Raw genomic sequence first — 144,179 nt, forward strand, 5'->3', positions numbered from 1 at the left:
TGTGACTGGTATGTTCCCATGCCATATTCCCGTGATCCCCGTTCATTACATGTTAAGTCTAGAATCCTTTATTCCTTGCTTATATTTGGGTCAATTGACCATGTTTTGGTTGTGGCTGCAATTTCACATGTATCTCTTTGGCATTGTTGCCTTGGGCATGTATCTTTGAAGGGAATGAAAATACTTACCAATTTGCATTATCTTTTGCTCCTAGAGTATAAGTGTTTTGAGTCTTATGATCATTGTTTTAGATGTGGCTGTAGTTCCACATATATCTCTTTGGCATGGTCATCTTGGACATGTGTCTTTGAAGGGAATGAAAATACTTACTAGTTTGCACTATCTTCCATCCCTAGACTATAAGTGTTTTGAGTCTTGTGATCATTGTTTATATAGCAGACAAACACGTAGTACGTATAAGAAGTCTGGCATGAAGCACATGGGTGAGCCTTAGGCTCTTATTCATTCACATGTATGTGGTCCCATGCCATGTCAGTCGCTCGGTGGTGCGAAGTACTTTATTAAATTCATTAATAATTACTAACATAATGTCTAGGCTTATCTTATTAAGCAAAAATCGAATGACTTGTCTACCTTTTGACGTTGGCTTGCTCTTATTGAGAACCAGTCTAGGTATAGGCTGAAATACCTAAGGTCAGATAATGGGGGTGAGTATGTCTCGAAAGCTTTTGGATCATTTTGGAGTAAGCGAGATATTAAGGGTCAATTGACAACCCGTTATACCTCTCTTCGGAGTGGTATTGCAAACTCATGAATAGAATGATTCGAAAGAGAGTTCATAGTATGCAAGGGCAGCCATACTTATCACACTACTTTTGGATCAAGGCAATTACTACTATTGTACACTTGATTAATCAATCCCCTTACATTACTATTGATTGCTAGGTTGTAGAGGAGGTATGGACCAAGAAACCTCCATCATATGCTCATTTGCGCATCTTTGGTTGTGAGGCATTCTGCCATGTTCCCAAGGACAAGTGCAATAAGTTGGACCCTAAGTCCATGATATGCATCTTTGTTGGTTATGGGGATGTAAGTGACATGGGCTATCGCCTATGGGATCTACAAGCTTGCAAGGTTATCTACAACCATGATGTAGTTTTCCGTGAGAAAAAGATGCATAAATAGCTTCAACAGGTCATTGAGGTATGTAGGGTGATCTTTCAGGAGGAGCCTCTTGCTTCTGCACAACCATATAGATAGCCTACATGTAGTAGCTGATGCTCTAGTGGCCCAGCCCCTGCATGTTGTGTAGGATCAGCATGTTTTGAGATGCTCTACTAGATTTAGACATTAGCATGAGTGCTTTATGCTCTCCATACATTATGTTATGGTGACAGATGCATGTGAGTCTCTCTCTTATGATAAGGCCATGCAAAAAGATGAAAGTCACTCATGGGACAAGGCTATGCAGTCAGAGTTTGCTTGAGATTTGGTTCCTTTGTCTAGTGACAAGAAGGCATTGCCATGCATGTAGGTATACAAGTTGAAAAGTATCCCTCGATGCCATAAGCCTCCTTATAAGGCCAGATTGGTAGCGAAGGGTTTTAAATAGAAACATGGTGTTGAGTTCAATGAAGTATTTTCTCTTGTAGTCAAAACGATGACCCTATGCTTGGTACCAACATTTGTTACTTAGCTAGATCTAGACCTTTATGAGGTGGATGTAAAGATAGCTTTTCTCTATAGGGACTTGTATGATGAGATTTATATATAGTAGCCAAAGGGCTTTGAATAAAAAGATAGGGAACACCTAGTATGCAAGTTGAGAAAGAGCCTTCATGGCCTTAAGCAAGCATCTAGCGAATGGTACCACAAGTTTGATGTTTTTATGCATTCACATGGATATAGCCATAGTGCTATGGATCCATTTTTATACACAAAGAAGGCTCGTGATAGTAGCCTGGTGATTTTGGTACTCTATGTGGATGGTATGCTTATTGCTGGGAGCACTCATGATGAGCTAGATGCCTTGAAAACTTAGCTCAAGAAGAGGTTTGAGATGAAGGACATGGGACAAACCTCATATATTCTTGGGATGTGCATCACATGGAATCACTCGAAAGCAACCTACCTTCTCATATGAAGGTTAGTCAGGCCGATTGTCCAAGTTTGATGAGCAAAAGGATAAGATGGAAAAGATCCCTTATGTAACTACAGTGGATAGTTTGAGGTATGCCATGAGTGGGAGTTGTGGCATGCTATATTTCTACACTTGGTAGAAAGCATAGGGATGCCATAAAGGGTATCATGAGGTATCTAAAGGGCGCGATAGCTATGTGCATATGTTATCCTGGCTAGGATAAAGGATTCGTGGGGTATACTAACTCTCATTATGTAGGACATGCAGTTAATAGGAAGACCACCTCTTGTTATGTCTTCACCTTTGCTTGAGGTTATATTTATTGGATGTCCAAGATGCAAAAATGCATGAACCTCTCTACTATTGAGGTTGAGTATGTTGCAACTACTAAAGCTTGTAAGGATGCTCTCTGGTTAGGCTGTCTCGTGGTGGTAGACTTTATATTACTGATGTGGTCCCTACACTACATTTGAATTCTATGAGTGCTATCTAGTTAGCCAAGAATCTGATCTTCCATGCAAAGACAAAACACATTGAGGTGCATTATCACTTCATTAGAGAGGTCTTTGAGGATAGGTCCCTTCATGGTTGTTGAGCATTGATTACCTCAGGTATGGAAGTTCATTGAACACCCAATTCAACACATCAAAATCTTCCATGTCAATTGAAAATGCTCCCAACCACCAAATTTTTGTTATGATTGCATGTTAAAGTTCTTGGGGGTAAAGATGCATCTGCCTAACCACCCATGTATTCATTACATTAACAATACAAGTACACTTGTATAATATAGGTGGTGGATGCCCATCACTATTACTTCATTCTTTATTCTTTCAGTGACATTTGAATAAGGAAAGACAATCATACATTGTGACTATTGTAGTTCCCACGTGTGGTATCTCTCTCTCTTCCTCTCTTGCTCCATCTGTTATAGCTCTTGCTTTGCTCTTGCTTTACTCTTGCTTTTGCTTGTGTGCTTTCACTCAAGATCTACATTTGAACTAGTATCTAAGCCAACTATTCGAGGAGCTTCTTTATCCTTTGCTTCAGCTTGGATTCAAAGCTTCAACTCAAGGTTTCATGGCAGCCATTGTTTCTTTCTTTGAAGGTATACATTGAGTCTTTCATTCTTCTGGCTTGTTCCAACTTGCTCCCCTCTTGTTAAGGACCTTTCCAAGGCTTAGCTAAGCCTTGTTGAGTGCTTATTGAGGTAAAGAGCAACCATTTTATTCATTTTGAGTAGATACAAAGCGTGTTATAGAATTCATGGATAGTTATGGCAACTTGACAACACAATCATATTTTGGCCATAACTTTTGTACACTTTATTTGATTAAGACGTTCTATCTCTAGAAATAAAAAGCACGATGAGAACTACATATCCATGTGCTCATAGAGTTGATTTTGTTTTCCTTGAAATAAAAAGCACGATGAGAACTACATATCCATGTACTCCTGGGAGAGTTATTTATTCTCTATTTCACAAAAAACAAAACAATTCTAATTTGGATAACAAAAAATAAATTCCATAATATATGTTTAATACTTTCCGAATGCTATTTTGGTGCTTGGAGAGTGTGTTGTAGAAGTCATGAATGGTTATGGCAACTTGACAGCACTGTCATATTTTGGCCATAACTTTTGTACACGTTATTTGATTAAGGTGTTCTATATCTAGAAACAAAAAGCATGATATGAGAGCTACAAATCTAGGTACTCATAGAGTTGATTCTATGCAGTTATTTATTCTCTATTTCACACAAAACAGAATAATTCTAATTTAGATAGCAAATAGTAAATTCCATAATGTATGTTTAATACTTCAGGGATGTTATTTTGGTGCCCGAATGCTATGTTTATAATTTTGGGACTGATTTGAGCTTGAAATAGCTCAAATTTTATTGTCATTTCAGTATCGTAATAATAGACATCAAGCATTTATCAATGGAAAGCTTATGCCTAACGCTTATTAATGCTTTACGGAATACTTAGTGAATGAATTGCTACTTCAATTGTTGTGTATACTTACTGATATGCTATGGCATGATTTTGAGCTAAGATTTGGGCTCTGTTACATTGATGTTAGCTATGGTTACATACCTTGGTTACTTCAATGGCTTACATAGTTATGGGCTTGAAGAATCTATTCAATTTTATGCTCTTGGCTTATGCTTTATGTATCTTGGATACTCGAATGTCATGTACTTGATGTTTTGATCTTGCATTTCTCATTTGGTATTTGATTTTGTTCTAGTGGGAGTTGCCTCCACTACTTTGGATGTTACATAGAGCTTTGAATTTATACAATTGAGCTTGAGCTTACTTTTACTAATACCGTGGGGCACTTACTTCATGTACATGCTCTCTTAATATGCATTGGATGTAGTTACCCTATAGTGGGTTGATTTGATCACTTACCTTGGACCTGGCACTTGTGTCTATTAGTGTATCGTTAGTGACATTTATATGATTTTGGGTTATGTATTGAGCTTTGCTCGGTGGGTTATGCATTTGGCAACACTCCTCTCTTTATCCTAAGATCTCCTATGTGCATGATGTCTATGCCTACCACATATATGGTTACACATTGTAATTATGACAATCTTATGTGCTAGTTGTTCCTGGTCTTTTCTTCTTGGTTACTCACACCTAGTTGTTGGCATATTGCAACAATTTATTACAATAGCATGTCATTTTAGTTTTATGCCCTTGTTCTTATGGTCACATTACTTGAGTCATGGGACACGTTTTGTACTACTATGTGTATAAATATGCCTATTGATTGATGGGCTGAAATTATAGGATGTAGAGGGGTTGTGCTCTTGAATGAAGACGTCAATAGAAAGAATATTGATGCTTCCCACACCTCTCATGCTTTGCCAATCATAGGCAATAATGGTAGAACTACTAATGACCACCATAGGAGAGACTCTCAAAAGTCTTGTTCTTAGTCATGTGCGTAGTCTGACAATAAGTCTCATGGCCATAAGTCTACATTAACTTATCACAACTATGGGAAGCAGGATCATATTTAGCCACGGTGCCATAAAATGCATGATGATAAGTGCAAGGGAAGGATAAAGTGGAGGAAAATAATGATGATTGCAACATTGTCCCTAGCAAGTCCAATGTCAAGATTGAAGAGGTCAATGTTGTGTAGACGATTCTAGTGATGGCTATATACTTGTAGCTTTTTTCCTTCATGCTTCGCAGCTCATTAATGCCTTATCTACCTATACTGAGTGTTGGATGCTTGATTGAGAGGCTTCGTTTCATGTCATCTTTCATCAAGAGTGGTTCCACTCCTATTGCAACATAATACGATTTGTTAGATTGGGTAATGACATGGCCTTGGATATTGTTGGTATTGGAGATGTCCAGCTACAATTTCCTTTAGGCAATATGTTTGCTTTGCATGATGTATGCCATGTTCTGGCTTTGACAAAAAGCTTCTTTTGGCTAGTTAATTGGATAATATAGGTTATGTTGTACCTTTTGGTGATTCCTTATGAAAGCTTACCTCTGGGAATCTTGTCCTAGCATGAGATACCAAGTTTGGTACTCTTTATCTCTCACTTAGCTGAGTCTATCAACAATGTTTTGGTAGTAGCTATTGTAACACATGTATCATTATGGCATCATCACCTTGGATACATGTCATTAAAGGGAATGTAAATACTTACCCATTTGTAGTAGCTTTTACCCCTTGGTTATAAGTGTTTTGATTCTTGTGATAGTTGTCTTTATGCCAAGCAGACTCGTAACTCACATAAGAAATCTAGTATTACGCACATGGGTGAGCCTCTCACTCTTGTTTATTCTGATGTTTGTAGACCTGTGCCCTACAAGTCATTAGGTGGTATGAAGTATTTCCTTACTTTCATTCATAATTACTTGCATAAGGTATAGAAATACCCCATAAAGCACAAACTGAAAGTCTTTGCTACCTTTCAGTATGGGCTTGTTTTTATTGAGAACCAGTTTAAATATAGACTAAAATGTCTACAATCTGAAAATGGGAGCAACTATGTATTTAAAGCCTTTGAGCAATTTTATGATGAGAGTGGTATTAAGCATCAGTTGATTGCCCCATATACCCCACCCCATAATGGATGGTTGAGCACATGCATAGGGCAATGTAAAAGTGAGGTCGTAGTATGCTTAACCACACAAGTTTGCCGCAACACTATTGGGGTAAGGCAGTTACTACTACCATACATTGATTAATCGATTTCCATACAATGCTCTTGATTATTAGGTTACAGAGGAGGTATAGTCTACAAACCTCCATTATGTGCTCATTTGCGTGAATTTGGTTATGAGGCTTTCTATCATGCTCCCAAGGACAAGTGCAATAAGGTGGATCCTAAGTCCATGAAATGGATATTTCTTGGTTATGGGGATGCATGCTTTCCTTAGGAAAATGTTGTACTTTAGGAAGATGATGGATGTAGGATGAGATGACGTCTATTTCTAATATTGTTATACTTTATATACATTTGTATTTTATCACTTTTTCTTGTTCTCTCCTCGGTAGGGATATATTCGCCTCTTTAAGTGGGAGGTTCTTGGGGGTAAAGGCACCTCTACCTAATAACTTGTATATTCATTACACGAACAATACCTGCACACTTGTACATTACAAGTGGTGAGTGCCCATCATTGTCACTTTGTTCTTTATTCTTTTCATGACATTTGAATAAGGGAAGGTTGGTCATACATTATGACTCTTTGGAGTCCTCACATGCGATGCCGCTCTATCTCTTGCTCTCTTGCTCCATCCGCCATAGCTCTTGCTTTGCTCTTCTTCTACTTGTGTGCTTTCACTTTGTCTCTACTTTTTAGAAGTGCACTATGCCCTTTGTGCCTTCATCACCCTCGTTGGTTGAAGAGCCCTATTCATCAGGGTGATAGAAACTCTCTCCATCTTCTTACCCTTTGCAATCTCTATTTCATCTAGCTTGGTAACACAAATGGCAATCACATTTGCTATTTTATGCTCTAGCCTATAAAACTTGATCATGGCTGTTTGAAAAGTTCTTAGGTCAAAGAATATGTTGTTACAATTTTGTACTTTAGCACTCTCTTCTTTCCAAGATAGCTATCTACAATGTGAAAGGGCTTACCAAGGACTTCTAAGACTCTCTGGATATTGTTGTTTCATTGAATTGAGAATGGATTTGAAAGTAGAGACTCCTTTACCCTTTTCTTTTTCAATGTCTCTTGCATGACTTTGAATAGCTAAGTGTAGCTTTGCCTACTAATCCCTACCTTGTCTAGGGTGCTTTGGATGCCCTCTTTGTCCAGGCAAGACCTTTGCATGAACTTTTCAGCGCATTGTTCCTTAGCCTTCCAAACCTGTTCTCAACCAACATGTTCCCTATATCTTTGGTAGGAGTGATATTGTTATAGGCTTGCGATGCTCCCTCCATATTCTTTGTTTCTTCATCTGGATGGAGAATTGCCGTGTGGGTCATAAGAAAAAGGACAATACACATATGAGCATGGATTCATAATGCGTCCATAGAATGCTCCCAAAACACAATAGAAGAATACTATTTTAGCATGAGTGACCAACATATTGTTGTTTTTCTTCTCTTACAACCTCCATTTCAGAGCTTGAATGTCTCAATATTCTTCAAACTCCTCTATCTTTCATGCTACCCAAGTGCCATTTCCCTCCATCTGGTTGTACATAATGGATTCCAAGACTCCTTATTTTTCCTTGGCTCTCCTCTAGTTGTTTCCTCATTATACATATTTTATGGTGTAACCATTGGTCTTCAACTTCAAAATGCTAGAATGGCCTACTAGATTAGGAGTATACACTAGAAGCCTTTAACACCAATCTCCAACAAACCTCAGTAATGAGGAACGTGAAGAGAATAGAGGGGTACTTCTTATCACAAGATCCATAGGATACAACCTACCATCAGTGCATAATTTGACATTCTTTTTTACTTTTGACCTCATTGCTTCCAACACATTCAAAGTGTGAGTAAACACCTTGTTTCTTTTGCGAACATGTGCATATTCATTATCTAGATCAATATGGAGATGGTATGGTTGTTTAGGGTTATCCATGCTTGCAATCAAGTTACCAAGAGGTGATCCAAGTTTTCAATAGAAGTGGTTTCAAGGGACGAGGTGATCCAAGCTTACAATGGAAGTGGTTTATAGTCCCTAAACAAAGAGGGAATATTTTGAGAGAGTCATTGACTCTTCAAGGGAAGCAATATGACCCCTTTGAGGTTCATCATCAATGAAGGATAGACAACAAAAGTACCAAGGTACAAAACAGCCAACATTCCCCAAGATTGCATTTTTTTAAAACAATGTTTTCTACAGAGAGTTTTTTTTTCCAAAAATGTTTTTTATAAATTGCATTGCACTTTCTAACTCCTTGATTTCTTATAGTGCTAAAAAGTGACCTCTCTCCCCTAATGTTAAATAATCAGCCATGTTCTTGCTTGTTCAAGTTTAGAGATCCTTGAAGAGATTGAAGTAAATTGAGTTCAACATTCATACCTTGTTCAAGATAGAATATATCCTCTTCAAATTAGTCTATAAACTCCACTTGGAATTCAACAAATGACCCTTGAAGATGTTAAGAAGCTCCAACCCTCTCTTCATCAAGATTTCATGGATGTAAGATCCCCTCTTTTGCTTCAATTCTTCCCCTTTTTGCCTGGAATGTAATCAACCTGGAACACTGTGAAAACAAGCACCAAAGTCCTTTTTCTTCCTATCAAATCCTATTTTTAATAAATTCCCCTTATTCAATCACTCCTGGGCATTCATCCCTAATTTGATCACTTTTAAGCTTATCCATGGTCATTGGAGACTCCTCATGGGTAGCCCATACATCCATCCCCTTTCACGTTGTAACTTGTCATGTTCTTCTACTTTTGACCCTATTAAATAGTCTTTAGACATTATCACTTATACCATCTTAAGCTACAGCCATATACATTGAGCCCTTTGGCATTATGCCTTGGGAGTTATGGAAATGACAAAATAGCAAAACAACACATTATCATGGCACTTACAAAGAACTCCGTAATCCTACAAAACTAGGATCCTCTCAAGTTTTCATGTGTGGATGCACAATAGTATCCCTAATCAAGATCTTTGCATCATGAATACCCTTTGGCACTAGATCAATATTTGCACTAGCATTTACATTTCCAACTAAAGCCATGGTAGATGGTACATATGCATTAGCAAGTTCACATAGATCATCCATAGGCAATACATCCTCTTTTGTTAATGTTTCAACCCGACCTTTTGTCACATCACCTACCATAACACATCGATAATACTAAATAACTCATCACATAAGGCATTTCTATCATATGTAGACTAAACCTCTTCTTCAAGCTGTGTAAACTTCCACTATAACTCATGAAACACATGCAAGAGTTATTGAGCTTCATCCTACATATTTTTTGTTTGCCCTTTGTCTTGAAGTCATGTAAGCTTCAACTATAACTCTTGCATTTCCTATCCCAATGTTGTCAATTCTAATTTGTGAGACCTTGTAGATGCTTGATTTAGCTTACCATCTTGCACTGAATCCTACAAAAAATGTTTTTGTTTGAACTATTTTTTATCAAGCCTAGAAATTACCTTCTTTACATCTTCCCAATCTATTATAAGCTCTCTCTTTGTATTAGCATCTTCCAAAAGATCCAAAAGACTTGATTGCAGTGTGTAATTTATTGCTCGAACAAAACAATTCACTTTTTAGTTTCTTTTCTTGACAATTGCACACATCTAAGCTCAAATTCATGTAATAATTCTGGCACTGTTACTTATTGGGTTTACTAATCCATTCCAAGAAACTTGCAGTAGATATTGCAAAAGAACTAACACCTACAGTAGAACTAGAACTTGATGAATCTCCCATGTCTACCATCCTTTTAACGGTCTTCATATCGAGTTCACCAAATATTGGGGTGTATAGAGTTGAAAGCCTAACCATGGAGGGTTAGGATAGAAGAGATGCATAGAGTAGGGAGAGAAAGAATAGAAAGAAAGACAATTTATGAATTACTAGATGCAAACATGCCAATTGAAGCCAAATTAGAGCCTTTTGATTGATATCTTACACAACATGTCAATATAATGCATGCACTACAAGTAACAGTATAAACCCTGATGACGATATGATTGCCCAAACCCTTTGAGACAATAGCTTAGAAAATACCCTAGCATAGACCAAATCCATGCTATGTACATAAATCTCTACAATAGGCAAAAGCATCGAATTTCAAACCTTATCAGCAATGGGATATTATCAAACCCAAACTTGGACAATAAGTCTTGTAAATCGACCATAACAAACCTAGTCTCCAAGTCAACACAAGCAAATATACCAAAAACATCTCAAAATAGTTGACAAAGATGTCTCAAAATAGTCAAAAATAGACTAGTTTTGAACCCTAAAAAACCTATCAATATCCTAATTAAATCTCCCATAAGTTGTCCCCTCACGTCCTATAGGCAATGTGTTAAACTCTGTAAGGTATGGATAATCGTCCACTTTCAAAGCTTAGACCAAAATTCTCTTGATACTGCATTGAGACAATGACCCATGAGAATCCATGTTTTGCCTTATTTTCCTATTTGGGGGGGGGGGGGGGGGGGGGGGAGGATATGTACAAATTCACCACACTGAGAGTGGTACATACATCATTTTGTTCTTCTTGTCAATTTAGTGCAAATTCACCACATTGAGATAGCACTAGCATGTGGATTATTTTAATCAATTGTGAAAATTTATTTTTATGACCACCCTAGCATTTATTTGTGGATTATTTTATTGAATCGAGGACAATTGCTTCTTAATCCCCTCATATGTTATTGAAATTACAAGCAAATAAAATGATGAATTAATTATTTATGCGACTCTTTAGCATTGTTTAATTACTAAATGCTTGTAACTTGCTGTGGGTATGCCTATGTGTGACATTGGTTGCTTATACTTGGTAGTTAAATGATAGGGATTAATGTGATTTGTGCTTGGTGCAACAAATTATTAGGAGAAGATGTGATTCTTTGAAGAGCACTTATGGTGCACAAATTATATTTATTTATTGGGCACTCAAGTAGCATGGAATTATTATATTTTGAATGCATGCTCTTTAACATGATGGTTGTATGTGTATAAGAACTACTAGATTAATTGAGGGATAATTCATAAAAGCACGTGATCATTATTTTATTATTATTTATGTATATCTTGAATATATTAGGATTAATATTTTAGATTTTATTTCTAGGGAAGATAGTCAACTTTTGAGAAAAAATTTGGGAAAGAAGAAGTGTGAAAGGAAGAGAAATGCATGAGTGTATTTTGAGATATGTTTTATATTTTGAGGACCAAGATAATAAAAATCAAATAAATACATGCATGGGAATATGCTCACCCATGTGTGGAAAGGAAAATTGTACCCAATTGGTCTTTGGTGCATTTTTGTCTCTTGACTCTATTAGTGGCTCTCTTAAAAATTTTCAATTTTGTTCTAAGATATGGTGAATTCTTGCAACACTATCAAAAAGTTTAATATAATCTTACAAAGAGCTGTGTTTTGTAAGACTTGAAATCTTATAACACAACTCACCTAAGTCTTCCCCATTTTTGTAGTTCCCCAAGAAGCTTCCTTTAACACCTTCATATGCTACCTCAAGTAGTAGTCCCTGCCCTTATTGAGCACTTAAATCACTTTGCACCTATTTCCTGGCTTGACGTTGAATCGTAGGAAAAATCCTAAGCATAAACTCAAGATCTTGTCTATTCTTTATAGGATAAGTGATTTTTAATTGCACAATAATTTTTTTTACACCCTCTTCCAAAGTCCCATGGAATAAGGGAAAATATTAAGCCATCTTGATGATTTACTATACCCAACTTGTTGGCTCTATGACTATAGTGCTAAATGGAGAGGTTTCTCGATGGGTTTTCTAGCTTCATCTTGAATACAACAAGGAAAAATCCTAAGCGTAAAATCCGGATCTTGACCTCCAAGAGGAGCTTCTTGATAAGACATTACAATTGACATGAATGAGGTTGACATGATGTAGGGATGTAATTGGCAGCCTTGCATAGAAGAGTGATTTGGAAATGCTATAGTACACATATAACATTCCCTAGTTGACTTATAGGATATTGACAACAATGAGTCCATAAAGATGATGGAATAATATAGAGAAAACATTCAAGGAGGAACTTCCACAAGTTATAACCAAAAAAGTAATGTTTTATTTTAGGAAGGACATGTACAAACATGAGTATGGCAAACGTGGTGATCTCCACATTTAATTACAACCAAGTGATTGAGCAACAGTTACAAGGCATGCAAAAAAAAATCCACAAACAAAAACTCCAATAGACTGTGTCTCCCCTATCCAACTTAATGCCAAACTTCCAGTGAAAGTCCAAAAACAAGGAATCAAAAGATGGTCGAATATCTAGGATGGTGAAGAATGTGCTTTTAAGCACCCAAGGATAATTTGTGATCAATTTAGGATGAGTGATCAAGAGCAACTTTGGATACTTGATGTGCTTGAAGATTGAAGTGTGTGGTCAACTCCTTTTTAGGCTTGGCCTTGGGTTAGACCTTTGTAGATTTTTTCTTTTTGGAACTATGCATTAGGCTAGACTTCAAAGTTGCTCTCTTTCGGGCAATCTATCTTAGGGGTCAAAGGCAATCTCAATGATGACCCAAATAGAATATGGAATTTGATGTGTGTACATACTCTCTAATGTAGCTAGAGTATGCACAATGCAGTCACCTTTGGCAATGCTCAAAGGAATTAGAGGACTCATGGCAAAATGCTCTCACTTAATTATTCAAGATGCTTTAGCATGTCTAAAGTCTATTAGGAAGAAAAGCCATTGCTTTAGTGCAACTTATAAGATGATAAAAAGTGGATGCTAGTCTTCTAATGGTGCCTTTTAGGCTAGGTTTTCCTACTAAACTATAAATATTCATCCTTTTTTGTTAATATAACTTCTATGCATTACAAAAAATAAAATCATTTGGCTTGCTTAGGCAACTTACGAAATGATAAAGAATGCGTGCTAGCCTTATAATGGTGCATTTTAGGCCAAGTTTTTCTACTATGGAGCTATAAATATCCCCCCTTTTAATATAAGTTTATGCATTACAAGAAAAAATCATTTGGCTTGCTCACTCACATGCAAGAATCCACCTCTTTAGATTAGAAACCTTTAAGCACTCTTATGAGCACTAAGTGCAAAAGTTCCTCTTAATGTTGTTTTTCAATTGTTTAATAGTGTCTTTCTCGAATTGAGTTTATGAGAAGACATTCTTCAAGTTTGTTTCAATTAACAATTGATTTTATGTGCATGACTTCTAGAACTCAAAGACAAATATTGAGTTATTTAAATTAAGACCTTTGAACTATGGCATACCTATTAGATTAAACTATTTTTATACCTAATAGGAATCGTGGATAAGTTTGAATTGAGTTTTTAAAGTTAACTTGAGCTACACCTTTGGCTTATAAAAAGTACAAATAATTTGGAAGTTACAATAGTGCATTGGGTGGGGCTTTGAGGCATAGTATGCCTTTGCTATGTGTGGTCATTTGCAGTGACTATTTACAAATTCTTTAACATAAGTGTTGCTACTATTTAGTTGATGTATTTCAAACTTGATAGCAAGGACTATGACATGAAGTAGTGAGCACTATCTTAAAGTAAAAAGTTGTACAACATCTTGACATTAACAATTCAAATTTCTCCCTCCAATGGAAGGAATCTAGTAAGACATGAAGAGGTGGAGTGTAAGTTCACTTGAAGTGATTTCATATACCTTTTGGCATTGATTAAGCAAGAATCAAGGATGCAATGTTTCTTTCTTATTCAAAAGGAAGCATCCTAGTAACATCTTAAGGGAGTGGCTATTAGTATATTCATATATAGTTGTTTCAGATTGATACTTCCACATTACCCAACTAAGAAAGGACTAAGAAGAAGATATTTCCTCAAGACACTTGGACAACCCATAGAAGATACTTAGAAGTCCCCCAACCTCTTGGAAGAGGAACCCACCCCTCGACAATATCCATTTTCAAGATACCTAGTTGAATAACTTTGAGGATGGTCACACCAAAAGCTTAAGGAGTGCCCTTTGGGAAGCCTATTCTCATACATCATAGTCATCCTTTCATCTTCAAGCAATGTCAATTACTTTGTCCTATGAACTTAAAAAATCTATTGGTTGGGAGAATATCGTATGAGTCACATATGCTCTCTAGGAACCACCTCTTGCTAAAACCCACACACATAATGGTATTGCCATCCCAAAGATTAGGTGAACATAATTTCTTGTCAAAATTATGCATTGATGTTGGTACCATTGGCATGATAAGAGTTTTGTTGTAAAGAAAGGAAGGGACAAGGCAGCACATGCATGTGTAGGACAATGAGTAAGTTCACATTCTCATCACACATGATAAAAGCAGGTCACCATGACACTACTCTTAGAGTGATCAATAAAGGAGAAACACTAAATCATATTGTAGTATTATAGAAGGTGCTCTAAATAAAGTTGAGTAGAAACTTTGAGGTTTTTTGAAATAAAATAGAGGGAACTATTTTAAGAGGAAGTAGGGGAACCACCCACCTAAAGTTTTCAAAATAATCTTTATGGAAGCATTACGTAATTCCATGCCATGGTACATGATGTGCACGTGTTACTTCTTGAGACAATGAGCATCAATTGCCCACATTTGTAAGGATTTAATTGACTCATTGAGCATTGTTTACTTGGATATACATCATGTTGGTGAGAATTGAAATACTACTCTTTAATGTAAGGCATAATAGATACATCCCAACACATGGATGTTAGTATACTTGGTATATTCTAAGGATTTGGCCACAACAAGCTTTTAGTTGCCTTGAACTCATGTAAATATGTAGATAGGATTTTCTTTGTCCTTTGTTAAAGATGAAGATGCTAATTTTTATGTTAATGCATATCAAAAGACCTTTTAAGTTTACCATACATAAACTTACTTCTTACAAGCATTTGTTTTCAATAATATACATGCACAAAGGTTTCCACATCCTCATATAATTGTATAGTCATAAACTTAGTTCTTACAAGCATTTGTTTCCAATAATATACATGCACAAAAGTTTCCACATCCTCATATAATTGTATAGTCTGTAGGAGATCTCAATTTGATTTGCTTATCGAGTGCATATATCACAAATGGGTTAAGGAATTTATAAGCTCAATATTGCCAAAAAGTTGAAAAGGTATGAAAGCTAGTACGGTTGGATATTGGCATTTACCAAAGCTTTAGTTGCATTATCGTAGATCCTCTTCTACATTTTTTGAGCATTGTGCAAAAAAAAGTAACTCTATGCGGTAAAGTTTATATAGATCTCTTTAGTAGATAGAGGCACCACGCATATCTTTAGGAATCTCTTTTGGAGTTCCTTGGAAGAGAAGCCTTTCAATCAAATAGTTAGGCCTAAATCAAGCCAATGTTGTAGAATCAATATATTGGATACATTAAAGCTTTATAATGAAGTCCTTTTATGTGCTTATTAGAAGAACTATTTCATTTGGATTTGTTTATTTCTAAAAGAATGTGAAGACATTGATGTTTGTCATTCTAAATCTTTAATGCTAATGGAAGTGTTTTGCTAGATTACATGTCCAAGGACAACAATTGAAAATTAAAGCTCCCATGGTATGATTGATTTTGTCTAGATGCTCACATTTGATTTTCATTTGTCCAATGCGAGAAAAATTGGCACGTGACATGAGTGACACACATGGTTTTTGTGTGCTATACCTCCACTAGACATGACTATACCACATGTTTGCCCTCTCTGAGGTATAAGTTCTTTACAACTTGTATGTCAAGTTTTTCTGTTCTAAGTTGAGTTGGTAGACATGGTTGGGCTGAAAGCAATTAATGCATCGAATAAAAACAAAGGAAGCATGTAAATAGTTCATTGGCTTGAAGAGACAAGATAATGAGGCTTGTAAGGTACACTAGGTTGGATAGAAGAGTAAGGGAAGAAAATATTGAGATTAAGAGGATAGAAAAGGCAAGTCCATTTTAAACTTGCAAACCCTATCAGTCTTTGTAGTTGTTGTGTGTTATAAGAGGGAGATCACTACAACAATCTCACTTGAAACTCAACCTTTCACATTAGACTTAGAGCATATTCTTAATGCACAACTTTATATACTAGGTGGCATGTCTTTAAGGCACGTGCGAACAAAGTTGTGCAAACGATACCAATTGTTTTGTCCTTAGACCATACCATATCATACTATTCAACACTTTTCTGCCTCTTCCATAGGGGTGTTTTCCCCATTTAAATAGCCATAATTGGTCAAGGTTTCAGAAATTAGAGCTTTTGTACTTTCATATTTAATTCAGTGTGTGTAAATACATTTTGGCACATATTGTGTGCAAACTTTTGCTTTGTGTGTGGGTGTATGTGTCTCAGTGCACAAGCACATGTGTCCATGTAGGAACCAAACCTTTAAGTTCACAAGAGTGTTGAGATCTCAACAATGTGGCCGAAATGTGAACTTCCATATTAGTTCATCATGTATTTTGAAAGAACTCCATCAATTAACTAATTGTCTTCCCAATACTTGTTGACAGTTTACATATATGAAAGGGAAGATATTAAAAGAAGGGAGATTCTTAGGGAGTTATGTGTTGGTTTGTTGGTGCACAACACCACAAAGAGTTGGCAAGTGGATTATTAGAGGGGCTAAACATGTTGATATTGTGACATGTCAATGTCATTACTTTGGTTATATTCACACTACAAGGTTGCAAAGTCCAACCAAAAGAAGGTGGCACATAACAAGTGAGCATTTAGGAATAGTAGCTTATTTGGTCAACCTAAATGAGCATTTGGGATGAATATTTTTCTTTTGTTATTACATATTATTGTGCTTTCACAATATAGACTGTTGCATGCCATCTCACACGTTATGAACTTGGCTATGTTTAGAAAAAAAATGATATTGGCTATTTTTAAAGGAATATTCAAATTACTAAGATTGACATTTCTCTTAGTAATGTGTCCTTTCATGTCCTTATAGGTTCTATGCATTACGATGCAAACACATACTAAAGTGTCATGCCAACGCAGTGCAAAGCTTGCATGAACTTGGGAGGGCATTCGTATAGCACCCTAACTTTGCACGAGAAAATATTTCACTCCTTTGTAAAAAAGAAAGCATGGAACTCTACGCTTTCTTCTTGTAATGACCTTTTAAATTTTCTCCAAAGGTTCAGTCAGTTTGTTGCAATCTATCATTCTAGGACTAGGATAATGGATGGAAACCCGCCACAAAAGTCATGTACACACCAAGAAAGGGGTAGGTGATGACCAACCAGAGCTTCAACTTGTGAAGGACACATTGGCGTTTGGAGATCCATGAGTGTATGAAGAAGATGGGGAAGAGATTTGCCTTTTCTGTGTGAGTTGTATGGATGGGCTGCGACTGGCTCGCCGTCGCTGGGTGGCCGGCCTACCCACAACACCCCATGAGAAGGTGGGAAGGAAACAGCTTGGAATCTTCGTCGAGGTCCTTGTGGAGTGTTGCCCAAGCTACATTAGTACCTTTATTTAAAACTGCAGGTATTTATTGCTTTTTTGATTCATACATGCTCAGCGCTGATTTGACTGCATGAGACTCGAGACTAGATTCAAAAGCCAAGCAATTTGGCGGCTAGTCAAAGACATTGTCAGTATTGAAACACGTGGCGTATTACGATTGAACTAAAGCAACGCTAAATTTAGGGATTAAGAAACTAGACAAAGAGAATATATAATTACTTTTCTTTTTTGTCGAAGGGAATATTGTAAATGCAGAAAGGTTCATTTTTTCAGAATGACATCGCAGTACGGGTCACCGTCGCCGATTATTTTGACGATTTCAGACCAATTATGCTTTTAGTTATTATTACGATAAAATATTTCACGGTCATCTTCTCAACATGCCTGTTTTTTGGAGCACTCGGACTACTGGTGACCTTTCGAAGCTCGGAGCTGTTTGGCTATGGCGGCTGCATTGTAACGCAGAGCGGAAGAAGGGAACCAGTTTCCCGCAGAAATCCCGCAGCGGGCCTCCACATCCCAAAACTGCAAGCTTTATTCCCAGCGTTTCCCAGGCAGCCCATCACGTTTTCCTCATCCCCACGTCCTCTGGCCACGTGCCCACCTCCTCTTCCCCTGTCCTGCGTGCCCTGTTTGTGCCGCTTTCCCTCCTGGGACCTGCTGTGTAAAATCTTGTCACTTCTCTCTCTCTCTCTCTTTTCATTTTCTCTGCTACATTATAATGATCCTTCCAATTCCATCATCTTCGTTTTAGCCTCTACCGTCTCTCCGAACATGTTGTGATCATCGGCAAGCCACAGAACTTTGCTTTACAGAGTATAAAGGACTAGCTCAGCGCTCCACTCACACGAAGGGGAGCGTTTTTTAGCCTCTGCTCTTTTCAAGTGTCCCAAGCAACATCCCATTGGGCTGCCCATGAAGCCTGTCAACCCACATTCTTCACCAGATGTACCTGTTGTCACCATTTGTCTCCACTCTTTTATACTTTTGAGAAAACCTTCTCAAACGCACTCCTATATTTGACGGAAGGATGGTGTCTGTTCCGGTGGACGCAATTAGGGAGCTTAAAGAGCTATTAGAAGAAGGTATGAGCTCTATCTGCCCTCTGTTTGTGGTTTTCTGGCACCACCAGCAACTTTCTATAAAGGCCATAGCTGTTCTCTCTAGATCTTCCTGCATTCATCCACACGCTCAGTTTACGACATTGTCCTAAAACATGCTATCACTGTGGGTTTTTTCCAGCTGTTGCAGAGGACAATGATTTGACTATAACGTACAAGGTGAGGCTTATGGTGCCACATCTACCTTAAAGCTCCTCACTTTTGTCTCAATCCATAGCACTGATCGAATAGAATGGCAATCGTACAGAATTTACACCAAGGAAATCCTAATGCGACGTTGGAGCGCTTTTTGAAGGCTCGTGAATGCAATGTTTCCAAGGCTTACAATATGGTATTTGTTGGACGGCTAAGCGGATTGTGTCCATTGTTGATATTGTTGTACCAGACAGCAGAGAGCTGATTCAAACTTGATTTTATTCCAGCTTATGGATTGTTTGCATTGGAGAGTAAACAATGACATTGACGGTATCCTCTCAGTAAGAGCTTAATTGACAAACTATCTATGCTCTCATGTTTTATATTATAGTTCAGTATGTGTCGGTGGAATTGAGATGTCCATGGGCTAGAATACACTTGTAACTTATTAGTCTTTCAATAAATCAAGGAATGAGTACGGTAGATATTTTAAGCATTATCATGCTCAGTATCAACATATATAAATCACTGTGAACGTTGCCTTGACTTTCTATAACCATTCTAACAAGTACGTGTAGAATAACCTGATTCCAAATTAAGAGCATGGGGGTTAATACAAGCAAAACACACGCAGAATAGCATTACATACCAGAATTTGTGTATGGAAACTGAAATTGACTCTGAAAGGAGAGTTTGTTATGCACCTGTTCGTGAATAATCACAGACGTGGGGTTTACTGTTATCCATGGGAACCTTGTCCTTGTCTTTTTCAGAACACAGCCTTAAGAGTTGCACCTGCATTTAGTCCATGTAGGAAATCTGTGAGTTGGCAGTTGCTGTGAATGAGCTACAAGGGCACAAGTAGGAGCCTTCAACTTGGTATCACCAGCAGTGTATGCACTCATCTGCTTGTGCATTCAGGTTGCTTGCCTTATACACAAGTGAGGAAGCTGGAGAAGTCATTGGATGTACCAGGAGCAATCAGACCAGCTAATCAGGGGTGTTCAACCAACAAATGCTAGATTAGCTGCAGGAATCTCAGACAACTTCAAGCGCCCATCTGCTATATCGTACAAAACCCTAAGCTTTAGAATGAGTGTAGGTAGGGGCAATAAAACTAGAATGGATGTAGGTAAGATTGATGAAATATAGGAACAGGAGATGAAATGAAGAAATGGAGAGTGAAACTTTTGAAGATTTTACTCTACAACTGAACTCAAAGCCATGGAGATACAAGGCCGAGAAGCTGCGAAGGCTGAGGGCTGAAGACTCAAAGATGGACAGGTGAAACACTCTTGGTGGATCGTATTCTTTAATTCTCCCCATTCCTTTTATTTGTGAATCATCAGCTAATGATCTATGGCTGTACAAAACCTATCAATGGTGGTCAGATTATGACGCTGCATACCTTTGTGTAGTTATTGTGAGCTGTTCATGTTAAGACTTCTTGGGGCACACAATTTATTATTTTAAGGATCCATAGTCCTTTCCTCTGGCTGTGTGAACTAGGAAGTGTCTTCATACTGCTAACAAGATCCTTCTTGGCTACCTCACCTTTTGAAGAAGGCTCGACCTTGCTCCATCAGATGAGTCCTCCATTGTAAGGACTTCTATCACAAAACCCAATAGTGGTTCTTTTCTTTTCATCCTCCTTGACAATGAGAAGAGCCTTAAATGGAGTGCTCTTGCTCACCTACAGCTTATATTGAAGTTTAGTCTCCTGAAACACCATTTCTGGGCTCCCGAAATGGAATGGCTAGAAATGCCCGTCTTGCTTTGGGGAAGCGCTTAAGGCCCCAAATTTTTTGGGACAAAAAAAACTCCCTTGTGTTTGGAAAGAAAATCCTTGCAAGTCATTTTGGGTAATTCTACATTATTGCGAGGTAGTCTGCTTAGCACCAATTCTAACTTCTCTTGTATATATATGTGTGTGTGTGTGTGTGGGCGCGCACACACACACAGGTACACGCATATGCACGCATCTATTTAAACTATTTATATATATCCTGAAACTCCATTCCACAAAAAATTCAAATGGTTGAAACTTTGTTTCTTCCTGTTTCAGAAACCCCCATTTTTGAAACTAGTGGAAACTAACCTTTGAATTTGCATGGGCAATGTTTGAGCAAGAAACAAAGCAGCTACGTCCATGTAAAGCAAAACTTTGTCTTCTTGTTCATACTCCTCATCCTTTGAATGGTCGTCTTCTAGCTTTCCTTTTTCAAGCCAATGACAGTATGAACCTTTCAAATGTTTGAATAATTTCATCTATAGATGCAATCTTTAGGCTTCATTAAGGCAACGATTTCCATAGAGAGTACAAGCGCCAATATTCAAGGCTGAGTAATCTTCCATGTACAAATGCATAAGGGTCTTCTTTCATGCTATGCCAAAAGCAATAGAAAAGCTTATCAACCTATTATAAAAGTCACATGTAAGCAATACAACCCAAGCATCCACATTTTAAATACATGTATATATAGAATGTTCTAAAATGAGTTTCTGTAGACTTTCTTGCACTTGAAAATCGTGCTTCCTAAGTAAGCTATTAAAACTAGCATTATCCAATGCACCATTGTGAAGTACTATCGGCCATACATAATAGCTCAATTGATGTATTATTGTTGAATGCCTAGCAAAAAGGTGGATGGGCTCAAGTGCTGCAAGAGCTAGGACGAGGCATGTGTGCCTTGCTTGGAGTAAGCCCTTTAATATTATAATTTGGCAAGTCTTTATCAGGCACTAGTCTGCTGAATTTACTTTGTCCTTGCTTTTAGACTTTTGCCTCTCCTTCTTTGAGCCAGTCTTTTCAGCCATCCATGTCATGGTCTAAACAAGGGTTGATTGAATTCATGCACTTGTTCAAAGTAGCTTGTGTTGAGATGCCATAATTAGTGTAGTTGTTGCGGATTGAGTACACACTAGAACTTTTCCATCTTTTCTTTCTAAATGAATTCTGTGTAAAGGCTGCACTTTAAGGATACTTCATAAAGCGCTCATCTCTGACTTTGTATTATCATTCTTTTTCTATTGTAGCTAATGCCATTCTTTGATGATTGTTTAGTGGAGGTCTTGTTAGAGGAGGGGGGGAGGGAGGGATGGAAGGAGATCTGTTAGCAGTTTCATTTCATGGGTGTTGGGCACACTTATTAGGCTCTTATTTGGACACTCGTAAGGACAGTTGGGTTGCTTATTCAGGGCTATCCTATGGTCTCATGTCTCGCCCTGTAGTCATATATACTCCAGTCATTCACTCTTATTGTGTCCGATCACATCCATCTGGACTTTGGAGAGAGAGAGACAGTAGACTAGATCTACTGGTGGTCATCTTTTATATGATACATCTCATGTACTTGAGTTATGGATTCCATTGCCCGTTCATCGTTCCTTGAGTTCTTGTGTTCGCTCTCATTGTTCAGTAATTGTGTTCTTATTCTCACATGGTATCAGATGACCAATGTTGCTTGTTTTGTGCTTTGTGTGCTTCTGCTACTCATAGTTTCAAGTTTCAAAGTGCTGCGTTCTGCTGCTCATGGGCTTGTTACGTACTGGGTGACCAGATTGCTGATGCTTTGAGCTATTTAAATCTGTGTCTAGTGATGTGCACAACTGCTTGGCAAAATCATTATTGATGCAGGTGATCTGTTATCTGTTGAAAAGATGACCGGATTGTGTGCTTTGGCTCTGTGCCTCTCTTAGAAGGCTGGGACTACTTTGTCAAAGGCATTGTACGCTCTAGCCTTCTATATCTTGCATTTGTGGGCTGATCTGCTGTGGACTGGTAAATTCTGTCTTTGCCAATCTGATTATATCGCACTTACGTTTTGCATTTTCAAGAAGAGAGGGTCTCTTGTGTTGCTTGTTGTGGCTCCTTACTACAGTCACTTGACTGCTACTCATGTCCCTGTGCTTTCCTACTGCTTGTGTGTATGCTAACTGTGAAACTTTTGTTGTTTTGGCTATTGACCACAAGTATCCAGGGTATCTTGTACTCTCTTTATTCAATGTTTCAGCTTACACATCACCATTCTTCTCTATGACTTTTCTATTTGATTGGCTTGAGAGTCTCTCAGCATGGCCTAACGTACTCCTTTTGAGACCTCCTTTTTGAGTTTGGAGAATGCTTGGCTTTTGGTTTGCAGTTGCAGGTCCTTTGCCTTTTGCTTTATGCATGATCTGAGCCTCATAGATACACTCCATGCCTTTGGTGCTTCTAGAGGCTTCTTTGAAGGATGGTGGCATCTAACACTTCATCGAGTCTTCTTTTCCAAAGGCATTAGTGGTCATCTCTATGCCCCATAAATGAGATGGTATTGTGCTTTTCCATAGGTGGTGGTGCAGATTGATTGACTTTGGTGATTGATGCAGAGATGATAATTGTGCTCTTTGGTGGCATAATTGGTTTTGTTCGGCTGATGTATAGATAACTACTCCATGGACTCTTGACCTCTCAAATTGACTTGGATAGTATTAGGGAGAGTATTTATATGAGAGATTTATTTTGGATTTATTATATGAAGGACTTGGAGCTCATGATAACAATATGAAGGAACACTTAGTCTGTTCTTTTCCTAAGCCGATTCCATTTTACTGCAAAGAAAGGATGAAGCAAGAAATCCGGGATTTCTTTGAGAGTATTTGTCAGCTTAAGCATACAGACCATTGAATAGACTATCAAAGAGGTCTATCAACAACAAAAGATGACCTCTCTTCATCAGAAATTTCAATAAGTAGTTTGTAAAACTGCTTCTAAATATGATGCTGATTTTGGGTGTACTCACTGTTCCTGCCAACCCTATAGTACTTCCAGTCTCCAGACAATATTTCAAAAATGACAGGAAGTATTCTTCTCGACATCCACATTATCACCCAAGCCATTACAATGCTTTCAATAGCAAACACTCAAATCATGCTCATCGCCACAAGCATCACAGAAGACACTCTTACAGAAGTAAGAAATCACACAATGCAAAGCTGAACAACCTTAAATGCTATCTATGTGGAAGCTTTTCTCATTTGGCAAATAAGCGCTTGATTGACGAAGAAAAATAACTCAACTACCACCAAGGACCCAACAAAGGTGAACATGCACTATCTCACTGAAACCAATTCTAGTGACTCTTCCACAACAATTGACTCTGATTACAGTTCTTCTCACTATTCTTTTGATAATGACAGTGATAGTGACAGTGATGAAAGCTCATGGTATTCTACTATTGAATCTAATATGACAAATGATGATCAACTCTATTTTGACTCAAGTTTGGATATTTCTACTTCCTCAGCTATTTCCGCAGAATCAGTTAGTACTGATGAACCTATCAATCATGAAACTTTTGTGCTTGTGAATGCTCATTCCATTCATTTCTCCTCTTCCTCCAAACAAAAGGATAAGCCTTTTCCTGTTGCTTCTAGCTCTAGACAAAAACAGAAAGGAAAAGCACACCACTCAGATGATGAAGATTCTGAGACCACATCCTCTCCTAAAGAGCTATTTGATAGGAAGACTAAGGAGAAAGTTAAATAAGAATTCTTTCATAATCCTTATGATCTTCCCAAAGCAGGTAGGCTCTAATCCGATACAGTCAAAAAGGCTAATATGTTTGTTTCTCATGCTCTGGATCAATCGCATCAACCCAGGACAGTCACTCAGTTTATGCAATCTTTACACCAACCCATCCAATAAGTTCAACTTGTGAGTACAATCATGGTCCAAGCTTTTCAGCAAATGCAACAAGAGCTACATTCTCTATGCAAAGTCTTCAAAAGAATACTCTGGAGTTAAAAGTAGCTTGCACAAAATTCTATGGATGTTTTAGTAGAATTATAAGCACAAGCTGTAGAAATAGATATGGGACCTAATCCAGTAAATTAGATTTGAATGCCCTCTATAAAACATGTGACACACAGAGTCAATGCTTCAACAAATGGTGGACCCATTCCTATGATTTGCGAATAGCTTAAAAATATGCCCAAGTTTTCCTTATATGTAGATGCTTTATTAGATACAGATTCTAGCCTAACTATTGCTCTTTATGAATTATTTCCTCCTGATTGCATTCAGGTTTCCAGTCCCATTATAGTGGAGTTGTCTAACCACAAAAGGGTGACTTTAATACATATGACTCAAACCTATCTTCATCTGAGTCATATTAAATTCCCTATTGAAATACAACTCATGAAACAAATGCGGTATGATTTGCTTCTTGATATTGATATTCTCCAACATTTGGAGCCATATACATTTGGGCAAGAGCATTTTACTATCTCCTATCTCGGAAAAAAAGTAGATACAGCTTTGCTAATTAAAATTGGGAGAAGTATCTATTCTATCTTTGAACTCCTTGAACAGCAAAAGGTTCAAGCTAGAGAACAATGGCTATAAAAGAACTCAAAAATCATGCAATCGAAATTGAGAAAATTACTTTTCATCTCCACTTTTTCATGTATGAAGACCCTCTGAGGTTTTAGGAGAAAAGAACTACCTATGCTATTGTATTACCTCGCAAAGCTAATACTACTCTCACAAAAGCTGTACACCCAAGAATGAAAGAAGATCTTGAATTATGCAAACAAGAGATTTAGACATTGCATACTAAAGGGTTAATTGAGCCAACCAATTCGCCCTAGTTTTGTCAGGCTTTTTATGTAAATAAGCACTCAGAATAGAAAAGAGGTAGGAAAAGATTGGTGATTAATTATAAGTCCTTAAATGCTTATCTTATTAGTCATGGTCACCCAATTCCATTAAAAGATGTGATGATTAAAAGGATCAAGAAAGTTAAAATCTAGTAAAGTTGATCTAAAATCAGGCCTTTGGCAACTTCCCATCAAGCACGAAGATCTTTATAAAATAGGTTTTTGTGTGCCTCATGGACACTATCAATGGATTTTTCTTCCGTTTGGAATCATGATTGGTGGGTTTGCTTATGGACGTTTTGGCATCCTCTAAGGTAAAGGGGCCAATAGAGTGTGATCTAACGGTCCCCCACTTTTTTATCAAGTGAGTTACTTAAAATTTTTTCAGTAGTCTAATTGTATATCATATGGTACTAAAAAAAAGGAGGGGTATTTTGATAATTTTATTAAGTAGACTTAGTTTTAAACGAAGGATTAGAAATATGAAAAACTTTACATAACTCAGTTGTTTGGCTCACAACTTATGCACAATACATAATAATTTGTATCATAACTTCAAATAGCTAAAATAGGTGCATCTTTTATGTAGAAGTGTCACTCTATTGGGTTGGGGTGTGTTTTACTTTTGGGGGTATCGCATTATTGGCCCCTTTACCCTCCTCTTTACAACATCTATTTTCCTTTGGTGTATGGTTTGGCATGAGCAAGGGTGTCCTTGTCTAGCAGTAGTGGAGTGGTGCTCCTTAGATATCTTGAGTTCAAAAAGGGACGATTTTGGGAGAGAAGATGTTGTCAGTAGAATTATCAGCTCATGCGCGAGTTAGTGCATGCCATTTAGGGCTGGGCACACTTGTCCTTATTTTAAGCATTTTATTGTGATTTATTTGTGTCATTTTAGGCATTTTATACTAGTTGGCCATCATTCAATGCTGGTCAACCAGCTGTTGTTTATGGCCTATTTTATGCCTATTTATAGTGGGGCGGCGGCGGCGGCGGCGGCTGCTGCTGCTGCTGCTGCTGCTGCTGCTGCTGCTGCTGAATCGTCATCATCATTCACTAGGTGGACTTCCTGTTGGAGTGCCCACGTAGTAGGTGACTCACTTTTGTACACGACTACCTTGTGTTCGGTATATGGATTCCATTTCTTGAGCACATCTCCGAGTTCTCTTATTTTGCAGTGTTCTTCTCTTTTCTTTCTCTTTTGTTTTGTGCTCAACAGTTTATTTCAGGACTTGTCTATTCTTCTATTGTTGTATTGCTTCTAACATGGTATCAGATTGTAGGATCTAGGTTCCTGCTTCTGGCTTCTTTGCTGTTTTCCAGCTTTTACCTTCTTTGCTGATCATGAGACGACCTGTTTGTTGCCTGTCCTTCTGCGTTTTCTGTATGTATTGCAGTGTCAACTGATGTCAACCCTCCCAGGATTTGCGTTTCCAGCTGTGACTCTTCGGCTGCATTTGGCTCCTCCTGTATTGCAGTCCCTTGCTGTGTTAAAACCCATGTTTTTTGCATTCAGCCTTTGACACTGCTCCATTGCTGGGTGACCTCTTCTGACTGTCTTCTTTGCAAATTTTGGTATTGGCAACATTGTGTTTTTTTGATTAGCTTGTGAATGTCAAACTCCCTCTACAACATTGGAGAGTTGTGAGGAACCTATGCAATGAATGTTTGTCAAACTCCTTGTTTGTCCTCCATATACCATCTAGTAAGGTGGATGAAGATGAAGATGAGGGGGAGGATGGGTTGTTCTCCTTGTTTTTTCTCATGATGTATTTTTTTAATAATTAATTATTATCAATAAAATAACATAGATATGACAGTTTTTCCAAGAGAAAGGCATCTCAACCATTTTAAATATAGAATTTGTGAGCATAACTAAGACACAATAACTCAATCAAAAACCGGAAATGTAAAATTGGGAAGAATGAAGAACTAGAATGAATAAAGCGTAGTATATAGGGGACAACTTGTGAACAAATGCTCTAAATACAAAAAGCATGAAACCAATCATATGACAAAGCATAGATTGATAATCTCAGAACATAGTTAGGGTTAGGATTAGGGTAACTCAAAGAGAGTGAACACAATGAATAATAAAGTGAATGAATAATGAATATACAATGCTCATGTAGTAAACACAATATGGATCCTGAATCGCAGCAAAGGCAGCCTCCGAGTGTTGAAGACCAGCAAACATATCCAAGGAAGTTTGGATTTGATGTAGACGGCAGTGTAGGAGAGAGAAAGACTAAAAACGCAGGTACTTGAGGAGAGAATTTGCACAATAGTTGTTAGATGCAAACACAGATGATATAGGTGAGAGAATGTCAGGGGCTAGCTAGAAACTGCAAACGCAACATTTAGAGGAGAGAGAAATTCTAGTAATAGTAGACATCTAGTGACAACATCCAACAGTGGGCGATAATATCCAATTGTAGGCGATAGCTCCACAGGCCTAGCGATAGCAGCATATGCCTGGCGAAGATTGGAATCAAGTGCTAGATGGTAGCTAGTGGAAGCTCTGACTTCGATGTGCTTTGCAAATGGTGTGGGTATCAGAGTTATGGCTCTTGAAAATTGCAAAAATGAGATTGAGGGAGAGTGGTGGGATACATGCATATTTATAGAAAGTTCAAGGCACCCAAATTAGGGTTTTGCATGTGGGATCCAGTAACTCTCTAAGATCATGTTTCTTTTTAAAATAAAATGTTTTCTTTATTAATTAAGTATGTTTTAGAGTTGTTTAAGTAAGGCTAATGAATTTCTCAACACCCCCTCTCAGGCCCAAAACAAAGCTGTGAGAAATAAGCCATGGATTTCTTTTTTCTACCCCAAGGTTTCCCAACCCAAAGCAACTAGGGCATCAGGCAAAGAGTGCACGTCGAGTGGCTAGTGACCTACCAAGACTATAGAGGCGATGGTTATCTTACCAAGGGAGCTAGTGTGATCACCCTAGAGAGGCCAGGGCATCGGACCAAGGGCACGTTGGCAGCCCGGGGCCTACCAAGTCTTGCAAAGGCAGATGGAATCAGCAATGGACTTTTTGGGTTTTTTTTTGGAGGGTTGTTGATGTGATTCTTTTTTCCCAAAAAAATTAGCATTAAGTAATGATTTCAAATCAGTTTTTGTCATGTTGAGTCACTATGCTGCGAAGTATGGGAAAAGAAAGATGGATAGCTCCGCTACCTTCATACAATAAGCAAAACAATCCTACACACTACTAGGATAAGTGCCTAGGGATACCTAAGTGTGTGTGTGTATGCCAATCACATGGAGAAAATGTGGAGAGAAAGTCAAGACAAGTAAGCAAGCTCGACAAGCAAAGTACAAGCATAGGGAACAAAAAGAAGTCTTTGGAGACTGCCATGTGCAATGCCATGATTATGGTGGATCCAGAGTCGATCACTCCAAGGGTGAACGAAAATGGATAAATGGACATATATGCATGTTTACATAAACAGAATGCCGATGCATGGGGAAATGCAAAGGGGAATGCAAATATCCATGCTCATGCAAAACGCGATGCACTGGTGCCACTTGGATAGCGTCCTTACAGGGAAATTGCCCGCTTACCCAAGCGCCTTTTTACAATCATGTCATCTTGACAGTGCGGATGAAGTTACTAATGTCCATAATATACAATACATAAGAAATAAATATTTGAGAGTGAAAAGCTGTAAATATCATCACTGTTTCTCTCAAGACAAAGAAATCGCTCCCTCTCAAACTGGAAGTAGAAGTAAGAGGGAAGCACTCTCTTCTCGTCAATTGGAAGTAGAGGAGGGTGTTCCTATAGAATGCAAGAACCCATTTCCAAATGGATTTGTTGAAGGGGATAACTCAAAAATGGCCTGTTGTAGATGAAAATGTGGATCTAGCTGATGTAGAGTAATATGCAATAGGTGGAGCAGATACGATGATGTGGTAGTTAGCATGGTCTGATTATCAGTCACCAAGAGTGGACAATAGGTCGGAGCTGAAAAAGTGCTGGCAACAAGTAGCAGTGAAGGATAGTAGATCGAGCAACCTGATCTGATGAAGAATAGCAATGTATAACACCTCTAGACGATGAATAGCAGTAGGGCTACCTGTAGGAATGAAAATGCTATAGTCCACCATGTCATAATGATCAGGGCAGCAGCTGGGAATACTCAAACAAGGGCTGCAACAGTCAAAACAAGGTTGGTGTGATGGCGATAGTGGTTGGGACCAAACAAAGGTGTGGGTAGTCTTAAGATGGTCGTTGTAGCAACAGTTAATGATGGGTAGGTGGATGGCAAAAGCATAGATGACTTGGCAACACTCTCCCATTAATGCATCCATTTAGCTTAACACTTTCTAGCTTCTATCATCATTTTTGTACGTACTATCATGTTACACATTTTTGTATATCATTGCTTTGATATGGGACATAGTGTGGAGAAATATCCTAACATAGAAACTCAAATATAATCATACGACAATAGCACAAACTGACAAAAGAACATAGTTAGGGTTAGAGTAACTAAGAGACAATAGGGTCAAAGTAACTTAGAGACAATGAACACAACGAATAAGAAATTGAATGAATTTGAATAATATAATGCTCATGCAATGCAAACACACTATGCAGTGGAGGAGTACTGACCCTTTGAACTCCTGTGTCTCAAGGACCAGGGCGGAGAGTATGAGCTGGAGAGAGTGTCGTACTCTGACGGATCCATCGTAGCAAGGCAGCCTTTGTACGTGTTTGGCAGCAGCAAACACAACTCAAGTGTGGTTGGGTCAGTAATAGATAGGTGGAGGAGAGAAAATGTGCAAACCCATTAGTAGATGATGATGTGGCAGCCATGCAAAGTGTACTGACCGCAAAACATAGATTTTGGTGCAGTGTGGATGATGGTGACAGCTGGTATGTGTAGGGCAGCAGTCCAAAACAGCAAACACAGGCTTCTAGCAGATTGCCAGCTGATGGTGTCACCTTTGGGGCAGCTTTCGCATGTAGAAGAGTGATCGACAGTAGCAAATGCAAAGTTTGGGATAGGTTGAGTAGCAAATGATTGCAGTTTGGAGCAGTAGATTGTGAAGGAGGGCTGGTAGGCAAGCGCCGGATGTTAGGAAACGACGAGGGGCAGCTCTGGCTGAATTATCCTTTGCGAATGGGGTGTGTACAACAAAGCTTCAAGACTTGCAAACTGCAAAAACGAGATTGCTAAAAGGGAGGGCAGCTTGTCTATTTACAGAGAGTTCTTGTTCTTTTCTTTTCCCAAGGCATCCCACCCCAAAGTAGCCAAGGCATTGGGCAAAGGGTGCATGTCGGTTGTCCAGTGACCTATCAAGACTATAGAGGTGATGGTAATCTTACCAAGGGAGCCCAAGTGTTTACCCTAGAGAGGCTAGAGCATTGAACAAAGAATGCATGTTTGCTGCCTAGTGGCCTACTAAGTCGTACCATCATAGAGAGCCCTATACTTTGTCTTAGCAGTGGAAGTTGCCATTGTCTCCTACTTACGGCTTAACCAAGAGATAGTAGTTGTGCCCAAGGAAAAGAGGTAGCTATCGTAGGAATGACTAGTGTTGGAATCTCTTGCTCAGTTAGAATATCTATAGCTCTACAAGTACAAACCATGACCAAAAGTTAAGCCAAATGAATATGTACATTTATGATATCAAATCATGTAAACATGTAGTCCAATGTGACATCCTAGGTTTAGTGAAATACTGACTTAGGCCTTGTCTAATCAGTGCAATATTGGTCCACCAATTGCAGAGCTTAGTTCTGATGGGATACAAAAGTATGATGCTCAGAACGAGCAACTTCTATCCCCAAAAAGCAAGACAACAAACCAAGGTCAGTCATCTCAAATGTGGAATTAAGCTAGGCCTTAATTTCCACTATAGTAGCAGAATTTGAGCCAGTGAGGAGTAAGTCATTAACATACAATAGGATATAGTTGATCTCCTTTGAAGTAATACAAACATATAAGTTTGGGTCATAAGGGATATAATGGTATTCTTGTGTTTGAAGGAACTCATTTATCTTGAGGAACCAAGATTGCGGTGGTATTCTTGTGTTTGAAGGAACTCATTTATCTTGTGGAACCAAGATTGCGGTGCTTGCTTCATCTTATAAAGAGCTTTCCACAAGCAAAATACCTTATCTCTTCAACAAGTATAAGAAAACCTAGGTGGATGCTCCACATAAACTTCCTCCTCTAGGTAACGTTTCAAAAAGGCACTTTTGACATCTATTTGGTAGATTGGCCAACCATATTGATGAACGAGCACAACCAATGGACAGAAAGATATAAACTACATATTAGGAGCAAAGGTCTCTTCATAGTCAATTCCTTGCTTTTGTTGAAACCCTTGTATGATAAAGCAAACCTTGTACTTGTCTAAAGTTTCATCAGCTTTGAGCTTGGTCCTGAAAATCCACTTGGCCTCGATGACTTTCTTGTGACTCGAATGCATAGTAACATGGAACGGGGGACGGAGATAGGGGATGGCTAAAAGCAAGGAATGGGGATGGGGGTGGGATGGCATACATAAATAGCATTTGAAAATGTATGTATGTGATGTGGTGGGTGGATGTATGGGCATAGTAATAGGGGATGCCAAATCTTGTAGCTTCCTGTCCTAGTCCCGTGCCATCCCCATACCGTCCCAGTTCCATCCCTAAATTAGAGCCCCCTCTCATGGTAGCAAGGGATGGCAATTCATTATTCCTATCCTTGTCCCCATTTCCATCTTTGTCCCCAAAACCGGTCCCATGTTACTATGTGTGTGAATGTATACTACCAAAGAATATATGCGTACACATGCATGCATACATGTATTTTTCATTGTATAAAAATTGCATGTGTAATGTGGGCTGATTTGATTTGACTTCATACAAAATATACTGATTTTATATGTGTGTGTTATGAAAGGGAAAGTCCTTGGAAGAAGTCCCACAAAAAAACCCACCAACAAACCACCCCCCAAAAGACACCCCCCCTCCTCCCCAAAAAGAAGAACGTAAGGGATGTGACAAGGGGACGATCAGGAAGGAGGGATGACCGTTGGGGACGAGACAGGAGACATCCCCTGTTCCATTTCGGCACATCTGTCCGGGATGGCATTTTTGCGTTTTGAGGCCTTGGTATGCCCGTTCCCTATTACTATGCTCGAACGATCCACCAAAGTCCAAGTTTTATTTCGGTCAATATACTCTAACTCCTTTTCCATGGCCTAGTGCCATTGGGGGTATTGAAGAGCCTTTTGCCAAGTCTTTGGCTTGGAATTGGATATATAGTTAGTTGTAAATAGCAATGCAAATGAAGCCCGAGGAGCAAGCTGCGGGTAGATTTGAAGTTTGTTGAGAATCCTATGTGTCCATGGCTTCAATCTTGCTTGTATCATTTATGTCTTCGGTAGCTCATTGACTTGCTACATCTTTATTATTGCTTTGAGCATATCATTTGTCATTTGTTTGTCTTCATTCACTTGATAAAACTTGAAAGCATATGCAGTTGAGTTTAGCAAGGACTTAAACGTTTCGAAAATTGTTGTTTAAGATCACTTACCAGTTTGTGTTGTCAATGGTCGGTTGCTTCTGATTGCTCCCTCCTTGCGCGAAAAATGTTGCAATACTTCCAAGCATTGCAAGGGAACTAAGAGTGTAGTGTGTGTGGATTTTTTGATGTTTTTGGTTTTTTGGTTTTTGTTTTTGTTTTTCTAAATTTGTTTGTGTATAAATTGTAATGTACAAGTTTTTATGGTATAAGATTATTTTGCCAAGATGTGAGCTATTGATAAAAATCAGGGTTATATTGGAGTGCAACATATTTGTTAGGAAGTTGCGGCAATTTTGCTATTAGGGCTAAATATGTAGCAACATCAAGTACGACATCTCCTTGATTGAATTTGCTTGCAACATGGAGCTCTTCTTCTATGAGGAATTTGTCAAGTAAGGGAATGTCTAAGAGAGGTCCAGTTAGTGTGACTCTTGGCATGATGGCAAGTACTCAAAGAGAAGTTGGAGATACGTATGTTAGGTTAATGTTAGGTTTCCATATGGCTCGCCTTTGCTCTGAAATAGTCATGAGTTGACTTCCGAGTTTAGCCATTGAGGTTTTCTTAGTGTATATGTTTGAATGAGCTACCATTTTGTACTTGCACTTCTAGTGCTAATAATTCCTTGATGGTTGGGAGGGCATAATGGATTGTGGAATGATGGGAGTAAATGATGTTCCTCAACTTCCTCTTTTGGAATGAGTGGGAGAAGGTTATCTAGTTGATCACTATATTGCTTGCTGAGATGTTCTTGCTCTTCCCAAGATAGTGGCCATGTTAAGCAATCCTCAAAATCCTTAGGGAGGATTTCAACATTAGATTGGGCATAAACATGAGCAAGAAATGTAATTTTATCACGTAATTCCCGAAGCCAGATAGTCACTGGTTAATTTTCATCATGGGCAATTTCTATTGCAATGTTCTTTAATCTTCTTAGCTGCAAGTTAGGTTTCAATTGAGCTCGAGGTCTTGGGCGGGTTGAGCTTGACTTGCGAGCTGTTGACTCTCTAGGGCTTGTTGGGGTTGTGCTAGTAGCACTCTTTCTCGAGGTAGTAGGCATATTTTCTTTGGTGGAGTTGGTGGGTTTAGTTGTGATTGGGAGATGTGATGGTTGTGGTTTCAATTCTTGATGGGAAGTAGTAAGGATTGAGTTAGTGGGTTTGGAAGTTGTAATAGTTGAGGGTAACTATGGTCTTAGATCCTGGTTTTATTCAGAAGGATTCTTGGGATTATGGAAATCGTGTGTGTTTTTGGCTCCTTGTGGATGTGTCTTTAAGGGCAAAGATTCGTTTGCTTTAGACCCTTTGTTAAGGGTCTCTTTAGGATGTATGAATTTCGCATACATGTGTAGGATGATTGGATCCGGTCTATTCTAGTTGTGTCAGGCGAGGACACAGCTTTTAATTTTTTCCTATCCATCTTACAAAGGGTAGTATAAAATGAGAGAATTAGATGCAACTCTCTACTTGCGGCTTTTGGCATACCTTTCATGATTTCCTCACTAATGGTGCTGCATATTTGGTGCTGCTCATCCTAGGTCAATGGATTTTGTTAGAGCTTTTTATGCTCAGTTGTAGGTTTTCCAATATTGGTGTAGATGGATGCCTACATGAGTGATGCCACTTTTGTATTGAGTTGAACTAAAGACTTCATTGCTGGCTCATTGGTTTGTCGTAATATCTCGTTAGCCATCTCCTCAAGAGTTTTCTTTCTATACATAGACTTGAGGTGCGTTGGAGGTTCTGGAGGTGACGAAGATGTTGCTTGAAATATCAATTCTGCTAGTCGGCTTACAAGGGCTTGTTTCTTTATGGCTATGGTCTTTTTTACGACCAAAGACAATGACTATTGAGATTTCCATTGGAAAGTAATAGTAGTTGAGTTAGTGGATTGGCTACTTGTGTCGTTTGAGGGTGACTTCTTTGTCAAATCCTTACGTGGGTTGGGTGTGGCAATGTGCTTGGTTGGTTTTTGTGGGCTTATAGGTTGAGCAGTGGCATGGATCTGTTGTTGCTCAGCCTCCTGTATTTGCTTAAGCAAAGCATTCTTAGGTGACTCGGGACTTCTAAGCAGGTTGGTTGGTCGGTTGGTGTTGTTGGGTGTGAAGTCCCTTCGTCTCCGTGTAAATAGACTTACCGGTGTGAACACACCCTTAATGTATCCTAACATATAAATACATTCTTTTTATTCTTTGCGTACCATCACAAATGGTATACCATCTTTGCATTCACTCTCTCGAACTCTCAACTCTGCTCCTCACGCCTTTGTCTCGCACTTCATTGCGCACACACTCCCCTTCAAACTGGTATTAGAGCACAGAGTGCACACTTCCCAAGGTCAGAGGAAGGTCCAACGTGACCAGTGTGGACCAGCAAGAGTAGGTAGATGTGGGGCAGACAGTCGATGGTATTGCTGACTGACGGGCGCCAGGTGTAATTGACCAACGCACAAGAACTGCACGCGACGAAGACCAGGGAGACGGGCACTGTGGTGCCCCCGGTCGAGCGAGTAGTTGACAACCAGCACGGGCGAGAGCAGGCAATCGATGAGACTGCTGGGCGACAGCTTTGGGACAGTCAACAGGCGACTAGACAGGTCACAGGCGACAGGCCGGCGGGCATCCACGAACGCGACTGACGGGTCGCACGTTTGGCACGTGGAGCTGGACGGCGGACTGACATCGTTTGATGGGCAGGTCAACGGACTTGGTCACTCCTCTTTTTTTTTAGTCACAAAAATTTCGTTTTTTTCTCCAAAATTCTCCTTGAATTTCCCCTTGGCCTGACAGGGGTTCGTGTGCATAAGCACAAAATTCAGATTTGTGTATATTTATTCCCAGAAATTTGGGGCTTTTAAGATTGAGTACTGCTCATGCAAAATTGAGGCATCTGCGTCAGAAATTGCAGACATTGTGCGTATTTGGATTGGGGATTTCGCCAAATTTACTGAAATTTTACTCATTTTAGTGAAATTCCTCAACATTAGGCCCATAAAATTTGGGGCTTTTGCTGTATTGGTGAAATTTTTGTTTAGCTGACTCAGATTGGCTGACATTGGTGCACATTTGGACCTGAGAAATTTGGGGCTTTTGCAAAATTTTGTGAAATTTTGCTAATTTTGCCTGTTTTATGCTTTCGGGAACATGTATTAATGCAATCGGGGCAGATTGGTCAGTGAAATTTTGGGGCTTTTGCTGAAATCTGTGGATTTTGGCAAAGTTAATGCGTGAAATGCACTTTGGGAATATTGTTAAAGCAATCTTGTGGTTATAAGCAGAGTGAATTGAGTATTTTTATCTCCCGCTTGTGCGATTTTGGAGAAATTGCAGAGAATTCTTGGTGTTTTGGGGTATCACAAGTTGATATGAGCACAAATGTATGCAGTACACATGTTGGGCAGCTCCCATTGAGTTGATGCATTGCTGATCATTCATGTTGCAGCAGTCTTAGTGATCATTTGCAGATCTGAGATTGGTGCAGATGTATTTATGGTGATATTGTTGAGGTGGGAGTTATCTAGCTGTGATGTTTGCATTTATTGTATGCTGAAATTGCAGTCATACTGCTGAAAGTCATTCATTCTACTGCTGTACATGTACTTGGACTGAATCTTGCTATTATTTGCTGAAAAATTGGGCTGAAATCAGTTGAATACTTAGCTCATTTTTGCTGTCATAAATTGCAGCATTGAATTTCTGGTGTATTGCTGAAAAATGGCTGCAAATGCTTCTAGCAGTAGTGACACAAAATCCCTCTTTGAAATCAAGAGGTTTGATGGCATTGGCTTTGACTCGTGGAAGGATAGGATGCAAGGCACATTTTGTTTCTCAAGGACTTTGAAGATACTCTCTTGGAGACCTCTTGGAGACTAAGCTTGCAGCTATGACAGATGTGGATTGGGCTAGACTTAATAAGAACGCCATTGCATACATTAAGATGGCAGTGTCTGATGATGTACTTATAGACATCAAGCGTCTTGATACAGGTTATGCTATATGGAAAAAGCTTAAGGACACTTATGAAAATACAACTCGTGTGAATCAAGTGTATGTTATGCGTAAACTTGTGAACATGGAGTTGGATGAGTCTAAGCCAACATCTAAGCATTTGAGTACTTTCACAGGGGTTTTGAGTCAGTTGCAGGACTATGGTTTGACAACTTTTGATAATAAATTGAAAGCTATTTTCTTATTGATGACTTTGCTTGACAGTTGGTAATCTTTGGTTGTGTCACTTAGCAACAATCCCGCTTTGACTTTTGATGGTGTTAGAGGTTCAATCCTCAATGAAGAAATCAGAAGAAAGTCTAGTGGTGAAAGCAGTGGCTCAGCTTACCATGTAAGAGACAGGTCTGAAAAGAGGGGTAATGCAGCCAGTAAAGGTAAAAGCAAAAGCAAAAGCAAGGGCAAACTGCATGATGTCACATGCTATCAATGTGGGCGTAAAGGGCATAAAAAGCCCGATTGCCAGCACTTCAAGAAAGAGCAAGAAAGAAAGAATCAACAGGGTAAGAAAAAGAAAGATGATGACAGCTTTTCCTCAAAAGAAGTTGCAACGGCAAATGTTGCATCCAGTGTGGTCATTGAAGAGCTTTATGACACCGGAGAGATACTTGTTGTAGTCTCATCTAATGATGAAGATATTATGGCAGCAACAGGTGATATGCATATCACCAAAAAAGGAGGTAATTGATGCCTTACTTTCAGCTCATGATGGGCTGTCACAATCATGGATAGTGGAGAGCGGTGCTTCCTTTCATGTTATCCCCTCTTTGGAGTCATTTTTTGAATACACTGCAGGTTGCATAGGCAAGGTTTACTTGGGTAATAACTATGCATGTGAGATAGAGGGTGTTGGCACCATTCACTTGGCTCTTGAAAATGGCCAAGAGCTGATTTTGTAGGATGCCAGATTTGTACTTGGCATAAAGAAGAGTCTACTATCAGCTGGGCAACTTGATGCTAAAGGGTCTTACATTTGGTGGTGGATCTTGGAAGGTTCATAGGGCTCTATGCTGATTGTTAAAGGCAGCAAAAGAGGGACTTTATATTACTTGCATTGTAAAGCATTACCTGGCAAGTTCTTGGTTGTGGCTGAAGTTCATTCACAGATGGAGCTTTGATACAAAAGACTTTGGTCATATAAGCCAAAAAGGCCTTCAGGTTCTCTCCTCTTTAGGGAGATTTGATGTAAAAGGCTCTGGTCTCGAATTTTGTAATGATTGCTTATATGGAAAACAAGTGAAGTCTCCTTATTACTCTAGTGTCGTTAAGAAGTCTAATGCTCTTCACCTAGTACACTTTGATGTGTGCACTATGCCTGTTAATTCGTATGGGGGCGCACGGTACTTTGTTACTTTCATTGATGATTTCAATAGAAAGTCATGGGCGTATGTACTTAAGAGCAAAAAGAAAGTGTTGGATTCATTTAAAAAGTTTCATGCTTTTGTTACCACTCAAAAAGGGCTTAAGTTGAAAGCCCTTAAGAACATATAATGGGGGTGATATGCCTCAAAAGAATTTAACAAGTTTTGTGAGATGCATGGCATTAAGAGGGAGTTGATAGCCCCTTATAATCCTGTATCAAATGGCGTGGCTGAAAGGTTTAATTGTACACTTTGTGAGAGAGTCAAATGCATGCTGTCCACAGCTAATCTCCCGTAGTAGTTTTGGGGAGAGGCACTTAAATCTGCAGTTCATGTATGCAATCGCTCTCCCAATCGTGCATTGGAAAATGGCATTCCTGAAGAGGTTTGGTCTGGCAAACCTATTTCATATTACCATTTGTGTGTCTTTGGTTGTGATGCCTTTGTGCATGTACCTGTAGAATAGAGGACCAAACTAGACATGAAATCCATCAAGGGCATCTTCATGGGATATGGAGATGAGGGAGAGATGGTTTATAGAGTTTGGCTTTCTCAAGAGAGAAAGATAATACGCAGCCGAGATGTAGTATTTAATGAGGCAAAGTTGCTGAAAAATGCTACACATGGTGATCTTGATAAAAAGGTCGTCAAATTTCAGCATGAACAGCCAGACATTCAGCATCCATTAGCTGAAAATTCTGTCCCTTTTGATACTGAAAATGAGCAGCAACCTATTGTGCTACAGCCAGAAGATCATGGACAACAAATAGATGCACATGATGAAATAAGACAGTAAGAAGAATATGCTGAAAACAGATTACAGCAGCAAGAAAATGCTGAAAATCAGCCACCTGGTGATGGTGTGCACATTCCTCAGGATGTAGGCCCACTGCTTGATAATACAGATCATTGGGTAAGACAGTCTATACGTGTCAGAAGGCAGCCATAGAGGTTTCAACCATCTTTGGATTGCATTTTGTTGACTGATGAGGGCGAGCCTCTAACATTTAAAGAGGCACAGTCATGTGAAAACGAGAGAATGTGGGAGCTTGCTATGCAAGAAGAGATGAAGTCTCTATATGCAAATAACACATGGGAGCTTGTACCTTTACCTAATGATAGGAAAGCTATTCCTAATAAATGGGTTTACAAAGTGAAATGTATTGATGGGAAGCCCAAGTATAAGGCACGGTTGGTTGCTAAGGGCTATACACAAAAGGAAGGCATAGACTTCCGCGAGGTCTTTTCACTAGTGGTGAAGATGACTACGCCTTGTGTTTTGTTTGCTCTCACTGCATCCTTGGATTTAGAGTTGGATCAAATGGATGTGAAGACTACTTTTCTTCATGGTGACTTAGATGAAGAGCTGTACATGAAATAACTAGAAGCAATGCTTTGGATACCCACTACGGCGTTGTGCTAACTCTTTGTTGGCGTTTATGATGGTATCCCCAAGATCTTCGCTTCTTTTTGTGTAAGGATCTATGTTTGGCAGTATTAGCAATGGGATGGGAGCTGTGAGATCGACTTCATGACTCCCTTCCATTGAGTTTCGATCTAAGGCAGAAACTGATTGATTATCCTTATCTTGAGCAATAGCGAGGTTGCTTTTGCTAAAGATCGTGATGATCTTGAGGCTAGGTAGGGTCAAATGTAATTGCTATGTCTCATAGTCTACTTTGCACTTAGTTATGCGTTTGAAAGGTTTGCCAAGTAGGATTTCTTTCTAGATATCCTCTTGATTAGGAAGCACATAAAACATAACTGGCAAGCTTTCAGTTTCTAGGGCCATTAAGATCTTGTATTTGCATAGGAGATGATATGGTGATCCTCTATATGGAGTGATTGTAGTGTCAATGGGCATTAGTTTAGGTTGTCCTATTCAAGTCCAAGTGTGATAGGTGAGGATATTATAATAAGCTTCTTTGTTGATGAGAGCTTCAGTGATGTGCTCTTGTTTCCTGACTAATGTGACCCTAAGATAGATAGGTGTGATTAGCTCATCGTCTTTGGGATCAATGATGACAACCTTTGTTATACAAGTAGGAATTTCAGGGCCAATAGACGTAGGGAACTTGCTATTGGGTATTGCATTTGTTGGACTTTCTTAACACATGGAGGTGAATCCAATGCATTGAGGGTCCTTAGCATTGGTTCGTGGCTTTGGGCGGAAGCATGCTACATGACTTGATTGATGGCAATTCGAACAAGCTCTAGGCTTGCGAGGTTGTATAATAGATTAAGTGTGGGGTGGGTCATGAAATGACTGCATGGTAGTTGGGTTTTATTTCATTCAAGCACATATAATTTGCATTTTATCTTGTAGTTGGTTAGTCATGTTGTGGAATTGAAGAAGAAGTCTGGCTTTTCTAAGCATATGATCTCTTTGCAAGTTTTGATCCGTGGATAAGTAAATGGTTCTATAATCTAGATTGAGCATGGTATGAGATTTAACCATGGCAATTGTGTGGTTTGCAATTCGATCTCTTCTTGCAGTGGTAGCCAGCCAATCTATTCCTTAGGCATTAAACTAAATGCTTGTTGGGATCTTATTGAAGGATATTGACTTCGTAGTGATGGAAAGGATACATAATTGTTGTGTGTCCAAGACTTCCAACTCGCACTAGGGTTTTCGATGTGTGATGAAGATTAAGAGTTGGATAGAAGAAGAAAGTCACAAGGTCTAGGTTCTTTTCCAATAAGTGATTTTGTATTTCTCTAATGTGTCCCTAGCCTTTCTCTTTCTAGTGATTCTAATTCCCACAATCATGTGTTGACTACCATGAGTGTAAAATCACACTTTTCCTTTTAATTTTGCGTAAGTGCGTAGTGCTCAAGCAGGCTTTCTTTTCTTGTCAAACACTCCTGGATCTTGCAATACTTGAGATGCTAATCACAGTTTAATAATGATTGTTCGTGTTTCGCATGTCCATTGGCTCCTTGTAGCTCAGGTCTTACTTGCTTGACTCTTTGGATTTCACTTTGAGTTTAATAGCCGTGTCTCAAAGTTTGTTGCACAACAAAGTTACGTGCGATGTTGCAACCTAACCTATGTGCCTTGATTCTAGGTGCATGTGGTTAGGTAGTGTGGGTGTGTGGGTGGATGCATGTGGTTTATGGTGCCTGTCCTATGATGCAACGTGCACGGTGAAACCAACCTTCCTCCTTGGATAGGGTGGTAAATCCTTGAGTTTAATAGCCGTGTCTCAAAGTTTGTTGCACAACAAAGTTACGTGCGATGTTGCAATCTAACCTATGTGCCTTGATTCTAGGTGCATGTGGTTAGGTAGTGTGGGTGTGTGGGTGGATGCATGTGGTTTATGGTGCCTGTCCTATGATGCAACGTGCAGGGTGAAACCAACCTTTCTCCTTGGATAGGGTGGTAAATCCTTGATTACAACTTAATTACAGCAGCAAACAATTAATGCGAATCTGAAAATAAAAATTTACCCACTGATCTTAAACAAGGCACACCAATTGGTCCCAAAATTGGCTCCCCTTTTGGTATTTCTTTAGCTTTATTGAAAAAAAAGTTGATTTACAATGGGATTCTCCCGATCCCCTTCGCAATCTAAACTCCCCTTGCTGGCCAAAGTGAACAGCAAGTCTTCAATCTGATTCGCCCCTTGATTCGGGCACTTAATTGGCCTTCATCCACTTCATAGACGATGGAATTGGCCCAAATTCATGTTTTGCTAGTCCTCCACTTGAATTTAGTTGAAATTAATCTTCAGCCCTGAAAAATCAAAGTCTTGGATCTTCCAATTTTTGGCACACTTCTCTCGAAGCTATTGCTAAACCCTAATTTCTGCTGTAAATTAGGGTTTACAGCAGAGAAATTTGCAATTTCTCAATCTCCAAGGGTCCAAATGTTGAGATCTTCAGAGCAAAAGGCTGTGAAATGGCTGGGAGATGAGAGGGAAAGCTGTAGAGAGAGAAAATTCAGACTTTTTTCGTGAAGAATTGAAAAAAATCTATCATTTATTGCTGCTGCTCTATCTCAACAGCTTGTAGATGCAAAGAACTGAATAAAATCCATCATTTACTACTGTTGCCCTGTCTCAACAGCCTGTAGATTGGTCTTCTGCAATCCTTGGCTGGCTTAGAAGGTCCTCCAATGGCTGCAAATCAGACTAGTAGCATCTCCTTCCTCTCTCTAGCAGGTTGAATACACAAAATGCCTCTCTTCAGCCTCTAAAGACGTTTTTCAGACTTGCATGGGCATTTTTGACAAGTGGAAGCCTTTTCAAATGGTTTTTTCAGCATTAGTCATAATTAAATATTAATTTTCAGTTTTTAAATACTGAAAAATAATCTAATAATTATTTCGTTGCCCTAAAAAATAATCAAACTGGCCAAATGTTAAATTGGCTAGGCAACTTCTATTCCCGAGTGTCTTTGCGCCATCTTTGACCATCAAATTGGCGTTAGGTATCATAAAACGCCACTTCTCTAGTGTCACCAACTGATACTTATGATCATTAAACGCATTAGACAGATAGAAAGAAGGCATGAAGATATTGAGACAGCCATGTAAAAGCTGAAAACTACAAGGATCAAGAACAAGAAGAGGTTTGACAAGCGACACAAACTTTGACCACGAGCTATATAAGAAGGGCATTAAATGAGATGGATGGGACAACTCTAAGGATTACAGCGGTCGGAAAACGTATCAAGCTCTTTAAACATAGGGAGTCTTTAGCATATGAGTTGAAGGAGTTGGATACTGAGCATGAACATGAGAATATGGAAGAATAAGAGGTAGAAGATTGAAACATTGATATGATAGAGGATACTTTTTTCGACACTGCAGATCCATAAGACTTTGGCACATGTCGGAGGATGTGTAGGTTAAGAGGCGGTGGATGTGTGCCACTACGCGGACACTGTGTGAAAAACTCTAGAGCACATCATCATTCGGCTTTCTTATTGATCTAGAAAGTCAATGCCATATTATTCATTAGTGTTAGTGTCCGTAGTGTGGATGGTTCAAAAATACCAGATTTTTGGACAAATTTTAGTCTATTTTTAATATTTTAGATATTATTTTTTGTGAATATCCAAAAGCTGCAGACAAGAGGAAGTTGTCTGACACTGAGAGCTCAATGGTAGAGCGTGCAAGCTCATCCAAATCATCCCACTCGTCTTGTTCCATATTTGTTGGTTTTATTCCCTTTGTTTTGATGGGCTTCACCTGTTTCTTTTGCACCAAGACATTGTAAAATTGTTTTTGACATATTGTAAAATTATGTGCACCCTCAAGGTTCTTGATGTGTAAAAGATTGTTGCTGTCATTGTTTGGAGCCATAATTTGTAGTACTAAATTAACTCAAAAGTCACCAAATGCACCAAATGTCACACAAGTAACCAAGGTGTATTGCAAGTACCAACCAACAGTTGAAATCCAAAGATTGCAGAAATTTTAGATCTGCAAATATATTTTCAGAATTAGAGAGTGTTTGTTGTTGCACTACACAAGCAATTATTGACACATTCAGAGGCCAAGGCACCAATTAGATGTGAAATTCCCAAAATTTGATTGCAATTTTTGCTCCGAAAGCATTCCCGAGCACAAATTTGGCAATTTTGCTCAAAAGCCCCAATTGTTTGGTGTGCACGTCCCAAATGTGTAATTTTTGAGTCAGATTGTCTTGTCCTGCGTTGAAGTCCCCAAATCCGGGAGAAGCCCCGATTTTTTGGGTCAAATTGCACACTGCGCTTGTGCATATGAATGCCTGGCAAAGGGGAGAAGGGAAAATTGTAGAAATTAAAGAAAAAGGAGGAAATGGGCCTATTGTGGCGTTGATCAGGACCTGTTCGTAGGTCGGCCCACCGAACCTATGCATGTGTTGCCCGCCTTACCAGTCTATGACTCTTGTCTTTTGCTTGATTGTCAGAGCTCACGCTGCTTGACCAGTGTGGCGTCTGTGACTCCTGCCTTCCACTCGACTTGTCACAGTTCATGCCCCCTGACCAGCGCGTTGCATGTCGACCTGTCACAGTTCACGCCCCCTGACCAGCATGTTGCATGACAGTTTGTGCAACCCATTAGTTGCTCGCTTGTGATAGCTGATCAGCTTGTTTGTTCCTCGCTCTGATTCTAGTTTGAAGGCACTTTCTAGGATCGAGACAGAGTACAATGCATACTGAGTGCAGAGAGAAGAGTGAGTGCATGACACAATCAATATTTTGGTACAATGAGGGGTGTACCACTTTAGACTTAGATAATATATGAAGTACAAGAGTGTAAGGGTGCGTTCAGGCCCGAAGACACTAAAAGGCACGCTCTATTCCCAACAGCACAGACCATGCATATGCAGATACTTGTGCTTATGAGTGGTATACGTGTTCTTTGCGTGCCACTTTTAGTCCCTCCCCTCCCTCGCCCCCTCCCGGGGTGTGAACAGGGTAGTGCTAGGGCGAGTCAGAAGCCCAACGGCCGTAGGTGCCCCATGAATGGTGTTCATATGCGATGCATTATGCGTAGTGTTGGTAGGGTGTCTAATGTGTGTATGCATGTGTTAAGTGTGGGCATGTGTATGTGCGTGTGTGTTATATGTATGTGCGCTGGGGGGGGGGGGAAGGTGCATGTGTGTCTAGTATGTGTGGGTGTATTTAAGTCTAGGTGTGTGTCACTATATGTGCATGTGAGTGAGAGTCTCTAGTGTGTCTTGTGCGTGTCTATGTGAGTGTAGTGTGTGTAGGGTATGTATGTGATGTGTGCGTGTTTAGTGCTTCTTGTGGGTGATCTATGTGTTGTGTCTAATGGGTATTGTGTCGATATGTGTGCTTGTGGAGAGGTGTGTATAGATATGTGTTGTGAGCGTGCGTGAGTGGTGTGTTTCTATGTATATGGATTGATGTATGTGTGAGTTGACGTATATGCTATGCTTGTGTGATGTGCATGTTCGTGTGTGCGTGTGACTATTTGGGTGTGTGTGTCACCTTGTGTGTGTGGGTTTAATTAGTTATTTTAATGTGCATTGTGTGTGTTAAGTATATCTTGCACATGGGGTGCATGTGTGGTGCACCGGGAATGTACGTGTGAGTGGATGGGTGGGGTGGGGTGTGATTTGGTGTGGTAGGAGGTGGGTGTTTATCGTGTTTGTGAGTGGCGAGGCTCATGTGGGTGGTATGTGTGTGTTTCATGCGAGGGATGCCTGTGTGTGTGTGTGGTGTGTGTGAGTGCGTGTGTATTTATTCGTTAGGGGTGTGTGTGTGGTGGTTGTGGGTGCAGGGGTGGTTGTGGCGGTACGAGGCCGTGTGATGAGGCAGTGGTGGTGGATATGGGTGTGGGCTGAGTGGTCTTGTAGTGGAGAACGTGGCCAGGGCGGTAGAAGGAGATGGTGAAGGCGAAGGGGTGGGGTTGTGGTGGTAAGCATGTAGGAAGACACTCAGAGTGGGAGGAAGGATAGTGGCGGCAAAGGCGTGGCCGTTGGTAGGGTTGCGAGAGAGGAGAGCGGCAGAGGAGTTGGAGAGAGGGTGGTGGTGTGGTGGGATGATGGGGGCCAGTCTTGGAGGAGAGGGAGGGGCAAAGCGGCAATGGTGGCGTTTGGGGCGGCTGGGGTTGTAGGTTGGGTGGTGGATCAGGGAGGGTGTTTGCAGGCGGAAGAAGCGGCAGGAGCAGTTGTAGAGTAGTCAGTAGTGGGTGTTTGGGGATGACATGCAGGGCGTTGGGCAGCCTACGTGGAGGTATAGCGGACCTGCGGCATGGGAGACTACAAGCGCAGTGCATCTGGCTGCTCTGTCGCAAGAAGGAAGGCATAATGGGAGAGCCAATTGAGGGATCAAGTGGGCGTGAGGTAGTAGGTGGACCTACTTTGTGTGACGGCCGGGGAAGGCCAGAGCGAGGTGTTGGCCGCAATTGACAAGAGAAGAGAAGGGTCGGGAGGAGCCACGGGGGACTGAGCAGGTTATAGGAGGTAGTGCGAGAGAGGAAGGAGTGTAGAGGAGAGCCGGGAGGGGACGGGCAGAGAGTGGTGCAGGCTTTGCATAGATAGGGATAAGAACCCTATCCTCTTTTTTTTTTTGAGGCACCCACCTTCCTTCCCCCTTTTCCTTTCTTTTTCTTCTTCTCCTACCTCTTTTTTTTAATTCTCTTCCTTTTTTTCTTCTTTCTCTTTTTCTTCTACCATTCTTTTGCTTCTTGTTTCCTTCCTCTTCTTCTTCTATACTCCTTTTTCTTCCTTCTCTCTCTTAAAAAAATCTTCTATTTTTCTTCTCTCTTTCTTCTTTTTCTTTACTCGTTTTTATTTTTATTTTCCTAATTTTCTCATTTTTTTCATTTTTACTTGTTTCTTTTTATTCTTCTCTCTATCTTTTCTACTACTATTACTTGTCTTAATCTCTTTTCTTCTCTCTTGTTGTTCTTCTTTTTTCTCTTTCATGAGATGCAAACAACACTTGGAGTAGTCACGTCTATGGTTCCTTTTCCCATTCCTTATGAAATGTGAACAACACTTGGAGTCAATGCAAACGCGTTTCCTTGTTCTAGCAAAATGCTAACACCTATTATAAAAACACAATGTTAACAATGACCAAAACCATAACTACCACAATAAAATTTATTTATTTTTCATAAATAAATAAAACAAAACTAAAGGAGTGAAAATAGATGATTCTAGCTAATGAAAAATTGCAATATTCTACGAACAAAATTTTGTCACTTTGTTACGAATGCAAGAACTAAGCACTTGCGTTTTAGGGTTTGCACATTTGTATGCCTCCTATTTCTCATGTGCAATGCACAAGTGACTTTGTGATAGATATATCCTTGGTCTTGACAACGGAACCAAAATGTTGTGCTACACGAGCTCAACATAGTGGGGCGTTGGCATAGAAACAAGGAACGGCCGTTCCGGCCTGTAGGAACGGCCTAACGCGTTCCAAACCCTCCAAGGAGGTGAAACGGCCAGGAAACGTTTCCTGCCGTTCCCTACCATTCCTTGCCGTTCCCTACCGTTCCCCTTGCTGTTCCCTGTTTGGAACGGCCGTTCCATGCCTATTTACTGAAAATTGACGTTTTTTCTTGTTTTTTTATTTTTGCTTGGGTCATAGTTCTTCTACCACATATTTACCCATCTCCATTGCCTAATGTGCACATACTAATCTCTCTCTCTCTCTCTCTCTCTCTCTCTCGGCTTGAAGATTCAAAGTGTCAAGATAACCCACAAGCTAATTACGAGTCCATGCAAAGTTCAAATTTGATGCATTATCAACTCTTGCAAATCAGAATGAAATTTCAGCCGATCCTCAACTCCAAGGTATTCATCCATTTATATTGTCTAATTTTAAGGGAAATTGGGATAATTGGGGCAATTCAAGGCAATTTGGAGCTATGGGGATAATCGAGTCAATTTTGGGACATTTGGGTCAATTTTATGCATTGACGGGTATTGGGGCAATTAGAGGGACATTCTTTGGGGCAATTTGGGTCATGCAGGGCATATTTGGGGCACTTAAGACATGTGCCCTTCCCCTCGTTCCCGTTCCCCGACCTTGGACGTTCCCCCCATTCTAGGGGGTCCCGTTCCCGTTTCTCGTTCCAGGTAACTACGGGCGTTGGGTACATTTTTATTCTTTCAAGGGTCTCATACACGAGAATAAAACAGCTCTCACATAGTCTCTCGAATACTAATGAAAGCATTCGTTTCTAGTGAGTGGCATGGACTTTCTTCAATCCCATGAAGGATACGCTTTGCACACTCCACGATCCAAGTGAGTGCTTCTTTGACTCTCAACCTCTACGACCTCCATATGCAAAAGAGAAGCATGGGCATGGCAAGAGAGAGTGCTTGGAGAGAAGAAGAATAGAGATTCACCCTATTGGTCCCTCACCCTCACTCTCTCACTCTCTCATTCTCTTGCTCTCAATCTCTCACTCTCACTGTCACTTACTCTCACCATGAAAATAGAAAGTCAAGTAAAGTTTGCACACACATGAATAGCTTGTTCTATTCATTCTCATCCTTTCTATACATGATTTCTAGGGTTAGGGTTTGCTATTTCTCTTGGACATCCAACCCCACTTTAGGGCCTCAAGATCGGTCATCTCTCATTGCATGTTTTTCCTATAGTGTGAATGAACTAGAATCTTTGTGGTTTTTTCACAGGAGCCTATACTTCCATCACAACTTGCATGGGATCATGTTCACCTTGCAAATTTACATGATTAATCAATATAATTGTTGCAACCTTTTGGCAATTCGAATATGCACGTGCTTCATGTGCATTATATTGTGGTTAATAATCCGAAGACTATTTCCAAAAAGTTAGGCTCATTCTCGTGCTTGCTTACGCATTGCATGTTGTGTAGTTCTTGCAGCAGTTAATAGAGGTCTTAAAGGTTGTGCTTAGCATGATGGATTTCTAGTGTGGTGTATGCAAAACCATGCGGGGACTAATATGCAAAAGTGAAAGGTGTGAATGGTAATGGTGATGCAATGGTGGGATGGGAGGGTTTGTAAATTGTGATGTTATATTGAATTGATTTTGATTAGGTGACTAAAAGTGAAATCAAGGTGAACATGGTGAATGCAAAGAAGATGATGAAGAAGTAACTTACCAAATTTAAAAAAAAAATCATCCCTTTTTGTATTCGCATATATGAGTAGGTCATCCATGGGGGGATTTACCATGTTCTGCACAAGGCCCTCTTGTTTCAATTTTTGGTCTTTACCAACGTGCTGCAAAGGTGGTAAAGAAAGAGAAATAGACAAATGATTAGAAGTAGAAACTTGTGTACCTTGCATCAAAGTAGGAGAAATAGACTAAACGTGTGAAACATACCCTAGATCTTGGTCTCCAAGAGCGGGTTGCATCCCTAACTGAGGTCTCCATGGCCTTGTAACATCATCAAAGTTGTGTACCATATCTAATGAGAAAGAACCAAGTATACCTTCATGCAGCTTTTGTTTGAAGGCTTGTCGATGTAACTCTTTGCCTTTCCTAGCTCTGTGAGCCAAGACCCATTGCAGCTCCTCATTAGTGATATCATTGATGAAATCGGGAGTACTCGCCAGGCTAGAACCTTGCAGAGTTGGCAATGGATGCCACTTCTACTTAGTTCTCAGCACATGCTCTTTGGAGATCGTGTTGGTGGACTTATTCGAAATCATTTGAGCTATTGTGGTTCTTGGCTTCTAAGGAAAGCTTCTAGATCAAGGTCTAGGTTTTTTCAAAGAGAACTTGAATCTAATACCATGTGGAGAAATACCCTAACACAAACTCAAAGGAAATCGTACGACAACAGGACAAACTGACAAAAGAACACAGTTAGGGTTATGGTAATTGAAAGACAATGAACATAGTAAATAAGAAGCTTAATGAATTTGAATAATACAATGCTCATACAGCAAACATGGTATACAGTGAAGGAACACGGAACCCCAAACTTTCATGTCTTGAGGACCGGGTTAGAGAGTATGAGGTGAAGAGTATGTTGTACTTTGACGGATTCCGAATTGTAGCAGGACAGTCGACATAGGTGTCTGGTAGCACTAAACATAGCTTAAGTGTGGTTGCATCATAGGCAAAAGAGAGAGAAAATCTGCAAATGTAGTAGTAGATGATGATGTGGCAGCTAAGCCCATGCATAGTATGGGGGAGTTTCGGAAACGAGAGAAACAGAAATGGAAAAAAACGGAGTTTGAAGTTTTGGCCAAATTTTGGAAATGGGGAAATGGTGTTTCAGATTATACACTAAAAAGAATACAGTATTATGTGGGTATGTAAATATATCAATGCCTACAACAACATGTATCCAAATTTCATATCAAACTTTGAGTCTTTATGTCATACGATTGAAATCATGATTCATTACACATTTCATAAGTCACGAGTCACAACTCAGGAGTGAAGATTGAGAAGTCAAGACTGAGGACTCAATGGTTGAAACTTAAGACAACTTAGCACATTTAAGACTTAAATTTCAAAACTTAAGGCAACAAAATGAATTAGAATTTATGACTCATGATTAATCTATGATCCAAAAAGCAGTGAAGACTGATATCAAGAACAATGGAACAAGAATCATACGCATAAGTGGGATCAAGATACAATGATACATGTAACTATGTCATGTGAATAATGTGTCAAAACTCCAAAGTCCAGTGAAGCTATAAGTATCAACGTCAATGAACAACTGGCAACTCTAGTTTGGACTCTGCACCGCTAGACTAACTCCTGTATATTACAAGTCATGACTCATGACTCATCCGAACTTTGAGGATCATAGGAGCTAAGAAACACATTTCTTTGAATAGAAACTTATGAAACGTTTCTTAAAGTACGAAACGTTTTTGAGAGTAAAAAACGTAGGCGTTTTTTATTTCTTTTTTTGGGTGAGTTGGAATTCAAAACATGGTTTTTTTGACAAAAACTATAAGGCAATGTTAAACGTGATGATGATAATGTGTAATGACTCATGAGGGCTCAAGATTTTGGACGAGAGATTGATTTTTTAATGATTTTGTCTAGTTATTGGACTTTGTTAATCTAGTATCTATTCTTGTTCTTGAGAGTTGAATACTATACAACTTTAGTCTCATTTATGATATATTATGATACATTTTTAATTTTGACATTTTGTCAGTTTGTTTTGAAATGAGAATCATGATGTTGTAACTTGACCCGGTTCATATTGTAGATAGACTATTTACATGTTAATTTCAATTTTCTTTGCATGATATGTATAAATCATAATGTTTGAGTTCTAAACCATAGTATAGCTTTTGACATAAGTGACAAGTTAATAATGGATCATGGATATATAACGTATTATTCTCAATTGACTCTATTACCACTCAAGCTCAATTGGCCATTCTTTGTTTAAGAGAGAGTTCCATAGAGGTTTAGAATCTCTTTTTCTAGTCAAAACTATTAAAAATCCCTATATTAGAAAACTCGCATTTCTTATTTTACCCCCTCTTGAAAGAAACTTATGAAACACGTTTCTGATGTTTCGTTTCTAAACGTTTCGAATGTTTTTGGCTGCTATGTTGAGGATTTGTGCACCATCTCCTCGTCTAACTCCAAGGACCTTGATCGAGAAGTTGATGAAGCAGCCTCAACCTCATCCTCAGACTCTGGCTTTGACTCTGCCGATGATGCAAGAACGCATGTCTCATGTACCAGTCTGCCGATAGCTCCTCATAGAGCATGGAGTAGATATCCCGCTTCTCTTGTGGTATTTGTGGAATGCCATGTACCTTCTCTATATCAATCTTGTCAACATTCACTTGTAAAGGTGAACGAGACAAAGATATATTATATGAGAGGAGATTCAATATGTTCAATGTTCATATATATTACAATTTACAATTCAACTTCCAAGCAAATTAGCACTGTCAAGTGTCAAGGACTCACGGTTAAAAAGTTAATTATACATAATACTAATCATTACCAATTTACCTATGAAGCCTCAGGAGACAGAGCGGTCCTCCCAAGAAGCTGGAGATTGCAATGGTAAAACACTAAATGCTCCAGTTGGGTAGTTGTGAGCTTGTTTCTCTTTTTGGTGTGGCAGAGGGCCCATATGCTCTAGTTTCTCTCAGCAGGCTTTGAACTACTATCTTGCGAGAGGACCTGAATGGCAATGTGTTTCTATTGAAACTTAAGAGATTGAGGTTAAGTAATTGGCAATCGCTAATATACATGCCGCAAAATCAACATTTGAGTGGACAATAGATTATAGAACTTGTTACCTAGGTTCCATAATGCATTAGATAATCAAGATTCAAAATATAAAAGTCACCAGTCACATACCAAAGTAGGATCATAATTGCTGTATTTTTTTCACTAAGAGACAGACTGAAGTTGTGTCTCTCGAAGCCTAGCTTTCACCATCCATCGCATAATATTGTGCATCCATATTTCACCGATGTTTCCTTCAAGGGATCCAATTGAGTCTCTATGGATGCTTTTTCCTTTCGAAGCTTCCGTGTGCGTAATGTATTTGTGGATAGACCTTCCCACTCACACCCTATGCGGATTACTACCCTGATTGTCTTCTTTCATTGATATGTAGTGGCCATGGTTGTCATGTTTGATGACGTCCGATTAGTACAGTTCGATGCTAGTACGATACTAATCAGACTAATAAATCTTGGACCTATGTTCGATGTTACGTCTAATGAAAGAAACAATACATATAATATTAGGTCTATGCTTAATGTTTGGACTTACAAGTTAAAACATAAAATTAGGATTCAAGTTAAAAGTGTAAAGAGAGTTGAAACAAGACTTGAGAGTGTACTATGTAGCATAAATAATGATAACAACAACTTTATTATGAGCTAGATGTGCAATCTCATATAAAAAGTGTACTAATATGGATCGAGATAAAAGCCATCATCCATGGCTTAATCCGAATCAAGATACATGATTACTTTAGGTGCTCATATCACTCTCGGCATCGAAGGTGGAAGCATCCTCGTCACCGCTTGAGGAACCATTGCCTTCCTCAACGAAATCACCCTCACTAATGACATTGCCCTCGTCATCATACTTGAGCTCTCTAAGCTCTGGGTGAGAGGTAGTGATAGGTATGTTCTCCTAGGCTGAACTAGGAGTACTTCTCAAGCCACTTCCACGCCTCGTGTAGCATCTAAGAGCCCCACAAGCATCACATGCAACTGATGTGGATGTCGAAGTGGAAGTTCCATCGCTACCGACGCGAGGGTGAATAACAAGACGGACATGCCATGCACAAGTGCGAGAGACCTGCCGGTCTAGCTTCTCGAGCTTCAAGTAAAGCTTCCTAAAGATTTGCTCCTCCTCCAAGTCTCTCTCGCGAGTCGCACTTTTAAGTGTACTAGCGGAGAGCTTGAGTGAATCCACATTTATCTATAGATATAAAGAATGAAGAACTTAGATTAAACAAATTAATTTTTTAAAAATATATTTCATAATCTATGAATAAAGTTATGAACTAAAAAGTATAAAAATTAGATATACGATACTTGTCTTGCCATAGACATCTCATGCATATTGCGTAGCATGCGTAAATTGGAGTGACAATAAATTAGTCGCTCCAATTGTCGTATGCTAAGCTTGTTACGAATTTTGGTGTGCACGAGGGAATAGGCGGACCAATTCCTCTCAAATGCACTCGACGAACAATCCTAAATCATGTGAATAAAAAGTAAATTTAATTAGAATTAAATTAAAAAAGAGAATAGATTTTCAGACCTGTCCAAGAATACGTGAGGCTACTCTTTGGAGGTGAGGCAATTGAAAGCCAAATGACTCCAACCAAAAAAGGGGCTTCACCAACGATTCCCGCTTTCAACAAATGGTAGATGTAAAACTGGTGCCGCTTTGATCGCTATAATTAATTGGCTCTTGGAGGAAGGCACCATGGTGCTCTTTCGCGAAAGCCTTTGGAAGAAAGGCATCACGATCGGCAAGGACATTGGCATCTATAAAGAGAGGGTTTTTTGAAGGTAGGATGCAAGAGTGCCACAAATCCATGTATGGGTCGCTTCATCCACTCCCATATTTTCTTTGTCAAAAAGAGAATGTCACATCTTTTAGGGATGGTATCCAAGATATCACTATAGCAGGTGTAAGATGATAGAGATTTAGAGGTGAAATTTAAAAAGAGAGAGTGAGACAATATGAAATTTAGATTCTAAAACTAAAAAGAAGCATGAATCATGGAAAAAAAAACAATACCATGAAGAAAAAGACCTCCCCATCCAAGATGGTCAATGATTGTATCTCCATCGCATCTGCCATAAGATGAGAGAGGAGGCCAATAGTAGCCCCCTCCATGTCCATCATGCAAAGCACCTTGTAGATAGGAGTGACGGCAATGATAATGCCCCTCACAGCCATCCAAAATTTCTCCTTTAAGCAAAGCTATTGAATAGCCTTTGCTTCTACTTGGCTTGATGTGGACTCCCCTTCAAGCCATTTCTTAAACTCATTTGACACAACCGTTTTTTGTAGCTTGTTGCGAACGTCATAGAGATGCTCGAGGAGAAGCCACATGGCCGCAAACTGAGTCTTTGAGGGCTTTTTCAACTCCAAGTCCGAGTATGAGTGATATATTGCAAGAACTCGGGCCTTGGAGTTGATAAAGCCAACGATTGTGCAAGCATCGTTGACAATCCTCGCTACCCACTCCAACTTGCCTATATCTTTCATAAGAAGATCTAGACAATGCGTAGCGCATGGTGTTCATACTATGGACGGAAACTTGGCCTCAAGTTTCTGCCCCATAGATGCACAATTCGAGGCGTTGTCCGTGACAACTTGTACCACATTTTGGGGCCCAACCTATAAGATTATACAACATGAAATTAGAATAAATTTGGAAGGTTAAAAGAAGAGATTACAAAATAATGGATTTAGAAGCATTACCTCAATGATAGCTTGCCGTACGTGTTGATACATGAACGAGCCCGTGGTTCTCCTTTCCTTTGTGCCCGCATCCACTGCTCATAGGAAGTATGTGCCAAGTGGGCAAGAGACGAGGTTGTTGATGATTCCCTTTTTTTTCAGTCACTCCATCCATCAGATAGAATAGAGCATCCATACTTCGCTCAACTGACACGCACGAGCTCAAGGGACTTATCAATCCTCTCTCTCTCTCCTCATCGAGTTTCTTGATACGCATGTCATTGTACGTGACACTGTACCATCCCTCTCATGGACCAATGGCGGCAATGGCTTTCACCATCCGCTTCCATCAATCCACTTTGAGAATATGGAAAGAGAGATTGCACTCAATCATGGATGTGCAATCTCTGTTTCCACTTGCCTTTGCCTCTCCTTGAGAAATGAGAGAAGACTAGAAACTTGCCCCGTTGCTTGGGCAAGAGTGGCTTGTCTCTTGGGCATAGGTGCACCACTCGAATGGCTTTTTCTAGATGGGATAGAAGAGACCCCTCCAACGGAGGAAACCGAGACAGTTGGAGAGGGATCGTCTTCCGCATTTGAGACCTCATGATCGGGAGAGATCACCTCTTCACTTGCCCTTGAAGGGCCTTTGCGTCGCTTCAATGGCAAGTATTTCCGACGACAAACTTCATAGACATCGTCGCGAATATCGAGGCATGGTGTGGCTTCCCCTCCTAATTTGCAAAGGTGGATGAGAAGGCGAGTGACGGATGAGATTTGGACCTTTGGGCAATACTTGCATTGCCACTTGCAAGTGTTGGATTTCTCCTTCACTCATTCGCAATAGGCACAATGCAAGCGAAAAGCCTCATGGAGAGGGGGTGCCATTGATGATGTATAGAGACAGCCTAGAGGGTCACGGGTGGAGGGTGAGATGATTGAAGAAAGGAGTGGAAAGAGTAGAGAGTTTGAAGGAGTAGAGAGCTTGAGGGAGTAGAGACAGGCTATAGCTTGATGGAGGAGGAGGTTGGAAGGGTTGAGAGGTTAAGGACGGACTCGAGGAGAGGGCTTGAGAGCGTAGGAAGGATGGAGAGCTTGAGAGGAGTAGGAGGGGTGGAGAACTTGAAAGGATGAATGAGATGGTGGGGGAGGGGAGATTTTATAGAAAGGGAGAGTGCTTTGGGGTTTAGGGTGGTTGGCCATTTGGGGGGGGGGGAGAGAGAGGGAGAGGAAAGGAGGGAGAGTTTTTAAACTTGTTAGTTTAAAACTTTAATCTTTAATCTTTTCTCTTGAGTCTTTGTGAGAAAGGAAGAAAAGATAGTGAGAAAGAAAAGAAAGAAAGAAAAGAATAGAGAGAAAGAAAAAAAGAATAGAGAAGATTCAAGAAAGAAAATAAGAAAAAGAAAGGTGAGAAAGAAAAGAAGAAAAGAAACGTAAGAAAGAAAGATAAGAAAGAAAGAAGAAAAGAAAGGTAAAAATGAAAAGAAAGATAAGAAAGAAAAGAAAAACGGTCAAAAAAGTGACCATTTACAACTTTATTGGCCGCGAGGCCCAGGCGTACGGGAGTTGGGACTCGTATGCAGCATAACGGTCACAGTGGGATGGCAGGGCGCAGTTGGACGGGTCCGGACGCAGCGGACGGGATAGGACGGGTTGTCCCGTCCGTTGGACGTGGACAACCTTGGACTAGTGACCACATTGAAAGGGATAGCACACTGAATAAATAAGCGTGGGAGTTTCCTAGTTGCCTCCACAACTGCCTGCCTCTGAAGTCCTGCATGGATACTTGCACCATGCAAGGAGTCCTTTTGCCCACCACCACTAGAAGATGACAACATGGTCCTTTTGGCACTTGGACCCGATACGGATATGGATGCATTTCTTTTTGATGGGTCACTGGCACTTCCAATTGGCTAGCGCCACTAGGCCCACTGGCCTCTCTTTGCCCCACTTGTGCTTCATTAGCCCGATGTGGTATTGGATGAGAGGATTCATCCTCCTCTAGCTCAACACCTATACGCTTTTGGCGCCAAAGATAGAGACTTACTGTTCCTTTTGCCGACACATTTGTGCAAGGCCCAATGTCTTTGTTGGGAACGCATGCCAAGTGGTCTTTCATGCGCATTACAGTCCGTGATTTCTCCAATCCACAATAGTTGTACCGCCACTTCTTTGATCCGCCAGAGCCCTCGTATCCCTTGATTGGAGTGACTGCCTCCAATATGGGTCCGGCGCCATGATATGATTAGCCTTTAGGACCTAGGTAATGGATTAAAGGAGGAGGAGAAGAAGAAGAAGAAGAAGAAGAAGAAGAAGAAGGAGAAGAAGAAGGAGGAGAAGAAGAAGAAGAAAGAAGAAGAAAGGAGAAGGGGAGGAGGCGGCGGCGGCGAGAGCTGCTAGAGTGTGCCCTGTGCACGAGTCGGGAAGGAAAACGACTAGAATCGCGATCCGGCGTTGGATAACCAGCTTTGAGAGGGGCCATAGGATCGCGAAATGGCGGTCTACCGTTTCTGTTCCGGTCCGAAATGGCCCGTCCGTTTCAGCGCTGCCAAAACGGTGTTTCGGGATACTATGAGCACATGGCACCTACAACAAAATGCAAATTTTGATGTACTTTAGATGATGGCGATAGCTGATATGTGCAGAGTGGCAGCCCAAAACACTAAACACAGGCTTTTGGCAGGTTGTTAGCTGATGATGTCACCCTTGGGGCAGCTTTCATGCATAAAAGAGTGGTCGCCAGCAGCAAACACTAAGTCTGGGATAGGTTGACAGTAGGCAATTGCAGTTTGGGGCAGCAAACTGTGAAGAAGGGCTGGAAGACAGGCATCAAATGGTAGGAGATGATGAAGGGCAGTTCCGGCTGAGATATCCTCCACGAACAGGGTGTGGACAGCGAAGCTTCAACACTTGTAATCTGCAAAAATGAGATTGCTGAATGGCAGCGCAGCCTATTTATTTATAGAAAGTTTGGGGCCTCCCAAATTAGAGTTTCCATGTTACGCTTTTTTTCAAATAAAATGTTAAATTCATTAATTAATTTGAGTTTTGGGATTGTTTAGTTAAGACTGACATATTTTTAGCTCGGTGGTCCATAAAGGCTGGAATACCTACCATTATTGCATATTTTATAATATTGATCACCTGCAATTTGAGAGACGGTGTTAGCAATGTATAGTTCATGGATGTTAGCACATTTATTAGATTGTTACTTGGGTGCTCATATGGAGAGTTGGACAACGCCTGTAGTTCTAGCATATTTATCTTGGGTCTCATTCCATAGTCTACATATACTCCACTCCACTCTTATTGTGCCAGACCATATCCATTTTGAGAGAGGGATACATGAGGTACTGCTGGTCATCACATGTGCCATCACTTGAGTGGTTTGTACGGTACGTCTCATATTTTTGAGCTATGGATTCCATTGCCCATTCATTCACTCTTTGAGTTCTTGCATTGTCTCTTTTATCTTTCATCCTTATAGGGATAGGATATCTATATTTTAGAGTGATCTTGTTGGAGTCCTTGTAATCAATGCACATTTGAAAGTTTCCATTCTTTTTCTTGATCAATAAGACTGGAGGAGCATATGGTGAAGAGCTAGGCTCAATGAATCCTATCTCTAGCAAGTCTTTAATTTGCTTAGTTATTTCTTCCCTTTCATGTTTAGAGAGCTTGAGCTTGTAGGGTGACTTACTAATTGGCTTTGAGTGGGGCTTCAAGTCTATAGGATGATCCACTGCTCTCTTAGGAGGGAGGGCTATATCCATTTGAAACAAGTTTTTATATACTCCTCCCAAAGAGCTTTAATTATTCCATGTACTAGAGGCCAAAGTGCCTCACTGACAAACTCCATGTATATAGATCATCTCACAAGATTAGTACATTCTAGAGGCCAAAGTGACCTACAAACCATAAGGATGAGTACTATTGATCCATGATATGTTTGCCATGAATATAAAATTGAAGAAAACATAATACTATCAATGTATATAAGAGCTTGTGGCATTCTTAGGACCCCACCAAATCCATCATAGGGTTTGGTGGAGGGACCTTAGCTATGCTATGATAGAGTGCACTGAAGTGAACTCGTTGAGAATGTCTGGTCTTTGTGAGAGATGAATAGCTTCATAGCTAGGGTTGAAAAAAAGATGATACCATCAATATAATTAAGAGCTTGTGGGTTTCTTATCACCTAACAAGGTCCTTCTTAGATTATGGTGGAGGGTTCTTAGCTCCAATATGATAGTCTGCTGAAGTGAAACCCCTTGGGAATGTTCAGCATATTCTTATTGACATTGTGAAGAGCATTCCAAATAATGTCAAACTGAACTTGGAAGCATGTTTGAGTGGAGAACTAGATCACCGGCAAAGGCTTAGTGTGTAGTGTTTAGGCAGATTATCAATGTGCAAAAGATAGAGGCATAATCTACATAAGCCATGAAAACTACAACTTCTTGGCTTCAACAACAATCCCATCTTAGTATGTATTACAAGTATGTAGACCTTATGTCCATTATCTTGAGGCTATTGTCTAAGTAGTTTGGTTTTGTGGTAACTTATCACAGCTAATTTTGGGATTGAAAGCTGTAAGGTTTCTTGCGTTATGCTCTACAGCTGTTAAACTAGGGGCTTTGGAAATAAATTGTTTTAAATAAAGCAGGCTATCTAACTTGTTCTCGATTTACAATAGAAAATACTTATTGATGCTTATGTCGCTCATTTCCTATTTTGCAGAAACCTATAGAACCCAAGGAAACTTACGATGCAATTCGAGAATCACAACTTGTAGGGATGACAGGGTTTTGTAAGAAGGTTAGCATTTTTTTGTTGCATAAAATTGTATCTTCAAATCTTCTGGTTATGTCACGTATCATGTAGTACAGACTCTGATCACTGCATGTGTAGTACAGATTCTTATCTCTACACTATCTCTGAGATTGAGGCTACGGTCCAGCAGAAACCCCTAAATAGTGTCAGAACTCAAAACTCACCTAACCTTGTGAGAAACCTGAAAGATGGCTCACAGTCATCATAATAGTCATGAAGTTGGTTCAGTGATGCAACTGACTAAGTGTTTTTCTCTTGCAATGTAAATTGTGAGTTTTCTCTGGGTTAGATAACTCTATGGATTGACTGATATCAGAAGGCTGGATTTGTAGAGGAATAGGCTGGCTGTTTGCAGCTGAAACACTACTTGTGTCATGTAGACTGTGTATCATTCATCCATTGGACTGGTAAGGGTGACCAAATATGGTCATGAAGTGGGATTTCATGATTCAGTCTGTGATGTAAGTATCCTAGGAGGTTTTGGCTCTTTAAGCTACAGTCATATATTGCAAATTATCATTGTAGCTTTAGTTAGAGCTCTTCTACCTAGTGTTTTGCAAATTGTGAGATTGGCTGCATTTGTTGCCCTATTAAATTGCTCATTTGTAATTAAAACCTGCCATTGTGCATTATACATTCATGACCCTGTACATAGTGGCATATAAATTTAGAAATGGGTAAATGGGGCTGGTTTCAGAATCAAGAAATGGAGTTCCAACCAAGGATTTTAAGCCAGTTTTAAAGGATATGTATATGTATGTGTGCATCTTATACATGCATACATATATATCATATGTTGGTGCCCATGCATGGATATATATGCTATATATCAAATTCTGGACAATAGAATGGGCAAATTTTATATACATATATGTTTTTATGTATTTAGCTACAATGTAACAATATTTGAAGAGAATTCATATGCTGCTTTTTTCTTAGATGTGTTCACACTGCTTCACAGCTTGTATCTATGAAATATAAATACTTTTGAGTTTATATTATGCTCTTACACATTCATAATCTGCTTGAATGTATGCAACTTCTCATATATCATTCAGTAAATGATCCCTTATTTTTTCAGGGGTGTTTGAGTGGGTATGGCACACAATAGATTTCATAGACTCTGCATTTTTATTGATTAAAATCTAATTTGCATGTATGTGTATATGACTGGTGGTTCTTGGGAAAGGAAAGAAAGAGACTTCATGAAGCCAAGCAAGTATTGAGGGTATCTGTGCGTGCTAATCAGTATCTCAGATGGGGTGGTTGTATTGTCAAGTTTTCTTGTGCTTAATGATATCTATTAAATGAGGATGTCTTTTTATGAGAAACAAAGCTTGACACACAGGGGTGATGTGTGCATCTTGGAAGGTAGGCCTGATTAAGCTCTTCCTGAAAAGCTAGATGTGTGAAAGCTCCTCTAACTAGAGACCTATAGTGTTAATGCTTGTCATTTACAAGTTGATGACCGAAATGATAGTCCAGAGAATCAAACAGTACAAGGTTGATTAGTAATAACATGCTAATGCATATATTGGCATTGAATACACAAAATCTACAAATGAGGATGTGCTGATTATGCACGCTGAGGTTGAGAAATCTTTTGATTCTATCAATTGGGATGACATCAAACTGACTATGGCTGAACAAGATATGGTTTTAGATTGCAAATTGTTATCATTTGGGTCTATATGGATAGGAAAGTCTCAGCTATCCTAGCATAGGATGGATCAAAATCTTGGCTCTTGAGAAAGATTGGTACAATAGAGTTGTCCCTTTAAGTGCCTTATTGTGTGCAAATGCCACCAATTCTTTTCTCAAATATTAGGATCATTTGATAGAGAGCCGACTTGCATGGATAACATTTGTCGATAGTTGGCATTTTGTGCCTCAAGCACATGCTCATGATTCTTTTTTAATGCCAAAAACGATGCTAGGACTTTAATGAAAGCATTTGAAACGTTTTGACTACCTAAGTTGCTTATAATGGTTGAACAATAATATATCATCTACTTTGTCCTGGTGCAATTTGTCCTATTGACCTCCTTGTTTATCAATTGTGATATGCTTTGGAGTAGACGGTTGAATAGGTTATGCAAGAGAGGGATTAATGTCTACTAAAGACGAGATCTGCCTATGAGACATATCCATGTACAAGAGGGTATCTTCATGGTATCATAGAAGTGAAAAGTGAAAAATCCTATCTAAGGTGCAGTGAGCGTGAGCCTCATCATCTAGGCGAGTTATTATGTTTACAAATAAGTCCATTTGGGGATGTGAGACTATATCTATGTGAGGTACAATAATGCCATGCAAATCCAACTCCATGGAGTGAGGATTGGGGGATGTAAGGCTGGGTTCAGACGAGCGGCGGCAGAGATATCTCAAAGGGGCATACTTTTGACATGGCATCCCACAAATGTCTGAGACTTCCCTCCTCTTTCTGCTAGACCCACCCTCTTTCTACCGATCCCTCCCCCCTCGGAAGAGCCTTGGCACTAAGAAAAAACCTCTTTACCTTCTTGTAGCACATTGTGCCTCCGGCTTCACTGTTCACACAAAGGAGGCAGAAGGTTGGTCATATTTTGGAGTGTTGCTGCCTCCATCTGAACCCAGCCTAAGACGCGATAGCCCAGGAGAGGTGGGGGCACTTGGAATAGGCCCTTGATTATCTCCAGGGCACAAGAGTTGGTGTGGCGGGCCTAGTACATCTCATGCTATTGTCAAATCCAGTTGACTTTGTAAAAAAATGCTCATGTGCAAATAAGGAACACAATCGCATGACAAAGCATAGACTGATAAGAGAACTCAGCTGGGTTAGAGTAACTCAGAGACAGTGAGCAATAAGATGAAAGAATGAATAATGAACAATATGATGCTCAATGCAGCAAGCACACTATGCAATGTAAATATTGACACTTGAACTCCTGTGTCTCTATGATTGGGGCAGAGAGTATGAGCTGGAAAGTGTGTTGTACTCTGATAGACCTTAAAATGCAGCAGATAGCCTCTAAAGATATCTGGCAGTATCAAACACAGCTTTGAGGAGGTTGCATCAGTGCCGGATGAAGCTGTCAGATCAAAAAGAAGGCAGCTGGCTGAAGAAGTGTTGATGTACTAGGCTGGACTGAAAATGCAGACCAGATGATGGCATCAGCAGTAAACACAGCCAGATTTGGAGTGACCAGCAGGAGGTGACAGCTGGAGAAGGGAAAATGCAGGCTGTAACAGGTGGAACAGCAGCAAACAGCCTTATAGGTGATGAAGAAGGCTGATGAGTTGTCCGCAGCAGGAGAGGAGTGTCTGGAAGCAAGTATCAACAATAAACTTCAGCTCGAACTAAGATATCCTTCGTAGACCGGGTGTGGAAAAACAGAGATATGTGCCAACAATCTGCACAACAAGAGTTAGACTAAGTGGTGGGCAGCGTCTCTATTTATAGATGAGTGGATCCTCCCAAATTAGGGTGTGGCTTATGAGACACAAATACTTTTTACGAACGGGCACCATTTAATAAAATTTTTGGTAATAATTGGGTTTTGGGGCTATAATAAAGAGCTAATTAGTTTATAATGCACCTTTAGCTCAACAACCCCTCTTAGGCCCAAATTTGGAGCCCAAATGTGAAACCAGAAAAGGGTTGCCAAGATAGCTCAAGTCCATTTGTACCCCAAGGCTTCCCACCCCAAAGTAGCAAGGGCATTACGCAAAGGATGCTTGTTGGCTGCCTTGTGACCTATCAAATAATAGAGGCGATGGTTATCTTACAAGGGAGCCCAAAGTGTCACCTTGGAGAGGTCAAGGTATTGGACAAAGGGTACACGTCAATTGCCCAATGGTCAACTAGGACCTACCAAGGCAGATGAAACCACTTTGAACTTGTCTTTGCTTTTCCCCTCCTCTCATTGAGTAATGGCTTTCACACTATTAAGCATTTGTTCCCCTACGGGAAATAATAGTGGACGGTTAGATCCAATACATTACAAAACAAACAAGCTATCCCAACCATCAGCGAGTGTTGGTGAGGAAAGATATTATGGGGGCTATATTGGGAAGCTGCCAAAGAGATTGCCATGTGAGATGCTTTGAATGTGGTGGATCCAAAGTCAACTACATGTGGACCGAAAAGGGATAAGTGTGTATAGATGCATGTTTACAAGAACAGAAATGCATGGGTAATGCAAAGAGAAATGCAGTAGGCCATGCTCATGCAAAATGGTATGGGATGGTACATCGGACAATGCCCTTGTAGGGAATTATTAACTTGTCAAAACACCCTTTTCTAATCATATTCATTCTAATGATATAGATAATGTTATAAAGTACAATAATATCAATGAACAAAACGTAATCAAAACTCTATAAACACCAAGAGAAGAACCGCCCTCTCTCACAATTGGACAATGAAAGGAGAAGCTAGCTGCTAGAGGAAATCCCCTCTCTTGATCAGGTTGAAGTAGAAGGGGAGGGAGCTCCTGCACTAATCTTGGGTAATAGATATTGTAGAATGGATATAGATAATGATGTAAAGTACAACAATAATATCCATGAACAAAACGTAATCAAAACTCTATAAACAGCAAGAGAAGAACCACCCTCTCTCACCACTGGACAATGGAAGGAAAAGAACTGCCCCCTCTCACCACTGGATAGTGGAAGGAAAAGCTAGCTGCTAGAGGAAATCCCCTCTCTTGATCAGGTCAAAGTAGAAGGGGAGGGAGCACTTGTGCTGATCTTGGATAATAGGTATCGTAGAATGGAGTGGTTGACCATCTTGGTCAGAATATTTGCAAAATTATTTGATGACGGCATAAAATTTATGCAGATGGTGTCTATCTCAACTTGCTCTATAGTCAAATGGTAGTACACTCTGAGGTGCTTCATCCATGGACCAATGATGGGTTTAACAACTAGTGTGATGGTACTTTGGTTGTTGAAGAAGATCTCAATCAAAATGATACATGGAAATGGAAGTGCCAGAAGTAAGCTCCTTAGATAAATAGCCATTGTGGTACCATTATAGAGCGTCATTTACTCTGCCTCAGTAGTGGAGGCAACATTTGTCTTTTGCTTGGGATTGAACCAAACTAGGGGAGCCATACCCAAGGAGAGTTGTAATTGCCATGGGAATGTGGAGTGTCAGGATTACTTGCCTAATCAAAAATAGTGTAGCCTTGCAAAAGTAAGCCATGACTATATGTTACATATCTCAACAATTGTATGTAAGCAATCCAATGTGACATCTTTAGTGCATTAAAATATTGACTAAGGATATTGAGTAAGCTAAGTCAAGTCCAATATGAATCAACTAGGGTAGTTTTCCTTACATTTGTAAATGTGCTTTAGTTTTGATATATAAATTTGGGTTGTATTGGGTAGAATCAAAACCATGAGTTCGAAATAAATGTGGTGCTTCATTCTCACACCCAACTTGCCCCTATTGCTTCATTTGCGCTGGTCCCTATAGCAAATGGGTGTCAGAGTGTGTGTTGCAAAGGTAAATAATTGTAAATTGCAACATAAGACATCTCTTCACCATCATGCATAGACAACTTTAAGCCTGGCTCCGTAGGAGTGCACATAGGTTTGCAATCTTGTATGTTAAACCTATGTAACAGCTTATCCACATACTGTGAGTGTGACAATATAATACCATGCGGATTTTGGGTGTGGTAAATCCCCAAATAATAGTGTTGGCAGCCCAAATTTGACATAGCAAATGCATGTTTTAATTCAACCTGAAAATTTGCAAATTTTTTCTCTGTAGATTCAATGAGCAGCATGTTATCTACATAAAGAATGATAATCAGCAAGTCCCCCCTATCATTCTTAATGTAAGGAGTGGGAGTAGTTGGACTATTTTGTTGCTAGCCAAATAAGCATCAATTTTGGAGTACCATGCATGAGGAGCTTGTTTGAGACCATAGAGAGCTTTATTTAACTTGCATAACATGTGCTCTTTTTTGTTAACGACAAACCTTGGAGGTTGTGATACATAAACATCCTCATGCAAGTACCCATTCAAAAATGTTGTCTTAATGTCCAACTGTTGTACTTTCTAGCCATGATTTACAGCTATAGGAATCACTTATCTCACCATACTCATACGGGATGTAGAAGCAAAAGTTTACTCATGATCTATGCCCTTCTTTTGCACAAAGACTTTTGCCACCAACTGTGCCTTGTACTTGTCAATAGTGCCATTGGCCTTGCATTTGAGTTTTAAAAACCCATTTTGTGCCAACGGGCTTCATATCAAGTAGTAAAGCCACAAGATTATCATCCAATAGTGAGGTCATAAACACATGCTCATCACAATCATCTACTTTCGTAATATCAGCCAAATGTGCCCCCCTTGCATCATGTGCTGCATGCCTAGCAGCTCTTTTAGTGTGTTGAGGTAAAGGAGCTTTCATTTCACTCTATTGGAGAGTGTGTAATAACAATCTAGGGACTGTTTTGGTTGCATTTACAGCAGCCCTTTCATGCTGCATTGCTTCTTCCGTTGCATGTGTCAAACCATTGTCAAAACCCTGCTGTTCGGGAGCATGTGGTGCAGTAACAACTTGCTGTATTATGTCTGTCATCCCCATTTACTATAGGCACAGACTCCAAAGAAAGCGGCAAAAGATCCTCAAAGACATCATCAATGTCATGGGTGGCTAGCATTTGAAACTGATCATGTGAAAATGTAGCATTTTTAGTAAATATGATGTCCCTATTGTCAAAAACTTTCTTCGTGCGTGGATCATGTAAGCGATAGCCCTTGCTCTCCGAACAGTAGCCAATAAATATGCATTTACAGCCCGATTTTTCCTTCTAGCAACATCATTTTGTTGAGGTGTCATTCTAATAGTGGCTTGATGCGTAATGCCATGGTCAAGCAAATATGTCTCAAAAGCACAAGACATGTACTCCCCCCCTCTATTCGTGTGAAGTGTCTGCACTTTCAAGCCAGTCTTAGTGTTAAGCTTTGCAACAGATGTTTAAAATACATAAACAGCCCATACATCCATATACACTGAGAGTAGTCATCAATGAATGTGACAAAGTAAAGATGATCCCCAAGTGTATGTGCCCTCATGGGACCACAAACATCAAAGTGAATAAGCTGCATTTTTCGGACATCACAGCACCTTCCTTTTTGAAAGAAAATGTGTGCATTTTGCTCAAAATACAACCCTCGTATGCATGAGGAGGTGGGGTCTCCATTGGAGGCAATGCATCTACCATATGACACCTCCGAAGGGTCATCAAACTCCCAAATCTCATATGTCCATAGCAAGCATACTATAGCTCCGCTTTTTGCATTGTAGGCGAAAGAGTAGTAATTGCCAGAGCATCATGAGACTGTCTATGATAACTCTTCAACAAAAAGAGACCCTTATATAGGGCATTGGATTGCCTGCGTACATAATCCATCTCTTTGTTCTTGATAATGCATTGGTCATCCTCAAAGACGACCTAAAGGCCATGCTAACTAAAAGCAAAGATAGACAATAAGTTCTTTGTAACACGAGGCACAAACAAGGCATCCAGAAGCATGAAATTAGAACCATTCGCAGCAGTAATAGTGACTGTATCATTGCCACATACATCATAATTGTTGCTATTTGCACATGTAACATGCTTTCGAGTAGGGACTGAATACAAAGAGGTAAGTAGACCTTTCCTAGAAGTGATGTGGTTTGACGCCCCATTGTCAAAATGTAATGTGTGCTGCATTTCAGCAGCATTAGATGTTGAATCAACTATCAAAGAATCAAAATTGCATGTGAGAAAGGCATAGTCCTCCTCCACAAAGTTGGTTGAAGCATCACCATCAATAGATGTACTAGCTGATGTCTCATGGACATCCAAATGGGAGTCTTTACTCTTCTCTTTGGCCACTCTCTTCCTGCATTCATCAATATAGTGATTGGGTTTTTTGCAATAATGGCATTTCCCTTCTTCTAGGACTTTTTTGTGTCTCAGGTAGCCTTATTTGATGGCTGTCCAACATCAGGCTTTTGGTGCTTTTTTACATTTTGCTTGACTTTTTCTTTGCCTTTATACTTGAAAAGCATAGCCACATCATCTGAACACAATGCCACATTCTTCTCAATCTGTTTCTCCTGCAGCAAGAGGCCTTCCAATTCCACAAATGCAAAGTGTCTGTTGGCCTCTTCTCAAAGACAACATCAAAGATGTGTAGAAACCCAGATATGACTCAAGAAGAGAGTTCAATGTGATGTTTATCAATTCAACATCTTGAATGACCTCATCAACATTGAGTAGTTGCTCACACAAATCCTATATGTGAGTAAGGTGATCTCTCATGCTATCTTCATTTGCCAGCTCTCTCTGGAGATAGGATATCGTGGCCTCATTGCATGCTGCAAATATGTACTCAAGTACACCCCAAGCAAATTTTGAGGTCCTACAAGACCTAATGTGCATAATAATTGCCCTTTTTACTGATAAGGCAATCTAAGAAAGTGCAAGTGCATCTTTCGAGTCCCACTTCCTCGGATCCTTGGTAGGAGGGGAAGTAGAGGTAGTAGCGGTAGCAATAGTTCTAGCAACCTGTCTTGGAGCCTTACGTTGAGGTGTCAGGGGTGCAAGAACTCTTGGTCATTGCAAATCACTTGTTACATAGTCCCACAAGTCCTTTGCCACAAGAAGGTTATGGACCATGCCCTTGACATGCCATGCTCTCAATAATGCACAAAAATTAGCAGCCAAATACTTTACAACTGAAGTGTATAGTGTACTTCAGCGAGCACCAAAAATCCCCACGGAATTAGGATGCAAGTATCAAACTATCACTAATATGCCAAAATGTGCTCAATGTCATACAAGTCAGCATTCAGCCTGCAAATAACAGCAATGCACTTCTGTACTGCACTTGCTTCCAAAATCTGTGCCCACAAAAGTATAGTTTACAGCAATTTAATGCAGAGTCTCAACAAAATTTACTGAATTCCCCCAAAGTTTTCTGCTCAATCTGATTGTAGCAGCAATTAATTGCCGCTGTAATGCTTGTCTTATGCCTTGGAATGTGTGTTGGGAAAAAGCCCTAAATTTCTTCACAAAATTTCAAAGAAATTGAAGAAATTTATACCTCACAGCTTGAATTTCTGCACAAATGCCGCCTTGAGATGTGTGCCAACAACGAACACCAGCTGGAATCTGCCTCATGATGCTAGAGCCTCAAGAATGAAAAGCCTCAAATCTCTTGCCCAAATTGAGATGTAATTGTGCAATGTTGGATTGTTAGATGTTGATCGACGTGTTGGAGGTCCAATCGATGAAAAGCCCCAATTTCTAGACATCTCAGGAGGCATGCACAGCTTGCAACCTTCAGGTTGTCGAGGAGAGGAAGCTACAGATCGGTGGTGCCGCTGGCAAAGATGGCTGCTCAGTTTGCTGAGTAGGTGGTTATGGCTGATGGGATAGAAACAGGCCGCAGGGCAGCGGCACTGTGGATCAGCAGCAGGACTGTCACAGCAGGTAGTGCAGTAAGCAGGAGCAGAAATGTTGTAGGCTGTGCGGGCAGCATTGCACACAGGCAGAAGGTGGTGGTGAGGATAAAGGTGTTGGCAGTGAGGTCAGGACTGCGTGGCAGCGCCTGCAGAGGTGGGTGAGGTGCAGGAGTGGCCATCAACTGGGCGGCTATAGGGTGCAGCGTGAAGGCCCTTGGTGACAAGAGTGACCCCTGGTGGCTTGGGTATGTGACTGTCCTGGCAGCAAGCAGCAGCTTTGCGGGCTGAGGCGGAGCTGGCTAGGGGTGCAGGTGGTGCTGGTTATGGCATAGGCGGAGCAGACCAGGAGGAAGGAAGTAGTGGCAGCACTCCTGGTTTTTGCAGTGCTGGCTCTGTAGGGCAGCACTGATGGATAGATCTATGCAGCAGCTAGTCTTCGGGCAGATCAAATCTCTTCCTCCCACAGAGCATGAGCTGATGGTGGCAAGATCTTGGGTGGAGCAGCGGTTAGCGGTGGCTGAACAGAACCCATGTGGGAGCTGCTCTGATACCATATGTGAGAAAAATGCACCAGCTATGGACAAGAGGTAATCGAGACAGCGATAGTGAGCTGAAGCAAGAGAGTAGAGTGTACTTGCTGAAAACTGAACTGAAAAGAATGAAGGTACAACCTGACTTAGGCCAAGGGTGGACCTAGTCAGCCCTCCGCCAATCGACTAGAGTTAAGCTAACTAACTCTAGTCCCTAGTGTCACTACTTTAATGTCAAGACTGCACACACACACACACACACACACACACACACACACACACACACACACACACACACTAAGGTGACACTTATTAAAGTGTCCACAAGACAGGAATTAAATGGGCATTGCCCAAAATTGAAAAATTCTAACATTTGCTAGACTCTCACAACCTCCGGCATGGAATTTGGTGGAAGGGTTCTTGAATCTCATATGGTCTGTTGATATGAGTGAGATAACACGTCCTTGGAAGATGGCCTAGGAGTGGACGCCTTTGTAGATGGGTTGGGAGTGGATAGGAGACCTGGCTCAAATGAAACTATCTTAGGCAATGTAGATTGAGGAATTGGCTCGAAGCATAGTTGTCAAGTACAAAAGGTACATTGTTGTATGGTACGATAAAGTTCGGTCCTAAATGGTACCTTATGATTTTAAAAGGTATAGTACAATATTAGTACGAAAAAAAATTCATCTTGAGTATTTTGGACTAAAGATGATATGACATATGTTTAAAGTCTATATAACAATGCTATTAGAGCATACAAGATGATTACTTGGGGGTAAAATGCCAAAGTCTCTATGGTATATGCCTCATGCGCAATACATGCTACGACTTATAAGTTGCAATTACATTGAGGGAGTGGGTACATCATACATGAATGATCGTACAAATAAGATAAGTGTAGGCTTGAGAGAGAGAGAGAGAGAGAGAGAGAGAGAGAGAGAGAGAGAGAGAGAGATTTACGAAAAAAGAGAGAGAGAGAGAGAGAGAGAGAGAGAGAGAGAGAGAGAGAGAGAGAGAATGGGAGGTGGATGCTTGAAAAAAAGAGGATCATGGGGGTGTAGCAAAAAATGGCCTATTTTTTCGTATGAAATCAGACTAATATGTATCGTATTGTATGGATCAGTCCATACTATGTACGGAGACAACCTTGGCTTAAAGGATGGTACAATATATTGCACTATGTCCCTCTCATAGAAAACTATATCCCTTTGGGTAATAACTTTGTTTGTCGTGGGATCAAACAAGCACTATATAGGCCTTTGCCTTGGAGGAGCATCCTACAAAAATCAAGAGAGTAGCATGAGGCTTGAGTTTCCCTATGTGATCATTAAGAGTGTGCTTATAAACATGACTCTTGAAAACTCTAAGGTGGGAAATAAGAGGACCAATGCCAAAAAATGCCTCCGAGTCTTTGAAGTATCGTTGCAGTTGGATGCTGATTGAGGATGTATATTGATATGTTAACAGTCTCAATCCATAGGCACTCAAGCAACTTTGTCGAGAATATCATAGAGCTGGCGATGTTCATCACTATATAGTTTCTATGCTTTACGACTCCATTGTGAGAGGGGGAGTTGATAGAGGTGAGCTGGCAAGAGATGCCATGCTTGTGTAAGAACTCAGCGAACTCATGGGAGGTAAAACCACTACCATAGTCACTCCTCATAGTACTTATAGAATGATCCATTTGATTCTGTACTAGATAAACCTAAGCTGAGAAGTATGTGACGGCATCATATTTATGCTTTAAAGGGTATACCCATATATATCTTGAGAAGTCATTCAGTATCAAAAAGTAGTACAATGTGCGTGTAACGATGGTAGTGAATTTTGGCCCATAAAGATCAAAATGAATCAACCTAAGGGGGCTCCTCAGCTCTATGAGAGGTTTGTTGAGGCAGTGGTGTGTGGTGCTATTTTCCAAGTTGACAGGCTTTGTAGATATCCATGGATATTTTTAGGCACCTCAATCAATTGATAGCATGGCGACTCATAAAGAGAGTCATACCTAAGGTTTTTGAAGCGGAAATGTCAAAGAAGCTCATTATTCATAAGCTCTTGAGTGGTGGTTAAAGCTTGCAAGTAGTGGAACTCAGAGCCCTCAACAATCGGTTGGGAGAGAAAATAAGTCATCATATAGAGGCCACTAGGCTGTGCCTCACTACAAGCAATCAGTAAACTAGTTTGAGTGTCAATGACCTCAACTATGGTTGTAGTAATCAAGATTGCCTGCTTCAATTGGCAAAGATGCTAAACGGATAAGAGATTTACCATATCTTGTAGACATAGAGTCAAAGTATACATTATCTAGCGTAGCCAGATCTTGAGCCCTGTCAGTATCAAACTTGATGTGACCTAGGCAATAGACCTAGACCAAGGAGTTATTTCCACATTTGACATTTCTGGTTATAGGAGCTTGGGAGACAAAAATGTCTTGAATAGGGATCATGTGATAGGTGGCTCCACTATCCACAATCCAAACATGTGAATTGCTCAGCTGGGTAGAATGGGCCGCTATAATTGCTTTGTTAAGAGGTAACTCACAAAATTGACTAAGCTTGCATCCTCTAATATCTCTACAAAAATGAGGTGGGCCTGTGGTTCGGCAAATTGTTAGACATGCCCTATAGAGTTGAGAACGAAACTGCTTGTGACAACTAACTAGTTGCTGTGTGGATTTGCGTCCTCTATTATCCCTGATTTTGGTTGCCACCACTTTGCCTCCCGCTATATCTGATTGAGGGGTAGGGGGTTTGATTCTTGCGTTTAGGTTGTGCGGCTTGAGCAATCAATAAATCAATTTGAGAGTTAATGACCTCAAGTGGTTGCATTCAAGAAGACTGCTCACCCTAATAACAAAGCTATTGAACAAATAAGAGATTTACCCCAAATTCGGGACGTAGTATACATTGTCTAACAAAGTGAGATTTTGAGTATTGTTAGTATCAAACTTGACGCAACCTAGACATGGATCTTAATTGAGGAGCTATTTCCACATTGGACATTCTTGGCTACAAGGGCTTGGGATAAGAAAATATCCTGAATAGGGGTCAAGTGATGTTTGGCTCCACTATCCACAGTCCAAACAGGTAAAGAAATGTGTAGTTGGGTAGAGTAGCCTGCTATGGTCCCCTTGTTATGATGTATTTTGCAAATTTAGACTAAGATCTCGTCCTTTGATGTCTCTATAGAAACGAGGTGGACCTATGGTTTGGCAAACTGGTTAGATATGCCCTCTAGAGTTGCGAATGAAACAAGTTGGGATGGTTGATTGGTAGTAGTATGGATTTGAGTCCTTCGTTGTCCTTGATTTTGGTTGCTACCACCTTGCCTCCCCTATTAGGGGTTACTTGAGTGAGGGGCAGGGGTGATTCTTGGACTTAGGTTGTGTGTCTCTAGCTTTGATCAATACTTATGGTCAAAATGGCCAGTCTTTAAGCAATGTTGATAGTACCTAATTTTTTAAAGGCACACTTTGCCACCTTGGTTTGAGAGTAGACTGGGTAATTTCCTTGTAATTCACTTGATTGGTTTTGATTTTGATTTTGTTTCTTGCCTTTCCCTCGCTTCTCCCTTCTAAGAAGTCGTAACAAGAGCTCCTCTAGAGAGTGAGTGGATGCACTATGATATTGATCAAACAACCGAGCATAACATGGTAGTTCATACTCAAATTTATAGAATGCAGGCATAGGGAGATGTAAAATTACATGTTGATCTAAATGAACATATTTCTTTGGGAGCATATGCAATAACAATGTGACCTGGTCATCAAGGGAATTAGGAGCCCCTATAATGGAGAACACAACGAGTAATTCTCAATATTCAACTAACTTGACCTTAAGGTCATCATGGTTCGCGATCCTAACTTCTTGGAGCTCGTCAATATTGTTACCATAGGTCCTATCCCAAGCCGAATAGGAGTTAGTCAAGTATTCCCACCATTCAAATACAATGTGAAATGTTGTACTTGTGGGTGAACATTTTGGAAGCAGCCCTTGCATTAACTCAACAATGGTTGAGGCATTTTGTGCCTTTGAAGAATGGACAACTCAAGTGGTACAGGACAAGGTTCTGGTTGGGGTTCTAGCCCTTATACAATGTCCCACAAGCTTTGTGAGACTAGGATGTCTCATCAAATTTGACCAAGTCGTATAGTTAAACCCATTAGAATGAATCTTGTTAATGAATACATCCTTGGTTGATAAGACTGAAGAACTTTTAAGGTGTCATGCTAGAGAGACAAGGAGGATAGAAGGGTGGGTAGAATGGGTAGGTGAAATTGGGATGAGGGTTTCCATAAGGTGCTAATGGAGGAGGCACTAGAATCTGATATCTCAAATCAACTGTTCGCTAGGATAGCAAGGCATAACCAAGAGGTCCACTAGGGATAGCCATGTGGACCAACTATGATACCAACTGATCCACACTTGGGAATGCTTGGGAGGATATCCCATGCAAAAAAAATCTCAAAGTCTGCGAGGTGGAGGTCAAGCCTTCCACATAGGTGTATCCACACTACTTGGATATGAGAAGATAGAGGTCATAAATGGCGTGCCTATGTTTGAAACCCCCTCGGTGTGATCACTGATATGAGATGTCACATTGGGTGTGCGAAAAGGAAAAGTGAGTGGTGATGCAACAGAAGAAGTAGGTGGGAAAGGTGGGTTTTGAAATTGAGGTGTGGATGTGAATGCATTAAATTGAGTTTTTGATTTTAATGGTTGAAATTGAAATGTGGAAGAAGATGAAAACGAAGAAAAGATGATCTACCAACTTGAGAATGACCTTGAGAAACAAAACTTGAAGGAAAAGAGCAAGAAGGAAAACTTGTAGAAGGGTTAATTGATTTTTCCTTATATGCACCTCTTCTTGTGTACCTACCATTCATAGGGGTGCTCTAACTATCTGGATCTTCAATATATAGCAACTCAAATATCTCTGATCTAGTGTGCTCATCATTAACTGTATGGTTTACTACTCTTGGAATAATGTGTGATATCTCGCGTGTATGCACTACATCTGTATATAAGAAACGCTCCTTTGTCTGTAGCTCCTTATGGCCCAATCTACATATTCTCTCCTCCCTAGGGACTCGTGATGCTCTACTTGTCTCTACATCTAGCTGGTGTGATGAAACTATGATTTGGCCTATGGCAGCTCACATGGCTTGTGGCATGCAACAATCCGTGTATAAGGGTCTGATGATGAATTCATCCTAGTATTGTATCTAACTGGGAAGAGGGATTGGGGATGCCACCTAGTCTCATATGTGTGTTTTTGACATAGGTCTTACCTAATGATAATGTTCCTCTTTTTTTGGGAACTGGACAAAAGGTGAGTTAGGGTTATACTCCCGAGGGGGGGGGACGGCTCGTCATGTCGATATCATATTTGGTAAGTAGCTACTCCACTTGGAAGTACCATGAGCTCTCACACCCCTCATGGGCCATCTTTTGGGAAGCGGGCAATGCTCTCCATGGTACCTGCCAAATGTCATGTGCTGCACTATGCATAAAAGTGATGATCTAAAAAAGTACATGTATCTTGATGGATGGTGCCACAAATCTCATGTGGCACCATGGTCTGATCTGTACCATCCATGACAACGAAATAATCGAGGGCCTCTCTATTTGTGTCCAGACGGATGTGGCTAAGCCTAGGGCCCATTGCGTGGTATGTGGCTGCTGTAGGTATGTGGGGACCTGACGTGGCAATAAAAGTGACTCCCAAGTAAAAATGTGAGCTCACTATCTCCATTGGCTGCCCATCTAGGGTGAAAGATGATCTCTTGTGAATTTGAGCCGATGTGTGGAAAATGAGAACCTTCTTGGTTTTCCCAAGGTTCATTGTTAATCCTTTGCCTAGGCAAAGACTGTGTAGGGTCTCCAAGTGTCTTTTGAGACCCTCTTGTAACTCTGAAATCAAAATGATATCATCATCATATCACATAATGTGGAGTCATGGACATGAATACCTCCCAAGTCAAATCCATCCCCTCCTCTCATTTAGTCAACGATCTCATCAATGTATAGCCCAAATAGTGTAGGTGATAGTGGAAAGTCCTGCTTAACACCAATGGTGCTAGTAATCTCTTGAAACAATCCTCAAAGTCTTTTAACTTGTCCCACTACTCACTCATATAGTGCATATATGTCCCATATCATATATGATGGTACTCCTAGGGCCAAGAGGCGCCGTAGTAGTTCTCGTTCGCTCGGCATTGTTCCAAAAGCTTTGAGGAAATCATGAGAGAGAGAGAGAGAGAGAGAGAGAGAGAGAGAGAGAGAGAGAGAGAGAGAGAGAGGGAGGGAGGGAGGGAGGGAGAGAGAGAGAGAGAGAGAAGCCTGTGAGACAGAGTTGTCCTTTGAGTCCTCTTTTTTTTGCCGACTCATCCGGTTCTTTCGATGTTATCTCATATGGCAGCTTCTACTCAGTTGGTTGGATTGTCTCTTTCTTTTGGATAGCACTTCATTAGTCAATCCTTGGCTGATGACAGCTTTATGATTTTGCGTGTGGACAAGGATAATCTTCACAAAGCATTAGATGTTTAGACTCTCTTTGGTCATGCTTCTGGTCTTCATATCAATGCTTTGAAATCAGCCATTCCCCGTGGTTCCATTGTCACGCATCTTGGGTACCCGGGTACCCTTTGGGTGTTGATGTTTAGCCAAAGCAACTACTAGAGTGGATTTCACAAAAACTGGCAGCTAAGTTTCTGCATTCGAAGTTGCAGGCTTGGCCCTTCCATGTTCGCCTCAAAGTGGCTCAAACAATTATGTTGCCAATGCTCACATATTTCTTACCATTGCTGCCTTGGACTCCTACTACATTGAATGGCCTTACTCAGTACATTTGTTTCATGTGATAGAAGGACTCCTTGCATACAAGCATTTCATGGATTTCTTGGTCGCATGCATGTACCCCTAAACGCATGGGTGATGGGGCTATTTTGGATGCCGAAACTCATATGCTGGCACTCCATTGGTCTCTTTTTCGTGCCATGTGCTTGGATCATCACCCGTGGGTCTTTATAGCCTGTTATTTTCTTGAGGATCATGGGCTTGTGCATAGTAATACCCAAATTGGGAGCTCTTGGTGGCATGTTCTTAATACGGACTCTCGGTTTTCTAGTTCTTCATCATCCTTGTTTGCTCATTTGGTATCTTCCTGGAAATTGGTTCTCCAGAAGGCTCAGTGGCATCCAGCAGAGGACCGCTTAGCTACTAACTCTTTTCAACTGGAATTGTTGGCAGCCTCGCGATTACTTTCTTGGGAAGGCAAACATGAGCTCGGACCAAAATTTAACCGCATGGCATGTTTAGGCTTGACTTCAGTTGCGGATGCCACCCTTGCCAGTCGCAATGTGTTGATATCGTTTCGTATAGCCAGGAGGCTTTTCAGGATCCCTCATCGATACCGTGATTTATGGGGACAGCTTTTTGATGGTGCTCCAGAGCAGACAACCCTTTCCTAACCTTGCTTTGGATTGTCCTTGGCAGGACTTGGACCTTGTAGGTTGGCTGAATTTAGAAAAGGCCTTAGCTAACCAGGTGTATCATCTTCTGATTAAAGATCATCAATGGCTGGTTAATACAGCTAATACTATATAGGGATTGCGTAAATCTCAGTCATGGTGGAAGGTAACTGTGATGGAGGGCTGGTTGAACAAGACACCTTTCAAATGCAAGGTCTTTCTTTGGAGGGTGATGATTGGTGGTCTTCCTCTTGCTTCAGCCCTTTCCAAGCGTCGAATCTCCAATGGCAATTGTTTCTTTTGCACCACCAGTGTGAAATCAGCCCGTCATCGATTTATTTCTTGCCCTCTCGCTAAGAAAATCTAGTCACTCTTGTTAGTAGTTTAGCGAGCAGTGGTTGGTTTCTTGCTAAGCCCTTTTGATTGGGTTTTTGTACGGCCCAAATACCCCACACCGGCACAGTCGCATATGAAGATCTTGTTTCACTTTCTTAGATACTGGGGCTGCTGATACAATTGGACCATTCGGAATGCTTTTCTTTTTGATTCAACCTCTAATGTTCAGGGACATATTGCGAGGCTTAAAGGTCTCTTGCATTGGCAGATATATCTCATTTGGCACTCTGACTTACTTCCTTGGGATGACTTACTTCCTTGGCATATGGCAATTTCCTTTGTGTCATTGCCATGACTTTTGTAACTCTTTTGTTGTTTAGTACTTTATAAATATAACATCTATTACGAAAGAGAGAGAGAGAGAGAGAGAGAGAGAGAGAGAGAGAGAGAGAGAGAGAGAGAGAGAGAGAGAGAGAGAGAGAGAGAGAGAGAGAGAGAGAGAGAGAGAGAGAGATTTAGGTCGAGCGATGGCGGAACTGGCTGGGGCCTGACCTGGTGACGCGCACGTTCCTCTGCTGTCGGTGCCTGCACCCTCCCGCACGTTCCTCTGCTGTCGGTGCCTGCACCCTCCCGTTTCGCCTTCAAGAGAGAGAGAGGATGCGTCGAGCGATGGCGGAACTGGCTGGGGCCTGACCTGGTGACGCGCGTCCTGACCTGTGCGCTGCGGGAGATCTCCCCTCAGACCAGCGTGGGGTTCTCCCTGACGACAATATCTCGCCCTGCCAGCCTGTAAGTACCCTGCCGTCCTTCAGAGCCTACTGCCGTGCGACCTGCTGTTCTGGGTCGCCCTCCTCGGAGAGAGAGAGAGAGAGAGATCGCCGCCTCTGGTTGACGGTCGCGCCTGCTCACGGAGCCGTCCCGCCGCCCTGTTTCTGCCGCCCTAGCCACGGCAGACTGCCCTTGCGGCCGTGAGTCAGCGGATCCGCCCCTGCCTGTCTCGTTGAATCATCTGAAGCCGCCCTGTCAACTTCACCTTTGCTGCGGCTCGAGGCGCCGCCTGTGTGTGCTCCTCCTTTCGTGCAGAGGCGCCCAGTTCTTGTGAAAACCCTGAACCTGACCTTCGTCAGAAAGGAGAGAGTTCGTCCTCTCTGTGAAGACAGCAGTATGGCTGGCCTGGATTTGGATTTTCTTGACCGGACGGTGGCAGCCCTTGGCCCTGATTCCGATGCAGAGGAGCCGGAAGATATGGTGCCATGCACGGAGGAGTTGCCGCCGAGTTCTGAACAGCCGCCTGCCGGCAAACGCTCCAAGCCTACGCCTGATGAGCCAATGAGTCCTCCGGAACGCTCCTATGCGCAAGTGGCCTCTAATCCGGTGGATTCGCAGGAAATCGACTGGGAGCATTTGCTGGACTTCGCCAATACTCTGCTTGGCGATTATGTCCAGCATAATACCGAATCTTTTTCTGTTGCGGGAACGGATGATGTGCTGGAAGCCACGGTGGACCCCAAATCAGTCTTGCGATCTTTCTCGGTGTTCTATGACCGTGCAGTTATTCTTTTCTTCACTGGCAGGATCCCAATGCTTTCGCATATTCGCCAGTGGCTGCACCATCTATTGCAAGGGGAGTCGGTTGAGGAGATTTTCCTTGGACCTCGCGGGTTTTATGAGGTCCTGCTGAAATCGGAAACGCATCGCGCTGCGCTCCTGTCCAAGTTGCCGCTATTCTTTGATCGCCGCCTGGTTCATGTTGTGCCATGGCGCCCCATGGCCGACTTCCAGCGTCTGCTTCAACGGGAATGCCCGGTGTGGGTAGAGGTGGAAAACTGTCCGGCGGTCTATTGGCCCTTGTTGAAGGATGCGATGGCAGTTGTGGGAACAGTGCTGGTTCCCCCAAGCCTCAGGGCGATGAACCGCAACCGTTTATGCATGCTATGGGACACGGCCAGGAAAAGGCCCGCGTGGCTTCGCCTCAATTGTTCGGGCATGCATCCTTTGTATTTTCGCTTAAAATGGGGCAACTTTGCGGGCCACTGCTTTTCATGTGGTAAATTGGGGCATTTCATGGCCGAATGCCCTGAAAAGCAATCGTCTTCGGATGATGCGCAGGTTGTGCTGCCCAAGGACGACATGGTGCTTGATGCCACGCCCCAGGAAGCCCCTCAGTCTCCTCATGTCATGGACAAAGGCAAACAACAGGTCCGAGGTGTGGATTCCCGTCGTACTGACTGGATTGAGGCACGTCCTCAAAAAGGTAAAAACTTGGATACAGGCTTGGCGGATCCTGGGCCTCCCGCTTCCCAGGATTCCGTGCGCACGTATACGCGCCGGAAAGAAATGGCCACTTCACAGCAGGCTCCGCGTCCTAGGGCCCCGTCGGGCCCCCGCAATCAGTCTCCAAGGAGAGCCTATACCGACGGCCCCAGAGGCCCACCTGCCAAGCTGGCGTTCGATGCCAAAGGAAATGTTATTACACCCTGGGATTGGCGTTATCCCCGCCCCTCTCCCAAGGCAGTGGATTGCCCTTCTACCTCCAACGCAGGTCGCCAGAATTCTTTTGCAGTATTGGCTGATTTTCTGGATGAGGGTGTCCTGGATGCTCTTGCGGAAAAGGTGAAATCGAGGCAGCAGGTGCCTCGTTCCTGACTTCCTTCTTTGAGGATACATGAAGATAGCCATGTGGAATGTGCGAGGCATTTGCTCTCGCCATAAGCAACATGCCATGTGGACCGTCTTGCACGAGAACCAGTGGGATGTATTGTGTGCAGTTGAGCACAAAAGTCACGGTGAAGCAGGAAAAGTGATGGATTGTCATGGATTCCGCCTGTTTTATGCAGGGACCCATGCTACGCACTATTCGGGCGTGCTGATGATTGTCCATGAGAAATATCAGCCTGTCCTTGTTAAAAATGATGTGCAGGGCCGCTTTTTGGTGATCGAAGTCTTATTTGAAGGCGAGATTTTATGGCTGTTGGGCCTCTATGCTCCGAATGATCCCGCATCCCGGCGGGATCTTTGGTCCACTTTGCAGGGCTCCATGTCACTCGGCCGAAGGGGATTCTTGATGGGAGATTTCAATATGTGTGTCGACTCTTCTCAGTCCACTTCAGGGCATTCGGTAATGGATACGCCGGAAAGCCGGGTGTGGAGTTCTTTTGCTTTGCACGTGCTCAAGCAAGATCTTTGGTCGTGGCTTCACCCTTCTTTTTCAGGGTTTACTTTTCATTCCGCACAATATGCAACTACCTGGTCGCGGCTGGACAGAATGTATATCATGCAGAGCGATGACTTTCTTCCCGACATGCTGGAAATGAAGGTCTTGCGGCAATATGCGTTGTCGGACCATTTCCCCCTCCAGCTTGAGATGCGGGCACACTCTATTGCACCTTTTGTGCAATTCCTGGACAGGCTCCCTTTACGTTTCAACTCCTCTTATCTGAAGCATTCAGTTTTCCAGGGCTATATGCAGCAGTTGATTGAGAGGTTCTTATTGGACTTCGCCTCTGAGGGCTGGCCTTCATTTGCACGGCTGCTCTCTAATGTGCAGCGGGTTGCTCGCCAGTATGGGATCCATCATGCCTCGCTTTGCCGCCGACGTCGACATGCAGCAGAAGACTTACTAGCCTTGGTCCGTTCCTTGCTCCTGGATTCCCCGGATGATGATTTTCTGCTGTCTCTGGAGAGGCGGTTGGCCCATCTTATTCAAGTGTTTCAGTTGAAATCTTATCAACAGGCCAAGCTGCACAACTTGATGGACACAATGCAAGATAGCACCTGCCAGTCTCATAAGTTCTTTCGCGCCTTGCATGCATCTCCGCCCCGCGAAAATATGACCAGACTCCAGGATTCGGAAGGTTGCATGGTCACGGATCCGCAGACCATTGTCACTATGTGCAGAAACTATTTTATGGATCTTCTTGGTTCCTCTTCCTCGCCTTCTAGCCAGGTTACGCAGGCCCGTGCGGTCTTCTATCATCTGGTCCGCCAGCAGGTTCCAGTTGATATGCAAGCCGCTTTGGAGACGGATATTTGCGAGGACGAGGTTATGGACGTTTTGTTGCACCTACCGAATGATAAAAGCCCTGGCTGGGATGGTCTCACTAATGAATTCTTTCAGACCTCGGCCACGCAGTTGGCGAAGCCATTGGTGGCCATGTTTCAGCAGGTGTGGGAAACGGGGGTCATGCCCTCCTCATGGAAAGAAGGCCTTATCAAACTAATTCCAAAGGTCCCTTCGCCGTCAAAGTTGCAACACTGGCGACCAATCTCTTTGATGGGCTCCATGTATAAAATCTACTCCAAAGTGCTGGCGAATCGGCTCCACAAGCACCTTCCAGCTATTGTGCATCCTCTCCAATATGGTTTCATTAAGGGCCGCAACATTCTGCATAATATCTTAAATGTGCAAATGGCCATTGACTATGCGCGGCACTCCGGTCAGGAAGTGGTATTGATCCAATTGGACTTGGAAAAGGCATTTGATTATGTGGACTGGTCTTTCATTGCAGACCTCATGTCGGCTATGGGCTTTGGTACCCGAATGTCCCGATTGATCTACACCATCAGTGCTGAGGCTTCCTCCAAAGTTATGCTTAATGGTGGAGTTACAGAGCCATTTGTCCTTGCACGCTCGGTCCGATAGGGTTGTCCTTTGAGCCCTCTCTTCTTTGCCCTGGCAACTCACCCGGTCCTTTCAATGTTATCCTCCATGGCAGCCTCTGCCCAGCTGGCCGGTCTGTCTCTTCCGTTGGGTCAGCACTTCGTTAGCCAATCTTTGGCGGATGACACCTTTATGATTTTGCAGGCGGACAGGGACAACATTCGAAGGGCATTAGATGTTTGGACACTCTTTGGTCAGGCCTCTGGGCTTCGCATCAATGCCCTTAAGTCAGCCCTTCTCAGTTGTACGGAGCCTGATTTGCAGTCCTTAGGCTGGCAAGGCCAGGTGGTTTCCCGTGGCTCCATTGTCAGGCATGTTGGATACCCATTGGGGGTGGATGTACGGCCAAAAGCCCTGCTGGAGTGGATTTCACAAAAATTGGCAGCAAAGTTTATGTATTGGAAGTCGCAAGCGTGGCCATTCCATGTCCGCCTCAAAGTGGCCCAGACAATCATGCTTCCAATGCTAACGTATTTCCTGCCATTGTTGCCATGGACTCCTACTACTTTGAAGGCCCTCACTCATCCCATCCGTTTCATGCTATGGAAGAAGGACTCACTGCAGGCTGGCATTTCCTGGATTTCTTGGTCACACGCATGTACCCCTAAGCGCATGGGTGGCGGAGCGATTTTGGATGCACACACTCATATGTTAGCTCTCCGTTGGTCCCTTTTTCGTGCCATGTGTGTGGATCACCACCCTTGGTCCATCATAGCCCGTTATTTTCTTGAGGACAGCGGGCTCCGCCATGGCAACACACGGCTTCGGGGCTCCTGGTGGCATGTCCTTAATGCTGACTCTCGTGTTTCCAGTCCCTCTTCCTCTTTGTTACTGCACTTGGTCGGCTCTTGGAAAGTGGTGCTCCAAAAGGCCCGCTGGCACCCAGTGGGGGACCGCTTGCAGACTAACTCCTTTCAGCTGGAATTGTTGGCAGTATCGAGACTCCTTTCATGGGAAGATAAACATCAACTCAGACCAAGATTTAATCGCATGGCCCGTCTAGGTGTGATGTCGGTTGCGGATGCTACCCTTGCTACTCGCAATGTCCTCGTCTCATTTCGGACTGCTCGGCGACTCTTCAAGATCCCGCGTGGATACCGTGATTTGTGGGAGCAGCTTTCGTCGAAGCTTCAGGGTCGGCAACCCTTTCTTGCCGTGACGGTGGATCGCCCTTGGCAGGACTGGGATCTTGCAGGCCGCCTGAGTCTGGAAAAGGCCTCCACTACTCAGGTGTATCATCTTCTTGTTCAAGATCACCAATGGCTGGGAGAGAAAGCTAACACTGTCTGGGGACTGCGGAAATCGCTGTCATGGTGGCACAAAACGCTGATGGAGGGCTGGCAAAATAAGACACCTTTCAAATGCAAGGTTTTTCTTTGGCGGGTAATGATTGGTGGTCTTCCTCTGGCCTCGGCCCTTGCCAAGCGTCGCATCTCGAATGGCAATTGTTTCTTCTGTACCACACCGGCGGAATCGGCCCGACATCGTTTTCTCTCTTGTCCGCTCGCCAAGAATATCTGGTCACTCTTGTCGCACATTTGGCGCGCGGTGGTGGGATCCTCGCTAACTCCTTTCGATTGGGTTTTTGTGCGCCCGAAGTATTCCGCACCGCCACAGCTGCATGAGAAGATCTTATTTCACTTTTTCAGATATTGGGGATGCTGGCACATTTGGACCACGCGCAATGCTTTTCTCTTTGATTCGGCCTCTAATGTACCCCGACATATTGCCAGGCTTAAAGGGCTCTTGCATTGGCAGCTGGATATCATCCGACACTCCGACTTGCTCCCTCCAGAGGATTTGCATCCGTGGCATATGGCAATTGCCTCTGGGTCGTTGCCATGATTGGTGTAACTTTTTCAGTGCATTACTACGGGGCTTCCCCACACGTTGGCCTAGGGCCCTCGTGTATCTTGTAATCAGAAAAAAGAGAGAGAGAGAGAAAGAGACAACCTCTTCACATGATGGCTTTGTGTCATCATGTATCTTGTAATCTAGTGAACTTGTATTTTTTCGTAATTAATATAATTACCTTTTAAGAGAGAGAGAGAGAGAGAGAGAGAGAGAGATGGGTTATTTACGAAAAAAAAAAAGAGAGAGATGGGTCGCCTGTGTGCCATCCCCTAGCGCCGCCTGTCTGTTCAGCGAGTCCTTGTCGTCGCGTGGACTTGTGTGGAAGGTCGGAAAGACCTGCAACTTCATGTGCAGATCTCGCGCCCCGTAACGTTCAGCCACATCGTAGTTTGCTACTATAACATTCGCCCCGTAACGTTCGCCTGCTACTGTCGTTGCCAAATAAAAGACACAGTCCCTGTGTAGGAGAAGGGATAGCTCTGCCTCGCCTCTACGTGGTCAACCTTCATGCACCCAGGCAGTAACTGACCTGCTGTCCATGCAGTCCGCTGTGCATCCTCTGAGTGCCATTATGCAGAGCCTGCGGACCAAACATTATTATATGTGCAATCTGCCCCTCTGCACTGATAAAGAGAGCAGATAGAGTGCACATGTGGACCAATCCAAGAGGTGTCTTCATTGTGGTAATGTCTCAGCTTTCTAATGAAAGCTAAAATTGGTCATATTCTGAAAATAGGTTGCCTATAGAATAAATTGCTCTACTTGCAAAAGCTTCAGCAAACTCATCAACAATTGGAACTGAACCAACATTTCGGATTGTGACACGATTAACAGGCTATAGATTTTGGATGAATCTTAAAGATCTATTTTTCTCGGATACGGTAAACCATCGATTTGAGGAAGGTGTTGAAGAAAGTTCTAAAATCTTCATTTTGATCTTTTCATTTAGAAGTTCTACTAATTTGGGCAAATGCATCCTTGGAATAGGAATAGGCTTGAGGTTCCAAGGCACATGTGGACCGTAAAAATGACCATAGGAGCCACAATATTTGGATCCAAACATCTTATTTCACTTGGTTGAAATGCAAAAGCTTTTCCATGTCTCATTAGCATTTGCATAAAAGAGTGTTTTTGAGACGGCGAAAGGAAAGGATTTTCATCTATTTTGAGCTCTTTTATACTTTCAGATGTGAACTTGTGACCAATGTTGGAAGGATCACGAAGACTTGGCTGATTTGCTGCCCTATCAGCCAGCCCTTCACTTTTAGGAGGCAGTGGGACTGCCACAGGCTTGACTTTCTTATCCACTGTCTTGTATTTTGTCTGTACTTGCGCTTCAGCCTTGTTGAGTAAACCAATGTCTTCCTGCTCAACAAATTCTTGAATTGTTTGATAAAAATACCATGTATATACTTCTATGGACTGATTTTCAGCTTGATTTTCTGAATGAGCAGTTATGTATATTTCAGTCAATGTGTCAGTAGTAATCAGTTAAAAAAAATGCCTGAAATATTTTCATTTTCAGCTATCATGTCATAAGTTTTCAGCAGCTCTCTTTTTACATGACATAAATATTTTCTTTCAACTTTAGTCATGGTTGGAAGAGACTTATAACAGCCCATACAAGCGAATAAAAACAGAGACATTTTGATTATTAAATTGTTTTAATTTTTGCCCAACTTCCTCTAGGGCCTTGATAGCTGTGGAATCAATCTTCTCTTCGTCTTGCCTTTATTGTTGTTGTTGTAACATTTGGATTTGTTGTTACTGAGTCTGCTGCAGTATGCGTACCAATTGTTGTAGAGTAGTTAATGGTATTGGCTTGCTCAAAGGGGCAACACCATCTGGGGTCTCTAGAAAGATTAAGCTTGGTGGAAATTTGTGGTAATGACAAGTTGGCTTAACAAAACGCTTTTCAAATCCAAGGTTTTCATTTGGCGAATGCTGATTGGTGCTCTTTTTCTTGCCTCCTCACTCTTGAAGTTGAGAATTTCCAATGGTGGTTGTTTCTTTTGTCAGACATTTGTAGAAGCCCACTGCCATTGGTTGCTTGCTCGCTCGGTGGTGCAGAAGTTTGGTCACTACTATCAGCCATTTGTTCCCGAGTGGTTGGGCTATTGATGCTTCCAAAAGATTGGTTCTTTGGACGTCCCAAGTTCATGGATCGTGTGCAGACTGATATGAAAGTGCTCTTTCATTTATGTTTTTGGGATCGTTGGCTCACATGGACTATGAGGAATGAATTCATCTTTGATGCTTCATCAGGAGTGCAGAGTTATATTGTCTGCTCGAAAGGACATCTTGTTGAGATATCGAGCTCTACTCGTGATATGTCAGGGTGACCGTTGTGGATTTATGTCATCGACTTGTCAGTTGCAGATGCGGTTGGTACACCGCCCATGAATAATAGCTAGATGACAGCTATTCTTATCTACTCTAGTTCGTGGCTCAGTTAGTATGCCACCTTAGTTAGTTGAGTTTGATTTGAGATCCATATATAGGGTTCTTCTATTTCTATGTACTAGTGTTCTTTTTTGCTTACATAACTAAGAAGAGGAAAACAGTTTTCAGCCTTCACCTTTGTGTCTATTCCTCCATTGTGCAAGCAAGAAAGCTACAAGCGAGACTCCTTCTTTCTCTCCCACAATCTTGACATGGTATCAGAGTCTTGTTCGTGGTAAGGAGCTCAAGAAAGCAAGCTAAGTTCGCGGTGTTTTGGTAAGAGGATCAGTGTTGCTTTTATTTTTCTATTTTGGGAGCAAGTCTCTGCAGGTAGCACAGCTGGAAAATACAAGAGTGCATTGTCTCAGATTGAGAGACCCTTCGCGATGTAGCAAGAGGGCAGTATATACTGCGAGAAAGGGCTTTAGCCCTTAGTTGCTCAGTTTTTTTGATTTGAGCCCATTTCGGGGCCTGTTTTAGAGGTGGAAGTTTTCCGTACGTACTCAGAAAAATGTCATATTTTATTCTGTGCGACCACTGTTCTACAGGTCGGTGAAAAGTTACTGTAGAAATTGCATCGTATGCTTGTGCGCAGAGACATTGGGAGTTACAGAATCATCCTTGTTGCCTGTTGATGCAAAATCGTTACTAGGAAGTGAGTGTGTGGTCAAAAACCACTTTCGTCAGTTTTTGCAGATTTGCCCTTGTGAGGTTGAAGCTGTGTTTTTTGCAGTAACAGAATTTTTTACAGTGTTCTGTAATGGCGTCTGATTCTCTTTTACAGATTGTCACTGAAAAGCTTGACAAGAATAATTTTCAAGCATGGAAGTTTAGAATGACGAATTTTCTTATGGAAAAAGGATATTGGAAATTTGTTCCAGAAAATGAAGAAGAACCAGTTTCTCCTGATGTTCCCAATCAATAGCAAATGCAGATATTTAAAGCATAGCATGAGAGAGCCAGGAAAGTTATGTACTGGCTGTCTATCAGCATTTCAGACTCTATGATTGTGCATATTCAAGATGCAAGTACGCCAAAGGAGGCATGTGATACTTTGTCAAAAATGTATAGCACAAATACGCAAGCCAAGAAAATGCAGCTCAAGCAAGAGTTGCACAATGTGCAAAGAGAAAGTATGAGCATCAATGACTACTACATGAAGGTGAAGAAGATTACAGATGCACTTGCTTCCATTGGGTCGCCAGTGGAAGATGATGATTTAGTTTTCTGTGACCTTGAATGGTCTAGGAAAGGATTATGCACAGTTCCGAATATCCATTTCCGTCCGTGAAAGATTTTTTGATTTTGAGGAGTTGATTGCTCTTCTAATTTCTGAGGAGTAGAGAAATAGTGGTGCATTTTCTTCAGGAGAAACTTCAAAAGAAGTTGTCTTCTACTCAAATGCTGGAAGAGGTAGAGGCAAAGGTAGAGGAGGCCGATCTAGAGGTCGTGGTAGAAATCAGAATATGCAGCAAACTCAAGAAAACTATTCCTATGGAGGAGGGCGTGGTAACTCTAGAGGCAGGGGGAGCCCAAGAGATCGTGGTGGATGGCAAAGAGGGTAAAATGCAAACAGTAATGTTGAATGCTACTACTGTGGTAAAATGGGTCATATGGCTAAAGACTGCTTTAAAAAGCAGAATGACATCATTAATGAAAAATTGCTACAAGGGAATTATGCATCTTCTAGTAGACAGGGTGATGACAGAAATGAGCATTTGTTTATGGTGCAGCACATAAACAATTCTGTGACAAGTGCAGAAGAAAGCAACGATGTATGGTATGTTGACTCAGATGCATCAAACCACATGACAGGTCATGCAGAATGGATGGAGGATGTAAGGAAAATGGAAAAACCAGGATTTGTGGAGACTGGTGATGATACTGCACATCCTATTCTGTAGATTGGAAAAATTCATTTGTCTATGCAGGATGGGAAAAAAAAATACATGTCCGATGTATTTCATGCCCGAATATCACCAAGAATCTGGTTTCTGTTGGTCAAATGGTTGAGCAAGGCTTGCAGGTCAAATTTAATCCTCATGGAGGCTTTGTTGAGGATATGAAAAATAAAGGTCGCTCGATAGCAAAAGGAAAGAAGAAGGGCAGAATGTTTACGTTGGATGCAGAAATGCCTGAATTGAGTGCATCAATGTTTGCATATGGGACCGGTGTAGTTGCAGATATTGATATTTGGCATAAACGCATTGGTCATTTTAATGTACAACGACTTAAATCAATGCAGGCCCAAAATATTGTTGTAGGATTGCCTAAATTCAAGGTTGCAGAAATGCATAAGGTATGTGAAGCCTGTCAGTTTGAAAAACAGGCAAGGAAACCATTTCCTAGACATGTTCAAGAGAGTAAGAAGCCATTGGAATTAATCCACTCTGATGTGTGGACTACTAAAGCTGCATCTCTTGGAGGCTGTCATTATTTTATCACTTTTATTGATGGCTATAGCAGAAAAGTTTGGGTGTATTTTATAAAAAAAAAAGTGAAGTTTTTGGGCATTTCAACACTATTAAAGCTATGGTTGAAAAAGAAACAGGCCTGCAAATAAAATGCCTAAGGTCAGATGGAGGGGGAGAATACCTCTCAAATGAGTTTGTAAGGTTCCTGCAGGAGCATTAGTCATATCCCACAGCAAAATGGAATTGCAGAAAGAAAAAACAGGCATATTGGAGAGGTATCTCGTGCCATGCTCAATGAAAAAGACATGCCAGATTTTTACTGGGCTGAGGCAGTTGCTACAGCAGTCTACATAATGAACAGGACTCCCATTGTAGCAATACATGGTATGACACCAGAGGAGAGGTATACTGGTAGGAAACCAGATATTTCTCATTTGAAAATTTTTGGTTGCATTGCCTATGTTTATGTGCCAGATGAGTTGAGATTCAAGTTGGATCCAAAAGTTGAGAAGTGCATCTTTATTGGTTACTCTCTCCAACAAAAAGGGTATAGATGCTATAACCCTTCTACTCGTAAGTTTACAATGAGCAGAGATGGTTTTGATAAGATGAGTAGCCGGTATAAACCAATAAATGTGATTGATAATGTAGGAGCACAAAATGGTAATGCTGCACAGAATTCACAGCAGCAGTCACAAGATATTAGTGGACTTGGAGCGTCCTCTAGCAGTGGTTCACATTCTCCGCCATGGACAGACAGATTGAGATCAGAAGAATCTCCTCAAAACAATGCAGATAGTGAGATGCAGGTTTCATGAAAAGGAAAAGAGAAGGTAGATCAGCCCATATTTGATGTGAATGCAGGTCACTCTTATGTGGATGGTGAATCCAGTGGCTCAGAATAGAGCATTGATGATGAGTTGGGTATTCCTTCTATTGTTACACTTGGAGTAAGGAAGACCAGGGATGTTTTGAGAGTCCCTGGAGTGAACCGACTTTGCGCAGGTCTACCAGAGCTAGGTATCCTGTGGATAGGTTGAAATATGATGGATTTACAACCATTCACTATGTATATATGGTCAAAGTGATACAGGAACCAGAACCCACTTTTTTTGAGCAAGCCATGGGAAAAGAAAAATGGGAGAAAGCCATGGATGAAGAAATGGATGCCTTGGAAGCAAATGCTACATGGGAATTGGTACCTTTGCCTGAAGGTAAGAATGCAATTGGCTGTAAGTGGGTTTATAAGGTGAAGCACAATGCAGATGGTTCTGTGAACAGATACAAGGCAAGATTAGTAGTCAAGGGGTATGCACAAACATATGGCATTGACTATGAAGAAACATTCAGTCCGGTTGCAAGGATGGCAACCGTAAGAGCAGTCATTGCTATGGCTGCATCAAAGGGATGGTCTTTACATCAGATGGATGTAAAGAATGCCTTCTTGCATGGTGATTTGCAAGAAGAGGTCTATATGGAGCAGCCACCAGGTTATGTGCATGATGTTCATCCTGAGTTTGTTTGCAGGTTGAAGAAAGCCTTGTATGGCTTGAAGCAAGCACCTAGAGCATGATCTGACAAGATAGGACAGTATCTTGTCACTATTGGCTTTCAGATTTTCAAGGCAGATTTCTCACTTTATGTGAGAAAAACAGAGAAAGGTATTATGCTACTTGTAATTTATGTTGATTTGATTATGACAGGTGATAGTGATGAAGATATGCTTTATGTAAAAATGCTATTGAAGCAGAAGTTTGAAATGAAGGATTTGGGAGAGCTGTGCTATTTCTTGGGCATTGAGGTGATTAGATCACCAAGTGGGATACGGCTCTTGCAGAGGCAGTATGGATTGGACATGCTGTCCAAATATGGGATGACAGGCTGTAAGCCTATTTTAGTTCCTTTGGAGCAGAATGTGAAGCTGAGTGCAGATGCAGGTGAGCTTCTGGAAGACCCTACTATGTACAGACGCATAGTAGGAAGTTTGATTTATATGTCTATTACCACGCCAGATTTGAGCTATGCTGTTGGATTGGTAAGTCAGTTTATGCAGGCTCCAAGGAAACCGCATTTGGATGCGACTAGGTGCATACTCAGGTATGTGAAGTCCACATTGCAGTATGGACTACTTTATGAGACTGGGGTTCAGATACAGTTGCATGGATACACTGATGCTGATTGGGCTGATAGTATTTCTGATAGACGATCTACCAGTGGATATGTATTCTCTTTTGGGAGTGCTGCAGTCACTTGGAGCAGCAAGAAACAGCCTACAGTTGCCGTGTCGAGCACAGAGGCTGAGTACAGGGGCCCAGCAATGGTTGCATGTGAGGTAGCTTGGTTGCATAAGCTACTTTATGATATGCGTCAGCCTACAGATGGGCCAGTTGTCATTTATTATGACAACATGAGTAGTATACACTTGGCAAATAACCCAGTCTATCATGGTAGAACAAAGCACATTGAGGTGCATTATCACTATGTGCGGGAGAGGGTTTTACTAGGTCTTATTGATCTAGATTATGTCAGCAGAGAGGATCAGGTAGCTGACATATTCATGAAGGCATTGGGCGCAGAGAAGCTGCGCAAGTTCAGAGACTTGCTTGGTGTGCGGGAATTGGGATTGAGCTCGAGGGGGAGTGTTGAGATATCGAGCTTCACTCGTGATATGCCAGGGTGACCGTTGTGCATTTATGTCACCGACTTGTCAGTTGCAGATGCGGTTGGTACACCGCCCATGAATAATAGCTAGATGACAGCTATCCTTATCTACTCTAATTCGTGGCTCAGTTAGTATGCCATCTTAGTTAGTTGAGTTTGGTTTGAGACCCATATATAGGGTTCTTTTATTTCTATGTACTAGTGTTCTTTTTGGCTTACACAACTAAGAAGAGGAAAACAATTTTCAGCCTCCACCTTTGTGTGTATTTCCCCATTGTGGAAGCAAGAAAGCTACAAGTGAGACTCTTTCCTTCTCTCCCACAATCTTGACACATCTTCATTGGTAGCTTGACTTGATTGAGTTGGTGCATATTCTCCCTAGATTGGATTTACTTTCTTGGCACGCTGCAATTTCTTCTGTTTTCCTCTAGTCAATCTATTTCCTTTGTACTTTGATTATGATGTCTTTGAGAGTATATGCTGACTTTGTTGTATTTGCTTTCTACACACAGAGAGAGAGAGAGAGAGAGAGAGAGAGAGAGAGAGAGAGGGAGAGAGATTTGTGATTCTAGAGATACTTTGAGGGAGAGGTTTTGTGGTTGGTGGGCGTGTATGCTCCTTCCATGGCAAGGGAATGTTGTCTACTTTGGGATGACTTGCAATGCCTTTCCATGGCCGGTCAAGGTTTTGTCATGGGAGATTTTAATGCATGTCTATTTGGGGATCAGGCTACTCCCCTGCACTTAGTTATGGATAGTCCTGAGCGACAGGCTTGGGATGCCCTTGCAGCTGGATCTTTAAAGGAGGACATGTGGTCCTAGATGTATCCATCACAATCTGGTTATACCTATCGATCTTTGCAGCATCCTAACACCTGCGACAGACTGGATCGGATATATATTTATCAGAGTGATTCTTTTCTTCTAGTAGTTATTGACATGTGGGTGGAACGCCAACATGTCTTATTGGATCATTACCCTTTGGTCTTGGAAATGACCCATAGACATGTTCATGTATTTAATTCTCTTCTTAATAGGTTGCCACTTAGTTTTAATCAATCTTATCTGCAACAGAATCAGATTTTGGAATATGTCCAGCAACTGATCACTTCTTTTAGCTTGAAGGTCCTATCTAGAGGAAGGGACGCATGGGCTGTTTTTAGGGATAATGCTCGAGAGTTATCCTGTCAGTATGGTATTCAACATGCTTCCTCTTTACGAACTGAATTGTTGAATGCCCAATCTTTATTGGCCCACTCCTTGTCTCTAAGTCAATCAGGGGATTCTAATGATGACTTGATCACATGCATTGAATGGTTGAAAGGCAAGGTTCATTCCCTTCAAGAACAGGAATATGCAAAATACAAACTGTCGGCCAGAGTTGAAGCTTTATACAATAATAACTGTCAATCCCATCAATTCTTTGCTCGCATGCACCAGAAATATGCTCGGGAAAATATTGTGTGCTTAATGGATGAACATGGTGTTATGATGACTTATCCAGCCTCCATCATTCGTATGTGTGTCGACTTTTATAAGTCCTTGTTGGGTCTACAAGAGAATCTTTTTGATGCTGTCCTATTTGCCAGCCGATATATTTGCGAGTTGGTAAGCAACCAGGTCAAATCAGAATGGGTGGACTTAATGGAGGCGGATATTTCAAAAGATGAAGTAAAAGAAGTGCTATCCTATCTACCCAAAAGGATAAGCCCAGGCTCGAATGGGCTTCCTAATGAGCTGTTTTCAGCTAATGTGCAGCAGCTTAAAGACCCATTGACTCGCCTATGTCATCAAGTGTGGAACTCTGGTATCATGCCATTCGATTGGAAGATTACTGTCATTCGGTTGTTGCCCAAGGTTTCCTCCCCAACCTCTTTGAAACAATGGAGACCTATTTCCGTTATGGGTTCGTTATATAAAATCTTCTCCAAAATCATTGCCAATAGATTGCACAAAGTTTTTCTGCATGTGGATAAAGTGGTTTATCCACGCCAATATGGTTTCATTAAAGATCGGAATATCATGCACAACATCTTGAATGTTGAACATGGAATTGACTATGCTAAAGCTTCAGGACAACAAGTAGTTATGCTTCAGCTCGATTTTGAGAAGGCTTTTGATCATGTTAGTTGGCCTTTTTTGCGGCATGGTTTCTCTTGTTGACACTATTGGTCAGGGAGCTGTGGCTCGTATTGCTCTTAATGGAGGGATCACGGAAGAAATTGCCATATCTCGATCTCTTAGGTAAGGCTGCCCTCTCAGCCCTGTGCTGTTTGCTTTGGTCACTCACCCAATAGTCTCATTGTTGGATAAGTTGGCTGATCAATGTGAGATAGTTGGCTTGACTCTTCCGAGTGATACTTAACTTGTGGGTCAATCTTTGGCAAATGCTTCTTTTATGTTCCTTAAGGCTGATCGCACTAATGTTAATGGGGCAATGGTGGCATGGAATCTTTTTGCTTTGGTATCTGGTCTTCATATTAACACGCAGAAATCTACACTTCTCTCCTGTATGGAGACTGGTTTGCAGACCTTGGGTTGGCATGGAATTGTAATCCCAAAGGGAAATATAACCAGACACTTGGGATATCCTATCGGTGTGGAGGTAGCACCTCGGGCCTTACTGGATTGGATGGCCTCTTAGATTCATGACAAGTTTATGCCTTTACATGTTAGACTGAAAACTGTTCAAAGTATTATCATCAGTATGATATCGTTCTTTTTGCCACTGCTTCCTTGGACTAAGAAGTCCCTTTTGGAACTATGTCAGCCTATCAGGTTTATGTTGTGGAAAAATAAGAGAAACCGGTTGGGTTAGGTTTGGATTTCATGCCAGCATGTGACTACGCCTAAACAAATTGGGAAAGCAGCTTTGTTGGATGTTAATTTGCATATGATAGCCTTGAGGTTGGCCCTTTTGCAGGAGTTATGTGTACATAGTACTCCATCCTTGGTCGAACATTGCAAAATTTTTCATTGAAAAGACTGGTATCTCTCATGGTAACATGGTTATTCGTGCCTCCGGGTGGCATGTGCTCAACTCCTCGAGGCCAATTAAGACCACCCAATCTTTTCTCCTTTCTCATTTGATTGCATCCTGGAAGGCGATCTTACGTTTTTCAGTTTGGTGCCCTCCCCAGATTTGCAAGGAGGAAAATTCTCTGCAAGGGGAGGTCTTGGCCTCCTCTAGGTTGTTGGATTGGTTGGACAAACATTTTCGTAGACTTAAGTTTAATTGTGGCTCATTTGGGGTTTCAGACAGTTTTTGATGGTGTTATTCTTGGGCCTTCTCGTCTTTACTCTTTTCGGCGTATTCATCAACACTTTCGGGTACCCCGTGGATATTGTGACATCTGGTCATCCATATAGGTCAAACTTTAGAGGTTCTCTCCTTTACCAATGCTACAACCGTTGTATCAATGGCGTGACTGGAAGTTTGTGATTACGGATGATTTCGAGAAGAGATCTGCTAACTAGATATGGGACACTACAAAGGTGAATAAATTATGGCATATTAGGGATGGCAAAAAGAAGTGGCAGGAAAGATTCATTCAGCTTTGGAAGTCTAAGGTTCCCTATCAAGGGAAAGTCTTCTTGTGGAGACTGCTAATCGGTGGTGTTCCAACTAGAGAGGTGCTGTATGCTCGGAAGATCTTTGCTGGTGGTTGTGTATTCTGCACCACATGTGATGAAACATTGCTTCATCTTTTTGCCTCTTGTCCAGTTGCGCGACAGATCTGGTGTTTTATTTCTCGCGTGTGGCTTTCGACGACTCAGCTATGGATAACAGCCCCGTGATGGATTATGGGAAAGCTGCCCTTCATGCCTTCTTTGCATTCTGATTATTCCTGCCTGTTCCAATTCGTTAGATGGACTGCCTTGCAAATGGCGTGATTGGAAGTTTGTGATTACGGATGATTTCGAGAAGAGATCTGCTAACTAGATATGGGACACTACAAAGGTGAATAAGTTATGGCATATTAGGGATGGCAAAAAGAAGTGGTAGGAAAGATTCATTCAGCTTTGGAAGTCTAAGGTTCCCTATCAAGGGAAAGTCTTCTTGTGGAGACTGCTAATCGGTGGTGTTCCAACTAGAGAGGTGCTGTATGCTCGGAAGATCTCTGCTGGTGGTTGTGTATTCTGCACCACATGTGATGAAACATTGCTTCATCTTTTTGCCTCTTGTCTAGTTGCGCGACAGATCTGGTGTTTTATTCCTCGCGTGTGGCTCTCGACGACTCAGCTATGGATAACAGCCCCGTGATGGATTATGGGAAAGCTGCCCTTCATGCCTTCTTTGCATTCTGATTATTCCTGCCTGTTCCAATTCGTTAGATGGACTGCCTTGTGGTATATTTGGCGTACTTGGAATGGCTTTATTTTTGATTTGGTCTTGGGCATCCATGGTCATGTGGCTCGTATTCGAGGTTTAGAGCTATGACCTGATTCTTCCTGACATTGCTGCCCCTTGGCTGGCTATTGTTCGCTCTACGCTAGAAGTGTGATTTTCTCTTTATGATAAAGTCTTGATAGTCTTTTGTCACTTTCTTTGAGGACCTGATGGTTTGATGTAACAGAATGTAGAGAGAGAGAGAGAGAGAGAGAGAGAGAGAGAGAGGGGACTTGTTTCCCTGGCATATGGCAATTTCCTCTGGGTCTTTGCCATGACTTATGTAACTTTTTTGTGGCTTAGTATTGGGATTTCACACACGTTGGCTTAGAGCCCTCATGTATCTTGTAATCATGTAAACTTGTACATTTTTTTCCGTAATTAATACAATTACCTTTTACGGAGAGAGAGAGAGAGAGAGAGAGAGAGAGAGAGAGAGAGAGAGAGAGAGAGAGAGAGAGAGAGTCGCGGTGCCACCCTTGCCAGTCGCAATGTGCTAATATCGTTTCATATAGCTAGGAGGCTCTTCCAGATCCCTCGTGGATATAGGCATTTATGGGAACAGCTTTTGATGGTGCTCCAGAGCAAACAACCCTTTCTTGCCCTTGCTTCGGTTCATCCCTGGCAGGATTGGGACTTCGAAGGCCGGCTGAATTTAAGCAAAGCTTCTGCTAACCAGGTGTATCATCTTCTGATTTAAGATCATCAATGCCTGGTTACTAAAGCAAATACTCTATGGGGATTGCGTAAATCCCGGTCATGGTGGAGGGCAACTGTGATGGAGGGTTGGTTGAACAAGACACCCTTCAAATATAAGGTCTTTCTTTGGAAAGTGATGATTGGTGGTCTTCCGCTTGCTTCAGCTCTTTCCAAGCGACGAATCTCCAACGGCAATTGTTTCTTTTGCACCACTATTGTGGAATCCGCCCGACACCGATTTATTTCTTGCCCCATTGCTAAGAAAGTCTGGTTATTCTTGTCAGCCGTTTGGCGAGCGGTGGTTGGTTTCTCACTACGCCCCTTTGATTGGGTTTTTGGGCAGCCCAAATACCCCACTCCGGCACAGCCACATATAAAGCTCGTGGATCACTTTCTTCGATATTGGGGCTGTTGGAATAACTGGACCATTCAGAATGCTTTTCTTTTTGATTCCGCTTATAATGTGCAGCGGTATATTGCTAGGCTTAAGGGCCCCTTGTATTGGCAGCTAGATCTTCTCCAACATTCTGACATGCTCTCTAGGGAGGACTTACGTCCTTGGCATATGGCAATTTCCTCCGCGTCTTTGCCATGACTTTGTATCTAGTAATAGTGGAACCTCTTCACATGATGGCTTAGTGTCATCATGTATCTTGTAATCAAGTAATCTTGTATGTTTTTCGTAATTAATACAATTACCTTTTACGGAGAGAGAGAGAGAGAGAGAGAGAGAGAGAGAGAGAGAGAGAGAGAGAGAGAGAGAGAGAGAGAGAGAGATGGTGAACTTTGGTGCGTGCGTCCAATGTTCTGTGCCGAATCCACTGTTCTTGCTAAAAGCGAACTATAGAAGTGCAGTCACGCTATATTGAAGATGAACATCCAGTGCGTAAGCAGATCAATCGTTCGGTGGGGTGTGTTTACCCAATTGGGTGAGCACTCGTCTGCACTCGAGGAATGTGGTCCCTGGGCATCGCCTCGTGGTAGCATTCTTCGACGAGGCGATGCCGAGGTACTTGCGAGCATTATATGCGTGATCCCTACCCTCTGCAGGTAGGGAGATGACGATATCCTCCCTTTGCGATCTTGTGCGCAAGCTCGTATTCGTACCAATGATGGTAGCGCCTCGCTCAAGCAAGCGAATGCTGTCGGGAGGCAGCGTTTGCTTGAGTGCGGCAGGACACCTCCTTCGAGCCGACGCCTGACCTTAGGGTATGGCATCCCTCTGAGAGAACCTGTTGGGATCGACGGTTTTAGTTGGTGAGAGTCCAGCACTACCTGGATCCTTGAACCAGGGTGCTAGGTATCTACCCATGCCCCTTCCAATGGGAGGAGTCTTCTAGGGACCTTGGTCCTAAAGGAAGTAGCGAAATCATAAGCTTGTAGCACAGGGTTCCGCCTTTGAGTTTGATTAGGCACCCGGCTCAAAAAACAAAAGAAAATACATTCGATCTTTAGTTGCTGCTGGGAAGAGAGGATCTGCGCTGATTGTCAGATCCAACGGGGACTGGCAGCGATGCCCTTTTGTCCCTTTGTCGCCTGGGCATGTGGGCGCTAGTGCTATCTAGGCTGCGTCTAGGCTTCCTTGCTGGTGGGTGGATTAGATTGAGCTAGAATCTCCCATGTTGACCTCCTGTCCCAGATCCTTTGGTCACGTTGCACATGCAGACTAATCTTTCGTGTGCCCTTCTTTTCCTCTTGTGGGGGCCCAACTATCAAACAAAGAGACTTAGACGGTGTGAGAGAGAGAGAGAGAGTAGACTTGTGGTTTGCCAGCTTGCAACAGGGGTCACAAAGAAGTTCGTGCTTAGCATCTAGTTATGTGATGGATAATCTGCAGGTGACAAATGGGATTGATATGGCCTTTCTCGACTGGCATCTAGTTCTACTAGATTTGGACAGTGATTCATTGGTTGAGGATTTCGGGCTGTTGACCAATGGGGATGAGACAAGTAAACTTCAGAAGATGTCGGTTGAAGAACCGGTATGATGCCCCCCAAGTTTGCCTCAACCAGTGGTTCATGCTTCTGGTTTACAACCCGATGGGTCTCTTCAGTTCGTGCTGGCCATTGCCAATCATCTCATGTCAGATTATGTCCATGCTAATGACAGTAAAGCTAACTCTTTACCGGATGGGGATCATGTAGTTGTAGTCATGGGAACAGAACTGGTCCTATAGGAGATTGTTGCTTTCCATGAGAGGGCAGCCATCTTTTACTGTAGAGGAAGGACTCCCTTGATCACCAGGATTTGTATTGGCTGCAGTCCATGCTTGTAAGTGTTGAAGAGTGCCAAGAGGATGCTTTAGGGCATGTGCATGCTCCTTTTATTGAAGAGATTTATGATGGTCCGAAGGGGTTTTTTGAGGTGCTTTTTCGCTCCTCAAAAGTGCGGACTTTCATTATGCAGCGCATTCCTTTGTTTTTGGATGGGCAACTTGTTCACATGGTCCCTTGGAGGCCCATGGCTGAGTTTCAGGAGGTGTTGAGGCAGGTATGCCCAATTTGGGTGGAGGTGGTTGATTTTCCCACGTGTCGTTGGAGACTGCTCTTGTTGGTTTTTGAGAACCCTTGGTGAGGTGTTAGTGGAGCCTCGGCTGGCTTCCTGCAATAGGAACAGGGCATGCATGCTTTGGGATACAGGGAAACCTCGCCCGACCCAAATTCGTTTTGAGGTTCAAGGATTGCAAACTTTGGTTTATGAGTTGAAATGGGGGTGCTTTTGCTGGACACTGTTTTAGATGTGGTCAATTGGGCTATTTCATTTCAGAATGTGATAAAAATCTTGAGGTTTTGCAGCGAACTATAGGATCCAGACATGGATATGCAAGACCACCATCCTTAGCACATACTTCAGAAGCCACAAGTTGATCTTGAGATGCTTCCCCAACATGGTTGTGATGAAGGTATGATGGAGGTTTCTCAAGTGGGACTTGAGGGTACTTTGCTTGCGGTTGACCAGAATGTGTCTCCTCGGGAAGATTTGTGGGTCTCAATAGCTAGACGTAATGCCAGACAAGCTTCTCGTTCGACTCCTGCCCACCCACCGCCACACCCCATCACTTAGACCTTTCAATGCAGAGGTAAGGGGTTTTACATGAACCCTTAATCTTCACGTGCTCCAGTGGGGGAAGATAAAAGTAATTTTCGATTCTGCTTTGCGCTTCGATGCGCGGGGGAGGCTTGTGTCTCCTAGGGATGTTTTTCGTCCATAGCAACAACTGTTTCCTTCTCGTGCTTCGATTCTGGTTTCGAGAGGGTTGACCTTGTAGATGTAATCCGAAGTGAGATGGAAAGATTCTAGGCAGCTAAAGCTATAGATGTAAAAGGAAAAGGAAAAGCGGTGGGCCAGTTGTTTTTTTCATTTCTAATTTATTATGAGAATTGCGTTGTAGAATGTGAAAGGTATCTCTTTGGGCAGCAAGCAGTATCGGTTGAGGAAAGTTGTCTTTGCTAGAAATTGGGATGTATTTTGTGATATGGAACATAAACAACATGCTTTGGTTGGATCTTCTCATGTTTATAAGGATTATGTTGTTTTTTTTAGTGGTTGAGGTACATATGAATCTGGAGTTATGTTGGCTGTCAAATCCTTCTTGCAACCATCGCTGGTTTCTCAGGACCCTCAAGGTCGATTTGTGAGTCTGGAAATACTTTATGAGGGAGAGGTTTTGTGGTTGGTGGGCGTGTATGCTCCTTGTACTGCAAGGGAACGTCGTCAACTTTGGGATGACTTGCACTGGCTTGCCATGGCTCGTCAAGATTTTGTCATGGGTGACTTTAATGCATGTGTATTTGGGGATCAGGCGACTTCTCCGCACTCAGTCATGGGTGGTCTAGAGCGATAGGCTTGGGATGCCCTTGTAGCTCAGCCTTTGAAGTAGGACATGTGGTCCTGGATGTATCCATCACAATCTGGTTATACCTATGGTTCTTTGCAGCATTCTAACACCTGGGCTAGATTGGATCGGATATATATTTGTTAGAGTGATTCCTTTCTCTGCGCAGTTATTGACATGTGGGTGGAACAACACCATGTCTTATAAGATCACTACCCTTTGGTCTTGGAAATGACCCATAGACATGTTCATGTATTTAAGGCTCTTCTTATTCTGTTGCCTCTTTGTTTTAATCGATCTTTTCTGTAGCAGAATCAGTTTTTGGAATGTGCTCAGCAATTGATTGTTTCTTTTAGCTTGAAGGTCCTATTTGGAGGGAGGGACGCACAGGCTGTTTTTAGGGAAAATGCGTGAGAATTAACTGGTAAGTATGGTAGTCAACATGCTTCCTCTTTACGAGCTGAATTGCAGAATGCCCAATCTTATTGGCCCACTCCTTGTCTCTGAGTCAATTGGGGGATTCTAATGATGACTTGCTCACATGCATTGAATGGTTGAAAGGCAGGGTTCATTCTCTTCACGAAGAGGAATATGCAAAATACAAATTGCTGGCCAGAGCTGAAGCTTTATACCATAATAACTATCAATCCCATCAAATCTTTGCTCGTCTACACTAGAAATATGCCCAAGAAAATATGGTGCGTTCAATGGATGAACAAGGTGTTATGGTGACAGATCTTGCCTCCATCATTCGGATGTGTGTTGACTTTTATAAGTCCTTGCTAGGTCCGAAAGAGTTTTTTTTTAATGTTGTTCACTTTGCTCGCTGATATATTTGTTACTTGGTTAGTAATGAGGTCAAACGAAAATGGGTGATTTAATTGAGGTTGCTATTTCAGAAGATGGGAGTGGAAGAAGTGCTATCCCACCTGTCCTGAAGGAAAAGTCTTGGCTGGGATGGGTTTCCTAATGAGTTGTTTTTAGCTCATGTGGAGCAGCTTAAAGACCCATTGACTCGCCTGTCAGCAAGTGTGGAATTCTGGTATGATACCTATAGATTGGAAGATAGCTTGCCCAAGGTTTCCTCTCCAACCTCTTTGAAACAATGGAGACCCATTTCTATTATGGGTTCGTTATATAAAATCTTCTCCAAAATCATTGTCAACAGATTGGAGAAAGTTTTTCCGCACCTGGTTATCCATGTCATCATGGTTTCATTAAAGGTCGGAATATAATGCATAACATTTTGAATGTTCAAGTGAGAATTGACTATGCTAAAGCTTTAGGCCAGCAAGTAGTTATGCTTCAGCTTGATATTGAGAAGACATTTGAACATGTTAGCTGGTCTTTTTTACGGTCATTGTTGTCTACAATGAGATTTGGTCCTCACATAGTTTCTCTTGTTGATATGGCTCGTATTGCTCTTAATGGAGTGATCACGGAGGAAATTGCCTTATCTTGCTCTCTTAGGCAAGGTTGCTCTCTCAGCCCTTTGCTGTTCGCTTTGGTCACTCACCTGATGCTCTCATTGTTGGATAAGTTGGCTGATCAAGGCGAGATAGTTGGCTTTTCACTTCCTAGTGGTACTCAACTTGTGGGTCAATCTTTGGCAGATGATTCTTTTATGTTCCTTAAGGCTGATCGCACTAATGTTAATTGGGCAATGGTGGCGTGGAATTATTTTGCTTTGGCATCGAGTCTTCATATTAATACTAAAAAATCTACATTACTCTCCTGTACGGAGATTGATTTGTAGGCCTTGGAATGGCATGGAATTGTGATCTCAAAGGGAAATATAACTTGACACTTGGGTTTTTCTATCGGTGTGGAGGTAGCACCCTGGGCCTCATTGGATTGGATGGCCTCCAGGATTCATGACAGGTTCATGTACTGGAAATCTCAAGGTTAGCCTTTACATGTTAGACTGAAAGTTGCTCAATGTATTATGATTAGTATGATATCGTTCTTTCCGCCATTGCTTCCCTGGACTAAGAAGTCCCTTTTGGAATTGGTTGAGCCTATCAGATTCATGTTGTGAAAAAAGAAAGGCAATCATTTGGGACAGGTCTAGATTTCGTGCCAGCATGTGACTACGCCTAAACGGATGGGGGGTGCAACTTTGTTGGATGTTAATTTGCATATGATAGCCTTGAGGTTGGTCCATCTTGCAAGCTTTATGTATACAGAGTCATCCTTGATCAGAGATTGCTAGATTTTTCATTGAGAAGACTGGCATCTCTCATGGTAAGATAGACCTGCACAAAGTAGGTTCACTCCAGGTGCTCTCAAAACATCCCTAATCTTCCTTACTCCAGGTGTAACAATAGAAGGAATACCCAACTCATCATCAATGCTGTGTTCTGAGCCACTGGATTCACCATCCACATAAGAGTGACCTGCATTCACATCAAACATGGGCTGATCTACCTTCTGTTTTCCTTTTCGTGAAACCTGCATACTACTATCTGCATTGTTTTGAGGAGATTCTCCTGATCTCAATCTGCCTGTCCATGGCGAAGAATGTGAACCACTGCTAGGCGACACTCCAGGTCCACTAATATTTTGTGACTGCTGCTGTGAATTCTATGCAGCATTACCATTTTGTGCATCTACATCATCAATCACTTTCCTTTGCCAATGCTACAGCCATTGTATCCATGGTGTGACTGGATGTTTGTGCTTCCGAATGATTTCGAGAAGAGGTTTGCTTACGAGATATATCATCTGATGGTGGAGGCCAATAGATGGGTCACTTCAAAGGTGAATAAATTATGGCATATTAGGGATGGCAAAAAGAAGTGGCAGGAAAGATTCATTCAGCTTTGGAAGTCTAAGGTTCCCTATCAAGGTAAGTCTTCTTGTGGAGATTGCTAATTGGTGGTCTTCCAACTGGAGAGGTGTTGTGTGCTTGAAAGATCTCTGCTGGTCGTTGTGTATTCTGCACTACATGTGATGAAACATTGCTTCATCTTTTTGTCTCTTGCTCGGTTGCACGACAGATCTGGAGTTTTATATCTTGCGTGTGATTCTTGGTGACTCAGCTCCGGATAACAGCCCATTCATGGATTATGGGAAAGCTGCCCTTTCTGCCTTCTTTGCATTCTGATTATTTTTGACTTTTTCATTTCCTTAGATGGACTGCCCTGTGGCATATTTGGCGTACTCGGAATGCCTTTATTTTTGATTCGGTTTCGGGCATCCATGGTCATGTGGCCCGTGTTCGTGGTTTAGTGCTATGGCAGATTTCTTCTATGATATCAGCTGACTTGGTTCTTTTTGACATTGCTACTCCTTGGCTGGATATTGTTCGCTCTACTGAAGCTGTCCTTTCTGTGTGATTTTTTCTGTGTTAAAGTCTTGATAGTCTTTCATCAGTTTCTTGGATGACCTGATGGTGTGATGTAACGGAAAGTAAGAGATATAGAGAGAATGCTGACCTGATGGTCTGATGTAAATATTTACTACTTAATTCAATTATCTTCACAAAAAAAAGAGAGATTGGCTTGCCTAAAGTGCAACAACACTTAGGGTCTCCATAAAGGTAAAACTTCGTGGAAATCTATGGTGATGATAGGCTGGCTCAACAAATTGCCATTCAAATACAAGGTCTTCCTCTGGCAAATGGGTGGTCTTCCTTTTGCATTTGCACTTTGCAAAGATCATATTTCAAGTTTCTTTTGTATGACATGTGTGGAAACTTTGCGTCATTGGTTCCTTTCCTATCCAATGTGGAGGAGAGTTTGGTTGCTGTTTTCTGCCATCTGGTCTTGAGTGGTAGGGCTGTCAATGCTTCCAAAGGACTCGATCTTTGAACATCCCAAGTTTTGGGATCATGTGCAGCCGGAGAGCTGGCAGATATTCTCCCTTGACAGGATTTGCTTTCTTCGCACATTGCAGTTCCTTGGGCTCCCCTATCAGTCATATAGTCCCTTTGTACTTTTGGTTATGCTGTCTCTTTGTACTTTCGGTTATGGTTTCTTTTTGAGATTATGTTTTGGCAAGTAATACAATTATCCTTAACGGAGAGAGAGAGAGAGAGAGAGAGAGAGAGAGAGAGAGAGAGAGAGAGACCTTGCTTGGTGTTTGCCATCAGCCATCGAAGCTCCGTGCAAGGACTGGCAGCCCGAGGCCTGGAAATTCAATCTTGATTAGGGTGCAATATTGGGATTGAAGTCCTGTGTGCACTGTGGATTAGCTGTGGCCATCTCAATTGCAAAAACGTCAGACTGATCAGCTCTGCCGTTCACCTTCAAGCTCCTGTGGGATCTTGTGCCCTCTGCACAGGGTGTCATGTTGCAACCTTGCGATCTGGTGGCAGGGAGAGAAGGTGATGGGCGCTGTTCAGGTGACGACCTGCAGATAGATTGAAGGGCAGAGCTGCGCAGCCCTAAACAGCACTGCTGTTCTCAGTTCTGATGTGCAGGTTTCTGACATAGTAGATAGAGATCTGTGGTTCAGCTGATGTGCGACCTCAGCAGTGAGAGAGAGGCACACATAGATTGAGTTGAGAGAGAGAGAGAGAGAGAGAGAGAGAGAGAGAGAGAGAGAGAGAGAGAGATTTCTGCACAGCACTCAAAGGTTGAGTTTTGATACGGTGAATATGCAGGTGTCAAATGGTATTGATGTGGTTGAGGATTTTGGGCAATTGATGGAAGGGGATGAGATGGGAAAATGCTGTAAGATGTCCTTTGATGAACTTGTTTTACGTGCTTCGAATTTGCCTAAGCAAGATGTTCATGTTTCTTGCTCACAGACTCATGGGTCTCTTCGGTTTATGCTTGCCACTGCCAACAATCTTATGTTGGATTATGTTCATGCCAATGAGGGTAAAGCGAGCTCTTTACCGGAAGGGGATCAAGTGGTTGCTGTCATGGGGACTGACCTTGTTTTACATTAGATTGCTGCTTTCCATGAGAGGGCAGCCATCTTTTATTTTACGGGAAGGATTACTTTGATTACTAGGATTCATGCTTGGCTGCAGACCATGCTTGTTAGTGTTGATGCGCGTCAAGATGATGTTTTAGGGCAAGTACATGCCCCTCTTGTTGAAGAGATTTACAATGGATCGAGAGGGTTTTTCGAAGTCCTTTTTTGTACCCTTGATGTGCGTGCTCGCATTATGCAATGCATTTCTTTGTTCATGGATGGTTAGCTGGTACATATGGTCCCATGGAGGCCTATGGCTGAGTTTCAAGAGGTGCTTACGCAAGCATGCCCAATCTGGGTGGAGGTGGTTGATTTTCCTGCACATCTTTCGGGACTTGTTCCTTTGGTTTTAAAAACCCTTAGTGAGGTGTTAGTAGAGCCCCGGTTGGCCCCCTGCGATAGGAACAAGGCTTGTGTGTTGTGGGACACAGGGAAACCTTGGCCATCAAAATTCATTTTGAGGTCCTTGGGTTGTGAACATTGGTTTTTGAGCTTAAATGGGGCACATTTGTTGGACATTGTTTTAGATGTGGCCAATTGGGCCATTTTATTTTCAAATGTGATTGAAGCCATGAGGTATTGTGGCATTCTTATGATCCTGACATGGGTATGCAAGAGCATGATACCTAGCAGATGGCTTAGTAGCAAGATGTTGCTGCTGTGCTTCTTGCCTTGCATGGACATGATGATGGAAATAAGGATGTCTCCCAAGTTGGTATTGAGCATGCATCGCATTCGGTTAGTCGGAATTCACCTCCTCAGGATGATTGTTAGGTCATTGTGGTTAGACGTAATGCTAGACAAGAATCTTGTTGACTCCTGCTCATCCATCTCCTCACCCTATTACTCAGACTTTTCAATGTAGAGGTAAGGCATTTTATACGAAACCTCAAATCTTCACGTGTACTTGCAATTGCTATGGATGGTAAAAGGGATTTTGATTCTGCTTTGCGCTTTGAGGTGCATGGGAGGATTATGCCTCTTGGGGATGTTTTTTGTTCTCAACAATAGTAAGTTTTCTTATGCTTTAATTGCTATTTTTGTAGAGGGGTGGTGGTGGGGGCTCCACATCCGCATCTGGCTCCGGTAAAAGACAAAGAGTGGAGGCTCATGTGGTGCCGGAGAGACAATCCTCTCTCCCAAGCACCTCGTCATGTGCATGGATCGATTGCCTTTCTTAGAGAAAGGCAACGACTTGCGGACATTGCGGTGCACGTACGGTGATTGAGTGCAATCTGGAATTCAATGTCCTAAAGCAAGAGCAATGGAAGAAGATGGTAAAAGCCATTGCCAATGTGGATCCATGTGAAGGATGGACCGGTGTCACATACAATGACATGAGGACGAGAAAGATTGATGAAGAGAGGGGCCTCATGGATAAAACATGGTTGCTCCATTCTCACCGAGGGATGGAGTGATCGTAAGAAACGAGGCATTATCAACATACTCGTCTCATGTCCTCTCGGCACTTACTTTTTGCGGGTCGTAGATATTAGCAAGAGGGGGAGAAAAACGACGGGCGCATTCATCTATTGCCACATTCGACAAGCTATCATTGAGGTATACATTGCAATTTGCGTTTTAAATTTGTTTCACTTTCTTTCATTATGATAATATCATGATTCATAATTGAAATTTGATTTATATATAACTTGTAATTTGTAAATTGTGGTTGTAGGTAGTCCCCTCAAATGTAGTGCAAGTTGTTACCGACAATGCATCGAATTGTCGGCGCATGGGCCGTTTGCTTGAGGCCGAGTTCTCTACCATTGTGTGGACTCCATGTGCAAGTCATTGTTTGGACTTGCTCATGGAGGATATTGGGAAGCTCAAGTGGTGTAGAGGGTGGTCCACAAAGCTACATTAATTGTCACGTTTTTCACGGTAAAGGTAAAGATGCTTTTAATGTATCGTAATCATAGCACACTTGAGTTGAAGAAGCCTTCTTCAACTCGCTTTGCTTACATGTGGTTATTGCTGGAGCGCCTTTATGAGGTGCGGTCCGCCTTGCGCCAGACAGAAGTGTCTACTCTATGGAATGAGTATGAGATAGAGGAGGCCAAAGTCATGCAGTGCTTGTGTCTTAATGAGCAGTTTTGGCAAAAAATCCATGCCGTTGTGATTGTCGTGACTCTCTTTTATAGGGTGTTACATATGAGTGATTGCGAGGGATCCATCATGGGCCTTCTTGTTCACTTCTTTAGAGAGGCATTGGTGGAGACACGTGCTTGTACAGTGGTCATTGAGACACAGCGTGCACATGTTTTAGAGATAGCAGCGAGGAGATGGGCATGGATGCATAAGCCTATCCATGGTTTTACCGGATTGGTACATCTAGACTACAAGTCACCAACGGTCATGGATGATAGAGAGTTCCGTTCAGACCAGCTTGCTTATTTGACTCGTGTGGTCCCTGTTGATGACCACAATGCAGTGCTAGAGAAGCTAGGATGCTATGCAGATCAAAGAGGGCATGTGGCTTTTGCTTCTCCCACTTGTTGGAGGAGAGGGTCACTTGTGAAGCCTTTATGTTGGTGGCAAAACTTTGGATACGCACTAGAGACCCTTCACCTCTTAGCGATGAGGGTCCTTGCCCAAGATTGCTCTTCGGGTGCATGTGAGAGAAACTAGAGTGCCTATTCTCTCATTCACACAAAGATTCGGAATCGGCTTAGCACACGACAGTTAGAGCGGCTAGTCTATTGCCGCACTAACTTACGCATGGTGAGGGCTATGATGAGCATGGATAGTCCGAAGCACGTAAAGTTTAAACACTTAACGATAACCTTTAAAATTTATTGTTTTAACTTTTGAACTTTGAACTTTGAAGTTTAAACTTTATACTTTACAATTTAGACTTTAGCATTTAGTATTTACAATGAATCATGATCAATCTTACGTGCATCACTGCATTGTGTAGCTAAATGTTGATATATTCAAGTTGACAGGCGACACTCTTCCGAGTGTATATAAGGAGGTGGACGAGGAGGAGGAGATGATTTTTACACAGCTCTATAGAGAGCTTATAGCAGCAGATACTCGTGACACTCGTAGTTAGCGTGCTCGTGGGCAAGGAGTTGAAGTAGGTGGTAGCAGCGGCATGGTCATTCGACGCCCTCCATCATCGAGGAGGGGTGGTTCGAGTGGCTTGCAGACACATGTAAGGCGGGGCTCTAGTAGCTAACATCCTGTGCCTCATGATGACATCCCCCCCTTGCCTACATAGCCGCCACCTAGGAAGCCATCATTTGATGACGATGGTAACCTCATCAGTGAAGATGAGTATAAATCCGTCTCATCGTCGGATGCCGAGGAGTCATCTGCAAACTCTCTTGATGAGCACTCAGATTGTGCTGATGATGATGATGATAGTGATGCCTCATCATAGATTCATCATTCATATGACATATCACATAGGTTTTTTTTTGTATCAGATATACTAGACTGAAGTTGAATCGCATGTTTTGTGTAGCCCATGCGACCGCGATGGTCACCCTCATGTATTCATCTTATTCTGTAATGAAATGGCTATTTTCACTTTGAACATGTATTCTATGATCTATCATTTAATGATTTATGGTTTTTGTTATTCAAAAAATCATCTTAATTTTTTCGTACTAATATTGTACTGTACCTTTTAAAATTATAAGGTACCAATTAGTACCGTATTTTATCGTACCGTACCGTATCATACCTTTTGTACCTGACAACTATGTTGACCATTATAAATCTTGGTTGGGTCCACAGGAGATTCTTTTTGATGCTGTTCACTCAGCTCCTTGATACATTTGTGATTTGGTTAGTAATTAGGTTAAGCCTGAATGATTGATTTGATGAACAGTGATATCTCAGAGGCTGAAGTGGAGGATGTGCTGTCCCATTTTCTATAAAGGAAAAACCCTAGCTGGGATCGGCTTCCTAATGAGCTGTTTTCAGCCCATGTTGAGTGGCTCAAGGACCCATTAACTCGCCTGTGTCAGCAAGTCTAGAATTCTGGTAGGATGCCTTTCAACAGGAAGATTGCTGTGATTCGGTTATTGCCTAAGGTACCTTCTCTGACTTCTTTGAAACAATGGGGACCCATTTCTGTTATAAAATCTTCTCTAAAATCATTGCCAATAGATTCCAGAAAGTATTCCTGCACTTGGTTCATGCACGTCAATATGGTTTCATTAAGGGATAGAATATAATACATAACATTTTGATTGTTCAATTGGGTATTGATTATGCCAAAGTCTCAGGCCAACAGGTTGTTATGCTTCATCTTGATCTTGAAAAGGCATTTCGTCATGCCAGTTGGTCTTTCTTGCGGCAGCTGATGTCCACCATGGGATTTGGTTCTCGCATGACTTCTCTTGTTGATACCATTAGTTAGGGTGTTGTGGCTCGTATTGCACTTAATGAAGGGATCACATATGAAATTTCCTTGTCTTGGTCTCTTATGCAAGACTTCCCTCTCAGTCCTTTGCTATTTGCCTTGGTCACTCCTGATGCTCTTATGGTTGGATAAGTTGGCTGATCAAGGTGAGATTGTTGGTTTGTCTCTTCTCGATGGTGCCCAACTTTTGGGTCAATCTTTGGCTGATGATTCTTGTACGTTTCTTAAGGCTGATCACACTAATGTTAATCTGGCAATGGTTACGTGGAATCTCTTTGCTTTAGCTTCGGGACTGCATATTAATGCTCAAAAATCTACGTTGCTTTCTTGTATGGAGAGCCATTTGCAAGCTTTGGGTTCGCAAGGAGTCGTGATTTCTGAAGGAGATATTACCTAAGACTTGGGTTATCCTATTAGTGTGGATGTGGCCCCTCGTGCATGCTTGATTGGATGTCCATGTATTGGAAATCTCAAGGCTGGCCTCTTCATGTGAGACTTAAAGTTGTCAATGCATCTTGATCAGTATGGTCTTCTTTTTTTCTGCCATTACTTCCTTGGACTGAGAAGTCTCTTTTGGAGTTGGTTCAGTCTATCCGCTTCATGTTATGGAAAAAGAAAGAGAATTGTTTGGGCCAGGTGTAGATTTCCTGGCAACATATGACTACTCCTAAAAGGATGGGGGAGCAGCTTTATTAGATGTTAATTTGCATATGGTTCCTTTGAGACTAGCACTTTTGCAAGCACACTGTGTAGAGAGTCATCCCCGGTTAGATATTGCAAGATTTTTCATAGAAAAGATTGCTATCTCTCATGGTAGCAGGGTTATTCAAGTTTCTTGGTGGCATGTGCTTAACTCCATGAGGCCTATTAAGGTCTCCCAATCTTTTCCATTTTCTCATTTGATTGCATTCTAGTAGGAGATATTAAGTTTTGCAGTTTGGTGCCCTCTTGATCTTCATAAGGAGGAGAATTTGCTGCAAGGAGAAGTGTTGGCTACCTCTAGGTTGTTGGGTTGGCTTTATAAAGATTAGCAGTGAGATAAGTTTAATCGCATGGCTCGTTGGGGGTTGTAGACAGTCTATGATGGTGTCATTCTTTGGCAACCCCGACTTTATTTTTTCCGGCTATCATGACATTTGGTCGTCCATACAAAATAAGCTTCTGAGGTTCTCTTCTTTGCCTACTTTACAGCCATGGTGTCCCTGGCAAGATTGGATGTTTGTGCTTCTTGATGATTTCGAGAAAAGGTGAGCTAATAAGATGTATCATTAGATGGTCAACGCCAAGAGATGGGTCACTGGAAATGCTAATAAATTATGGTATATTCGGGATAGCAAAAGGAAGTGGCAGGAAAGTTTCATCCAACTCTAGAAGTCTAAGGTTCCTTATGAGGGTAAAGTGTTCATGTGGAGGTTGCTTATTGGGGGTCTTCCAACCTGGGATGTGTTGTGTGCTTGCAAGATCTCCCGTGGTGGTTGTGTATTTTGCACTACATGTGATGAAACATTGCTTTATCTCTTTGTCTCTTGCCCTATTGCTCGACAGATTTGGAGTTTTGTTTCCCGTGTGTGGTCCTTGGCGACTCAGCAGCTGATATCAGCTCGTTTGTGGATTATGGGAAGGATGACTTCTATGTCTACTTTGCAATCAGATTATTCTTGCCTCTTGCATTTCCTTAGATGGACAGCTCTGTGGCATGTTTGGCATACTAGGAATGCCTTTATTTTTGATTTGGCCTTGGGCATCCATGGTCATGTGGCCTATGTTCGTGGTTTAGTGATATGGCAGATCTCCTCTATGGTTTCTGCTGATCTGGTGGTTCTTGACATTGTTGCTTCCTGGCTGGATATTGTTCGCTCCACACCAGCTGTCCTTTCTGTGTGATATTTGCGTGTTCTTGGTAGCCTTTCGCCTTGATTTGTGTTCGTTCTGTTTTTCTTAGCTGACGTGATGTTCTGATGTAAATATTGCTAGTTAATTCAATTATCTGAGAGAGAGAGAGAGAGAGAGAGAGAGAGAGAGAGAGAGAGAGAGGTTTGTCACATTTTCATTAAAACGGTTTTCATGTTTGTACATCCCATAAACATGATATTTGGGAAGCCCTTGTCTTTCTTCTTCTACGCTTTATTAATTTGAAGAATCTGTTGAATCTTTCCATCTGGTTATATTTGTGAAATGAAATGCCTAAACTAAACTTTGAAGTATTGTTCATGGTGCATGTACACACGCAAATGAGAAGTGTCTTAATGAATCAAGGTAATATAAAGAGCATGAATTGAGGGCTAAAGCCTTGAAGGATTTATGCAGGGGCGCCCCATCTTTGCAGTAGGAGTAGGCCTTAGTGGCTTTGATAAAGCACCTGTAAGTGCCTATGTTACCCATCTCTCTCTATAATGAGCCTGTGAAGTTAACACTAATTAACAATAAATCCTCATTGAGTGTCTCATCTTCTTTTCTGTGTTTCATGTTATTGGTATATCAATTGTCTTAAAGGTCAGAATGCATTTAGCAATGGCAAGGTAGTTGATACCTTTTTCGAGATGAAGCTAGGATATGTAAAATGAATAGCAAGTTTAGTCAGACATTTTTCCTTGCATTGGTTCCCAAAATTGATCCTTGTATAGCTGTCTTGTGAAAATGGCCTTGCATTGCCATCATAGATAGAGTTTTGGAGTATGCAATGCATAATTAATTGGGCAAAACCTTGCATCAACAGTTAGAGAAAGAATCTTGTATGGTGGATCTTCTTTATGCTTCTACATATTACACAATGTAAGAAAAACGGTTCATAATCACCAGCAGCATGTTATCTTTTTTCACTCCAAATTTGAGAGACAGCTCTTGTTTTGTGCTGTGAACATGGGGCTACTGTTTACGTTTCTGATGGAGATTTCTTTGCAAGCAGATAGATAAATATGTCCAGTCACATATTCAGATCAATGAATACAGAGATCGAGTTTTACTTGTAAGTTAAACCTACCTGATGTTGTGTACCTGGGCTGGGGTGTTCAATTCCAAGCATTTGAGATTATTCACCTCATCTTTTAGATAATTATTCCATCTGTATGTTGAATATTTCAGCCACGATCGAGTAAGAAGAATGGCTACTTTATTGGATCATGTCTGAAGATACTTGATATGAGCAACCTTAAATTGTCTGCTCTAAATCGCATCAAGGTATGTGCCTATGGTCCTATGTTAAGATGGCAGTTGGGAGTTAGACCCAAGCAGGGTAATCTTGTGTGAACCTACAAGTCTTTCTGCCAGAGCATTACATTTCAGTGAAGTGCTGTAAGTTCAAGTTTTAAAAATATCCCTTGGTATGATTGCATTCCATATGAAATTGTTTCTTCACTTAAGAATCTTGCCGTTTTAAACAAAGCTGAGGCTAAGTTTTTTTGAATTCTGACCTATCACCAACTTCGGTTCACTGTCTGGCTTATGCAGATTCTGACGATCATATCAACAGTGGATGATCTTAATTACCCAGAAAAGACTGACGTGTACTACATTGTCAATGCACCTTACATCTTCTCAGCCTGCTGGAAGGTGCATCTCATGGTCTTTAATAATTATACTGATAATGAAGATGGCTATATATTAATATTGTCGATTGAAACACAAGAGAGAGAGAGAGAGAGAGAGAGGTCTTTGACCTGCTTTAGTTCGGCTCAGTTTGGTCTTAGTTCGAAGAGCCTTAGTGTCTGCTGGTGCTACGGCGTCTCTGTTGTGGATAGAGGTTTCATGTGACCAAAAACCTTCTCCAAAAAAGCTGGGTTTTCAACAATGATACTGAGCTTTAAAATTCTGGCCTCAGGTTGTGAAGCCTCTTTTGCAAGAACGGACCAAGCGGAAAGTGTGCGTTCTTCAAGGCTGTGGCAGGGATGAGCTTTTAAAGGTAAAGACTTCCAACAGTTCTAGGCTCTTTTTCTTGGCTGGATTTACTGATCTCTTCGACTCTGTCCAAGTTCACGCAGTCAGGGAGTTAATTGATTGCATTGGGCTGTTCTTAAGTGCTACCACATTCGCTCAGGTGATGGATGCTGATGTGCTGCCTCATTTTTGTAAATACGAGTCAAAGAGTTCAGGGTCTTCCAGAGGTGCAAGGTCGGTGGACTGTTTCTCTCCCCGTCACGCGTTTCATGAAGAAGTGTGGAACTACATCAAGCAGCAAGCTTACATGGCCAAGTGCGTGGGGCCAACCCCACAAAAATCATTGCATGTGGAAGTACCTGAAACAGATGAAGTGCACACCATTGAAACTGCTCTCGAGTCGGCCTTTGAGCGGCTGTCTGACGATGGCTGCACTGATGGGGCATCAACCAGCTTTTCGGGGCTACATCTGGATGACGATTGACCTCATTACAGTCGTTTGTTCATAGTAGTGAAGTGATTTGTAAGCAAAAAGTCCAGGATTTTTGCGAAGTAGCACGAAACTGTGATTTTATTGATTATATCCAGAATGACAGCCGAGGCTGTTTTTATTCTAATGAAGGCAAGCTTGTGCTCCTTCAGAAATTATTTTTGTATCATCTCCCAACAAGTCTTGTAATGTAAGAAAATTGTTCAGTGGACATGATTCAAGGTTAGCACATCACAGCTATTTTGCTAGCGTGTGGAGGACAGACACAGCTTTGGTTTAGTTTTTCATATCCGGTGAATGGAGTCTGTTTTTACTGCGTGTCATTTCACTTCCTTTTTCTTTTCGTTTGGAGCCTTTTTGAGGCAAGCAAAATTCGTGGCTGTGTTGGTAGTCACTAAGAAAGGCGCATTGCTTATCCATTCTAGAGCCGTATCGATCCTACCTAATAATGTATTGTTGTAGAGACGAAAGCTTATTGTTGAAATCTCCTGGACATTGCCCGCGAAGTAAGTATATGGACATTCCCTTCTTCCATGACTCGGGCAGGGAGCCTTCTTCCCAATCCCTACCCGCACTAGCTCTTCTTAAAATTCGAACACATCTACTACATGCCACTGTCACGTCCACAGAACTCTCCTTCACAGCTGTTTTGCTGCCCAGTGAAGTTCTTCCTCATCAAATTAAAGGTTGTTTCCAACATCAGATTGCGATTCCATGGTAATTTACAGGGTCAATGCAAGATTGTAGTCTCTACAATTTTTTTGAAAAGTCCCAACCGGCTGGAGGAGCACCAGGTCTAACTAGAATGAGAGACAACATCTAGAATGTCTGTGATAAAAGAATCCAGCAGTTGCTCTCCCGAAGGATCATGAGAGATTAACTTAAACCTTTGTTCCTGAGGGATCTTCGTGGGCTTGCCAAAGAGCATCATAAGTCTAATGCATTTTCTAGCTCTGTTTAGCTAACCTCTTGAAACCATTTTAGCTTGGTATGCGAGCTCCATTTCTGCCAAGCTAATAGATCATTTTAGCCTTTGATGTTGTTGTCTCAGTCTATATTTCGTTCTCTCAGATGTCAAATATGAGTTTTCGTATGTATTGCTTTGAGGGGTATTGGATGTCTAAGGTGATGTTACATAGATTGCCCCAAAGAGCCAATGTATTGAAGGCACACTAGTATGTGGCATTGGCACTAATTAATTTTATGCTCCCCTTCTGCCTTGGCAAGGATCAAAACGTCTCAGGGTAGTGATCTGACAAGGAAAATCCACCACCCAATGTTGCATGGACCCTGTCCTAATCTTGCCCAGTGGCTGGATTGCTAAGAATATTGTAAATAAGCATAGCATCGTTTCTAGATCATACGTCCAACAAGTCTCCAGTATGAAGCTCCGTTCCAGCTTTCGGCTTGCTCTCCAACCAAGAGGCATCATGAGAAGGAGGATGTTTCGAAAGGAACTCAATCAAGTCCCTCTTTTGGGCTTGATAGAAATAATGTCACTTATATTCTAGAGTTCAATATATGTATATCCCCTATATCACATGTATTCAATGTATATTTATAAATACCTTTATTTGTGAACCTTCCTTGAATAAAATATACTACTTTTCTACTCAATTTGTAAATAAACCATTTACATGATGCCCTTTTGTATTTCTATATGTACAAAAGTGCAAAAAAAGTAATTGACAAATCCATTATGTTGAACGAACATACATAATACTTACTCACTTATGAGTGACCCCTTGCACCCAAAGCTTACATGCAAAATAAGCGGGGTTACAAGCAACAAAGAGTGGAGTGCTTTGATATCATGAGAAAGTGTGGGGAAAGAAAGTAATTAGTTATGGGCTAGAGGAAGGAGTAAGCCGACCAAGGGTCATGTTGGGAGTAAAAGTGGCACTTGAAGAGGTACTTGTAGGCATGTTTGATTGGGATGGAGAGCCATCTCAAGGTTGCTTGACACATTGACTAGAATGTTTGAAAAGGGCTAGTTTGGTCTTGAAATCTAGCTCACCCCCATTGAATTGGAATCGACAAGGGCACTAGAGGGCTTGGGAGGATCGAAAGTAAAAGGTTGAGGATCGAAGGGATCAAGATCACGAGAAGAAAGTTGCTCTTCCACTTCAGTTACTTGAATGCTATTGGAGGCAGGAATTGTGCCTGTTGCACAAGGCTCATCTTGAGTTGCACCTATGCTTCCAACATCACCCAAAGCTCAACTGGTAGTAGTCTAGTTACTATAGCCTTGTCTAGTGCTTGTTACTCCTTAGCAACACTAGTTGGACTACCACCCAGAATAGAAATTGCATGGCTTTGACCAAAGGCCCATTAATGAAATGGCTCCAGAGCATAATCATTAATATGATCAGAAATAAACTTTCGACATCCAAGTTCATTGAGTTCTTCATTTTTCTCATGAACTTCACATCCTTTGATTGGAACATCATCAAGAAAAGGAAGAGTTAATTGAGGAATATAATCCCTCAATACTTTATGCATAGCATTCATCATGTGAGCTACTGAATTCGTAGCCCCTTGAGGTAGAGTACAAATGCGGACTAGGCCAAGAGGCGTCTTCATTGTGGTAGTGTATCAGCTTTCCAAAGCAAGCTGAAATTGGTCGTAGCCTGAATATAAATCTCCCATGGAATAGATTGCCCTACCTGCAAAAGCTTTAGCAAACTCATCAACAATTGGTCCTGATCCAACATTTCTAATAGTGACTTCATTGAGGGGTTGTAAATCTTGAATGAATCGCAAAGATCCATTCTTCTTAGGTACAGTAAACCATCGGTTGGAATATGGAGCTGAAGATGGCTCCAATATTCACATTTTTATCTTTTCATTTAGAAGTTCCAATAACTTAGGCAAATGAGCCCTTGGAACTGAAATTGGTTTAAGATTCCAAGGAACATGTGGGACCGTAAAAAATCACCATTGGTGCCACAATGCTTGGATCCACACAGCCAATTTCATGTGGCTGAAATGAAAAGGCTTTGCCATGATTCTTTAACATCTGCACAAAGATTTGCTTTTTAGCCGGCAAGATCCAATCTTTGATATAAATCACATTGTCAAACCCATTTGTGAACATAATCATAAATAGTTAGCCACTTTAAACTTATTGGATTGTGTGAATAGTAACTTCTCTAGAGAAATGTTCTCTTCAGAGTTTGTGATAAGCGTTACTGACCACAACTTCTTACTCCATATGCATTACCATCTATCGTTGCTACAAAACTCAAGACAAGACTTTAAAGGGTTATCTGCTTCCATTGGTCCAAGATAAAGTTGCCCCAAGGTAGCTTCAAAACAATGACTTTAAAGGGTTATCTGCTTCCATTGGTCCAAGATAAATGATCAGGAGCCTTATTGGCAATCATTTCTTCATAATAAGTTCAATGTGAAGTAGGTAGTGAGGAGTTAGTAGTAAGGGAGATAGCTATATTGCAAACAACTATGCATCTAGAAAGTCATCATCCACCCCACCCAAAACTTCACTTGTATCCAAATAGAAGAGAAAATTAGCCACCACATTCTAGACTCCTAGTTTCTATACCACTTGAAATTCAAACTCCTATAGTAGCAAGATCTATTGAGCTAACTGACCGACCATATTTTGCTACTTGGATGAAGTACACCAAGCCAGATGATCAACATGAAATACGAAAGGGTGACCTAAAAGGTAGTGCCTAATTTTCTTCATAGAGTACACCATGCCTAAACACTGTCATTTAGTAAAATGGAATAATTCTTCTCAACTCTAGAGATAGCCACTAGCTAGCACAATAGATTGGTCAGAACTAGCCCTTCGAATCCTCTTGCATTAGGATCCTTCCAGTGTCACTATTCAATCGATCCATTAAAAGATGGAACTCTTTTGTCCAATCAAGAGGAATCAATATGGAGACTTTGCATAGCATCAGCAATGAAATGTAAAATCTATGTATGCATTCCACTAAAAAGACTATTTGGAAACATGGGCTAACTTATTCAAGGGGATGGCTACATAAGCTTATAGATGTAGGTAATGGTCATGCCACCGGACCTACCCCAAAAATTGCAAAACTATTGAAATGGATAAGTTGGAATTTTCACATGTATCACTATAGTTACCTTACATGGATCACCATAATCCCATCCTAAGAAATGCCATGTCTAAGAAACATTCCTTCTTTTAGTACAAAAGCACTTTTTTCATTGGATTTAGACTCAAACTAACTTCTTAAGGTATAATCGGAGATGATGAAGATAAAGTACCATTGCACCAAAGACACTAAAATCATTTAGAAAAACTAATCATCGGCCACTAGAAATTTAGCTTCATCATCATCATCCAATTTCTCAACCATGTTCACTATTTTTGTAGTCATTGGTTGATATGAAAATGGTGTAAGAGGTATCTTATTGAGAGAAAATTGCACTTCGTGATGGCCTTGCTTAGAGTAGAGTGATCCCAATCCCATTTGTGACTGACATGGGATTGCAAAAGCTAGGAATGTCTTAATAGGAGGTGATAATTCTTCCATAGTTTTCTTCAAACCTTTTGTAGCTTTAACAATTGGCTTTCCTAGTGCAGAATAGAGATCTAGAATCCACATCATTGCCCAAGTACTATTGAACAATCTAAAAAAGATCAATTAATCCATCGATGCATCCTCAATCACTTGACCCTAATACCACACAAAAATCATTATAATAGAAGGATCAGATAGAGGTGTAGGCAACATTAGCTTGCCTTGAGAAAACTTTACTTCTTTTGTCAAAAATGCCCCACCACTGTCGTGGTTGCCACGTGCGGTACTAAGAGTCTAGATCAATTGGTCTACAAAACCTTGAGAAGACGATTCCAAATGGCTAAAACCAAATCAATGAGTTGACCCAAAGGAATACTAATAGAATAGGGCAGTATAGCTGGCTCTGCTCTAGTGGGACTTGGGCTTCCACCATTGTAGGTCACAATTCCCTAAACTCATGTAGTCTATCTTCTGTTAGAAAAGGAATATTCTATGGATTGGACATGCTGGTTGGAATTGCTACACGGACCATTCTGCCAAAACCTCTTCTTGATCTGCCCAAGAAACTCCTATCAATTTATTTGGAGCCGACTTTGTTATTTTCCTAAAATTGGTAATCACATTAACAATAGCGTTAGAAGGTTCCTCCAATACCATTTTGTTGATTGAAGGACATGTATTCCTTTTCTTGATCTTTTTATGTTTTAATAATATCATGTACTTGCACCTTTCGATAATCCACCCACCATTGGCATTTTTGTATACAATAATAGCATTGTTTTCTTGATAATTGAAGGGCCCTTCGACTGCCTCATCCCCATCCTTGACAACCTTGAGCCATGCCTCGAGCAAGGAAATCTTATTGTGCATAAGATTAGTATGGGCCATTGGAGTACACGCATTATACTGACATGTCCATATTATAAGTAGTAGTTTTGTATATACAACACCATTGTTGATTGAGGCTACAATGAGCTTCCAAGTGACCTAAACTATTATGCTTAGAGCACTAAAGGGTCATCAAAGCAGATTTGTGAGTACCATCTAAGGATTTCTTGCACTTGTCCTCCTTTTTGACTTTGAGAAAATCTTTCCATTATCCTCATTGGAATCCTCCTCATCACCATTGCTATAATCCTCCAAGTTTATATTCGAATCGGAGTCTCTAGCTTGACGTTTCTAAACTTTGCTGGGGGATTTGGGATATTTCTTAGACTTTTTACTAGAATCACCCACCATCAAGGTGTGACACACCCAAAATTTTCCAAGAAAATCACATGCAACCACCCCTATTTTGACCTCCTTACATGCATGTGATTGAGCTTTCACATTTATATATGTTTATGTACCCTCATGTAAGCTCAAATTAGTTTATTGTCTATTTAATTGACTTTAAAATACTTTATTATAATTTAATTATGATTTATAATTAAATTGAATCATTCTTATTTATCATACTTTTATTTATATTTACTTAATTTTTTTTCAAATGTAATGATTCATCTTATTTTTTCTTAATTGATTATAAAAAATTTTAGATAATTAAATTAATTTTAAATTTTTATTTATTTAATTAAATTAATTAATAATTTTTGAGATTATTTCAATTTATTATTATCATTGATTATATTTAATTTATTAAGAATTATTTTCACGTTTTTGAGAAATTTTATAGATTTATAAATCAAACTAATATTCTCAAAATATATAATATTTGATTTGAATTTTAAGTTAAATTGAAATAACTTATTAGTTAATGTTTTAAATAAATAATGTTATATGTTTGTGTGTGTGTTTCTTTTTTGTAAACCTTAATATACAAACAAAAATTTGCCCTAGGAGACCAAAGGAAAACCATCCTTAGAAAAACTATTTAGCTCCCTCTTGTTTCTCACTCTCATTAAACCAAGTGCGATGCCTTGGTTGCCACCGTGAGTCTTTGACGAGTCGCAGTAGTGAGCGTCTAGGCTTGATGCTAGATGGCTATTAAAGACCATAGCGTGTCTTTTGAAACCCATAGGTGAATCCTTGTGGGATGAGGATGGATGCTTGGCTTGGGAGATAGACCTAGGGAACACCTTGTTGCCTAAATCTATATGCTCATAAGTAGCACGGATGGTCATGGCTACCTAATATCAAATCCTTAGACAACTACCAAACTACTCTCCCTAGGATTTAGGGTTAGATTTGTTTCATGTGGTATCAAATGATAAATTTTAGTATGCTCCATTGATAAGACAATGTTTGCTTTATAATTATTAAAATTTACAATTGAAAATTGAGTTCTTGTGATCAACATATTAATGATTGGATTATTAAAAGGGGTTCTTTAACCAAGTCTTGAACCATTGTGGCTTGTGGATCAATTAGTTTTTGGTTTTGACCCAATGTGGGCTTGGTTATTTTCAAGGCTATCCTTGGATCAAAATATTAAAAATCCAAGCTGAGAGTTGGAAATTGGGGGATGGAAAATATTTACTTAACGCTCAGAAAGCTAGGCACATTGAATAAGATGTAAAAAGAGCCAAGATCCTTGAAGAATTGAATTTGATTGAGGTCTTTTGGTGCTTCAAAACCAAAGACCCTCAAGCTCTTATTTATGTAAACAATTAGTTGACTTATCAAAATCAATATACATATTCGTGGCTCATAGAAGTCGTGGATCCTAAGCGCATTTGAATGAGACCCCATAACTCCTTTGTACTTAAAGATATTGAATTGTCTTGACTATCCCCTTATGGTCGTTGATGTAAAGAGAATTCCTCTCTGTAAATATACTATTGATCCTAGTAAAACCATTGCCAATACTTCACCTAAGTACAAAGTTAGGCATGCCAATGTCTTATAAACAAAGGGAGTTTCTATATTTGAAATAAAATATACGGTTCAATGTATTGATCAATAACCTCGCAAGATATTAAGGTGATAATTTCTTTTAAGGATCGTTTGATTATCGAAAAATGAAAAGAAATCAATAATATATATGAAATTTGTAATAGCAGGGAAAGACACTCTTTTACATCTTTTTGTTGCAGGAGGAATGTCGTACATTATCCCCCCTCATTTACCAAGTAGGATTACAATGTATCCTACCCTTGCAAGAGTACCTTTTTCGCTTGATGGATTGGATCTTTGTTTCGCATCGCTACCAATTCTTCAGTACTTGCAAGTGATGTATCAAAAACTTGGATTATGAGTTGTGAATGATTTGTTGGGCCGAAAGGCTCAACATTGTTCAAATCTTTATCTTTTACATTGGTTCCCTTGGTCCTATTGAGTATCATAAGGGTGAGACCATGACTTGAGCCTAGTGGGTTTACATGAGGATTACTCGGGTCATTTGACCCAACCATATTGTACTCATTGATTGATCTCGTGCTTCTAGATATCAAGTGAAGGGATTCCTTGATCTCTCTACTAAGTGCTTAGCCCTATATATTATGAGTGAGCTACCTAAATATCACACTACTTCCTTAGAGAAATTCCATGGTTGATCTTGTATGACACATGGCTTTTGAGTAAAACCTTTCTTTATAAATAAGAATACAATTTTGTTTTCTTTTCTTTCTATGAGAAATATTGTCTTGAAATGAATATGATTTAAATTAATTAACCTTGTTATATATAGATCCAAAATAAGCAGTTGTATGATTTTCTAGTCTTTCGCACTATGCACCAATCCGCCTTGTATTTGTGGGGCTACTCTTGGTGAGAGGACTTCATGAAGAACTTGAAATATCTCTATTGTCCTCCCCGATATTAAGTGGAGAGGTGATGGTCTCAACACAACATCTATTACTTCAGTGACACCAAAAGGCTAGCATATCTTGAGGCAAATCTCAAAAGGATTCAATGGATGGAAGAGTTGAAGCTTGTCAAATTCATTACTATATTTATGACACATGAAGAATCATATGGGGAAAATAGGATTGAAGAAAAATTTGAGACAAAGTACAAAACAATGGATAAAAAGGTGTAATGTCCCCATTACTTAGTTTATTTTAATAAACAATGTGCGTATACATTTAATTTTTTTTTAATTTATGAAAATAAAATTGCACATTTTTACAACTAGCTCTAAATATAAAGATAATAATTATTATTATTGAGGTATTATATGCTAGTTTATGGAAGAAAGGCTTGGGAAATTCCCCCAAGACAAGCTTATTAAAACTAGGTTTATAGTATAGAACAACAAAAAGAACTAGCCTAATGGATAGTCACTTGGCAGTTAAGTTCACTTAGGTGACAACACTGTCAGGATGGTTGACCTCTCGGTAAGATTTTCCTATAAGATAGTGGGAGCTTCTCACGCACAGCCAATGGCTCCAACAAAGCCTTTGTAGCCCGTTGCCAAGTATGCCAAGGCCAAGATACCAAGGTCTATGTCTTGGTCAACCCCTTAGTCCCCACCTTAGTCGTACGCCTTAGAGTGATGCCTGCCTGATGACACAATGCCTGGTGCATCCTCACCCATATAATCGTCAATTTTTATCTTCCGCTACAAAAACGGAGCTCCCCTCTGTGAAATCATCAATGACGTCGTCAAAAACACTAAAAGAAAAGTGTTCTCTCTTTATCGTCGATGACATCATCAAAAACACTCAAAAGAAAGCGTCCTCTCTTTACCCCCCCCAAATCACTATATAAACAAGGGTAGAGCGTCACGTCAGACATACACAAACACACACAGACAACACATAACGACCCGTGCAGAAGTCTCTCTGTTGTTGACATGACAAAGCTTTGTTGCAATCATCCAAACCTCTCTCAATTAAATTCTATTTTTTTCTAATTTCTCAAGATTTTTAAAGTAATTTTTGCTAGTAACTTAAGAGAAATTTGAATTTTAACTTTAATTTATTCTAACTTATAACTTCTTTTAAGTATTTAAATTTTTAATTTTATATGATTATTTATAATTGAATACTAATTATGTAAGTAAAACTTAAATTTTATCTAACTTTTTAGTTTTTGATAGTTTAACATCAATTTTAATTTTTATTTGAATTTTTAATGTTAATGTAGAATTATGGACAAAAGGTTATGTTTAATTTATAATTTACCAAAAAAATAATTTTATATTTTATATTTTATTTAATTTGTTTAAGAATTTTAAAAATAAAAGTAATAAACTTAAGTTGGATCGATTAGCATAATTGCTAATTTAAGGGCAAATGGGAGGCTCGTAACTTTGACGCGCTTTCATAGAGCTATGGGAGTCAAGGGCAAATATTCGAAGCTCCATGTGAGCAATTATTAATCTTTTGCATGCACCACCCCCCTTGTCATAGACCTTCACGGGACTTCAAGCCATAACTTGTCATGAGGCACAAAAAGGAACAATAGAATGGCACACGAGATATATCAATAAGGAATCTTTGTATTCATGATATCGAAAGATACAACATTGAGGCATATCTTAGGACTACACTCTCGTGACACTGCACATATGAGGGTTCACCATTGAGTATAGGGAATCACACGTAAAGTGGAAACCAAGCAAAGCTTAGAGTCACTACTACTCCCTTATCATATATTCAAAAACAAAAATGTGACATTTTCTTATTTTTTAAGATATAAAAACCTATTTTTTACTCTTTTTTCCTATCTATTTATTGATAAATATTGATTTTTAAAGTAATAATTTGGACTATATTAGCTTGCTGAGAATTATTTCCATATCTCATTCCATTCCATAACAACACATATACACAACAAAACCCCAAAAACCCATGATTTTCGTTAAAACTGCAATGTTGTCGGTTTCGATGAGACTGATTTTGCCTAATTTTCTTAACATTTCTGATAGATCACAACATAAGAAACCAAGTACAACCATCTTCAACCATTTACAAATGGAATTTATCATAAAATGATTAAATTTATGACTTATAGAACTGCACTTTATATTATACATACATCATAATTGCAAGGATGTGATGCTTCCCAATAGTTGCTAACACTCTTCCAAACCTCAATCTATTCTCCTTCACACTCCAACATCATCCCATGATCCATATATCGTGTCTCACCCCACTTCCTTCTCTCATAGATTAAACCATGAAAACACACATCGAGGAGAGAGGAGAGAGGAGAGAAAAAGACTAGAAACTGAGAATTCTATTCAGGTAACCGTTTCGCAAGAGTAGAAGACATCAATGAAGAGTGATAAATATAGGGAATCAATGGAGATGATAAGTTTTATGCCTTCTTTTCAACCTCTCCACCCATTCTCCCATCAAATCGATGCCAAGGGGATGCCTTTTTTTTTCCACCAAGGCCCGACACAGGCTCTATTGCTCTAGCTAGGCTTCTACTACACACCTAAACCACCTCATGGCATCGCGACCAAGAGTGGCTTAGGGGTATACTACCCTAACCTCTAATGTAGAACTTCACGTTTTTATAGATTGTAATCCAATGGATAACACTTCCCACACTCCTCAGAGAGAGTCCCTGCACATATCGGTGTAACACACCACATAAGCACAAACAAAGGGAGTGCCCCTCAGTGGGTGATTGTCGTGGACCCACTATGGCTCTCCTACATCTAGAGGATTGGCCCCAAGATGTGTTGCTCATACATAGAAAACATAGGATATATGCTCCACTCTTTTAATGAATCATTCCAAGAGATCTAATATATTCCTCACTACACACTCCCCAAGGAGGTTGATCACTAGCCCTACAGCTTTGAGTACCTCACCTCCTCAACGTGGGTCATTGTTCATGAAGGCAACTACTATGCATCCACGATGATATCATGTGTTGTATGTAATGCAATTGTGTATGATTCATAGTACTCAAGCATTTCTTTCATCTCAGTAATCAACATTATGAAGGTGTAAAAACATTTCTTTTAATACCTTTACGGTAAACGTAATTGTTATGCACTACATTGCATAAGGCTAGCACCGAGCATGCTATTGTTGGACCCTCTTAATTTTCAAAACTAAATGTCTTATATGCCATGCATTAAAAAAAATCAAGATTCAGTGTATTATCAGCCCTTAACATCCCCCTTCTCTCTACTGCTTGTGAATCTAGTGGTAGGTTTAGAGAGCAATTTTTATGTATTTTTCCTTTATAAAAGTAGTAAATACCCACTTTAACATAAAGATAAGACTGAGCCGAGGCTCACTCTCATGCCTCAACCTTATCACATATTCAGAAACACAAATGTGATTTTTTCTTATTTTTAGAGATGTAAAAATCTATTTTTTACTCTTTTTTCTTATTTTTTATATGTATTTATTGATAAATATTGATATTTTATTAAGTAATAATTTGGACTAATTAGGCTTGTTGAGAATTATTTCTGTATCACATTCCAGTCCATAGGAAAATATACACAACAAACCCTAAAAACCCATGATTTTTCTTAAAACTGCAATGTTGTCGGTTTTGATGACTGATTTTTCTTGATTTTCTTAACATTTTTGATAGATCACAACATCAAAAGCAAGTACAACCATCTTCAACCATTTACAAATGGAATTTATCATAAAGTGATTAAATTTATGACTTGCTCATACAATTGCGCTTTATATTATACGCACATCATAATTTGAAGGATGTGATGCTTCCCAACAGTTGCTAACACTCTTCCAAACCTCAATCCATGCTCCTTCACACTCCAATATCATCCCATGATCCATATCTCTGAGCTCACCCCCTTTTCTCATAGATTAAAGCATGAAAACACACACCAAGAGGAGAGACAAAGATTAGAAACTGAGAATTCTATTGAAGCAACCATTTTACTAGTAGAAGACAACAATGAAGAGTGATAAATATAGGGAATCAATGGATATGATAAGTTCTATGCCTTCTTTTCAGCCTCTCCACCCCCTCTCCTCGGGTAAGTTATTCATGAATATATGTATGCATCACGTGGGTTCAAAATAAGGTATATTTAAAATACAATTTTTATATATTTTTTACATATACAAGGGTGTAATATATAGGGGTTATTTAAAAATCGAATAGAGATGGGTTATAATTTATTCAAGAAAAATTCAAAGATAAGAATATTTATAAATAGGCTTTGAACGCACATGATGTAGAGGATACATATATAGTAACTTACCCGAGCCCCTCTCCCATCAAATAGATGCCAAGGGGGTGTTGATTTTTTTCCATCAAGGTCCAACATTGGCTCTATGGCTTTAGTTGGGCCTCTGCTACACACCCAAACCACCTCACGGCATTACGGCCAAGAGTGTCTTAGGGGTATACTACCCTAATATCTAATGTAGATCTTCACATTTATATAGATTGTAATCCAAGAGATAACCCTTCCCACACTCCTCAGAGAGAGTCCCTATACATATCGGTGTAATACACTATGTAAGCACAAATAAAGGGAGCACCCCTTGGCGGTTGATTGTCGTGGCCTCTTTGTGGCTCTCCTACACCTCGAGGATTTGCCTCAAGATGTGTTGCTCATACATAAAACGCATACGATATATGCTCCACTATTTTAATGAATTGTTTCATGAGATCTAATATATTCCTCATTGCACACTCCCCAAGGAGATCGATCACTAGCCCTACAACTTCGAGTACCTCACCTCCTCAACGTGGGTCATTGTTCACGAAGGCAATTGCTCTGCATCCACAATGATACCATGTGTTGCATGCAACGCAATTGTGTATGATTCATAGTGCTCATACATTTCTTTCATTAACAATCAGCATTATCAAGGCGTAAAAACCATTTCTTTCATACCTTTACTCTAAATGTAGTTGTTGTGCGTTGCATTGCATAAGGCCAGCATCGAACATGCTCCTATTGGACCCTCTTAGTTTTTAAAACCACATGTCCTATATGCAAAGTGGAAAAAAAATAAATCAAAATTCAATGTATTATCAGCCCTTAGCATCTCCCTTCTCCCTACTGCTTAAGATTGTGAATTCGGTGTTAGGTTTAGAGAGCAAATTTTATGTATTTTTCCTTTATAAAAGCAGTAAATACCCACTTTAACATAAATATAAGGCTGATCTGAGACTCACACTCATGCCTCAGCCTTATCGTATCTTCAAAAATACAAATGTGATATTTTCTTATTTTTTAAGATGTAAAAACCTATTTTTTACTCTTTTTTGCTATCTATTTATTGATAAATATCAATTTTTAAAGTAATAATTTGGACTATATTGGCTTGCTGAGAATTATTTCCATATCTCATTCCATTCCATAACAACACATATACACAACAAAACCCCCAAAACCCATGATTTTCCCTAAAACTGCAATGTTGTCGGTTTTGATGAGACTGGTTTTTCTTGATTTTCTTAACATTTTTGATAGATGACAACATCAAAAACCAAGCACAACCATCTTCAACAATTTAGAAATAGTATTTATAATAAACGATTAAATTTAGGACTTACTCATAGAACAACGCTTTATATTATATGCACATCATAATTGGAAGGATGTGATGCTTTCCAACAATTGCTAACACTCTTCCAAACCTCAATCTATGCTCCTTCACACTTTAGCATCATCCCACAATCCATATCTCACATCTTAGCCCATCCCCTTCTCTCATAAATTAAACCATGAAAACACACACCAAGAGGAGAGAGAAAGACTAGAAACTGAGAATTCTATTAAGACAACCATTTCGCGAGCAAAAGACAGTGATGAAGAGTGATAAATATAGGGAATCAATGGAGATGATAAGTTGTGTGCCTTCTTTTCAACCTCTCCACCCCCCTCCCATCAAATCACTGCCAAGTGGGAATCTTTTTTTTCCCACCAGGGCTCGACATTGGATCTATGGCTCTAGATGGGCCTCTACGACAGTGGATCTATGGCTCTAGATGGGCCTCTACTACACACCCAAACCACTCCATGCCATCGCGGCCAAGAGTGTCTAAGGGGTATACTATCCTAACCTCTAATGTAGAACTTCACGTTTATATAGATTTTAATCCAATGGATAACTCTTCCCACACTCCTCAAAGAGAGTCCCTACACATATCAGTGTAATACACCATGTAAGAACAAACAAAGGGAGCGCTCCTCAGCAATTGATTGTTGTGGTCCCACTGTGGCTCTCCTACACCCTCGAGGATTGGCCAAGATGTGATGTTCATACATAGAACAAATACGATATATGCTCCACTCTTTTAATGAATCATTCCAAGAGATCTAATATATTCCTCATTGCACACTCCCTAAGGAGATCAATCACTAGCCCTACAGCTTCGGGTGCCTCACCTCGTCAATGTGGGTCATTGTTCATGAAGGCAACTACTGTGCATCCATGATGAGACCATGTGTTTCATGCAATGCAAATGTGTATGATTCATAGTGCTCAAACATTTCTTTCATCAACAATCAGCATTATGAAGGTATAAAAACATTGATCTTCATACTTTTACTCTAAATGTAGTTGTTGTGCATTGCGTTGCATAATGCCAGCACCGAGCATGCTCCGGCTGGACCCTCTTACTTTTTAAAACCACATGTCCTATATACAATGCATCTGAAAAAAATCAAAATTCAGTGTATGATGAGCCCTTAACATCCCCCTTCTCTCTACCGCTTAAGATTGTGAATTCGGTAATAGTTTATGAGAGCAATTTTTATGTATTTTTCCTTCATAAAAGCACTAAATACTCACTTTAACATAAAGATAAGGCTAAGTTGAGGCTCACCCTAATGCCTCAGCCTTATCATATATTCAGAAACATAAATTTGATTTTTTCTTATTTTTTAAGACGTAAAAACCTATATTTTACTCTTTTTTCTATTTTTTGTATATTTATTGATAAATATTGATATTTTATTAATTACTAACTTGGACTAATTAGGCTTGTTGAGAATTACTTCCATATCACATTCCATTCCATAGGAATACATATACACAACAAAACCCCAAAACCCCATGATTTTTTCTAAAACTATAATGTTTTCGATTTTGACGACTCATTTTTCCTTATTTTTAAAACATTTTTGATAGATCACAACATCAAGAACAAAGTACAACCATCTTCAACCATTTACAAATGGAATTGATCATAAAACAATTAAATTTATGTATAGAACTGTGCTTTATATTATATGCACATCACGCACATCATAATTGGAAGGATGTGATGCTTCCCAATAGTTGCTAACACTTTTCCAAACCTCAATCTACGCTCCTTCACACTCCAACATCACCCCACAATACATATCTCACGTCTTAGCATACCCCCTTCTCTCGTAGATTAAAGCATGAAAATACACACCAAGAGGAGAGAGGAGAGAGAGAAAGACTAGACACTAAGAATTCTATTCAGGCGACCATTTCACGATCCATATCTCATGTCTCAACGCGCTCCCTTCTCTCATAGATTAAAGCATGAAAACACACACCAAGAGGAGAGAGAGAAAGACTAGAAAGTGAGAATTCTATTTAGGCAACCATTTCGCGAGCAGAAGACAGTGATGAAGAGTGATAAATATATGGAATCAATGGGGATGATAAGTTCTATGCCTTATTTTTAGCCTCTCCACGCCCTCCCCCATCAAATCGATGCCAAGGGGGTGTTGTTTTTTTTCCACTAGGGCTCTAGCCAGCATCTAGTACACACCCAAAGCACCCCACAGCATCGCGACCAAGAGTGTCTAAAGGGTATACTACCCTAACCTCTATTGTAAAACTTCATGTTGTATAGATTGTAATCCAATACATAACCCTTCCCAGACTCCTCAAGGAGAGACCTTGCACATATCAGTGTAATACACCATGTAAGCACAAACAAAGGGAGCGCCCCTTGGTGGCTAATTATTGTGGCTCCATTGCATCTCTTCTACACCTCGAGAGGATTGGCCCCAAGATGTGATGCTCATACATAGAACACATACGATATATGCTCCACTCTTTTAACGAATCATTCCAAGAGATCTAATATATTCCTCACTGCACACTCCCCAAGGAGATCGATCACTAGCCCTACAGCTTTGGGTACCTCACCTCCTCAACATGGGTCATTGTTCATGAAGGCAACTGCTGTGCATCCATGATGATACCATGTGTTGTATGCAATGCAATTGTGTATGAATCATAGTGCTCAAACATTTCTTTCATCAACAATCAGCATTGTGAAGGTGTAAAAACATTACTTTTCATACCTTTACTCTAAATGTAGTTGTTGTGGACTGCGTTTGCATAAGGCCATCACCGAGCATGCTCATGCTAGACCCTCTTAATTTTTAAAACCACATGTCTTATATGCCATGCATCATCAGAAGAAAAAAAAAATTCAGTGTATTATCAGCCCTCAACATCCCCTTCTCCCTACCACTTAAGATTGTAAATTCAATGGTAGGTTTAGAGAGCAATTTTTATGTATTTTTTCTTCATAAAAGCAATAAATACCCACTTTAACATAAAGATAAGGCTGAGCTAAGGCTCACTCTCATGCCTCAGCCTTATCATATATTCAAAAACATAAGTGTGATTTTTTCTTATGTTTTAAGATGTAAAAACCTATTTTTTACTCTTTTTTCTTATTTTTTCTATGTATTTATTGATAAATAATGATATTTTATTAATTACTAATTTGGACCAATTAGGCTTGTTGAGAATTATTTCCATATCACATTCCATTCCATAGGAACACATATACACAACAAAACCCCAAAAACCCATGATTCTTTTTAAAACTGCAATGTTGTCAATTTTGATGTGACTGATTTTTACTGATTTTCTTAACATTTTTGATATATCACAACATCAACAACCAAGTACAACCATTTACAAATGGAATTAGTTATAAAACAATTAAATTTATGTGTAGTCAATAGCATAACGGTGGCTACTTCTAAAGAATTTGGGCTAATGAAATGGGAACCATCCCCCTTTCTTGTTCAAATTACTAATCACCAACAACAGGTTCAACTATTGGGCATGATTCATTCCATGGTGATTGAAGTAGCAAGTATTCATTTTCCAGCATTCTCGATGCTTCTAAATATGCAGCAACTAGGCAAGAATCATCGCCACCCATTGCCGCATCTCTAGCTTTGGCAAGCCCATGTAACTCACAATTTGGATTGGGATCACTTGACTTTAAGCGCGGCTATCACAAAGTGTAGTTTTCTCTCAATAAGATACATCCTACACCATTTGCATGTCAATCCAATGATTGCACAAATAGTGAGCATGGTTAAGGAATGGCATGATGATGAAGAATATGAATTTCTAGTAGCTGTTGTTTATTTCATCTCTCTTTGCTTAATTGATGTTTTTCATATTGGCCAGCACCACTTGGGAAATTATGTGGATTCTGGATGCTTGAGGAATGGGATGATGATGATAAAGCTAAATTTTTAATGGCTAATGCTAATCCCACGATCCATATCTCACGTCTTAGCCCACCCCTTCTCTCATAGATTAAAGCATGAAAATGCATATCAAGAGGAGAGAGAACAGAGAACAAAGAAAGACTAGAAACTGAGAATTCTATTCAGGCTACCATTTCATGAGCACAAGGTAGTGATGAAGAGTGATAAATAGAGGAAATCAACAGAGATGATAAGTTCTATGTCTTCTTTTCAGCCTCTCCACCCTCTCTCCCATCAAATCAATGTCAAGGGGGTGTCATTTTTTTTTCATTAGGGTCCCCCGGACACTGGCTCTATGGCTCTAGCTCGGCCTCTACTACACACACAAACCACTGCACGGCATCGCGGTCAGGAGTGTCTAAGGGGTATACTACTCTAACGTCTAATGTAGAACTTCACATTTGTATAGATTGTAATCCAACGGTGGATAACCCTTCCCACACTCCTCAGAGAGAGTCCCTGCACATATCGGTGTAATACACCATGTAAGCACAAACAAAGGGAGTGCCCCTTTGCGGTTGATTGTCGTGACCCCATTGCAACTCTCCTACACCTCGAGAGGATTGGCCCCAAGATGTGCTGCTCATACATAGAACATATACAATATATGCTCCACTCTTTTAATGAATCCTTTAAGGAGATCTAATATATTCCTCACTACACACTCCCCAAGGAGATCAATCACTAGCCCTACAACTTTGGGTACCTCACCTTCTCAACGTGGGTCATTGTTCACAAAGGCAACTACTATGCATCCACGATGATATCATGTGTTGCATGCAATGCAATTGTGTATGATTCATAGTGCTCAAACATTTCTTTCATTAACAATCAACATTGTGAATGTGTAAAAATATTTCTTTTCATATCTTTACTCTAAACGTAGTTGTTGTGCATTGCATTGCATAAGGCCAATAGCAGCGAGCGTGCTCTTGCTCTACTACTAGACCCTTTTAATTTTTAAAACCACGTGTCCTTATATGCCATGCATAAGAAAAAAATCAAAATTCAGCGTATTATGAGCCCTTAACATCCGCCTTCTCCCTACCGCTTAAGATTGTAAATTCGATGGTAGGCTTAAAGAGTAATTCTTATGTATTTTTCCTTAATAAAAGTAGTAGGTACCCACTTTAACATAAAGATAAGGCTGAGCTAAGGCTCACCCTCATGCCTCAACCTTATCATATATTCAAAAACACAAATGTGAATTTTTCTTATTTTTTAAGACATAAAAATCTATTTTTAACTCTTTTTTAAATATTTTTTCTATTTATTTATTGATAAATATTGATATTTTCAAATTAATAATTTGGAATAATTAGTCTTGTTGAGAATTATTTCCATATCACATTCGATTCCATAAGAACGCATATGCACAATAAAACCCTAAAAACCCACGATTCTTCTTAAAACTATAATGTTGTCGGTTTTGATGACTGATTTTTACTAGCTTTCTTAACATTTTTTATATACCACAACATCAACAACCAAGTACAACCATCTTTAACCATTTACAAATGGAATTGATCATAAAACGATTAAATTTATGACTTGCTCATAGAACTACGTTGTACATTATACACACATCAAAATTGGAAGGATGTGATGCTTCCCAAGAGTTGCTAACACTCTTCCAAACCTCAATCTATGCTCCTTCACACTCGAACATCATCCCATGATCCATATCTCGCATCTCAGCCCACCCCCTTCTCTCATAGATTAAAGCATGAAAACGCATACCAAGAGGAGAGAAGAAAGAAAGACTAGAAATTGAGAATTCTATTCAGGCTACCATTTCGCGAGCAAAAGATAGCGATGAAGAGTGATAAATGTAGGGAATCAATGGAGATGATAAGTTCTATGTCATCTTTTCAGCCTCTCCACCCCCTCTCCCATCAAATTGATTTCAAGAGGGCATCCTTTTTTTTCCACTAGGGCCCCCCGACACTGGCTCTATGGCTCTAGCTCGGCCTCTACTACACACCCAAACTACCCACGCCATCACGGCCAAGAGTGTCTAAGGGGTATACTACCCTAACCTCTAATGTAGAACTTCACGTTTGTATAGATTATAATCCAATGGATAACCCTTCCCACACTTCTTAGAGAGAGTCCCTGCACATATTAGTGTAATACACCATGTAAGCACAAACAAATGGAGTGCCCCATCGGCGGCTGATTATTGTGGCCCCACCATGGCTCTCCTATACCTTGAGGATTGGCACCAAGATGTGTCGCTCATACATAGAACACATACAATATATGCTCCACTCTTTTAATGAATCGTTCCAAGAGATCTAATATATTCCTCACTGTACACTCCCTAAGGAGATCGATCACTAGCCCTACAACTTCGAGTACCTCACCTCCTCAACGTGGATCATTGTTCACGAAGGCAACTACTGTGCATCCACGGTGATACCATGTGTTGCATACAATGCAATTGTGTATGATTCATAGTGCTCAAACATTTCTTTCATCAACAATGGGCATTGTGAAGGTGTAAAAACATTTCTTTTCATACCTTTACTCTAAACGTAGTTGTTGTGCATTGCATTGCACAACGCTATCAGTAGCAAGCATGATCCTACTCTACTATTGGACCCTCTTAATTACTAAAACCACATGTCCTATATGCCATGTATAAGGAAAAAAATCAAAATTCAACATATTATTAGCTCTTAACACCCCCCTTCTCCCTACTACTTAAGACTGTGAATTTGGTAGTAGGTTTATAGAGAAATTCTTATATATTTTCCTTCATAAAAGTAGTAAATACCCACTTTAACATAAAGATAAGGCTATGTTGAGGCTCACCCTCATGCCTCAGCCTTATCATATATTCATAAACACAAATGTGCATTTTTCTTATTTTTAAAGATATAAAAACTTATTTTTTACTCTTTTTTCTTATTATTTCTATTTATTTATTGATAAATATTGATAATTTTTAATTACTAATTTTGACTAATTAGTCTTGCTAAGAATTGTTTCCATATCACATTCCATTCCATAGGAACACATATACACAACAAAATCCCAAAAATCCATGATTTTTCTCTAAAACTGCAATGTTGTCAGTTTTGATGACTGATTTTTCTTGATTTTTTAAACATTTTTTATAGGTCACAACATCAACAACCAAGTACAACCATCTTCAACCATTTACAAATGGAATTGATCATAAAACAATTAAATTTATGACTTACTCATAAAACTACGCTGTACATTATATGCATATCATAACTGGAAGGATGTGATACTTCCCAAGAGTTGCTAACACTCTTCCAAACCTCAAGCTACCCTCCTTCACACTCGAGCATCATCCCATGATCCATATCTTGCGTCTCAACCCATCCCCTTCTCTCATAGATTAAAGCATGAAAACATACACCAAGAGGAGAGAGAAATACTTGAAACTGAGAATTCTATTCAGGAAACCATTTCGTGAGCAGAAGATAGCGATGAAGTGTGATAAATATAGGGAATCAATGGAGATGATAAGTTGTGTGCCTTCTTTTTAGCCTCTCCATCCCCTCTCCCATCAAATGGATGCCAAGGGGGTGTCGTTTTTTTCCACTAGGGCCCGCAACACTGGCTCTATGGCTCTAGTTGGGCCTCTATTACATACCCAAACCACCCCACGGCATCGTGGCCAAGAGTGTCTAAGGGTATACTACCCTAACCTCTAATGTAGAACTTCATGTTTGTATAGATTGTAATGCAATGGATAACCTTTCCCACACTCCTCAGAGAAAGGCCATGCACATATCGGTGTAATACACCACGTAAGCACAAACAATGGGAGTGCCCATCGACGACAGTTGATTGTCATGGCCCCATTGCAGTTCTCTTATACCTCGAGGATTGGCCCCAATATGTGTTGCTCGTACATAGAACACATACGATATATGCTCCACTCTTTTAATGAATCGTTCCAGGAGATCTAATATATTCCTCACTGCACACTCCCCAAGGAGATCGATCAATAGCCCTACAGCTTCGGGTACCTCACCTCCTCAACGTGGGTCATTTTTCACGAAGGCAACTGATATGCATCCACGATGATACCATGTGTTGCATGCAATGCAATTGTGTATGATTCATAGTGCTCAAATATTTTTTTCATCTCAACAATCAACATTGTGAAGGTGTAAAAACATTTCTTTTCATACCTTTACTCTAAACGTAGTTGTTGTGCACTGCGTTGCATAAGACCAGAACACACTAAGCATGCTCCTACTGGACCCTCTTAATTTTTAAAACCACATGTCCTATATGCCATGCATAAGAAAAAAAACAAAATTTAGCATATTATCAGCCCTCAACATCCCCCTTCTCCCTACCGCTTAACATTTAAATTCAGTGGTAGGTTTAGAGAGAAAGTTTTATGTATTTTTTCTTCATAAAAGCAATAAATATCCACTTTAACATAAAGGTAAGGCTCTCACCCTCATGCTTTACCATATATTCAGAAACACAAATGTGATTTTTTCTTATTTTTAAAGATATATAACCTATTTTTTTATATTTTTTCATTAAAAAAAATATTTATTGATAAATATTTATATTTGTCAAATTACTAATTTGGACTAATTAGGTTTGCTGAGAATTATTTCCATATCACATTCCATTCCATAGGAACACATATACACAACAAAACCCCAAAAACCCATGATTTTCCTTTAAAACTGTAATGTTGTCGGTTTTGATGACTAATTTTTCTTGATTTTCTTAACATTTCTGATAGATCACAACATCAACAACCAAGTAAAACCATCTTCAACCATTTGCAAATGGAATTGATCATAAAATGATTAAATTTATGACTCACTCATAGAACTGCGCTTTATATTATATGCACATCATAATTGGAAGGATGTGATGCTTCCCAACAGTTGCTAACACTCTTCCAAACCTCAATCTACGCTCCTTCATACTCGAGCATCATCCCATGATCCGTATCTCACATCTCAGACCACCCCCTTCTCTCATAGATTAAAGTATGAAAACACACACCAAGAGGGAGAGAGAAAGACTAGAAACTGAGAATTCTACTCAGGGAACCATTTCGCGAGAAGAAGACAGCGATGAAGAGTGATAAATATAGTAAATCAATGGAGATGATAAGTTCTATGCCTTCTTTTTAGCCTCTCCACCCCCTCTCCCATCATCAAATTGATGCCAAGGGGGCATCGTTTTTTTTCCACCATTTTGAACCCCCCCTTCCCCCCCAAGGCCCATGGCTATGACCTTTAAAATCTTAGTCAATTTTGACCTCTGAGATTTCCAGCATTCTATAGTTTCTCCGTCCGGTGATTGATTGAGAATCCAAAAAATCCTATGTGTTCAACTTGATGTCCCAAAGGACAAGAAGTTGTCTTGCTTCAATCACGCAATTAGAAAAATTATGAAAAATCCGCAACCATCTCAAAGGTCAAAATTGTCAAATCCGTGTCTTCTACTTTCGTTGGCTTTTGAATTCCATGTAAAATTTGCATTATTCTACTCCTTTCTGATGAATGTGATAATAAATGATCCTTTTTACACTTAGCTCCCTCCTTTCTGATGTAAAAAGGAGACATCGGCTTCAGGTCTTGAATTGACGCCCAAGAACCTACCAAGCTCTTTCAAGGTGACACTTAAATCTTTTTCTCTTCCACTCACTTTTGTTTTCGCTCCAATCTTTCTTAGTATTTTGTTTCTAGCTAGATGCCATCCTTAGGAAGATAGGGCATTGGCCCCACATTTTGATTCATCCCTAAGAACCTACCAGGCCCTCGCAAGGCAATGAACAACTACTCTTACGATTTTTCTTCCTTTTCCTTTCTATTTTTGGGGTTAGAACCCCTTTTTACATAGCTTTGTATTTTTTATATTTTAGATATATTCATGCTTCTCTCTTCTTTTTATTTTGGTAGGCTTTTGTAACTACCTCATACTAGTAGGGACTCCTAGAATAGCTGCCTAGTAGGCTAGTAGAACAAGGTCATTATGAATGCCTTCTAAAAATAGGTCTTAGAATGCCTGACAATTTCTTGACAAGAAGTAGACAACTACTCCTAGACACCCCTAACCTAACCCTCAGACTTCATGCCTTGATTGTTGGTCCTTAACAAAATAACAACTCTCCCCAAATATATAAACACATAAAGCATAAAAGAAAAGTACTCATAAAGGAAGAACATCACCTCGACTTGGCCACAAGAAGCTTCTATGTAGTAAGAGGCTCCCTTCAAGTTCCACTAAATCTATGTAGTACAACACTAAAACAAAACCCATTAGCCACACTCGCATTAAATATATACATAGCCCTCTTGGCCTAATGAAATGTGACATTTCACTACAGAATGAATAGCCCTCTTGGCCTAATGAGATAATCCACAAATTGACCATGCAACAACATATTGCTGAAACAAACCCTTGGTCCCCACATAACTCCATTGAAGCATAAGACCAACCAAGGATAAGGGCTCCTCAGGTCCTACACTAAGTGCATCAAATTGACTCAGGTCTGATGAATGTGATGATAAATGATCCTATGTGTTCATGACTGAATAGGAATGTTTCCAATTGCTACTTGGCTCATAACCCAAACTAGGTATCAATGGCAAAAATAGGACGTATTAGCAAGAAGACCCCAAAGTAACCCCGGGCTAATGTTAGAAGGTAATTGTAAAAGCTCCCTTAGATCACAATTGAAAAAGACATCTTCAACAAAAGCATAATTAGCCAAGAAATCTACAAAGTGATTCCACTATCAAGGAACTAGCCAACAAGTCATTAACTCAAAAATATACAACATATCCAAGGCTACATGATGATACATTCGTAGGATGGGATCCCACACACAATAGGTCCCATTCAATTGGTTGATCACTAACTGCGAGTCACCTTTCACCAATAACCCATGGATACTACCACATCATGCTATATTCAGCCCCATAATGAAGGCCTTGTATTCTACTATATTATTAGTAAAAGAGTATCCTAAATATACTCATATTTTCATAACAACTCTACGTGGGGGATCTTTAATGACCACACCAACACTCGCATGTTTAGCGGCCCCTCTAAAAGCTCCATCAAAATACAAAGTATAGACCTAGAATTCATTGATAGGCCACGCCATACTAATTAGCTCACTTGTACTTATGATAATCAAAGTCAAGTTGAGAGAGAGAATGTATGGTAGGGACAATCCCTCCTTCCTTATTGAAATCCATGGGAATACTTGTAAGCATCCTTTGACAATGGTGGCACTAGAACTTAATACCCCACGTGAAAGATCCATCTTGCCACTCAATAACATGATAACCTTTACTCCACCAGATCACTCGATCTTGGTGGTATCACTGCTCTAAATAGGGATGCTCAAGACAAGGAATGATTCTTCCCATTTGATTGTCTTGGTACCTACTACAAGTTAAAGCTGAATCATGAAGGACTTGCATAGGCACCAAGACCGATGTCAGTCCTTACATATAGTAAGGCTTCAACTTATTAAAGTTAACTTTATTTTTAAACTCTACCCCCCTAAAAATATGCTAAAAGGGCTATAGAGCCATTCTTTCTTGTAGGTACAAATTTATATCATCCATCCCATTTGGGTTCTAGTTTACCAGAGAATAGCTCATGATGAGCATCATAGCACAACACCAAAACAATTGACCCTTCACAAATTTATATTTCTTAGCCTGAAGGTCATGAAGTGCTTTCATTCTCTTCTTCCCTACTTCTTGATGCAATAAAGCATACAATCAAATTTCATCAAGATGAGCAAGATAAATAAATATTTCCTATGATGCTTTTGCCTCACCCAATGATTAATTGAGAGAAAATTGCACACAGTGGGTAGCTCTATTTCCAATGGTAAGACACACTCTTCCCCGTATAACAGCTTAAATGAGGTGTGGTCTATAGCTCTCTTGAATCTCATATTGTAAGCCCAGATTGCCACATATAATTTCTTATCCCAATCTTGCTTAATTTCAAACACTATCTTGGATAAGATCCCCACAAGCTGTTTATTCATACTCTCAACTAGGACCATTTTCTTGCAGATTATATGGGGTAGTTTTATTGTGTTTAATCTTCAAAGCTTCCATCAAGGTTACTATAATCTTATTCATGAAGTGTGTCCCTCAATCAGATACTATCACATTAGATGGATAGAAATGACGAACAATCTGCTCCATAATAAAATCCATGACATCCTATCTTTGATAGACATAACAGTGTTTAACATAATTGAAAGCATCTTGAAGATTTGATGGCCACCAATATCCAGCACGGAGAGCTTTCTGGGAGGTAAGCCATCTAGAAAAATGTCCCCCACATGCTAAATCATGGCATTCCTCAAGAATGAATGGTGTTTCTACTTGGTACTACACATTGACGATAAATCTCATTCAGACCTTTTCGATGCAAGACACCTGCCATAATCAAAAAGCGTAGTGCTTGCTGCATAACCTTTCTCTTCTCAAACTTTGATAGAGTAGACCTAACCTCTCCTATAGATATATAATGCATTATAGCTACATATAGCTACATACCAGGAAGGGATGGAAGCTGTATCAATTTTGAATAAACCTTTGATGACATTTCCTTCAGCTAGAAATTCATTTGTCTCCCCAAAATCTAGAAAACATTTCACAATGCCCTGTAGCTTCATGGCTTACTCTTAATCTCATAATCAAACTCCTGCAAAGTGATTAACCACTTTGCTAAATGATTAGGCAGTTGTAACTTATTCATCAACAGTCAAAGTCCCTCTGGCTTGGTAAAAAATACCTCCTTCTCATAGATAATATGGTGCATGAATTTCTTTGTCATCATCACAAAAACCTTTCCAAGGCATAATTTCTCCATATAAGTATAATTGACTTTAGATATCCCTAATTTTTGGCTAGCAAAGGCTATTGGGGATGATACCACTTCTCCTCCCAAATTTGCGCTAAATAGCAAGCTGATGTTATGAATTGTGGTTCTTGAAAATCTATAGGAGACATTTCCCCTTTTGGGTGATTTTAGGATTGTTGCTTTCACTAATTCATGATTCACATACTCAAAAGATACCTCACAAGCTTTGCTCCAATTAAATAGATAGTTAAAAGATTACATGTTTGTCAATGGCAACATTCTTTCTGCGAGTGCATTGATAGCTCTCCGATAGTATCCCACTGATGAGAAAAAAAATGTGTACCTCTTTTGGAGTGCATGGTAGGATCATAGTGACTATAATATTTCTCTTTTCAAGGTCAATTTGTGATCCTCGTTGAGCTAACCACATGGCCCAACAACAACCCATCGAACATCCCTGTTGAGCTAACCACATGGCCCAACAACAACCCATAGAACACCCAAAGATGCATCATGAATTAAGAGCAATGTAGAACTGCCTGCAATGCTAAAAAATTTCCTTAAAATAATCAATAGTCTTTTCCTTGTGGTACCTGCCTCCAGATCATTGATGAAGACTTTTAACTCCTCTAGGAAGATGTCACTAAAAGTCTTATCAGCTATACATTGCCAAGACCCTAGCGCATTGCAAAACCTAAAGGCCATCACATGATATATAAATGTAGTAAAGATAGTGATAAATATGGTTTTCAGCTTATCTTCCTCTGCAATAGCCATTTGGTTGTATCCAACAAAGCAATCCATAAATGCATAGACTCTCCTACTCACTAATTGATTTAAAATTTGATGAATGAATGGTAATGGATAGTAATCCTTAACCATTTTTTTCATTAAGCTCTCTAAAATCTACATAAAGCCGAATTCTATTATCATTCTTCTTCCTAATAATGAATGGTGTACTAGAAATATCAGGACATCTTTCCATAAATTTGTCAATTCCTCGAATAGTCCATCCCTTAGTTTGAAAGGCATACACCTTACTTTTTGTCACATAGGGCAACTACCTTCCTTCAGGGGAATGGTATGAATAGCTAGTCTAGGAGGAATACCTCTCAACTTGTTTATAACTCCAAGTAAAGATGTCACGGAATTCGTGAATCAAGGACACATGGTCCTTTCTTTCTTCTAAACTGAGCATGGATCCTAATTTAATTGGCCGTGAATCATTCAGTGTACCAAGGTCCAACTCAATTACGTCGGCATCTCTGATCCTCTCCTAAGCCTCTATTGGATTATTTAATGTTACTTGATATATATCCTCTATAGAGTGGATCCTTTGTTGGATTTTTTACTCGATGATGTCTCACTACTAAGTGCATCCTCTAATTTATCTATCTCTGCAAAGGATAAATGAACTCTCTCACTTTGAGGAGATTCAAGGTAGGCATCTACTACTACCCGTCTAGTACCTTTGCCAAAGATCAACCAATCACCGAGTATATCAACATGACTGTCCACTTGTAAGATCCATGGCCTACCTAGCAATACTTGATAGCTAGGCCACCCCACAAACTTAATCACCCTAAAGTCTAGAATGCATTCCACATTGGCAACCATCACATGGACTTTAGTGATGCAACCTTCACGTTGTCTTAAAGTGTCATTAGCCATTCAGAGAATCATGGAGGTTTGGATTTTTAACCCTAGTCTCTCCATCAATTCTAAACTCATAATGTTGAGGGAGGATTTTGTGTCTACAATAGCATGATCCATTAATATCCCATCACCATATATTGCCACCCTTGGGAAATGCTTTTGAGCATATTTAAACCAATCATCTTCTACCTCTAATATGCCTAAGGGCTCCACCATATACCCGTGCATAGAATCTTTTTAAATTCCTTGCGCACTCTTAGAGACAACTTAATCAACTGCAGGAGGTTTACATCTGACTTAACTTTGCAAAGAGAACTTTCTAAATCAAATTTATGATAGTTAGCAATAGCTCTCTTCTCCTGCTAGACCATTTTGGTCTTTGAATAGGCTTTAGTGCCTCCTTCTTGGATTTTGGCTTCTTCCTATCATTCTTGGGGTCAGTTTTAGTATCTACTCTCCCTCTGCCCCCCCCCCCCCCCCCCCCCCCCCCAAAAGGCCCATGCCGATAACCTTTAAAATCTTGGTCAATTTTGACCTCTAAGATCCATGGTCTCTAAAATTATTGAATATGTGTCTTCTGCTTCCGTTGGCTTTTGAATTCCATGTAAAATTTGCATTATTCCACTCATTTCGACACTTTCTAGGTGTTTAAATTCTACTCTTACAATGCTTAATCTAAGTGCCTCAGATATGTAAGCAAAGTTCCAAAAGATATGCTACAATCATATGTAAGCAAAAAACAATATAATTAGAAAATTTATTTACCCATGTTAGAGTTTGCTTACAATATTACTAAGTGCGTGACTACATGGTTTACTCCATTCATGCTTATGTATGGATCTCAATGCCAATCACCACCGGTAATGGTGGGATTAGCCAATTAGAAAATCTAGCATATCAAGGACTTTCTTCAAGATAATTTTGATATGCTAAAATTAGCACGCTTGAATGTTAAGTAAGATCTAGAACATAAGAAATATATAGATGAACATAGATGTAAGGGCATCTTTAAAAAAGGTGATAAGGTTTGCTTATATGTTCCAAAAAATTCAGGGAGTTTGAAGTTTGGAATAATTTCCAAGTTATCTCCATGATATTGTGACCCATATACAATCCTTAAACTTGTTGGTGAAGTTAAATACAATTTGATCTTCCCTCCTCTAGTAGATTTCATCCAATCTTTCATGTTAACCAATTGTGAAGGCAACTTGGTAATGATGATAGTTTCATATCGACCAAGGAGTGTTAGTAGAAATTATTGAACCATCAGTTCAACCTCATGAACCAAAACAGATCTTGGATTTTTATGATCATCATTCATGTCATCGTGTTTGAAAACAAGTTTTGGTCAAGTCAAAAGATAGAGTTGAATAAAGTTCTACTTAGGAGAACATTATGGTACTCAAGAAGTGATTTTCCACTTTTATTTTTTAGGATGAAAACTCTTCCAAAAGGGGTGGGTAATGTGAGGACAAGGGTTGTGAGTGGACATGGTCCATACCTAGCACTAATAGTAGGTAATGGACAACTATGCTAAGGTGTTGACAGGGTTAAAGGATTAATAGATCGTCTATATTAGGGCACAAAGATATATGGACCAAAGGGTCAAAGGATAGGCAATCAATGTGAATGGGCTCACTAAAAGT

The 144,179-nt window shown here is 40.6% G+C and overlaps 1 protein-coding gene and 1 pseudogene across 3 annotated transcripts; one reads left to right on the forward strand and one right to left on the reverse strand.

Annotated features, from left to right (window-relative positions):
* The first annotated feature begins 18,105 nt into the window (after positions 1-18,105).
* Positions 18,106-114,460, forward strand: LOC148031680 (CRAL-TRIO domain-containing protein YKL091C-like). Of its 3 annotated transcripts, XM_087685254.1 has the most exons (11): positions 18,106-18,829; positions 18,987-19,024; positions 19,113-19,196; positions 19,288-19,341; positions 59,624-59,701; positions 112,089-112,142; positions 112,687-112,746; positions 112,863-112,958; positions 113,229-113,330; positions 113,599-113,679; positions 113,815-114,460. In XM_087685254.1, exons 1-11 carry the CDS (start codon positions 18,775-18,777, stop codon positions 114,136-114,138), a joined length of 1,026 nt encoding a protein of 341 aa, XP_087541380.1. In that variant the 5' UTR covers positions 18,106-18,774; the 3' UTR covers positions 114,139-114,460. The 3 variants fall into 3 exon arrangements, with proteins under 3 accessions (XP_087541380.1, XP_087541381.1, XP_087541382.1); XM_087685255.1 differs by lacking the exons at positions 18,106-18,829; positions 18,987-19,024; positions 19,113-19,196; positions 19,288-19,341 and adding an exon at positions 35,374-35,870; XM_087685256.1 differs by lacking the exons at positions 18,106-18,829; positions 18,987-19,024; positions 19,113-19,196; positions 19,288-19,341; positions 59,624-59,701 and adding an exon at positions 106,475-106,963.
* On the reverse strand, positions 52,928-55,771 carry LOC148031681 (uncharacterized; annotated as a pseudogene).
* Positions 114,461-144,179: the final 29,719 nt, after the last annotated feature.

The sequence above is a fragment of the Lygodium microphyllum genome, chromosome 9 (assembly GCF_053477565.2).
Source record: "Lygodium microphyllum isolate KBCC chromosome 9, Lygodium_microphyllum_v1.1.10, whole genome shotgun sequence".
NCBI lineage: Eukaryota > Viridiplantae > Streptophyta > Polypodiopsida > Schizaeales > Lygodiaceae > Lygodium > Lygodium microphyllum.

What these genes read in the sequence shown, in the direction of transcription:
- LOC148031680 (XM_087685254.1), top strand. Translation starts at nt 18,775, where the DNA reads ATGGTGTCTGTTCCGGTGGACGCAATTAGGGAGCTTAAAGAGCTATTA. An exon ending in TAAAGAGCTATTAGAAGAAG is followed by an intron (nt 18,830 to 18,986) that starts GTATGAGCTCTA and finishes GGTTTTTTCCAG; the next exon opens with CTGTTGCAGAGGACAATGAT. An exon ending in TCTTCTCAGCCTGCTGGAAG is followed by an intron (nt 113,331 to 113,598) that starts GTGCATCTCATG and finishes TTCTGGCCTCAG; the next exon opens with GTTGTGAAGCCTCTTTTGCA.